This window comes from Polyodon spathula, chromosome 15 (genome assembly GCF_017654505.1).
Source record: "Polyodon spathula isolate WHYD16114869_AA chromosome 15, ASM1765450v1, whole genome shotgun sequence".
In the NCBI taxonomy this organism is placed as follows: Eukaryota; Metazoa; Chordata; class Actinopteri; order Acipenseriformes; family Polyodontidae; genus Polyodon; species Polyodon spathula.
Window position 1 is genome coordinate 17435885 of NC_054548.1, and position 144179 is coordinate 17580063.

At 36.8% G+C, this 144179-nt stretch overlaps 5 protein-coding genes and 1 long non-coding RNA gene across 11 annotated transcripts in view; 2 read left to right on the top strand and 4 right to left on the bottom strand.

Moving 5' to 3' along the window:
* Window positions 1-10225: 10225 nt before the first annotated feature.
* On the bottom strand, window positions 10226-21016 carry arsh (arylsulfatase H). Its single transcript, XM_041271515.1, has 11 exons — window positions 20926-21016; window positions 20461-20519; window positions 19548-19697; window positions 18488-18609; window positions 16581-16703; window positions 15740-16163; window positions 14675-14811; window positions 14017-14151; window positions 13427-13589; window positions 11511-11632; window positions 10226-11069 (listed from the first exon to the last, which is right to left on the bottom strand). Exons 2-11 carry the CDS (start codon window positions 20481-20483, stop codon window positions 10711-10713), a joined length of 1758 nt encoding a protein of 585 aa, XP_041127449.1. The 5' UTR covers window positions 20484-20519; window positions 20926-21016; the 3' UTR covers window positions 10226-10710.
* Window positions 21017-22461: 1445 nt separating this feature from the next.
* LOC121327635 (glycogenin-1-like) lies at window positions 22462-40627 on the bottom strand. The gene is made up of 11 exons (XM_041271766.1): window positions 40113-40627; window positions 37078-37219; window positions 32802-32976; window positions 30741-30903; window positions 30077-30203; window positions 28570-28795; window positions 27950-28060; window positions 26100-26204; window positions 25559-25642; window positions 23982-24080; window positions 22462-22949 (listed from the first exon to the last, which is right to left on the bottom strand). The coding sequence occupies exons 1-11, from the start codon at window positions 40117-40119 to the stop codon at window positions 22791-22793; spliced, it is 1398 nt and encodes a 465-aa protein (XP_041127700.1). The 5' UTR covers window positions 40120-40627; the 3' UTR covers window positions 22462-22790.
* Window positions 40628-44694: 4067 nt separating this feature from the next.
* On the bottom strand, window positions 44695-73060 carry cd99 (CD99 molecule). 3 transcript variants are annotated; one of them, XM_041272077.1, is made up of 13 exons: window positions 72989-73060; window positions 72647-72718; window positions 58410-58442; window positions 58069-58125; window positions 55789-55821; window positions 55618-55680; window positions 55127-55159; window positions 54622-54681; window positions 52977-53057; window positions 52350-52388; window positions 47778-47894; window positions 47149-47205; window positions 44695-46056 (listed from the first exon to the last, which is right to left on the bottom strand). In XM_041272077.1, the coding sequence occupies exons 2-13, from the start codon at window positions 72702-72704 to the stop codon at window positions 46025-46027; spliced, it is 663 nt and encodes a 220-aa protein (XP_041128011.1). In that variant the 5' UTR covers window positions 72705-72718; window positions 72989-73060; the 3' UTR covers window positions 44695-46024. The 3 variants fall into 3 exon arrangements, with proteins under 3 accessions (XP_041128011.1, XP_041128012.1, XP_041128010.1); XM_041272078.1 differs by lacking the exon at window positions 72989-73060 and adding an exon at window positions 72880-72961; XM_041272076.1 differs by lacking the exon at window positions 72989-73060 and having other exon boundaries at window positions 72647-72973.
* Window positions 73061-89780: 16720 nt separating this feature from the next.
* LOC121328117 lies at window positions 89781-95005 on the bottom strand. Its single transcript, XR_005951644.1, has 3 exons — window positions 94964-95005; window positions 91664-91727; window positions 89781-90983 (listed from the first exon to the last, which is right to left on the bottom strand). It is a non-coding gene; the product is annotated as an uncharacterized LOC121328117 (long non-coding RNA).
* Window positions 95006-95763: 758 nt separating this feature from the next.
* LOC121327958 (dehydrogenase/reductase SDR family member on chromosome X-like) overlaps window positions 95764-144179 on the top strand; it is a 55964-nt gene continuing 7548 nt past the window's right edge. Inside the window, exons 1-7 of one of the 4 annotated variants that reach the window (XM_041272345.1) lie at window positions 95764-96000; window positions 107564-107671; window positions 109663-109731; window positions 126507-126608; window positions 131782-131989; window positions 140887-141094; window positions 142881-142944. In XM_041272345.1, coding sequence (XP_041128279.1) covers window positions 95838-96000; window positions 107564-107671; window positions 109663-109731; window positions 126507-126608; window positions 131782-131989; window positions 140887-141094; window positions 142881-142943 — 921 coding nt within the window. In that variant the 5' untranslated portion in view covers window positions 95764-95837 and the 3' untranslated portion in view covers window position 142944. The remainder of the gene's footprint in view (window positions 96001-107563; window positions 107672-109662; window positions 109732-126506; window positions 126609-131781; window positions 131990-140886; window positions 141095-142880; window positions 142945-144179) is intronic. The other 3 variants (XM_041272342.1, XM_041272343.1, XM_041272344.1) reach the window with 3 other exon arrangements.
* LOC121327957 (E3 SUMO-protein ligase ZBED1-like) lies at window positions 95929-104163 on the top strand. The gene is made up of 2 exons (XM_041272341.1): window positions 95929-96000; window positions 100501-104163. Exon 2 carries the CDS (start codon window positions 100554-100556, stop codon window positions 102627-102629), a length of 2076 nt encoding a protein of 691 aa, XP_041128275.1. The 5' UTR covers window positions 95929-96000; window positions 100501-100553; the 3' UTR covers window positions 102630-104163.

Sequence of the window (144179 nt, forward strand, 5' to 3'; positions counted from 1 at the left end):
CAAATCTCGGCTAGAGTTTGCCAGAAGGCATGTGGGAGACTCTGAGACCAAGTGGAAGAAGATTCTATAGCCTGATGAGACCGAAATAGAGCTTTTTGGCCTCTGCTAAGCGTTATGTTTGGCACAAGCCTAACACCGCACATCATCCTGAGAACACCATCCCTACCATGAAACATGGTGGTGGTAGCATCATGCTATGGGGATGCTTCTCTGTGTCAGGGCCTGGAAAGCTTGTGAAGATAGAGGGCAAAATGGATGCAGCAAAGTACAGAGAAATCCTGAAGGAAAACTGACTGAAGTCTGCAAGAGACCTGGGATTTAGAAGAAGATTCATCTTCCAGCAGGACAATGACCCCAAACATATAACCAAAGCCACACTGGAGTGGCTTAAAAACAAAGAGGTCAATGTCCTGGAGTGGCCCAGTCAAAGCCCGGACCTCTATCCAATTGAGAATATGTGGAAAGAGTTCAAAATTGCTGTTCACCAAAGGTCCCCATCCAACTTGACAGAGCTTGAGCAATTTTGCAAAGAAGAATGGGCAAAAATTGCAGTGTCCAGATGTGCAAAGCTGGTAGAGACTTATCCAAATAGACTCATGGCTGTAATTGCTGCCAAAGGTGCCTCTACCAAACATTGACTCAAGGGGGTGAATACTTATGAATTCAATTATTTTCTGTTTTGTGTTTGTAATTAATTTAGAACAATTTGTAGATTTTTTATTTTTCACTTTGACATTATGTACTTTTTTGTGTTGATCAGTGGCAAAAACTCCTAATTAAATCCATTATGATTCCATATTGTAACACAATTGTGGAAAACTCCAAGGGGGGGTGAATACTTTTGAAAGCCACTGTATCTGGCCTTCTTGGTCAGATCACCATTGGAAATAAGACTTAGGTTTCTAACCTTGTTAAATAAAGACATTAATGTAATGCTAATTGGTTGGTTAAACATAATGAAGGCAGGATTGAAACCAATCCCCAGCAATGCAGGTTAGTTAACAAGTCCCACAAGAACAATTCTTATCTAAAAGGTCTGTGTCTGGGATTTTTACAGCTCCTACCAACTCCTCCAGGGGATAATTGTGGCACCTCTGGATATAAATTGTAATTATGTTACAAAAAAAAAAAAAGATTAGTACTTGTTCTTTCTTGAATTGGAATTAGAAAGTGATAAAATCATGATCTATAAAGTTATACAACTGAATTGGACTGGTAGATTTCTGACTTTTATTAAGTAAAGCTTGCAGTAATTTCTCAGTTGCACTTAAAGAACAGGTATATGTTGACAACAAAGTTGTCCTGAACAGTTTAAATCCCCAACATATGTATATTTCAACACATTGGGGTATGCAAACTTTTAACGACATCTAATCACGCACACACACACTGTACATACATGCCAACATTTCATATGTGGTCAGGACAGTCCCGATTTCGTAGTAAATGTCCCGATTCCGATATTTACCCATAGAAAAAAAAAATCCACTCTGCACAGTAGAGTTAGTGAAAACCACACACTCTGCTCTTCGTGTGGCTGACACATCTGCTGATCACTAACTTATACAAAGGGAAGAACGCTTCATTATGTCTATTTTTACTGTCATGATGGTCATGTCATGTTGACGTGTATGATGCGTGTGACCCTACTGTAAGAAAATTAGGTATTAGGGTTATGTATGTAATGTTAATGCCAAGTTTCATCACACTTGGATAAGAGGTTTTCCAGCTGTCTGGAATAAATGTAAAGTGTGACATGATGATAAAGCACAGTGAAGAATATAACACTATTTAATCCACCTGTGGGTTAAGATACATATATGGTCCAAGCAAATTAATGTTGGCCTGAAAATTCACCATCTACTCCATACAAACTAGAATTAGCCTTTACTCCTTCACATTTCTTTAATCCTTACATACTTCAAACAAACATCAAACATTTTTTAAACACAACAGTATTTACAGCATGAAAAATACATGAATTCAGACACATGAAGAAGCCAGTGTTTTAAATGTGTAACATAGCAGTCAGAGAGAGGTGTACAAATGTTGGTTTGTTCAGCTTCAAGATCATTTCAAGGCCTGGGAAAGTAAAGCCGTCAATGGCAAAAGCTAATTTATGTCCAATGAATTTGTCACAAACTATACAAAATAAAAAATGGGGTTCTTTCATGCTGGACCCTGCAACCACAGCTACAAACGGTCAGTGTTCCTGTTAATATGACCTGTGGCCCACATGCAGACCCTTGGAACCTAAGGTGCACCCTCCAAGAGAGGGTAAACTTGCTCTTATGAATCTGACTCAGGTCAAAAGTTAAATGTATTTGGTGGTCTGAATTTAGCACCCGCATCACAAAACCAGTATCTGCAATACCATCAATTCAGGATTGAGGTGTGTTTGCAGAGCTTTGAGGGGAAGCACTCATGTCCTCTTACTGCGGCCATTGGCATGGGCTATTCGTTTCACACATTACAAAAAAAGTCAAACGATAAGTTGGTTCAGTGGGTCTATATTGTGTTCTTATAAAGGTAATTGACTCGTGATAAAGGACATTTTCTATACAATGCCCATGTCTCTTTACAGCACACATAGATTAATAGCAGCCAATACATCCAATCTCTCTAGTACCATGACAACACAAGAATCCTTTGATGTGCTTTAACTTGTATGACTTTGCACAATCAGAATCACTGAACTTGATAAACCATGAATAATTGTAGAAGGAATAGGCCAGGCTTGCCTCACAGTTTTAAAGTGACTTGTGTACCTAGACGTACATTCTAGAAGTTGTTTATATTGATACATTGACTATAGTTATGCTTCTAGTTCTCTTTGGGTTTTTTTTTTTTTAAGGACAATACAAAGAGATTATGCCAAATTTTGTTTCTAAATGAAATGCTATAAGAGTCAAGGAAGACGAGAGCCAGTGTCCAGTAATTTTTTCTAACCATTAATTATTCCTACATCTCAACGGTGTGCATATGAAGCCAAGTTTTTAACAGTATATAACAATGCTTACTGTGGAGTCCATAAGCATTTCTAACACTCATTTGCTGTGACTTGTTTTGAGTAGGAGGAACTGATCTTATTGTCCTGCACCTGCGCCTGGGATTTAGAAGTGCCTTGTTGAAATGTGTTTTTAAAATGACAACCATATGTAAATAACATTCTTATTTTTTCTATTTCAAATTTGAACATTTCAATTTTACCTTGTATATTACAGGTGTGCTAGTATAAAAAGTAAATGCCCATCTGTGAATAAACCCCATTATTTCATAAGCCCAGACTCTGGGACTCTGATTAGTGGAAACTCATCTTTTGAATAAAAGCACAATAATCCAACTATTTTCATGAGTTCAAGAAGTTATTTTCTAATATGCAGTGCACCAGTTGTAGATGTTTCCAAATAAGCTTGATTAACATTCAACCATTAACATTCAATGTTAACATTTAACATTCAACCCAGGATTCCCACGGCATTCATTCAAGCTCCATATATACAATGGAAAACATATTCCACAGCTGGCTGTAGTGTGGTTATATTCTGTTATTCATAGATGTAATTTGTTACAAAGCAGATAAACTGTTCCTACCTACTAAAAGGGCAGGAACTCTTATTTCCAAACAGCAATATCATGCAACCACAATGAAAAAAATGAACTGGCTTATGGAATGTAGGATTGTTCCAAGTAAAGTTACAAACTGAGCTTTTCCCTCCAAAGAATATTGTACATGCATGTAAATGATCAATTTAAATACCTTTGACAGACACCCTTTTCCTACTAATTAATGAAGGGTGTTTGCCTAACACTGAAAAGAAGTGTGTACACATGATTATGCTCGTAGACGACATTAATAGCCAGCAGACAGATTTTCAACTGATCCTTAAAAAAAACCTTATCATTCATGAAAACATCACAACACAATATTCTTGCTTACCTTATTACTTGTGAGATTTCATAAGCAATTTAGCCAGCCAAATCACCTTTAAAAACCTGTACTTAGTGACGATCAAGATTTTGGGAGATTTTTTTCAGAATTCATTTTCTGTAGTATTTTGCTATAAGACTCCTGTAGTAAAACTATGAATCCTGTAGTAATCATAATAGGAAATATAGGAAACATGCACAATGTATTTACCCCAGTATGCAAAGTAAACTGACTACAATAGGACTTCAGAGTCCTAGCATTATTGCACTTTCCTTTCATAAAAAGGGTTCAAGTTTCACACTAGTAATAAGCTTTTGGTAAATATGGTCCTCTATCCATACAGAACAATTTAAAAACTGTGTTCACTTTCTCATGTAGTATCAGCTCTTTTCTGGATGCCTCACATCGCTCACAGTGTGGTGCTAGGTGTTTCTAGGTGTTTGCCTTGTCTACTTTGTTCCATAATTTTCATGTCAGCTCCTCCTATTTATTCTGTTATTTTTTCCAGGGTTTCTGCTTTCCATTACCACTATTGCTATCTAAAAAAATATGGCAACATAATCTAAATTTCCATGCCAGCTTTTAATTTAAGGTTTCCTCTTCACAGGAGGCTGTGGCAGGGGAGATCAATTATTTGTGTAGATCAGTGCTGGAAGGTAGCCCAGAAATAAGTAGGTGAAGATCATATAGAATTACAGAATTACATTATTTTTCTCTGATTAACTTACAAGACTTAAATAAAATAGTTATGCACATTAAATCCTCTACATGTCTTTTGGATCCTATACCAACCAGTCTCTTGAAGGAGGTGTTTAGTAAGCTGTCCAATGATGTCCTTGATATAGTTAATAGCACTTTATCGGGAAGGTTTCCTTCTTCTTTAAAAACAGCCTTAGTGAGACCTTTACTTAAGAAATCGTATCTGGATAGTTCAGTTCTAAGTAATTTTACACCTATTTCAAAACTTCCTTTTTTATCAAAGGTACTAGAAAATGTAGTTTTTAAACAAATTAATAGTTTCCTTGGAAATAATAACATCTTCGAGAAATTTCAACCAGGATTTCGCACTAACCATAGCACTGAGACTGCACTTGTCAAAGTGGTAAATGACCTACGTATAAGTACAGACTCTATATGTTTATCATTACTGATCCTTTTAGATCTGAGTGCTGCTTTTGATACTGTGGATCACAAGATTTTAATTAATCATCTTAGAGAATGGGTGGGCCTTTCTGGTAGTGTCCTAAACTGGTTCATATCCTATTTAATGAATAGACAGTATTTTGTTGCCTTCGGAGAATCTACACCTGTACTAGCTAATATTACATGTGGTGTTCCGCAGGGCTCCATTCTTGGTCCCATGTTATTTTCTTTATACATGCTGCCACACAGGGATGTTATTCGTAAACATGGGGTGAATTTCCACAGCTATGCAGATGACACACAGATTTATATATCTGTTAAACCAGGTGACACAACAACTATCAATGCCTTTTTCAAATGCCTAGCTGATATTAGAAGCTAGATGTCTCAGATTTTCTTGCAGTTAAATTCCGATAAGACAGAAGTCTTACTCTTAGGCTCTAATCACCAGATGGACTTGACAAATATTGATCTAGGTATGCTAAAAACAAATGTAAAATCTGAAGTGAAAAACCTGGTGGTTATTTTTGATTCTGCACTTTCCTTTGAACCACATGTAAAATACATTACTAGAGTGTCCTTCTATCATTTAAGAAACATTGCAAAAGTTAGTTCATTCTTGTCCTTGGATGATGCAAAGAAATTAGTACATGCTTTTATTTTTTCTAGGTTAGATTACTGTAACGCCTTATTTTCTGGACTTACAAGTCATGCTATATCACGCCTACAGCTAGTGCAAAATGCTGCCGCTAGAATGCTAACTAGAACAAAAACATTCATCACATTACGTCTGAGTTGGCATCATTGCATTGGCTTCCTGTGCATTACAGAATTGATTTTAAAATTCTATTACTAGTTTTTAAAGCACTGAATGGACTAGCTCTACAATATCTAAATGATATGCTAATTCCTTATCAGCCTGAATGCACTCTGAGATCTGCAAATGCTGGCCTTTTATGTATTCCGATGGTGAATGGTAAAAGGATGGGAGAGGCTGCTTTCTGTTTTAATGCCTCCACACTCTGAAACTCCTTACCCCCTTTTATCAGAGATTCACCTTCAATTGTAATCTTCAAATCTTGATTAAAAACATACCTTTTTAATATAGCTTTTCCTTAACATTTTTATGTTTTATTCTGAATTTTATTGTTACTTCAGTTTTTAATAATTGTACTCTTTTCTTACTGCTTATTATTGTATTGTTGTATTTTTTTCTGTATGTAAAGCACTTTGAATTGTGTTCTACATGAATTGCGCTATATAAATAAAGGTTTATTATTATTATTATTATTATTATTATTATTATTATTATTATTATTATTATTATTATATCATTTGAAAAAGGAAAACTGCTGTGAAGGACTTGTCTTCAGAAACATCTAGATATTATATATACACACACATATATACAGTGGTTTGTAGAAGTATTCACCCCCCTCAAAATGTTCACATTTTGTTGAATTACAAATAATTTCTATACAGTTTTTCAAACAAACCTTTTTTTATTCAAAGCTGTAGTGGTTAAACTGAACACTTTTATATGAGGAGGAGGTTAAATGTAAGCAAAACTTGCAAAGAAAATGTACAAAATGAAATTTACTGGTTGCATAAGTATTCAGCCCCTTAAGTCAGTACTTGGTAGAAGCACCTTTTGTAGTATTACTGCTATGAGTCTTTTTGGATAGGTCTTTACTAGCTTTGCACAGAAGGATGGTAACATTGTTGCCCATTCTTCACAGGAAAATTGCTCCAGTTCTGATAAGTTTGTTGGGGATCGTCGATGAACTGCAATCTACAAGTCTCACCATAAATTTTCGATTGGATTCATGTCAGGACTTTGACTGGGCCACTCAAGAGCATTAATTATTTTCTTGTTCAACCACTCCAGTGTGGTTTTGGCTTTGTGCTTCGGGTCATTGTCCTGCTGAAATGCGAATTTCCTCCCCAGTTTCAGTGTCTTGGCTGACTCAAACAGGTTTTTCTTTAGGATTTGCCTGTACTTATCCTGACAATCTTTCCAGTCCCTGTTGAAGAGAAGCATCCCCATAAGATGATGCTGCCACCACACTTGACAGTTGGGATGTTGTTGACTGGGTGATGTGCAGTGTTGGGCTTGCGCCAGACGCAACGCTTGGAATTTAGACTGGAAAGTTCAATTTTTTGTCTCGTCTGACCACAAAACCTTTTTCCACATGTTTGCAGTATCATCTGCATGCTTTTTTGCAAACTCCATATGTGCTTTAAGATGAGGCTTTTTGACTAATGGCTTCTTTCTTACCACCCGGCCAGCTTTATGTAGGGACCAGCTTATTGTTGATGTGTGAACACTGACTCCCATCTCGGACGCAGAGCTTTTCAGATTTCTCAAGGTTACTGTTGGCTTCAGAGTGACATCCCCAACCAGTTTCCTTCTTGCCTGGTTGCTCAGTTTGGGAGAGTGACCTGATCTGGGTAGTGTCTGGGTAGTATGATGCATCTTCCACTTCTTAATGATGGATTTCACTGTGCTGAGAGTGATAATCAGCGCCTTTGAAAAAATTTCTTGTACCTTTCTGCTCTTTGCCTCTACCTACCTTTTTATCCCTGACTTGTTTCAAAAGCTCTTTGGTCTTCATGGTTGCTTTGATGGATCACTATGTGAGTTGCAGCTTGAAAGTCTTTATATACCTGAGGGAAATTATCTACAAGTTAAACCACTTTAAGTACACACAGGCTGAAACCATTTCACTAATTTTGTGACCTTTCAAACAAATCATTTGCACCTGAGCTAATTTAGGGCTGCAGTAGCAAAGGGGTTGAATACTTATGCAACTGAGATGAACCTGTTTTTCTCTGTAAATCTTACTTAATTATATTGTACATGCATTTCTTAACTTTATCAATGTGGAGTAGTTTGTGTAGATCCTACATGTAAAGTCTAATTTGAAAGCGTTGTGGAGTATGTTCAATTGCCAACAAAATGTGAAAACTTTGCAGGGGGGGTGAATACTTCTGCAAAGCAATGTACATGTTTCAGAATCTACATTGCATGGATGACTAATGGACAAAGACAACCGCTTTACCCCAACAACTGCACTATAACAGGGTAGCACTGTATTTAGAAGTCTAATGAAAATAAATTAATAAAAAAGTTTAATGTACAACATAACTAACTAATAAATAACTAATCTATCCAACTCTTGAAGTAGTATATAATATCCACTATTCTAACAACTATTTTATATTTTAAAAAAGCTATAACATTGTACATTAATTCTAGAAATATAAAACGATATTCTGCACAATAAAAAAGAATAAAATGGTTTCTCGTTCAGCAACAGCAGTAACTAAATTCTAATTTGATTTGAGGGATCATGTCTATTCGTCATCCATTTTGATGTTTTTACCACAGTCCCAGAAACATTCCTTCTTTAGCTAGCCCAAAGGGAGTTTTCTCTGTCATAATTATTCTACTAAGCTTTCTAAATACAAAAACCCCAGTCTGGCATGGTCATGCTGAACAGTGGTATATAGCAAGCATGGGAAACAAATATAAAGCATCTGCCCACATAGTCTATGTGTGTGTTTTCTTGGCTCTTTGAAAAAGAAGGAACAGAAAAAGAACAAATGTGCCAGATGTCAAATGCAACTGAACCAATTCTGAAAAGCATTTCAGTATTGTACTGCCCTCTTGTGGTGACAAAGTCTTACTTCATGTTCTACAAGGGAGTTCCCCCAAGATCATTTGAGAATCCCGCAATTCATAAAAAAAGGTTCTGCTTGTCACTTATGATTGGGAAATCAAGAAAACTAAAAAGTTAGCATTTTAAATGTTAACAGTGACATTGATCCTTAACACTTTTCTTTGCATTTTGTACCATAAAGGATAACAATCGTCCAACGTTTTTTGCCAATCAAATACTTTCCTACAAGATTTTACTATATTGACAAACATGCGTCTTGTCCAGTGTTGAAGCTTTCTGTAATTTGGGCCACTGTAACACATGTTGGATCGATGTGAATACCCAGGAGACTGTCACGATGGACACAATGGCCAATGCAGCAACTTGGTTGTGGGACAAGATGGTTGAACAGGCAACTACTATCATACCCCTGTGAGGTCACTGAGATCCTGCTGCTTCCCCATTATTGTTGCTGAACAGTTGCACACAACTCTCAAACACGAAACACACATTTGTAGACTAAGGAATTTTCAAATGTTACTGAAAGTTTTAGCAGTGTACATGTATCATGATTCTAAATAAAACAGCACATACAGTATTCAAATAACTAGAATTTAAAAAAAACTGTAATTCAAAATTAATATAATGGATTTGATAGTCAACCCCTGTATGGGATACTTGAGAGGCCCTGCTATATAAACTTGGATCAAGACTTTTATTTTTATTTTTTTTTTGCATATTACCTGACAAGTCTCCCAAGAAAGAATGAAAGCAGTGTTTGCCTCTAATGCAGAAACTACATTCCCTCCAACTTCATGAAATGTTTAAGTCATTAGGCAGAGGGAGGAAGTGTGGTGTTGCCATGCATGCTGGCTGATGACTTTCAGTGATGTTTTTAACAGTGACTGTAAATTGTTTCTTTTCAGGATTCAAGGAATTAAGTGTAGGCAGACAGTGACAGAAGGGGCTTTGTCTAGATGATCTTAAGCAATGGTGTCAGACTTAACGTTCCGTTTGAAAAGTATCTATGTCAAAAGAAATGAGGGCATTTAGAAAGAAAAAGAAAAACATCTTATTGTATTTCTAGCCAATATGTTCAAAAAAATCTAAAATGAGCCTACAGTATATTCTGATTTTTAAACACATCCAGTAGAGGTTTAGACTACAGACTTTCTTTGCACTGAATTACTTCAAGCTGAAAACTGTATAATTTCTCAACATTTCAATGGAACACAGAGGGGTGATTTATCACTGAACTAAATCTATTAGACCATATGTGTACAGTACACTTGACAAACTGCTGTTTTTGTGTTCAGCCAACAGGCTTTAAACGTATAGCAGAACATTTATTGCTTATTATGAATCACTTACCAAGGTATAGGAAAACAATCAAAATCCCAGTCAACATGTGCATAGTGAGTACTTCAGCACAACTGTAAAGACCAAGACATGACACTAAAAACTAAACACACCTGAACATGTCTTAAAATGCAAGATTTATTGGACAAACCGCACCATCTGCTGATTTATATTGCCAACAAACAGGACTAAAAGAATATGAGGGCAATTCAGCAAGCTGTAGTATCAAACAAGGCTATTACAAACTACTTGCAGTCCTACGTCTCTTTTTCTAATTTACCTTTGAGGAGTTTTCGTCAATAACAAGAACGACGAGCAATCAATCCTCAGCGTTCAAATCAAAATCATAAAATAAATACCAAACATCTTGCCAGAGGTAGCCGTTTGATTGATGACACATGTATTCTCAATTCATTTAAAAGGCAACACATTTGGTCCAGTGAGACTCGGAGTTCTTAATGCTACAGTAACACAATACATTTTGTAAAAAAACAAATTTCTCAGAAAAGGACCAATAGCTATAATTGCAAATCAATGTGTTTTAATTAGAATTCATTCTATCCATGTTTACAAATATTCCAGTTGTTCTCCGTTACCTGCCACCTATGCTGATATTTATATGGTTGTGTTTTTTTCAATACACGAGCAGAAAGGGAAGGTCCCACAACAAGGCTGCAGCCACGGTTTCCACAGGATATTATTCCAGGAAAGCTGGTGCGGTACTTGTGTCAGCGTTTCCTTGTGTTCTTTCACAGCCCCCTGTATCCTCTGCATGATTTCGAAGAACAGTGGCTCTTCATCAGAGGACAGGGGTGTACTTTCCGAGGGGTCCTTTGAAAGGTCGAAAAGTAAAGGGGGGTTGTGATGAGTGACAAACCCTTCATCGCACCGGCAAATATGAATTGTATAGCAGCCGCCCGCTCCTTCCGGGCTGAAATTCGGAGTGAAAAAATGAGCCTTATAGATAGCATCACCTGTAGATACAGAAAAATAAAGTAAAGTAAGTCTGGCTCTAATGAGTTTACAAAGGGTGTGACCTCCTCTGCAAGTTGGTTTAAGACTCCCAAGACATTAGGGGCTAGTGAACCTGCTACCCTACACCCCCCAGTCAAACATTTCAATGTGGCAAATATAGCTTAGTGGGAGATAGAGATTGCAAATCGCTACTGTGCCAAGCCTGCAATGGAAAATATAGGCCATTATCTTAATAGAAATATCAAATGACAACGTATAGTACATTTTCAACTACAGACCCATTTATAAGAATTTATAAAAATAATACTAAATATGCTAACACACTCTGCTATTAATGTTCAACAAAACACAGGCAACATTTGATCATAAGAGTCTCTCCACCTCCCCAAATGCTACATTATAATGATGGAAAACACATTTTTAAATGGTACGGTACTTACTATTGTGTGGGTGCCATCGAACTGCATTTAAATAAATTCCACAATAATGAAACATAAACTCGTGCTCTGAGCGCAGGACTTGACCCACCATCAGAGGCATTAGGTCATGGCCATCAATAATCCTTTAGAAAAAAAATATACAATTTGAAACTCACACTGTACTTCAACTGCAATATTTAGTTTCCCTTAAAAACAAGAACAGCGTTTTTAAAACAGAAATGGGCAACATGTGAATCCCACATGATGACACTGCTTCAGAACAATGTAGGCATCAGTGAAAGAAAATATTAGCTTGAATTTTTTTTAATGGCTTAAATAGTAGGCATTACAGCTGAGAAAATGTAGCAGAAAAAATACAAAACATATTGATAGGTGATGGGCATTTATTTATTTATTTGTTTATTTATTTATACTGTACTTTGGCTCCTATGTTGTATCGCAAAGTCAGCGAAACTTATTAAACATATCTAGCAAGAAAAAAGCATGTATCTGTTCATTCCTGAAACTAAGTAGTTTACTGATTTTAGAATATTACATTTATTATTCCTTTCTGAAAATGTGCCTTTGCACATACTTCAAAATATGGCCCATAGTTTTAAATTAAAAAAGCAAACAAACACTGACATAAAATATATATATATATATATATATATATATATATATATATATATATATATATATATATATATATATATATATATATATATATATATATATATAAATGCAGGTATAAAGCCCTTTAGAAGTTATTACATGTGATCATATATGAAGATATCCCTTATAAAAGTTTACCACAACATTTTTGCATGGCATTTTTGCCGTTTTACCATGCTTTCCCATGGTTACACTATGTTTTTACCATAGCTTTGCCATGTTTATTAATATGATTTACCATACCTTGCTATTCTTAATTTTGCTTACTTATGCTTTCACTATGTTTTATTAAGGTTTGCTATGTACCAAGAACTTCTACCAAGAAATAAAATGCCCATGCATCCACAGCATTCCTTCTCTAAAAGGTTAGGTTTGGAAAATGTTGTGGGTGGAAAAATTCTTCATACATTATAAAACATTTTTGAGCAAGAAAAGGTAGGAGCCCATGGGTGTTTAAGAATCAGTTTGTGATACGATCCATATGTTTTAATGAGACCATTAAAGCTGAAATACACTGCTTATAATCTGAAGTAGTGTTTTCAGTAACAAAAGCTTCAAACTGGAATCTGCTGCACTACCGACCTACTGGAATTGCTGTAACCACTTTTACAACATTCTTGCACAATGAATGCGTGAAATCAGATGGAGTGTATGACACAAAACAGCACCTGTTCGCTTGCAGAAATATGCATCAGACAACCTGGGGTCCTTCGGTTTGCCCTCATGATCCCTAGCATAACCCATACTGGGAAAATCTAAAAATGCCCACAGGTGATAAATTATCTGATTACCTAACCTTCTGATCTTTTAAATAACACACATTGAGGGTAGTTCTGAGACCCAGGACTGGGTGCCAGACTAGTGTGTTTCAAACTGTGTCGTAATATTTAAAACAATAACAACAGACTAAAATATTTGTCAATAAATGGCAAATAAAGGGTTAACTAGCTTACGCTTAAAGGTATCTTAAATGTAGGACTAACACACAGCACAGCGGAGTCCCCTGCTGGCGAGCTGATGAATAGAAAGCCTTTGGAATCTAACATTTTTTTGGTTTCTCACAGCGTTCTCACCTGGTCTATAAAAACCCAGTACAGACTTAGCGCAATCTGTTAAGGCCATCAATACATTAGACAGTATAATAAATGTAAATAGATACACTTTTTTTTGTTTTGTTTTTTTTAGACCAGTGTTGCCCTTCGGCTAGAATAACTGGGGAGACAAATTATTATGCGAGAAACATCCTTTCGGTTCTCCTTTACCTGTCTTTTGGCAATTCTCCTCCAGCCAGATTCACTAGTGTTGGGAACACATCCATAAGACTGGTGGGTTCATCAATCACACTGCCGGGGGACAGTGTTCCAGGCCATCTGAAAATACCAGGAACCCGGATACCACCTTCCCAGCCTCCCATACCTTTTCCACCTAATGGAAAAATTGAAAATAAACAAAATAACCAACAAGGTTGTAGAATTGGGTTTTGGTGTCAGCTTTCTCATACCTTATACCTTATAAGCTTCATAGGTATTTCTTGAAAAAAAACTGGAAATAAAAGGTGACTTTTTTTGGTTTCTTACAGAGTTCTCACCTGGTCTATAAAAACCCAGAACAGACTAAGAGCAATCTATTAAGGCGATCAATAGATTGGAATAACTGGGGAGACAAAGCGAGAAACATCTTTTCTGCTCTCCTTTACCTGTCTCTTAAGCAGAGTAATATCAGGACATGTCATTTTGAGAACAGTGGCAAGATTTAAAAAATAAATAAATAAAAAAATTCCTAGTTTTCACAGTACTGCTTTTTTACGAATTTCATTGGCTTAGCTCTAGTCTTGAAGAGGCTGAATTCTTACCCTTATAGATCCCGTTCCAGCCCCCCTTCTGTCCACTGGAGTCCGAATCCTCAAGATGGCCTCCGTGGTCAGATGTAAAATACATCATTGTCTTGTTTGACAGGCCCAACCTTTCAACCACATTTGTTATTCTGCCTGTTCATATTATACAACATCGAGGTAAAAAAAAAAAAAAAAAGGTAAGATTATTAAGCTTTTAAATTAACTTAAAAAAAAAAAAAAACATTATCAGAAAATAACAGTAGTTTGTCATGAGGCTGTTTGAATACACCATTGGAATAGTTCAATAATCTAAAAAAAATTAACCCATGCCTTTATTTATTTATTTATACTTCCAAATAAGTACATTTGTTATTGTAAAATGTTCAGTTCCCTATACTGACAGACCCAATATAGCAGAGAATAGATCTGACACTAAGGATGTGATAACAAATACACTATTAGGAATATCCAGCCAAGTTAACAAATGTTTTGTCCAACTGGTTTCCAAGAAGATTTTAACAGAAACAAAACACCAAGTCTACATAACTACTGTTTGGAAAATACACCTAATAGATGCAGCCTAACTGTGTTAAACTAGTCTTTAATGTTACTAGTTGTAACCTGTAGCTGAAAACATTCATAAAAGCAGGTTCAATAAAAACATGTTGCCACTTACCTACCATCCAGTCCACCTCTTCCACATTGTCCCCATACAAGCCATGCTGGCTTTTACCCATAAAGTCCTTAGATTTAAACAACGGAGTGTGGACATGAGCAAATGAAATAAACAGAAAAAATGGTCTTTGCTGGTTTCTGCAATACAAACAGCCAAACTTAATTTTAGGTATATTAAACAAGCTAACTGACCCCATAGACTTTCTTTGCTAACTGCTCTACAGAAAATACTTTTTTGAGGTGAGTTTAATATGCACCTTATTCCAGCTGTCTGCCTACACAAGTTTCAGTTGTGTGTACATTTTTTTTTTTCATGACAGAAATACACCCACCCCTCGTTATATCGCCCCTCGCTATACTGCGGATTCGGATATATTGCGGTCCTGGAATTGGCTCCCCATTTTTACTGTCTAACTGCGTATGCCTTAGATGCAATATACATAGGCACTTAGAATTACTGTTTTTTATTTTGTACTGCACACCACAAACAACAAAATACAAAACAATTAAAATCAAAACATTAATATCCTACTGTCATCATATACACACATATTGCACAATAACACAAAGCAATTAAATATGTACTTGCTGAAGCGGTTTTTATTTTAGCTGTCACATGTGGCAGCAATGCACTAGCAGAAGCCACAGTGCAGTGACGCCAGCTCCCTAGCAACAAGCATGTTGGGAATGGATTATTTCATTGCAGCGGGTTTGTGCATTTAAGAAAGGACAGCAAGACTCATGAAGTTATTTGGAGACTGAAGTTGATGAAAGCAATTACCTTCCGCTGTACAAATTAAAATGGTGTGCTGCTTTTCATACAGAAAATTAGAAAAAGCAGGTTGCGCAGAGGACGTATATTGGACCCCGACACCCGCGATATATCGAGTGGGTGGTTTATTGTATAACATAAACCGACCCTATTCCTGACCCTTTTTCTGATGTACCTGCTTTACATATTCAATAACAACGCGACATAACCCTGTCATAGGACACAAGAACATCATCTCGTAATTTCATAGATCCTGGTTTTAGATGGAGCACATTAAAATATGATATAAAATACCTTTCTATGAAGTACTCTGCCTCTTTCAAAAGTCTTTGTGAGAGAGTTTCCAGGGTCAGAGGCTGCTCAATGACGTCTTGGTTTCTCATGATAATACAGTTCCAGGTCTGGACAAGTGCAAAGGGTACATACCATGAGCAGATACCCACAAGTACAGTAATAGTGAGCAGCACTATGAGCTTCCAGCTGACAAGAAAGAAGCCAGTGAGCCGTGCAATGAGCAGTGTAAGCAGGGCCAGGCCCAGCACTTGTGAGGCTTGTCTGAAGACAGCTTGCATGTCTGCCAGAATATCTGTCCCTTCGCCTGGTTTGCAATCATTGAAGAGGGTGAAAGGCAGTCCATAGAAGTAATCAAAGCCGTGGTTAACAGGATGATGGCAGTTATCATTTCGACTGTCACAGTTCACTCCCAGGTGCCATTTTCCTGTAACCCCCCCCCCAAACACACACAAAAATACACACATATTATTGTGTCCAGATGTTAACACAGTTTCATCATGAATATTTCAGACTGGGGTCACACACCTTGGGTTTAAAAACGGGATTGAATAGGACAGACAGAAATTATGTTTAGCAAAATTTTTAAAAATGAAATGCTGGGGGGGGGGGCTAATAGTGAGATTAGTGTTTTGTTGTCGTTGAATTTTAAGTGGCAACTAGACTGTTCTAATTCAAAAGTATTTTTTTATGTATATAGCTATAATACAGTACAGTCTCTGTATGTAGTAATGAGCATTCAAGATGTTTACAAAACAAACATTCATCCAGACTACTATATCTTAAAGAAACCTTGAAACTGTGTATACCTACTTTATGATGAGAATTTTCAAAAATACCATACCTACAATCCCAGTTGAGTAATTGTGTTTCTGTAGTATAGTCGCAAAGGTTGTTTCATTTGGAGGAAGTCCACCAGAAGCCCCAGTCCACAGAATAACCTGAACCCTCCCAGTGCTGCCCATGCCTAAAATACACCACATTTGAGAACTTAGAGGAAAAATGAAAACAAAGCTAAAACAATACAGTGACATTTTTCACTATGATAATTTTCCATGCCACAGCAAAAAATGTACTTCTTGCATTACAGGAAATTGGACCCTAAGTGAGCCCTGCACATATTTAAGACATTAAGTGGAAAGTAGCAACCCTATCCATGACAGGCACCCTGACAGAGAACCCAACCAATGATCCCATTGGGTTAATTTACAGGAGTGTTTGCTTTTTCTTGATACCTTTCTGCCTCGTGAAATAGACGTGAGCGTGGTACCTTTTTGGGTTTACATGTAAAGCCTCTCAATTTCCTTAGAGTGGGTTAAACAATTTGTGTTGTGCATTGTATCAAGCTGCCTCATCATATCCTCGTCCCTTATTATTATGGATATCAACACAGAGTCTCGTCATCGCTCCAACAGACGTAAGTGGAGCGTGGACACGGGTTTTGCTAAGACATAACTAGGAGAAATTGCATGGAAGTACAGTTATACACATTTAAACAGTACTCAGTAGTACTTTACAATAACGTTGTTTTGACAGTTGTTTGGAAAGCTATTTGCAAGTGCATTCTGAAGTACTGTACAGTAGCTGTAACCATCTGAATTCAAAAGCCCACGATGCAGGTTATCAAACATTTTTAGTAATACAGTACACCCTTGTTATAACGCCCTTCATTATAACGAACATGGAACCTGGACCCCCACTCCAAAAAAAAAAGATCATATAAACATACATTGTCAACATCCCAGTCTGTACGCTCAGGATGCCAGCTCCGCAGTGAAGTCAACAGTTTTGTCTTAATAAAAAGCGCATGCTGTGTAACAGTACATCCAAAACAAAAATCATTTTATGTTGCAACAAAGCTGGAAACTATATTGATCGTTTGAAAAAAGGACTAACGCAGGCATATCTCTGTCGTGAATATAGGTTATCAAAAAGCACTTTTTGGCTTGTTCATCAAAATTGATTAAAGAAAAATAAAACAACAAAAAAACTTGAGGATCTGATGAACTTCATGTCAAACTTAATGTCGGGTTGATTTGGAATAAAAGCTCAGTTTGGGATTCTTGCATGTTGGATTAAGATTTGGTGTACTTTGCAATTCGTGTCAGATTGACTTTGAATAAATGTTCAGCTTCAATTCAGGATTTGAGCTTTCTGTACTGTGTTTTAACAAATAGCATAAAGCAAAGGCAGAATACTGCATACATGCACACGCATGGCCACTTCACGTGAAAAAAAAAAAAACACACATGTAAACTGGCCTATCGACATCTGAAATGTCGTCACCCTTTCAATAGAGCTAATGTCAAAATAACCCTAAGCACCTAACATCAGCGCTCATGTAAATTAATTGATCCGCTTGCCTGGCAAACATTGCTTTGTCAGGTGTCCGAGTCATTAGGAGAGAACATTTCTGTAGAGCCCCTGAAACCTTTTTGCAAAAGAAATGAATACAGAGAACACACCAAGTACTTCTATCGGATTAGCATTGTAGTTTTATCCATTTCAGGTTTTATTGTGAAGTTTTGCTTCAATTACTCAAATACTCCAAGAAGTATAGGGACAGCAACAAGCTAAATGAAGCGAATTGTTAAACGGCTTAAACTGCTATGCAATTGGATTCTTACTTCTTTTTCAGGTGTAACTGTATGCGGTGAGAATTCAGAAACGTCACACCTTTTAAAATTTCCAAAATCAGAATCTACCACAGCTTTACCTTTGCATTATCAATGTATTCTCGTGGATACAGACCTGATCGAATGGGGTATCTGCCTGTCATGAAGGCAGCTCTGCTGGGGGTGCACAACGGACCTGCAGCGATGTGCTGGGTCAGCTTCACTCCCTCCTGGGCTAGCCTGTCAATATTGGGAGTTCTACAACAAAAAAAAAATATATTAGTATGTTTTATTCTGCTTGAAGTAAGAATTGTGGTTTGTTTGAGAATAAATGCAAACAAACTAAAATATACATATAGCACTATATGCAGTAACCAAAATCACTAGTTATTTTCAAGATGTCGACACATGGGAATGTGTTGAACTGAATTTCTGCTTCCACAAACCGCTTGAGGCAAAGGACAGTGAACATTGTACAGGGTGCAACACTGTCTCTCTCCTGTCTCTGTCCTGAACGCGTTTGTTGGAAAACATGGATTGAGAATTGATTAGGGGTTTGCTACGCATGTGGACTAGCAGAGCTATACTGGTGTTCTTTTCTGAAAAGAGACTAATATTGCAGATAGCAGACTGTTTGGTTCAAATTGCATGTACTGCTAACCATTGATAGAGACGATGCGTCTACAAACTGCCCAACAATGACTGCAAGCTAATGAGATAACAATGCTGTGGACTAGAAGGGAACAGGCTCTAGCCTTCAGAGAGATCAAAAGAGATAATCCCAGTGGCATCAAAGGGGGTCGCAAGGAGATAACAAAAGGCAGATGTATGGACCTTTTGTCTCCAGGAGTGTGAAGAATGCACTGAGTTCAGAGGTTGTCACACTAGACCACACACACAGACACACACACATTAACACTCACACAATAAATTAAATTACCTTGACCATTGGTTAATGTCAGAGAAAGGGGAGGTGGACCATCTATACAGAAGGGTATTTAATTTCACGCAAACATTGTAATTTTGAGTTCTGTATGTCCTGTACCTGGGACCAGACTCCCTGCATATTTCAATAAACCTGGCAACTGATTGAAGAAAAGGACTCTGTGCATTTTCTTGAATCTACTTACTCACCATCTATTTTTTAAGTACTTCAGCGTTTCTATGACTTGATAATGATAAATTAATTGAAATACCTCACAGTGTTGTTGCCGTAACATCCAATATCACCAATACCCAGATCATCTACCATCATCAAGATAAAATTGGGCCTTGGATCAGTATGATCACTTGCTCTCAAATATTCTATACTGCAGTGCAGCAACAATACTGCAAACATCCAGGATCTGCAGTACAAAAAGAACAAGCATGTTCCCTGAATTAAGAACTACATCAGCATTTTACAGGAGAAATAATTCTGTATTGGGAAATGCCTTTACGGTTATAAAATATTTTGCATTCCTGACCCCATACAGTATTTGCAGAAAATGGGTTCAAATGGAGAGAAAAAAGCCATTGCTAGTGTTTTATATTTTCTAATTTGAATATTGTACAGTGTTGACAATAAATTCAGATTTTCTGGCTTTTTAAAATCTAAACAGAAACAGAAATGTAAGTGTGTTGTGTTGCATGGCAAAAGACCACCTAATTTGCTTTCCACCAGTTTTGGTCTTGTATTAAACTCTTTCATATGCTTTAACAGATCTGTTAGATGCTACTTCACTGATAACTGTCTGAATGTGTTTCAGTCTTCTGGCAGTAAGAAATACACTTTTCAAGGACACCTGTACCTGATTTTATTACAACTGTAAACATGTTTATCCTGTAATACGTTTTAACTGCTAATGAAAGACTGCATAGCTGTAATATAATTGTGTATGCTCACATACAGAAAGTTGCCTACAGTACATACTAAAATAGACATAAAAAAGAAATATCAACAAATAGGCAGCAATCGGTCCTATTCACAATTACTCAACTCAAAACTGCAGACTGTGGTTAGATCAGACCAGTAAACTACTGTCGGTTATAATTTGCATGGACTATAAATGTAAATCTGGTGAACAGTAATGCATGAAGCCCCTGAAAGGTTATATCCATGACGATTACCTTTGATTTATGAAGCACCCCATGTTATCGGTCTATTGTTGAACATCTGGAACGTTAACCTACAGAAAAAAAAAGAAGAAAAAAAAAAAAAAGTTATTGTACCGTACTGTAAAACGTTGCTGATATGCATACAAAAAGATATACCGTAGTTAAATCGACAAAAATAAAAGCCTTCTAAACCACTGCAGTACCAAGAAGAATGTAACTTCACAAGCCTATGATTATACATTAAATGTTACTGTGTTTTTGTGTTGCTTATTTTAAAATAATTGTACTTATTTACTGTTGAGTTTGCCTGAGATAAAGCAGAAGTTAACATAATAAAATTTTAAAAAACTGTATCTGTGTTAATTCATGGGGGGGGCGACACGTCACCAAAAACCTACTGTACATTTAAAATAGCTATATGTTGCACTTTCGCCCCCATACTTTATTCTAAATACTATTTCTATAAGCATAGCTTACCTTTGACTTCCAAGAAGCTACCGCTTGTTATACAATGACTGTATTAGTATCAGGAAATGTTCTTTGAAACACGTTTTGTAACATCCAATCAGCTTTGCCCCCTCCCCCAAAATGTACTCTTTACAATGAATCTGAACTCCGACTGGATAAGGTCATCTGGTTGCATCACAGAACCTTTTTATTTATTTTTTTTGACATGTGGCAAAAAAGTCAATTGGAAAAAAAGCCAAACAACACAGCTGCATACATTTCTGCATTAAATAATAATAATAATAATAATAATAATAATAATAATAATAATAATAATAATAATGGAGTGAAAAAACAACACTGAACGGAAGTTAAGCAGCAGTATTGCTTTTTAATTGCCGTAATGTACCTCTTGTGCAAAATGTAACATAAAAGTGAAACTGTTGGCTGATACAGAGTTGCGTGGTACAAGTGTATATTGTTTTCATCTTCATTTCAGTGTGTTGTTCATAAGCATGTGTAGGATGAAGAAGCCCAACAACAATCTGTTTCAAATTAAACGCAAAATAGATTTTAGTACAGTCTTAACTCGTGAGCTTTAGACTTGCACATCGGTTACCGGTGTAGGCCAGCAAACGTTACATCGTCAGAATGTGTTTATGTGGACCAAAACCTGACTCGCGTATAATATCAGAAAGTGTACGTTGTCAGATTTTGCTACAGGACCTTGCAATCAATTATGGCCATAAGGTTTGTAGCAAAATGTAATGCAAATGCTAAAGTTAATTATACATATTTTTGTTGCAAACTTAAACTGGAAACAGACAACAAATTGCTCTTAAAAGAAAAAAAAAAAACAATTCATGACGAACAAGACAAAATGAGGTCACCGCAATGTGCACAAGTAAACAAATTTACAAGACCCAATGTATTGTATATGATAAATATGTGCATACTATGTTGTTAATGATGGTAAAATATGATTACATTTAAAAAAAAAATGTAAAAGGCTGGAAAATAGAATAAATTAAAAATACGTAAAAGACGGGATTTGAATGGACGCGTTTTCCCTGCTTTTTCAGTGGAAGTTCTTTGCACATTCCTGAGCAAACGCCGTTCGTTGCGTAGGTCTACCACTTTTTAACATGTACCTGAAAATATCACTACACCGGTGCTTCGTTTACCAAAAGGTGAATTTCCTATTATACTTAGTTTGGAAATTGAATGTAAATATTAAAAATGCAAACATCTTCTTGGTGGTGATGGTGTATAAATTGATTAATAACACTATATATATAAAAAATTAACCATCACATTAGGTTTATAAAAGTCACTGCCCAGCATAAATGGCTGCACAACAGGTTGCACCAGGCATCTCCAGACATTTGTTTTCATAAGAGGCACTTTTAAAAGGCACCGCCATTTCATATAAAGTATTTTGCATCACATTGTCAGTACACCAAAACACAGTGTAAAAAGAAAAAAATGACATATTGTTGCTAAAATCTGTGTTGTTTTACCTCACAATAAGAATAACAGTATTAGCACAACACCCATGTTCTTCTGTTGAATGTCATTTTTTATTGTACTTTTATTTTAGTTTGAAATATACAGGTTATTAATAAAAAGTCGCTGCTGCTTCCTGGAATCTTCACAAGCTGCAGTTCAAACCCGAGGGAAATCAGTAATGTTGTTAATAAAGACAGTGATCATGGCTTGTCAAATACTGTAATGACAATTAATTCTAATGCTTTTCTAAAAGGGAAAATCAAATCTTAATTCTATCCAAGTCTCTAGAAAAAGAAAACAATGTTAAGCCAGAAACTCATATCAGACTCTAAGGGTTAGTTCTTCTGTTGTCCAGTTTCCCATGCATTAGGTATACTGAAAACAGGCTATTCAAGAAATCTATCCAATTTCTTCTTAATGTTTTCAAAAGAGTCTTTTCCCATGTAGTCCATGTGTCCTTGCTCCCACTTTTGCCTTCCCTCTGGGTCATATGGCTCTGCTTCGGTACCAATTGAGAGCTCAGACACAGAGGCGGTAAGATCTAGCTGTAAAAACAAAATAAACAAGAACTCATTTTTTTTTTTTTTTTAAATCAATAAACCACCTGCTTCAGTATGACATAATACTGCAATCTTAAAACTTTACTACCAAACCAGACTCCTGTTGCATTGTATGTTTCCCTTCATCCAGTAGAGAGCAGCCTCAAACCAGAAAGTAAAATGCTGGGCAAGATGAGATTACACACGGTCATACTGCAGTTATACTGTACAGTGGCACAAACACTAGTATTTTTTCTTACATTAACTGCATACCCACAAACACATCTGGAATATGTTTTTTTTTTTGTTTTTTTTCTAAAATGTTATCATTAACTATTGAACACTGAATAGTGCTACATTTAGTAGGGTTACTAAAAGAAACCAAATGGAAGACATTGAAAAGACCTTGTTGAAACACCATCATTGAATTTAAGTTTCTTTTTAGTATTTCTACGTGTTTTACCATGACTCTGTACAAACCTGCAGAAGAGTGAGGATTCATTTTAGAATCTAAACTAACATAGATGCTGCAGCCCATTTGCTATTAGTGAAGCTGCTCTGGTGGTCAAGATACGGTACAATTAAAGCTCACAAGTTAATTAAAGAAAGAAAGAAAGAAAGAAATCTGGACTTTTCCAGAACAGCAGTATTTTACTTATGTATAATACGTCTATTATTCTTCCTAGAATAGGTAGACTCATTTTTTTTTTTTTTTAATATAGACATGGTTATTTGATTGTAAATAAAGTTTTTACAATAAAGTAATCATTTATACACATTTTGAATTACAATTATTTTCATCAATTCATCTTCAGAATTGAAGGGATAAGTTTCAAAGGCAGTCAAAGGAACAAATCAACAGACTTCTAATAAGTTATTTTCTCAAAAACACCATTTTGCATTGCCTTTCAAGTCATAGAACACACTCACAGCTAATTGGTACATACAATGTTAGAGTCAGATAAGATGATTAATGCCACATATTTATATTATATACCATTGTTCCCACGTGTTAGTTTAACATGAAGCAAGACGTACCTGTTCCACATCAGGACTGGGTTGTGGTGAAGGCATCTGGATCTCAGACTCTGGAACGCTGTCATCAAAACTGGGGGATTCCTCGATATTTATCAACTGCTGAGTCAAAAGCAACCATTTAACAAGAATGCTTAGGATTGTGTTTTAATGCGTTCCAAAACTTATATACTAGACACATTAAAAACACGATACCAGTGATAAAATACTCCATTCTGTAGGTTCCCCGTGGTAAAATCTTTTTTAAAAACTGCCAAAAGTTTAATTACAATTGTATATTTGATCTCTTACTTGCTTAGGAAATGGTGAACTTATTATTGCTGTTTACTTCTTTTCTTTCTTCCATAGACTTGTGGGCAGCCTCTCCCGAGCCAGAAAGAGACAGCCAGCCATCTTATGTATGTGACAGAGCATGGGGGTGCATGTGTGTGTGTGTGTGTGTGTGAGATTGGAGGCTTATATGGTAAGAGAGGATAAGACGTGAAAGCCTGGGTGGTGTAAAAGTATGAGTGAAAGCCTGTGTTGTATAAGTTTATTGGTAACATTTATAATGTGTACTTTATGGCCCTTGAGACAGCCTTTTGTTTGTTTATTAGGTTTAAAAATAAATAAATAAATAAATAAACCTTTTGTTCCTGAACCAAACCTTGTATTTGTTTTTGTGTACGGAACACCTGAAGACTGCATTAGACAGGCACAACAAGCACTTTTGTATATTGACATTGTCACAGTACATTATACCACAATCAGAACACCTAAAGCAATGGCACTGAAAACAATACAGTTAATAAGTAGCCCATAGAAACAAATATCTGTGTTTATATATATACATATATATATATATCACAGACCCAGAAACAGCGGTAATTAGCACTTTCAAGAAGATTGGATTCTACATTCATGTCCATATTTTTCCAGCATCTGTGATACAGTGTGATTTAGCAGGCTATAATGACCATTCAATTCATGAAGTTACCTGTATGTCAATGCTCATCATCACTGAAGGGATCCAAAGAGGAAAACACTTCAAATTAATTGTCTGTGGCAATAAGCATGTCAGACAATGAAGTACCCTGATAAGTCAAGTCTGCTGGGAAGTCCATGAAGGCCTTTGCATTAGCTCTATGAGGGAACGCTTGTTCGACGCAGACATTAGCTTTAACATTATTCAGAACAACATGCAGGGAAGGAATATACGTAGTTCAATTTAAATTAAATCTGAATTTACAACTGCATTTATTTAATATGTGTCTGATGATTAATTTCCTAGAATATGCAGAGTCCAGGTTTAAAAATGTAAAGTTAAAGTTAAAATATGAATTCTGACCTAGAAAAAGCTAACACATGGAAATGATAACAGTATGTACAAGTTTTATATCACAATTAATTCAGAAATATGTTTTCAATTATGGTATATTAATTTCTAGCATCTCATTTTCAGAAATCATCCAGCACAACAACAGCTATTTGATATATACCATACATGCGTTAGAAAAATTAGATGATTGATGCCAAAATGTAAAATATATGTTATTAATCACACATGTTAGTTCAAAATGAAGCAAATAATGTTAATGTACCAGTTCTACATCAGGACTAGGTTGAGGTGAAGGTTCCGGAACTCTGTCATCTGAACAGGAGGACTCCTCGATATCTATCAACTGCTGAGTCAAAAGCAACCATTTAACATGAAGGCTTAGGAATGTTTTTAAAAAGCTCCAACACATACAATTCATAGTGTGTTACAGCAGGAGATCTTATTTTGTCCATTAAAACTGACAAAAGTTGTTTTGATTGGCAAAAAAATCTAATAGAATCGAGTTTTGTGCTGTAAGAAACTAAACTATTTTTTTTAAAGGGGTAACAGACAAAACACTTCAAAAGCATTTTTCAATCAAGAAAAGGAGTGAAATACAGATCTTGAATTAATTCACATCAATTACAAATACTAAAATGTTTCCACAGATATGCAGCAACTGAATTACAGACATATTAACAAGATGTGTTATAATTATTTCAAGCGGCATGTGGATTAGAATATTGTATTCAGGCATATTGTAATTAAGGGTCATAAGTCATGACAATGTTACTTTAAAGCAATGCAAGATTATTTCTATGTACCATTTCTTCCTTAAATACTTTGGCAGGTCTGGGCGGTGATTGCAGAAAAATTTCTGGCTCAGGAGGATTGGAATCTGAACTGTGAGGTTCCTTTTTATGTTCAAACTGTTGAATTAAAGTCAATCAGTTACATTTTTGCAGTATATCCATATGCAGAAACAACCCTTAAATGTTGCTACTAAATGTACAGCATTTTCTCAATATTATATAATCAGTCATTAACTTATTGCACATGTAAGCACCAAGAAAATGTGCTTTGTGTACAGAATATATCTTCACAGAATATATAAATACATTAATAAATTCAAACAATATGATTAAAAAGGGAGTTAAAATAGAAATGCATGTATATTAATTCACTCATGAAATTATCAGGCACTGGGATATTTTAATCTAAACAAACAGCAGTATGGTCAAGGCAAATAGCAGTCATTTAACTACAGCTCCAGACTACAATGATATTAAGGAAGGCCACTGTAAATATGTTAAAATAAAACAACACTGCTTGGATTACCCTGTTGTGTTAAATACAAATAATTGTACTTGTCTGGGTTTTTTTTTTTTTTTTTTTTTTTTAAAGCAAGGTTATTTAAATGAACCAAAAGGCCTGAGCTGACTGACTATCATAAAAGAGTGATGTATTGATTCTGGAATCAAAATCATTTAGTTTTAATTAAATTTAACATGCGTTAAAACAGCAGTGCTCAGTGTTTTTCACTGTAAGAAACGGCCGACGTTCACGCAATATGAAGGTAGAGTTGGCTGACACTGAGCAGATATAATGATATTGTAAAATCAGACAAGGATTACAATTATGTTTCTAGCCAATCTAACCCTGAATACAATTAGCTATCTTGTATATGTAATCACCCCTTAAGATTGAAGGTAATCAATTTCGCTATTTTGGAGATATCATTACAAACAAGACCTGCAAGATGGCTGCCAGACAACCCTGAATAGTAGGCCAGCTGAAGGGCATCCCCAATATTGCTAATATCAGTTTAGGACTGAAAAGCTTTGAGAATCTGATCCAACACTAATGTGAAGGGTGTTTCATTAGCTACAAATACGGCATAGTAATATGATTGGAATTAGACCCTTGGCCAACTTCAATCTGATGTTCTACAAAATTAAGCTAATACAAAACTGTTCTATATATGGTAAATCTACAGAATTAAAAACTATATAATGTTACATATCAAGTTCCCTATAGAAGTGGTAGAGCAGTTGCTTGCAATGGGAGAACTTGTATATCCATCATATAAACGTGAATTGGTACAGCACTATTCATTTGCTTAAGATTGTATACCAGGTTTATATAATATATCAGCAGAACATTGTTTCCTACACTGTCTGTGCAGCACATTCCTACACATCTTTGTGAAAACAGATCAAATGCACCATTCTCTCTAAATGGATTACACAGCGGACCATCAGAACTGTCCTTGCAATCCACTTGGTTAGACACAATAACACAAAATGGTAATGTAACCCTTTGGTACCTGCTGCTGTAGACATTCAAATTTTACCATCAATAAACCTCACCACGTAACACAAACCGATGGTACTCTACACAAGGTGTCACATGTACTCTACTTTCACCAGATGGCAGTACCTTACATCAAGATGAGTCTGCCAAGGCATGCATGCATTACCTAACCTTGTTAGTTTTAACACCAGATATCATATTTAAAAACAAACATTCAACAATGAAAATGTTTTTCTTTCTCCTACCAGAAAGTTGTTCTCAGAAATGATAATGTAGCACCTCTGGAATTAAAGGGTTATGTGTATATTTTTGCATTACATTGTTTCCAAAATGAAAAGTTGTAAACATGTAAAATCCTTACAGTTTCCATTGCTGGTATCTCACGTTTAGATGACTCTAGCTGTTGTGCAGATGACTTGTCTAAATCTTTAGAAGCAGGTTTCACTGTGACTTCAACACGTCCTACTTGATGCTAAAAAATAACAAGATATATGTGATATGAATTATAGTTTAAGTTTACTGTTCATTGGACACAACAGCACAATGCTTTTTATGTTTGACAGCAATGCAATTGTGCAGTTTGAGCATCCAGAACTTCTCCTAATCTGTACTAGATGACATTTATACATGAAGAGTGACAGAAAACATTTTTCACAGTTCACAGTGCTTCATGGGGTTGACACACAAAGGTTCTGTGTGTGAAAGCAGCATTTAGAAGTAAACCAGGACCCTAAAACAAGCATGATTTAATAAACACTTCCAAATGTCAAACAGAGTTTCCTGGTAAAGCACTTGAAATTAATAAAACAAACGACAATATGTTATTTGTAGGCATTGCCCCACAAATGCGCTGATAATGAAAAGAACATTTCATTTACATGCTTTCTCTGTCTAACTGACACAATGTATAAAAGTGGTCCCTACATAAACATGGTGGTGTATAGTAGCAATCCCTAATTGATATCATTTGAAGATCATTACCTTATGCTGCTGGAGGTCTCTGGATCCCCAGGTGTCGTTATGTTTCATCACTAAGGGAAGGATTTGGGTATTGTACAGATCCCACCAGAGGTTCAAAAAATGGATGTGGTGATGTCCTGATGGAGATCCAAGCTCTTGAAAAACACTCCTGGTCTGTGGGTTATACTTATAATGCCAAGGCTTTACTGGACCAAGGAAATGAACTATTTTTGCTTCATGACCAAAACTAAAAATAATAAAGTGACGGAAAACATTATTAATACAAAAATGGTCATTCTGTGTAATTGTTTTTGCATGGTGCACCATTTAAAAAAATAATACAAAGCTACATTGTTAGAAACTCCTCAGTGACAACACCAGTTGAGGTTTGATCACTGTAGGCATGTGCATAATTGGGGCCTTCCAATTGTTGTGGAGTACGTGGTCCAGGTATTGATGTTCATTCCTCTATGCTGTGTAAACCTGAGAAACACAAGCCTTTGGTTTTCCAGCAAGTGAACATGATTACTAGCAGATGTATCTTGGCTTGAATATTTGTGCTAGAGCAAGTTTTTATACTATATACAGGACAAGATAGATGATTAGAACACACTAGCTTTCTCTACAGTCATGGATACATACACGGAAACTATGTCCTGGATTACTTTTTTGTCTTAGCAGTGTAATACCTCTAACATGTGTGTGGACTCCGCAACTTTAGTTTAGTTTGCTTTTCAGTAACCTTGGGATAGTTAGCCAAGTGTGCTACTAGCCATACAGAGAGAGCAGCTCTTTTAATCTAGAAAGCATAGGATACAGTGGAGAAATCAAAACATAGTATAACAACTAGGAAACAAATACAATATATAACAGTAGTTTACTACCCTACCCTGACTGTTTCAGTTCTCTGGGTAGAGAGCACTTAAAGAACAATCAATTCATATTTATCAAGAAATGATAGGGAAATTATAATTGCTTCCAATGCAGAGAGAGAAGCATTGTTTCTTATTTTGTTAAAATTGTCTCCCTCCATCTAAAAAGTGAATTGAATTTGGCGCTTAGTGGTAAATGAAGAACTGCACTGGCAAACGTCTTCTTTATCTTTTTCTAACAGACTTCCTTTAAGAACACTGGCAAATCATTACTGGCTATTGCAGACATGACAAAGAGTGCAGAAGGGTTAAATCAGCTAATTAACTTGATTAATTCAAGTGTGAAGCATGTGACATTTATTCAAAATAAAGCTGTGACCTTGAGAGGTCCAGAAAGCAAAGGATGCCAATAAAATACTAGAACATACGCAACATCACAGAAAGGAAAACAGAATAGGAATCGCGAATAATATACCTCATTGACTTCTACTGAGATAAAAGATCACCACTGTATACTGTTCTACTATCATTATCAATATTAAATGGACAGCTAAAAATCAAACAATACATAATATAATGATTGTATTATTTAACACAGAATTAAGAAAATCTACACTTAAAATATTGAACAAATCACAGATGTGAAGCATACTTACCGCCTAAAAGCTGGTAGGTAGGTGTATACAATACTGCTGCTCAGATTGTAGATGAAAGGTAAGTGTTTGTCAATATCGTGTACTGCCCAGTCACTGAAGAAAGAATTTAAGAGGCCCTGGTCTCCTCCTTAAATAAAAACACAATGTATATAATAATATACTGTATATAGTTTCTTCTTCAAGGACTCATATTTTCAATTTACTAAACAATTATTCCAGTGGTTACCACAGCATAAAGAACAAAGCAGATGTATTTCTCTTGCTCTAGTTTTGCTGACTCTTGATTTGAGATTGCCCGATGATTCTAAATAAAAAAAAATAGATAGCCTTGACCTTTGTATTTCTCTCAGCACAGTTCCTTTCATATTGTAGTCAGTAAGCAGCTGGTGGAGTGCATATACTTCAATTTAAATGCTGACTACTCGACTCTGAGTGCTGACAATGCTGGCTTCTGTTTGTTTGATTGTAAAAAACAAAAAAATACTTCCGTTCATATAAACCAGCAATTTCCTGGCAAAAAAAACATATAAAATCTCATTAGAATGCAGCATTGTTACACTTCATTCCAGGATTCTTGCAGACTTTGATTCTGTAAGCAAGGTAGCAACCATTTGCTGTATTTAAACCGTATGGTTTTGTGTTATAAACGTCATTCATGACTTACCATCAAAGCTGCCATGCTCCACTGCAAACTGAAATAATCTGTTGTATGTTTGCAAAGAAGGCCGGAATACAAATACCCCAGTGTTAAAGCAGTCTGGCCAACCAGGATCAGGAGCTGCTGAGATCTCTTCCCTATCAAACAATTCATCCACATTACACAGCACCTAGAGGAAAAATGTACGGCCATTGAAGAACAGTGACAAAAGCACAACATTTCCCTACATGAAATAATGATCCCAGCAAAAACATATCTGTGAATATCTGAGCAGAGCAGGGTCTCCATTCCAGCCCTTGGCTCAATGCTCTTTTACAGTATACATTCTGTAAAAGCTGCTGCCATCGGGGTTAAAGCAAATTGGCTGTGTCCCTCAACAAAGTTACTTCACAGCTTACTATACTGTACTCTTTGAAAATTTTTAAACCAAAATGGCCACCTTATGAATATAAATTTGCTCTATGCATACCTTCTTAAACTATAAGACTACTCATGTAAAAGAGTTTTAGACAAATGTAAATAGTGTGTTTTGTGTTTGTTTGAGTTATATAGCCTAAATAAATTGTTGAAATTGCGAACCCTGTCTCTTTCTCATTTTCCCACAGCGGATTTTGGAACAGTGCATAATATGACAACTGAACACTACGGTTCTTGGTGTTTAATTTATACAATAAACCCTGCACTAGACATTTCACAAAAAAATAAAAAAGGCCATTGAGTTTATTCAGCCCAGGTGACACGGCTGCATGTGGCTCCAGGCAAACTGCTGCCTAGCAACCTGAGCAGCTACTGTCTGCAAAAGTTAGCTCGGGGGAACTCTAGAGTGACATAATGAATAGGAGCATTTACTGACTTATCGGGGTGCACCATGCTGCTACCTGACCAGAAAGAATGGAAACACTAACATTGTACAGTGCTCTCAATAACTTTGAGTAACAGATGTTTTCTTAGTCTTAGAGATACATATTTTGACAACTGTTTTTTTTTTTTTTTTTTTTTTTGGGGGGGGGGGGGGTTTGCCTTTATGATTGATTGCTTAAGTTATGCATATTTCAATACATTACTAATTTACGTTTTGTTTTGTTTTGTTTTTTCCCTGGCTATATAAATCAGTTGTACTCAATTCTGGCCCTCAAGATCTGTTCCAGTCCAGGTCTTTATTCCAAGCAGGTCCTAAATTAGTTAATTAGTTAAATACATCTTAGCAGCTTCAATTAACTCTTTTAGATCCTGCTTGGAGTAAAAACCTGGACTGGATTGGATCTTGAGGCCAATAATTTAGTACCACTGGTGTAAATGATTTAGTTGGGCTTTAATAATTTAGATAATGCAGTATAATGGATGTATTATACAATGGATAGTGTGGTTTTATGACAGGCAACATTTAGTTTATTCAACTTATAACAAATTAAGAAAATAAGAAATGAGGTAAACCCTATCTAATTTGGTGAGACTTGTCGACTACTAGGCTATGAGGTCAAGTGAGCCACCAGAGGCTGCTTCCATGTGTTGTGCCCAGGGAAAGGTACTGACTGCTAATTTGTGGCTTATATAACCTATTGTTTGGATATTTTATCTAGCAATATAAATAGGATGAAAAGAAGTCTACTGATCATCATTTTCTGGACTCAGAAACACTGTTGTTCCAGGTAAATACTATTTACCTCTGTAAAAAATTCTCAGTTGAAAATTGTTCCATGACTTTTGATGTGAAATGTTTACTTTAAAATGACCATTAGCTCTTTCTGACTCAAGTCTATCTTAATATTTGCACATTCTCAAGTGGGCCTGGGTAGGCATTAAACTCTATTCATATAACCATATTTTAAGACAAATCTATAACTATATTAATACAAGGCTTACTGTGAAACCAAAAACAGCATCACAAAAAAAGATTCAAAATCATGTGAAAGCTGTTTTTATTTGTCATGCTGAGCTGTCCTGTCTTCATCATCAGTATTTTCATCATACTGATTACTGATAGCTCTAGTTTTGAATTTACAGCTGTGGTGGGGTATGTATGTTACTGATATTGTTGTTGGCATTTAACTAATTCAGTCCACTCACCAGGGTGTCGGCATCTAGAAAGACACATTTGGTGTACTTGATTAGCGCCCAGCAATGGAGTTTGGTGAAGGTTATACCAAGCTCAGGACGCTTCATCAGGGCCAGGTGTGCAGCGTCTCTGCTGTCTATCCCCTTCACCTCAATGACCTCATCAAACACGCACCTGAGGACCACCCTGACGATATATAGATGAGAGAGAAAGCAGACAAGGAAATGTCGTGCAATACAGTATTGACTACTCAAACATACCACATTCCACTGCTTTATCTTCAACTCAGATTTACTCTCAGCAAAATAACTGCATAGGTTATATATCTAAGCAGGTTGCAACCGTGAAACCTTAACACAACCTCTTCAATGATTAGATGAGACAGCACATTTATCTACCTAACGTACAAGGTCTTTCACATATCTCCCTTTCGACACTGCATCATTTCCTCTAGCAAAATTTTCTGGTCGAATAAACAGTTGATTTAAAAAAGCCAAGAACCCTGAAAATCTGAGTTTTAATCTTGCCCAAGCAGGGGTGACAAAAAGTATATTTTTCTGATGACTTTCTAGGGTTTCGGTGTAATGTGGAATTTAAATTTACCAAGTCACATGAGCATGCTTTTTTTTTTTTTTTTTTTTTTTTTTTCAAATGTGATGCTTGTGAATTTACAGTAGTGCCCGTGAAAGGGGAGAGCTTTCATTCACAGCTCTATGAGTACACCTCAACCCTGACTTGAAAATGCCATTCAGTCCTGGACCTCTCATAAACAGAACGTTTTGTGTCTGGGATTATTCTGAAGTGTGTGGCTTTTTTTTTGTAATGTGAATTCATGTTCACTGGGAGAAAAGCTGAGACCACCAAAATCATTTTACTTGTGACCCGAGGCAGGTTCAAACCCAAACCCCAGGAGGAGAAAGTGCAAGGCCCTAAATGAAATTAGTCAACGGTCTGGTGAGTGAAATGTATCCAGCACCATGGCAACTGACAAGGTGACTTTCCAAGCTAAAAGCTATGTTAGAGAAGAGGGTAATGGAGTGATTAAAGCATACTGTTAGTCTTCCACAAGAGGCAAAAGAATTAACACTTTGTTTCCTTATTATAAATTGTTGAGCATCAGCTTATCACCTTAACAATTCAATTCAATGAACGTCCTGGCCTCCACAGAACAGGAACCTGAAACTCTTACAACATGAATGGAATCATATTGGAAGATATGTTCTCCTAGGGGAATGATTGAGTAATTCACTCCAGATTGACATACTGAAGGACTTCTCCAGTATGATATATATGATATACTCATTCTGGATGGTAGGTTCTAGAAGTTTGTGTAGTAAGCTGTTTCAGAACTGATACAAGTGCTACTACAGGTGCTGACAAAAAAATGTGTGTATTATTATAAAATGTATTACAAAATGAAACACTGGGTGATTGTTTTGCAGATCAGAACAACTCTTTGTTTTATATATTGTCACCTAGTCTACACATGTTAAATGTACAAAAAGGCAAGTTAAAAAAAAAAAATAGCGATTACCATTTAAACATATGGTATACACACAGTCAGAATGATTAGAACAAAATCCATATAATTGTTTATTTTATTTTTGAATGCCGGGAACACAACCTAATACATTACTCTGCTATTAACTTGTAGAGCACACTGATGCAGTTTTGTACTTCAAGAAAAAAAAAAACGGGACGATTTTTTAAAAGCTGCATTCACACTGGACGTGGGAGAATCATTACTATGCCAAGGCAGTCAAATGGGCATATCCACACCAGCAGCGAGCGACGTCGCTTTGAGAAAATTCCGCGTCGCTCCAATAGAGCATATTTTTATTTATTTGTTTTATTTTTATCGCGCACTGGATTGAAACTGACCAATCAGAAGCAAGGTTAGCACCCTTGGCACACGTCAACATACGCCTCAAAACAAGCCAATCGTCGACGACGAAGTTATGAGGCGCAGTAGTATCCATTATTATATGATTGCAAAATGAACGACTAGGAAGACATCCAGAAGAGACAATGCCTGGGTGGCTTGCAGGTGGTGCATTGAGCATCACCGACGGATTGTCTTTTTGATTATACTAGTTGTGTTAAAATAGGTTTAATAATAAGCAAAAATAAAACGGAACAGTCTACATATCCAGAATTTAAACGAAAAATGTGCACGCATTCACACAACTTAAACATGTGATTTAATTTTAAGGGTTTTTTTTTTTTTTTTAATTTATTTATTTATTTATTTTTTTATGATAAGTAACATTTTGTTCACTAAATTATTCTGTGGCACAAATCCGTGACAAGAAGGGGGAATTTATATAGGCATACAGCGAAATTTTGTGGAGATTCACCAAACAAAAATATTATGGAGGTCCTACTATTCTAACGTTAGAAAATAAAAACAGTAATACGATTGTATTCTATGTGACACATACCAAAGTTACCAAGCTTATACATAGTTTTGAAGATTATGAGCCGTATTCATAAAGCATTTTCTGTCAAATTCATCTGACTGTTTTAAAAGGAAAAACTTAATAAAAGTAAATAACAATATTATGTACGTGGTGATCTGCCCATAATAACACAGATTTTAATAATAATAATAATAATAATAATAATAATAATAATAATAATAATGAAGATGGTGATTATGTAGTGCTTAACAACAACAATGTGATAATAATAATAATAATAATAATAATAATAATAATAATAATAATAATAATAATAATAATAATGTCCACTTTAAAATACTTAAAGTTAAGAAACAAAAAGAATCAAAGGAGGAATGTGTAAAGAAACACAATTGAGATTGCAGTAAGTTATATATAACTACGCACAAAATGTTTATTTCTGAGTCAGGTTACCTTGTATAGTTTGTTTCCTATGTGCAAAATGACCATGTCCAGCAGTTTTTCACACTGAGGTTTAGCAAGAGAACCAGATATGGTGCGTCTGTCAAACGGACTGAGACCACCTCTTTAGGTGGTACGGTTTGTTTCCCAAGCAGACTTTGTTGTTAAAACTTCACACCAAACATACAGAACCGTACTGAGTGAGGACTAAACCCCATAAACAGAACCAGTGTGAATGCATCTTAAGATCGAAAGCCTTCCAAACCCTGATATATGTCTGATTTCACAGACCTTGATTAGCGCTAATTTTGCTGTAATAGGATTTGATGTTTAAAGAAAGATGCATTAAGTGCATGACACAAACAGACATCAACGTACCAGGCTGTGGTAGTGTATATCAATGTAAATCAGTCTGTATCAATGCATTGGATTACATTGAGTTGCCTCAATTTGTATTGATGTAGCAAACAAAATAGATTTTAAAATAAAATAAATGTGTTGGTGTCATGTGAAGAGCCCCAGAGAGAAGGCAAATTACATTAAAGTGAGACTCTGCATTTACAGCCACGAACAGCAGTGAACTAGGACACGTGCCAGGAGACCAACTGGATTTGTCACTTTGCTACACTGAAGGCCAATTCTAAAAATAGACGGTTGAAAAGAACTGTTGAGCAAGACCCTTCTTTCTCCCTGTCTTTGACCAAGAAAGGTACACATTTATAACGTGGTACACATGAACCCTAACACACATCACTGATGACTTTAAACTACATACAACACTTTCAGTTGATAAAGCTATGATGATTGGGTTTTTGCACTGGGATTAGGAGCAACCCTTTTAAACATTTAGGGCTTTTATGGTGCGGGCATTTGATATTGAAATATGCACAGTGAATTATAGCTATGCCCTACAGACTAACTGTGGAATGCACACTATAAAATGTAGTATGGTCAGTTCAAATGCAGTATATAATTGAGAAACTTGTTGCCACTGTTCTGGGATCTTTATGTCACTTTTCAGCCCTCCTGTACATTACTCTCATCAACCTATTTTTAGCTCTTGGGAGAAGTAAAAATGCTGGTATAAATAAAAGTATGACTCCTACACTGTCAGAATACTGTGAAGTGTGGGACAGGGTTATTAGTTGGATGGGAAGTGACAACAGAGTTGGAACACAATCCTTGCTACGTCTTTTCAAGTTATTTAGTAGGCAGGAAGTTAGAGATCATATCCGATAGCTGCAAAGCAAAAATTATAGCCAGCAGACTAAAAGAGTAACTCAGTGCAAGAAGTATTTATAAGGGGTCATGACATACACCCTCTTCAGGTTTCAGTAAACAAGTAGATTGGCGTCTTAAAACAGATCTTATATTTTTTTGGTTTCCATCCCTTGCTGTGGTTTACAGAATTTCTGAATGATCTTACCTCATGAAGCTGGAGACCTGGGGTGTTGTTAAAATGACCAGCTGCCGGGAAGTCCTGTGATGTCGGAGTGAATGGCCAAGAACCAGGGCTCCCTGAAAGTACACATCACTGGTTGCAAGAGTCACAAACGCTTGATCTGTAACTGCAAACACAAACACCAGGATGAATAAGCTGCATCCCTAACAAAAGTTTACTACAGTCAATTTTCATAATAATGTTGCAGTTTATTATGCTTTAATCATGTTTATATTGTGTTTTTATCTTGCTTCACCATGATTTGTTTTTTAGAATGCTTTACTATCCAGTACTTCAGAGTCTTTTACTTTGCTTTATTATATTTTTTTCTGTTTTTGTTACCTTTAGATAACATCTACTAGTGAAGTAATGGCAGCTCACAACATGATTGGCTGAGGCAATCCATGAGGATTTAATTGAGATGATTGTATACCGTCCTTCTCATATATGTAGTAAAACTATATTTTTTCAATGCATGAGACATTACATTTTTAAATTGTCCCTTTAAAGGCACTAAAATTAATACATGCACGATTAATCTAGAATGATTTCTGCCATCGTGTGTTATTTTGTGGACTGACAGAAAACTAAGTAAAATGTATAAATAGTATGAATTTTTAATAATTTTTTTTATGTCAGATGAAATTGATGACATATTTTTTCTGCTCTTGTCATTGCATGCCTGACTATTGTTGGGACAGTTGGAGGGCTGGGCAACAGTTAACTGATTGCAAAGCAGCATATCATTCATGAGCACCTCAATTTAAGTGCCTTTCATATAGAACCAGGCAAAGTTAAAGCTCTACAAAACTATTGTATATTAGAAAACAATGTGATTGAGATTTACACTGTATAGCAACTTCTTGCCCGTTTTACAATTTGGGTCTCCTGGTCTGTTAAGTCTTGACTGAAGTTTATTGAAAAGCAAAGGAAAACAGGGGGACTTTTAATATAAGAAAACTAACATGAAGGAAAGAGCTGCTCTATCATGTACCAAAAGTTAATCTAAACTGCTATATGGAAACTGAAGGAGTGTGAAAGAGGTTAATTCATATTCACATTGCATCTCTGCATAACTGTCAACCCCTGAAGAAATCACAGGTCTACTTGACTAAGCTACTTACAGTTCAATCAAGCTGATTTTCCTGCAATGTATGTACAATAAAATAAATATTCATGTCTGAGTGGCCCCCAACCGACGTAAAACCTGCAGTTAAGGCCTTAGCTTGTTCCTCTTTGAAAGCACAGAAATTATTCAACTTAAAAGCCCCTGCTACATAAAATTTAAAACATGTTTTCTCCACTTGTTCACAGATGGCTTGAAAGCATAATCTTCTTATATATAACCATTGAGATTTGCAATAGAAATTCCACAGTGGCTGTCGACATGCCTTAAACTAATTACATTTATGATGATGGCCTTCTTAAGGAATGGACTCATGGAAAATGCAATTAGCATATTTATTCAGGGTTTTTTAAAATGGATCTCAGGAGTGACACATGTTTGTGTCCCAGCCAGGTTCTTATGAACTCATTCGCAATATGTTTGAATTGACAGTGCACATGTACAAGCCTGGCCCTTTTGTAGAATGCCTAAGCTTGGTTGCAGAGTAAATTCCTTGACTACATCTCTGGCCAATTAGAATTTTAGGACTGAGGCACAATTTAAAAACAAAACAAAACATATGAACATAATTTAGATATTGTATTTAATAACATGTAATCAAAGAAACTACAAAATAATTTCACAAAAGTCTACCGGGAGCCATAATAGTATTACAGTACTTCATGTTAGATTTCAAAATGTTAATTTTTTTCAGTTGTTGTCAGTTTTTTGTTAAGTATATTCAATTCAATAGTAACGTAACATTATTCAGCAGCTTTCACTCAACTTGAAGCTAGTAAATGAATTAATTCTATAGGGTGATGTAAAACATTTGGCCATAGCTGTACAGTCACCTCATGACAGTAATGCCTTCTATCATGAAGGGACTGATAATTGTGCCAAATTGTGTGGTTTTGTGATGTGGGTAATGCTGAGATCACCAAACACATTTCACCAAACTCATTTAACTCCACTAAGAAAGCAGTGGCAATTCATCTCTGGTACATTATGCTGTTTTTGGTCTTTTACATCTTTATAAAAATTTAATTTATCATACTTGCCAGTCTTTTACGTCATTTTTAATGTCATTTATCATATTTTTCCACCATTAGGAAAATAGTATGTGAATATTTATCATATGCATTAGGTCTTGTACATTTGTTTACTTGTGCAGCTTTGCTGTGGACTTCTCATTTTGTCTTGTTCCTGTTCACTTTTTTTCTTTTTAGGAGAAATTGATTGTATAACGGTAAATGTACCTCTGTTTGACAATAGGAAAACACCCATCAGGTCGCAATTGATTACACCTGTACCAAAATCTGACAGCATACGACTTTCAGTATGACAACGTTTAACTTTCTTTAATTAACACGGGTCAGCTTTTGATACACAACACTACAGGATAATTTATGTAGTAATCTGAGCATTTAAAAAACAAATGGATACAAGTGAGAAAAAGAAAAACGACACGAAAGTTAAACGTTTCCTGTGTTTAAATTCTCGACCCGCTCAAAAAATAAATAAATAAATAAATAAATAAAAAAAAAAAACCGTAAGGGAACACCTCACTGTGTGTGACCTTGATTCTAACAAACTAAAACAGCAATAATAATTACTGACGTTGAACTAAAAATAAATAAATAAATAATTTTAAAAAGACAAGTAGATCAGAGCACGTGTCCTGCAACACAAATAATAGCATCGTGTTTATTCCCTATACAGAGCACCACAAAAGCTATCCAAGGCTAGGCTTTCCATAATTCATACTTTTTTTTATTTTTTTTATCAGTTACACAGTAATGTTTCCCTGTATCTAACGTGTTGTAGAATAGAAGCAAAGTCCCCGGTTCACTGTTTGTATTTGAACCTAACCGTTTCCATGCTAGAGAATTAGAGCAAATAAAGAAACACCTACCTGGCATAATAAAATAGAGATTTAGACGTATCTAATGATAATGATAATATCCTCCTTAGTTCCACTCGGTGTATTGTATGTCCTCCTGTCAGGCCCAAAGAACAGAAAACGGCCAGACTAGATAATCTCTTGTAAAGGCAAACAGATGTCAAACAAAACGTTTTCCCTTTAGCCACAAGCCACACAAGGACATTATATTTATTTTTCCTTACATGAGTCCCGACTCCTAATACAACTAAGACGTTTGTTTAATTGAATATTTTACTATTCACTTCTTGAGTTTAAAATCTGGTTTTATTTCGGCTGTGAGGGCTAGTTAAACGGTGTACTAAACCTGTACTGTAACGTACCAGTTAATTATTCCCTGGTGTAGATATTCAAGATTCAAGAGACACGATAAAACTATGACCTACGCTACAGTGCAATCCTAGAAATCCTAAACCTTTCAATCTGTCCTTGCCTTTGTGTTTATAACCTTTGAGTTTTTAAGGTAAACATCAATAACTCTTTCTCAATTATTATAGGCTGTAAAACACGAACAGATCCCACCCATCTCTGCAGCTTTTCGTCGGACACTACTAAATGCAAACCAGTGAACTATCAGTACTGGCCGGTATCTAGCATAAGGGTATTACATTGACTATTAGGCAGTGTGAGATTCATGTGGCAAATCCCACAAAGATTTATTTTAGGCATAGTATACAGTTTAGTCCCAAGGTACATATATATATATATATATATATATATATATATATATATATATATATATATATATATATATATATATATACACACACACACACACACACACAGCTCTGGAAAAAATTAAGAGATCACTGCAAAATTATCAGTTTCTCTGGTTTTACTATTTAAAGGTATGTGTTTGGGTAAAATGAACATTTTTGTTTTATTCTATAAACTACTGACAACACTTCTCCCAAATTCCAAATAAAAATATTGTCATTTAGAGCATTTATTTGCAGAAAATGACAACTGGTCAAAATAACAAAAAAGATGCAGTGTTGTCAGACCTCGAATAATGCAAAGAAAATAAGTTCGTGTTCATTTTTAAACAAAACAATACTAATGTTTTAACTTAGGAACAGTTCAGAAATCAATATTTGGTGGAATAACCCTGATTTTCAATCACAGCTTTCATGCATCTTGGCATGTTGGGTGACTTTATGCCACTCCTGGCGCAAAAATTCAAGCAGCTCGGCTTTGTTTGATGGCTTGTGACCTTCCATCTTCCTCTTGATCACATTCCAGAGGTTTTCAATGGGGTTCAGGTCTGGAGATTGGGCTGGCCATGACAGGGTCTTGGTGGTCCTCCATCTACACCTTGATTGACCTGGCTGTGTGGCATGGAGCAATGTCCTGCTGGAAAAACCAATCCTCAGAGTTGGGGAACATTGTCAGAGCAGAAGGAAGCAAGTTTTCTTCCAGGACAACCTTGTACTTCGCTCGATTCATGCGTCCTTCACAAAGACAAATCTGCTCAATTCCAGCCTTGGTGAAGCACCGCCAGATCATCACCGATCCTCCACCACATTTCACAGTGGGTGCGAGACACTGTGGCTTGTAGGCCTCTCCAGGTCTCCGTCTAACCATTAGATGACCAGGTGTTGAGCAGAGCTGAAAATTGGACTCATCAGAGAAGATGACCTTACTCCAGTCCTCTACGGTCCAATCCTTATGGTCTTTTGCAAACCTCAGCCTGGCTCTTCTTTGCTTCTCATTGATAAAGGGCTTTTTTCTAGCTTTGCACGACTTCAGCCCTGCCCTTAGGAGCCTGTTTCGAACCGTCCTCGCCGTGCACTTCACCCCAGCTGCCGTTTGCTATTCTTTTTGTAGGTCACTTGATGTCATCCTACGGTTGCTGAGTGACATTCGAATGAGTTGGTGGTCATCCCGGTCAGTGGAGAGTCGTTTTCGCCCTCTGCCGGTCTGTAGCTTTGTTGTCCCCAATGTGTGCTGCTTGACCTTGTTCTTATGAACCGCCGTCTTTGAAATTTTAAGGATGGAAGCATCCCGACACTCACTGTATCCCTCTGCCAGTAAAGCCAGAATTGAACCCTTCTTTTGCTCACTCAAAACTTTCCTTTTCAACTCTTTGGGCATGGTCAATAGTTATTTTTTGATTCCAATTACTTTTGAGGTGCTACTAGTACTGTTTTGCCATCCAGCTGGTCCTATTGCAATAGGATAGTGATGACCACAGGAGTGGTTTTTATACTTTTCTTCGTTAAATAAGATTTGGTTCAGGTGAACCCCTAATCAGTACCTCATTCAGTAGAATGAGGTGTGCCTGTGCTGGAATTCAACAGACACTGGAATAGAATGGATGCCATACATGTAGACATGCTGATTTAAGAAAAATTTGCGGTGGTCTCTTAATTTTTTCCAGAGCTGTATATATATATATATATATATATATATATATATATATATATATATATATATATAAAGTAAAAACATGTTTCAATTAGGTAGTTTACAATTAATTATAGTGTGTTCATCAAAACTTTATTTGGAAGCCAATAAGGTAAAAATACATTTTAAAACTGGTGTTCCCAAAATGGGGTGTTGACTACATCTTAAAACCTACATTGTTTTCTATACTAAACTGAGATAATGTAGCTAATGTGCCACCCAAATGAATTCTATTATACTCAGTTAAGTTTAATGGCTTCAATACATTACTTGCAAAAGAAGAATGAAATATGCAAACTGACATACAGTAATATAGCATAAATGATAAAGCCCAATTTCACAGTAAGACTCATTTCAAGAATTGAACGATGTCTTCAGGCAAGGCAACCCCAACCTGTAACGTTGCTTCAGGCTTAATGTAACCTCATGTTAAAACATAACTGCTAGAATAAGTAGACAGTGATTCTAGCATTTAGAATAAAGTACTGTATGCATCTTCAGAACCTGTTGGAAATACCTTGCCTTTCATTTCAATCTAAATATGGATGAATACATACAGTGCCTATGGAAGGTTACACCCCCTTGAACTTTTTTTCACATTTTGTTGTGTCAGTGCCTCAGTTTCATGCATTTAAATTAGGATTTTTTTGAGAAAAAAAAAATGTAACTTTAAAAATACAAAACTGAAAGATCATAATTGGATAAGGCTCCACCCCGAGTTAATACTTGGTGAAGCACCTTTGACAGCAATTATAGTTGTGAGTCTGTTGGGATAGGTCTCTACCAACTTTGCACACCTAGATTTGGCAATATTTGACCATTGTTCTTTACAAATGTCAAGTTTTTTGGGGAGCGTTGATGGACAGCAATCTTCAAGTCATGCTACAAATTTTCGATTGGATTTAGCTCTGACTGGGCCACTAAAGAACATGTACCTTTTCGTTCCTTAACCACTCCAGTGTAGCTTTGGCTGTGTGCTTTGGGTTGTTGCTGAAAGGTGAACTTCCGTCCCAGTTTCAGCTTTCTCAGAGGGCAGCAGGTTTTCCTCAAGGACTTCTCTGTACTTGGCTCCATTAATATTCCCTTCTATCCTGACAAGTGCCCCAGTCCCTGCCAATGAGAAACGTCCCCATAACATGATGCTGTCACCACCATGCTTCACAGTGGGGATGGTGTTCTTTGGGTGATGCGCTGTGTTGGGATTGCACCAAACAACGCTTTGCATTTAGGCCAAAAAGTTCCATTTTAGTTTCGTCAGTCAACAAAACCCTTTGCCACACGGCTACAGAATCTGCCAAGTGTTTTTTTGCATACTTCAAACGGGATTCAAGGTGGGCTTTCTTGAGCAACAGCTTCCTTCTTGCCACCCTACCTTATAGGCTAGATTTGTGGAGTGCTTTGGATATTGTTGTCACTGCACACTTTGACCAGTCTTGGCCATAAAAGCATGTAGCTCTTGCAAAGTTGCCATTGGCCTCTTGGTAGCTGATTAGTCTTCCTCTTGCTCGGTCATCCAGTTTGGAGGGACGGCCTGATCTAGGCAGGGTCTTGGTGGTGCCATACACCTTCCACTTCTTAATTGTCTTGCCCATGATGTCTAAGGGATATTCAAGGCCTTTTGTATATTTCTTTTTTTTATACCCATCCCCTGATCTGTGCCTTTCAACAACTTTGTCTTGGAGTTCTTTTGAAAGCACCTTGGTGCTCAAGGTTGAGTCTGTTTTGAAATGCACTACCCAGAGGGAACCTACAGGAACTGCTAAATTTATCATGAAGTCATGTGAATCACTACAATTTAAACACAGGTGGAGGCCACTGTGATTTTAGGGGGGTGGACACTTAACCAACTAAGCTTGGATAACCAAGATTTAAGTTTTTATTAATTTTATACAAATTTCTAGAATACTTTTTTCACTTGGAAGTTGTGGGGTAGGATGTGTAGACACATTAAAAAAAAAATAAAATAAAAACACTGTTGAATGCATTTTAATTACAGGCAATAAGGCAACAAAAAGGTGACAATTTTGAAAGAGGGTGTAGACTTTCTATAGGCACTGTATATTTATAACTCTAGTATGCACACTTACATTAAAGTAAGTTTTTAAAAACCCAGGGGAAGTTAATTGTAAAACAAGTCAAAAGACAGGACTACAAAAAAGGCACAACTTTATTTAAGTCAACAAAATAGTGTAAGATTCCAGATAAAACAAACAGTTTTTGGAGATTTTTTGTAATTTTTTTTTTTTTTACCACATTTAAGGATTACAACATTACAACTGTGCTCAAATTCAGGCATATTTATCAGATTAGGAATAACCCGTTCTTGTCAATTTTATGTATGGCCTTGGGGTGTTAACAGCAAAACACAAAATTAGGCATATATAATACTGCATTCAACACAAAGGAAAACGTGTATACAAGGCACTTGTGCATTTTAAAACCATATAAAATGCAAGTCTAGTAGCACAGAAAAAAAATCCACACATTTAGCCAATCTGGTTTTAAAAATGGATATACACAACACTTGTCCCTGTTCTGTCTGCTGTGTGCAGATTTTAAATTACTCCTCACGTAGAGTGTAATCTGTGCAAGCACTTTACATATATATATATATATATATAAAAAAAAAAAAGCATTTAAGTCTTTCCAGTATAATAAAATGAAAGCAACTAATGTATACAAATAATTCAATATTAAAAGAATGGAAGGCCATTTTGTATTGCACAGTTAACTAGACATACAGATTCTATGGACTGAGCATTACAGTCGCATCAATCTTACACTTAATGCATTACTAAACAACAAGTTTGTCAGAATCTATAGAAAACTTGCATGCTTAAGAGTCCTCATGACAAAATGCACCAGACACATATTTGGACTAGTGTTTCCTGTTATTAAGGATTTGACTAATGAACAAATATACAAATGAATATAACCAAATTTCAGCCTAAAACTGTAATTTATGCAACCTTGTACACTAGATGGTTCAATTAAAGCAGGGCAGATGCACTAAATTTAACTTAAATAATTAGCCAAGTAACAATTAGCAGAATCAGTTCAATCCTTGAGTTTAACTTTAAACCTACTTCATGTCAGAGGAAGTCCATAGCATTTTGCACTGCAAATTTCTGTCTGCAATCTTTGTGTACAGCACATAAAAAAATCAAATAGTGCATTACTGCAAAGCATAGTTTATAAAGCCATTTAAAGCACAGCTTAGTTATTGAATGACTTTAAAACAAACAAAATACTTCTTGTGCAAAAGACCTTAAATCCCTCCCTACCCCCTCGACAAGCCAGGATGGAATTTAGTTTTTGCCCTCAAAATAACAACCTTACAAAATCTTAAATTAACAAAGCAAATTCACACAATGTGTTTAGCGAACTGAACAAATACAGATGATTCAGAAAGGTATTTGATGTACAGCAGGCACCACTACAATGGCTTCATTCTTCATGTAGATGTTTGCATAAAAGGGTTATGGTGATTGTTTCAGCAGATTGCTAAAAACTGAAAAAAAAAAGACAAGAAAAGTTAAAAACAAATCCAAACTAGAACATTCTTGTAAGGCACATCAACCTCTCCATCACTTAACTGTCCAGCTTCCTAGCAAAACATACTGCTAGCAAGACTACCTCCTATGATCTTATCAAGTCTGCCCGATTTGCAAGCTTGTGCCGTATCCTTAACCTTGCGAAGACAAAGTACTGTACAAAGGCAGGTGTTTCTGTGGGTAAAAACTTATGGAAATACAAACAAATCATGGCTTAGGAAGTGAGGTTTAGTCAGGTCAGGCTGTGGGATAGGCCTAAATTAGATTTATTTTGTTTTGTTTTTAGTAATTAATAAACAATGTGATTATCAAGATGGATCATTTCCTTAAATTGATGCCCCGGTGTATAGCATATTACCATCATGAGCACAGTCAGGATAGTCTGCATACACATTTGTGATGTAGCTGTTTGCATCACACACTAGTTGAATGTTGCACAGAATAGGTCCCCTTGCGATTTATGTAGGAGGTGCCTATTCTGTTTTGGTGCCATATTTATAGGTCAACCATTTAATTTGCGCATAGTTTAGACTTGGTTTTCACATGTCAATTGAAACAAATGCCAACACTGTTACACGCTACATTTGTATGTAAATGAGGACACTCCTCTAAAGTTCAGACCATGTCCAGCGCCAACGCTGACTTGCAGGTGGGCCCAAACACGGTTGCTAAATCACATAGGTGAGCAAATTGTTTGCCCACGGGTGTTCCCGATTCTGGTGCACTAACGGTCCACAACTGTTTGCGATTGCTGTGGGGGTTTGTCCAATATGTTTAAAATATCTTTAAATGCCTATTTTAGACCGTGAAATAAGCAATTGTTTTGCAGTGAAACACAGTCCTACACCATTTAAAGCTTACACAACCTCATCACAATGTTCTTTACCCCCCAAAAAACACAAACTGAGGAACTGGATTCACCTTGAATTACTTTAGGTAAAACAGTTTTAATGCCTTTTGAAACAGAATCTGTGAACTACTTGTACTGCATGTGAACGTTTTGGAAACAAAAAATGTGTTTGGCAGTCAAATTAGCAACAGATTCTTACGCTGAGGGTCAGACTGATTTCCATCTTGGTTGGTCTGATTTACATTCTCTGCACCACCTGAAAAAGGAATGACATTTGTTAATTTTTTTGCATGTGTAAAAGGATATGCTGTTTCTGTTGAAAGACAAGTCAAGATAATTAACAAAATCATAATGCATTTACTATCGTTCTAAGTTTGCACCATTTTTTTTTTCTAACAAACTGCTTATGTTAGAGAACTAGCCTGTAGCAACGATTTACTATGTAGTAAATACAGCTCTAGAAGTTATTTGAACTGGTTAGATTAACTGCACAAATGCATCTCGCACCCCTTTTGTACATTGGTTAAGGCACTCTTAGGAATAGACGACCAATTTTTTTGTATATTTTATTGAGCTCAATACTCAAATGTAGATTCTAAATGGGTTGCATGCAAACCCTGTCTGACCACAGGACTGTTTCCTGACAAGATCACCGTTACGTGCATGAGTGAAGCTCCAAGTTATATCTAGAAGATAATTCACATGCAACTTGTTATTTTGTTCCAAAAACAAAAAGCAGCCCCTCAAGCTTACAAAAATCCAGGTATCTAAAACCACTTCATCAGTATGTAGAGAAGCTTTTTTGCAGAGCTCTCATCTCATACTTACCTCCTTGTATTTTGAAGCACAGCTTTTTCTTCTGGTAAGCGAAGAAGCCTGATGCAGCCCCAAGTATAGCCACTCCCACAGCACTAATAATGCCAGCAAGTTGGCCCGATCCAGCCTCTAGGTAAAGAAAAGAGTGCCGTCAAATACTGCACTTCAAAAAGTAGAACAAAAAAAATAAGTTAACAACTTGGGCAATGTTGTAATAGTTATTTCATTGGAGTCCTATTTGACTCACTGTATCACTACCTCAAAAGGGTTTGGATTTTTATTTAGGCAAATGAGGGTGTTCTGTACTTCAAAAAAGACTGCTGGAAATTTCAATAGTCAAGGCATGCCATTTGATGACACAAGTATTTGGAGTTGCAACACCTAGAAATCAGATGCTCTTCCCCAGTCAAGTACAACTATGGTAAAGGAGTTAAAGTTGGAGTCAGTTTTGTCTTTAACAATATATATGTTAACACAACTTATCCTATATCAAGCTTAGCAAACACACACACACGTGTGTATATATATATAACAACCATATACTCCTTTAATGGAACCAGGAGTTAAATATATATATAAACAAATAAAATAAATGGACAAAGTCTTTCAGGGGGAAAAACATTTTACTAAGATACATTTATTGTACTGTACAACTCACTCAAAATACATTAACCTCTTACTCCCCCCTGTTCCGCAGAACATGGTATTGCAATTTCACATTATATTTAAAAGATCTAATATTATTGCAAAAGCAAAACAGCAAAATAAAACCTGACAATATCAGAAACGTTGTTTTCCTACCAATCAAACAGCGAAGGAATTTTTCGAATTCGCCATTTCACCGCTGAGATATTCCCTTCGAAATGTGTCTAGTATCTCACGGTTCAAAAAACAACTTTTTCTGCTTTTTGCTGCTCTGGTCTACATGCCTCTGTTGATGGTGAAATCTCACTGATCACATTGTAGGGGAGGTCACAAGCTGCCCAATCATACCTTGACTTTGTCTGTAGCCTAATCCATTGAAGAGTAATCGATATGCGTATGTAAACAAGACACATATTTGCAAGCGAGAGCGCAATATTACGGACTTAGGATCAAGGTTTTACAGTTTTCTGATCATTTTTCAATTTGTAAAAATTATAAAATCGTACGAAATGACGAGCAGTGTTCCAAAGTACCCCAAAAGAAGTCGATTCAGTCTTTTTGAAGTTTTGGAGGAGATGGATAATAGTGAAAGTGACGGTGAAAATGACACCGTGTAACAATTATTATTTATTTATTTTTTTTGGTTCCTGGGTAGTAAGTGTTATTTTCTAATTGCTTATGCCTCAAAAGTACAGAAAATGGCTATTATTCCCCACAAACTTTGCTTTTGTGACCAGGAGTGATATTTTGAAATTTACCTATTTCCAATGAGAAAACGGGCAAATTTGTGTCTTTTCGTTCACATAGTCAGAAAAAAGCAACATATGAATCCAAATTAACATGTATTTATACTAAAGTAATACAAAAATGACTACAAAAGATTTAGAAGTGAGTAGTTTTGAGATTTACGATTATACTGTAAATCACTTTCACGAATCAACCCCCAAATGTAGTCTCCCATCATGTTGTCGTTATACTGTCCTTGGTAGCGGCGTTCAAAGTCCAGTATATCCTGGTGGAAGCGCTCACCTTGCTCCTCCGCGTAAGCTCCCATGTTCTCCTTGAATTTATCAAGATGAGCATCAAGGATATGGACTTTGAGGGACATCCTACAGCCTATTGTGCCGTAGTTCTTCACCAGAGTTTCAACCAGCTCTACATAGTTTTCGGCCTTGTGATTGCCCAGGAAGCCCCGAACCACTGCGACAAAGCTGTTCCAAGCCACTTTCTCCTTATAGTGAGCTTCTTGGGGAATTCATTGCACTCAAGGATCTTCTTTATCTGTGGTCCGACGAAGACACCGGCTTTGACCTTTGCCTCAGACAGCTTAGGGAAGAAGTCTTGAAGGTACTTGAAGGCTGCTGACTCCTTATCTAGAGCTCTGACAAATTGTTTCATAAGGCCCAATTTGATGCGCAGTGGTGGCATCAGCATCTTCCGGGGGTCCACCAGTGGCTCCCACTTGACGTTGTTCCTCCCCACACAGAACTCGGTCCGCTGTGGCCAGTCCTGCCTGTGGTAGTGCGCCTTGGTGTCCCTGCTGTCCCAAAGGCAAAGATAGCAGGGAAACTTGGTAAAACCGCCTTGGAGACCCATCAGGAATGCCACCATTTTGAAGTCTATGACCTCCCAGCCGTACTCATCATACTTCAAGGAGTCCAGCAAGGTCCTGATACTGTTGTAATCCTCTTTGAGGTGCACCGAGTCAGCCAGGGGAAGAGACAGGTACTTGTTACCATTATGGAACAGCACGGCTTTGAGGCTCCTGGATGAGCTGTCAATGAAGAGGCGCCACTCATTCTGGTTACAGGCGATTCAGATTGCCTCGAACAGACTGGTCACATTGTGGCAGAAGCAGAGCCCATCTTGACGGGTGAAGAAGCTGGAAAAAGGTTGGTGACGCTTCCTCTGATCTGCGACTTGCACACTTTCATCCAACAAGTTCCACTGCTTGAGCCTAGACGTCAAAAGCTCGGCATTGGACTTGGTGAGACCAAGATCTCTAATCAAGTCGTTGAGGTCTTTTTGGTTGGGGTAGTATGGGTTTCTCTCCTCAGCTCCACCTCTGAAATTGTCATCTGGATCTACAACGTCTTCCTCGCTCTCTGACTTGCTGCTCTCTTCTAAAGATGGCTGCTCTCTCTCCGGAGGAGTGGGTACGGGGAGCTCATGGCAGTGTGGCACCGGGGCGATGGATGAAGGAAGGTCCGGATACGTGATAGCAGGTGCATTCTTGCCAGTCCGACGTTTGGAAGGGTCCACCATGCAGAAGTAGCAGTTGCTTGAGTGGTCAGTGGGTTCCCGCCAAATTCTTGGGATAGTGAACTTCATGGCTCTCTTTTCCCCTCTGTACCATCCTACAAAAATACATTTATTTCACCCATGACTAATGTGTAAGAGATTCTCGCAACATTTTTCATATAGGATATATTTTTTCCAATAACACTGAAAATTGTAAAACATTTTAAAATTAAAAACTTTTACAATTTTAAAAATTAACAAATTTTATAACATAAAATTCCGAGCAACAATTGTCCATCTTACCTTCCAGAGTTTTTTGCAGTGCTCGCAGGTGAAATGAGGTGCCCAGGGTTTGTCTTGATCCCCGACAGGCATGCAGAAATATGCCTTGTAGGCCTCACACATCTTAGCAGATGCTTCCACGGAGTACTTTTTCGCTCTTGTCTTGATAAATTGGCCGCAGACATAGCAAAATGCGTCTGTCGGATGCTTGAAGCCTCTTGATGCCATCTCAGAAAAATGCAGATATGTATCCACTTAGGCCGCTGGAACTAAACTGAACTGGTGGGCTTAAGGCCCCTGTATTTATACTACTATTTATATTACTGGAAAGTTCTAGAAGTTACTCCAAGTTTACTCAGCACTGAATCTATCTGGAATGTTCTGGAAAATAGGTACATTTCAAAATATCACTGTCCTGGTCACAAAAGCAAAGTTTGTGGGGAATAACAGCCATTTCCTATACTTTTGAGGCATAAGCAATTAGGAAATAACACTTACTACCCAGGAACCAAAAAAAAAAAAAAAAGGTGTTACACGGTGTAATCACAGGAAAAGGACTCGCAATTTGTGAGTACAGCAGCAATATGATGAATATAAAATGGTATGGTTGTACTAATATCTGTAATTTTGGCTAGAAGGCAATGTGAAAACAGCATACGATTTGACTTGTGTATTCTCAGAGATAAAGAAAAATAGGGAGAGAGTGAGAGCGGACACACATCTCCAGTCATATACCCAGTGCAGGTGAACTCATTGGTTGCCGACATCGAGACTTGAAACTGGGTATATAACACACTAGACGATGCAAATAGTAAACGTGTTTAAAACTTTGCGAACAGACTGAAAATCGATTGGACGATCCTGTAAAAATCGCATAGCAAAGCACAATACACTGCCCAATTCAACTAAAGAAAATCACATTGCTATTACTCGTATCCGGCAGCGTGTTCAGGGCTTTTGCTGTCCTTCTGATGGATGAAAACAATGCAGTATTTACAGCTTTTACTTTGTCTAGCAGTTTTATTCAATGGTAAGAATTACACGTACACCTTTAAATCCAAATCCTTATGCCTAAGTAATGTTTCGTCCTCTACTTAAATCAAAGCTCAATTTAAAACAAATAGAAAAATTAAACACGTTTTTAAAACAGAACACAATTCTATAGGATGGACTATAATAAATTTTAAAAAATCCTCATATTAGTTCAGAATGCAAGAACAATTTAGTTTTGTTCTCTCAAATTTACATCACGTTTTATATCACTTAAAAGCACATGTTTAAATTCAAATTTGAAGTCCCAGCATTTTTCCAGATAAAGGTATGACAAAAAAATGCAACAGTAGTTTTTAAAAAGGCCAAGGAAAAAAAACGGGTCTAGGAGAGGTTATTTAAAAAAACATATAAGAATTCAGTTACCTTGAACTTCTCCACCTGTGTTGGTATCTGAAGAGCCACCTTAAATTAAAATAAACAAAATACATTATTAAAACAAAACAAACAAACAAACAAAAGCACACCCAACAGCACAGAGGGGATACCAATATTCTAGGACTGTTAATTCCATGCTGCTTTGTTTGCATGCAAGATGTCAAATTACCTTTACTCTGATGAATTAAAAAATAAATGAACAACTTGATACTCTGTGTTGCCATGTTTCTCATATATATCAGAGTAAAGGTAATTTGACATATAGTCTCATTTCCATTAAAGCTGTTAAGCTCTATATAAATATATATATATATATATATATATATATATATATATATATATATATATATATATATAGTCTTCATCTGTGTCACAAGAGTGAAATAGTTAATTACATACATACTGTAAACTAAGAGGTTTGTCAGCAATACGAAGAACACTCTATAAAACTTTCTGCAACATGCATATTAGTATTGTGTAGACCAAACTACAGCATTAGCAGCTGTTCCACAGAACCCTAGTCGGACCAAGCTTGGTTTCAGACTGCTGCTAGACCAGTCGATACATTTTGACCACGTGCAACCTGAGGCATCAGAAGTAAAGCCCACATCATACCTGCACTTCCTCCTTGGTTGTCATCTGGCTTGTAACCACCATCAACAGAATCTTTCAGGTCATCCAGACCAAAGTTCCCACCTGTAACAAATATTGCATTAAATCTGAATAGGAGACAGCTAGACCAAGTGTTTCATAAATTAAGCCAACTGCAATACATAGCTAAATACAACAAAACTGCAGTGAAGTAAACTTACATTTCAAATGCCATTTGTTATTTACTTGCACACACAAACACCTGTATATGCTAGAATGCATAACTGTTGAGTAACATTCTCTCCCCCCATGGCTGCATATAGTACTTCTATACAAAGTTTAAAGTGGTTCTCCTGATCAGGGTTGTACAATATGTTAGCCACTTGCAGTGAATTGGGAATCCAGGTGTGCGAATTGCATTTCTGATTAGTAAAAAAAAAAAAAAAAGTGTATCAAACACTTGTCAGGCATGTGATAAATACTCATTCATATAGTGTATCTGTACCAAGTCGCGTCTATAAAAAAATCCTTAACAGGTGAAAATGCCAGATTTCAACACTTTGGAGCAGCTAGTTATTGTGTGGCCTTGTTTCGTTTGCTAGCCTGGAGCAGTGATTCAGATTGGGCGAGCTGACTGATTGACAGCTCCCCTTTCCATACAACATTGTTCTCGTGGACCTGCTGACGCTGCAAAGTGGACACATGCCAGAGTACCTTTGTGCTGAAAATGTGGTCAAATGTCCCGACTGAAGATGAATATCAGGTTTTGAGAATTGCCACAGCAAAGCTGTGTTCCATGTTTGGTTCAACTTAGTTGGGCAAGTCAACAATATCAGCAATCACTCTAATGAAGTCAAAGTACTGCTCACAACTGCTGGACGCAAATTCAGAAGCGTCATGCCAGAATTCCAAACTTTGGTGAAAAGAGAAATGCAAAGTTTCACACTGAATGGTGGTAGATGTTTGTTAAGTAAATATACATGTAAACATTGTTTTATTGATTTCACCACTAACTTGTGTTGGCCCTGTTAATAAGGTTTGTTGTAACTTGTGTAAGTATACGCACTTGTGTAAGTGTTTTCCACTAAAATTAGTGCATGTGGCTAAAACAAATGTCACCGTAGCCACACCTGTGGCTAAGAAGTGATTGGACAACACCTCTCTAGATACACAGATGTGCATATACCTCCTATTATCCACCAGCAGGAACATCAGTAACAATAAAAAAGTTAAAAAATCACAATCAATTAAATCCACTGTATGCAACTAACTTGTGATAAATTTCCATCTCATCCAGAAAAGCAGTTCCCTAGATAAAGTAGGGCATTATGATCTGCATCAGTTTAATAACTGGTCTGGGTCTTCAAGGACACTAGTACAACAGTAAAAGTAGCAGAATAAGAGAAGTCCAGGAGGAATGCTGTATTGGCTGTTGCTGTACATCTGAGACCATGTGTTGTATTAACTTCAAAATATAGGCTGTAACAAAATCAACAAAGGGGAATTCATTGACCAACCTCGAGTCTTCACTATATCCTTATTGATAGGGATGAGCTTTGTTGTGAAGAGACAAAAACGCACATCAAATGTCTCAATGTCCAACACTGTCTTTTACAGGTTTATTTAAAATACATAAATAAATCTACTGGTTTTACTGTAAACCATTTACCTGAATATGTATTGGTGCCACCTGGCACAGGCTTTCGGTCTGGATCTTTTGGCTGGGAATCTGACAAAAAGAAACAAAGTAATTTGGTAACACTTATGTCATCCATTCTAGACCATGTATTAAATAAAAAATTTAAAAAAACCTAAAATCAAGTCATTACCATCAGCACTATGCAAGCATGTGGAATCTACCGACAACTAGATGCAACTATAATACAAGTTAGTAAGGTTTTTTTTGTTTAAGGCTTTAAGTGCATGCAAAGCTCTAAATGTGTGACATTAATGCACACAGGCACCTTCAGCTGACCACCCCTTCACAGTTCTGGGTCTACATTCTTTTGATGATTTACAGATCAACAGTATGTAATTGTACCAGGAATGCAATTCCAATGCAATGGACATTCATAACTTGAACAGCTGCTAATGTTATGTATTAAATGGTGCATATCAACCTTGCTCAAATATCATATTGTATGTGTTAATTGCTCAGTGCACATCATGTTTACCTCCTCCACCAACAGCATCAGACAAGTCGAAGTCTATAAAATTAAAGAAATTAATTTAATTCAACATACATTTAATTGTAAAGGTCAAACTACTAAACAGTACATCATTGACTCCAGAGGCTTCCCTATAAATAGAGATTTTCTATCGTGATACTTGAACAAAAAAGCACCACGGTTACCTGTAGTCAACAAAATGGTTTTTAAATGAACAAATGTGACACTTGGTATGAAAATATTTCATTGTAGTTTCACTTTTAGAAAACAATCTTCTTACACAAGACACAGTAGCCCCTCAGGACAAGAACAATGATATGAACCATTTTCTTAACCTCAAAACACACCTCTGAATGAGCTCCTGCTGCAATACTAACAGCTTTTTATATACAGGACCTTTGGGAAAATCTCTACAGGGAGTGGTCGCTAGAGACCTTTCCTTCTATACTGATGGTGTTTAATAAGAAGGACTTGACTAAAGCAGAGCAGTACATTACCCGAGTTGCCTTTGTCACGTGGGAGAGGCTTGGCAGTTGGCTTTGTAGGCTGCGGATGTGTTTCTATGTATACAAAAATAAACAGAAAAATAAAAATCAAAATACACAAAATTACCCTACAGTTTTTACATTCACCATACAGAGGGCTAGTTTAGAAATCTAGTACGTTACCTCCACCACCAAGGGCATCCCCAAGGTCCAGTTCTAGAAAAGAAAGAAAATGGTTTAAAATACAACACTCGATAGCAGGGTTGGGTCAATTCCTGTTTTTCAATTCCTTTTTAAAAATCAAATTCCCCAATTGCAAAGGAGACACACCATGAAACTCGTTGTACAGGTCGCACTGACGAAGTCACTCCCCCCGTTTTGAGACTTCAACATTTTAGGAACTTCTTTATTAATCTGTTTTTTCACAATAACTGGTTAAAGTAAAATTTAAGTGCAATGTCAAAATACACCAACATACAGATAACACGCACTGAAAATTCCAGTAGTAGCAGTATAAACCACTGACAAATTGCACTTGAAAGGATTTAAAGTAAACAGTGTACCTGTAAGTAAAATCAAGTTAAACATCCTGCATCACATCTGTATTAACCTGTTCTCTTTTGCCATATTTAATTTGTCTTTGTTTCGTCTCCAGTCACGTACTCTCTTCAGCTTTGTGATTGCCACACTTTTCGGCAAATTCAACAACTCTCAATTTCAAACCTGTTGTGTGGCACTTTGTTTTCTGACTCCTACTTTATCCAGTCTCAAAGACACCTGCATTATAATTAGGGCTTCTGATTTTTGGTTTAACCAATAAAACCCGATAAACCGCTCCCCCCACTCGATACAAAAAAAAAAAAAAAAAAAAAAAAGAAATTTGTGGACAGCTAATAAAACACCAGAAAAACTGCGGAAATGGTTAAATCAATTCATGTTGACTTTACCCTTTTCCCATTAAAAAATAAAACCAACTACAAAACAATAAATGCATTTCCCAGTGCTACTGGGCAATGTCCCACCTTCCTGACTTGCATCTGTCATTGATTCGTTCTGAATACCTTAAACCCGCCCCAACTACTGAGTGACAGCACACTCCTACATTTCTATTGGAGACTCCACACGAGATTTAAAACAAGATTACAAATCAGGACGGAGACTTGTTAGCGGGATTGAAAGCTATATTGCAGTTAAGATACAGAGGATTTAAAACAGTTGTGGCAAAATGTACAAAAATGCCTACATACAAAAAAAACCCCAGAAGAATGTGCCCGTGACCATAAGGATTTCGTTGTGGAAGACACCAAAGGAAAGGTAGTACAACTTAAATGTGCAAGTACTGTCAAGTTACTACTATACATATTTTGACAGAAACAAAAAAAAATAAAAATACGCAAGAATTTTGGAAAGTAACCAAAAATACAGTATACAGTAACCAACTTCTACAGTATGTGGGCGGGGCGCTGGAAACGCCCGCCCCCCCCCCCAAAAAAAAAAAAAACTAATTACATAAACTCAAACAGCTAAGAATAAACACCGAAAAATACAATTAATAAAACATGAAAAACAGAAGCCCTAATCAATGTTGCTTGCAGTTACAATGAACAGAAGTCTTCACAAGTTTACTTGGCTTTCTAACCATAACTGTTATTGATCCCAGGGGCGGGTTCAGTCTGAATGTTGACAAATCAATGGTTCGGGAGGGTGGGAATAAGGAAATTCATAAACAGCTACTGTATTAAGACCCCCCACCCCCCCTCACTTAAAACGCATCTGGGTCAAGAGGCGGTTCGTCAAGAGTCTAAAAGTTTGCATTTAACATAAAATGACCAAGGGTTCTGCGATAATGATTTAAAACTTTTAAAGTTAGAACATGGTTTTGTGTTTCTACCTAGCAACATGACAATCCTGGTTGTTGACAGTTAAGTTTGCGTTAGCCATAACCATGGCTGTGGTAATCCCATTGTGGGACTAGTACAGTAGTTTAACATTAGACACACCAGTGTATTAGTCGCTCCCCCTCCTTTTTAGGGCCCCCACCAAAAATGGCTAGAAAAAGCAACACATACGTTTTTTACGGTAATTGTTGCGATTTAATTGACTGACAGCGACTTCAATTCAAGTAATTTGTTGCCACTGCGAAGACTAACAGAATACTGTTAACTGCAATTTTGATCAATGATGTGTTGCAATTGATTAAAAAGTTAAGGGAATTGATTTTTTAGTGCTTTAGAAGTCACAATGTAGTGGCTTTTTTGTTGTTTCTCATCCCACATCCAGTAACACTCGACAAGCTTATTTTATTTACAGTATTGGAAGGCTTGAACTATAATGCTTGTTTATACTGCACATAAATACAATAAAATTCCCCAAAAGAGGTGTAGGGTTTTTTGACCATGGAATACAATGTGAATGATGAAAACAGCAGCCATTGAAAAGTAACTTAAAATATTTTAAATTTACCATTTGAAGGCTCTTTTGGCTTTGCAGCTGTAGGTTTGACTGGAGGTTTTGTGGCGACTGAAAGAGAAAGCAAGTACATCGCATTTGAAACCAATACTTGACCATGATGCATCATCTATGTCCATTACCTTAACTGTTGGGACATGAACCACAAACACAATTGTAGTATCATACCTGTGCTTAGGTATGATGTTATAACAAAGCACCTCTTACGATAAACTGTGCTGACCAATTATCAAATACATAAATGTATTCTGCCTAAAAACAAAATAATCTTCAACCAACATTTTTTAGTAAAGGGTTTGTCCTACTGTATTTAGGACTCATATGTTAATACATACCTGCATCATCAAGAGCATCAAAAAGATCTAGATCTGAAAAAAAAAAAAAAAAAGCAGCTTGTAAGAATGAAGAACTAGAAATAGGAATTTTCATACACAGGAGTACTGTATGTCCAGAGGCTAAAATAGTGTGGTTGTTTTTACTGGACACCAGTAATGGGGAAAAAAAAACAAACAAAGAAATGTGGAAATAAGACAATAATACATATCACGGCATCGTCAACTCATTTAGCATACGGGGTAATGTATCTAACTGCAAATATAAATTCACTACCATGGTGGCGGTGGCAGCTTCTCAAAAAACTTGCCTTAAAGTACCGGTCACATTTTAGAAGATTTCAAAACCACATTAGTTGCTTGTAATGCAGAGCTACAGTAGAATATATTTACTGTTCTGCGTTTTCGTTTTTTCTCTTTTAAAAAAATTCCAGGAATTTTTCGGAGTTTATTTTACATATTAAAAATAGGGATAAAAATCAGTACAAAATTTGTTTATATTGAAACATTGGTAAAAATCGAGGCAAAAAATCTCAGAAAAAGATACTTTACATGTGGACTATGATGAGGAGCAGTTCTGGTTTCTGATTCTGACAAACTCATTAACACAGTTATTCTGCGCTCTCTTTATTAAAGGGTGTGTAAAAGCCGCATAAACGGTTTGTTTGTCTCTGTTCACTTTCTTGTTTTAGTTTAATGTGCCGCTTATTTTTTAGTATGTACTCTTATTGTCAGCGTGATCATGCACCTCAATGCAGCGCTATGCATCCTCTGCCTCATCTAACCCATTCCTGCTATTTTTGCTTTTTGCATATTTCAAAACTTTTTGAATATTCATAAACTGCTTTACGTTTTCTCTCCATTCCTCAACCACTAAAAATATATTTGTCAGTATTTCAATTTAGTTTTTGATCAAGCTAGTAGTTACTACGTCCAGCAATTACCACAATAATCTGACTTTGATTGGCCAACAATCAGGTGATACTGAAATGTGTTTGTGAAGTGACAGAGAACCACGTTTTAACATTATTTGATCCTCTGACATCTAAAAGTCTGCTGTTTATTACAACGTCGGAATCAAAATAAAACTGCATTTTAAAATCAAAATATTGTGCATTTCCTAGAAAATGGTAGCAGGAAAATATTAGAGAAAATCAGATATAAATCAGTAAAAACCGACGTCCAGTTAAAAGAAAAAAAAAATAATAATAATCCTGTAATTTTCCGGTAAAATCCGGAACGGAACACTATATATACACTGTAGTCTGCTAATCCAGCAAAAAAAATATTTAGAAAAGATTGCACTAGCAACCAATTGTACCGGCTTTAATTTCTGTTGCAGAATTCAAGGTTAAACATTAACTGTCATTGCAGGCAAAAAGTGTCCACAGATACAGCTTTGAGCCACTACTTTAGGATTATGCCGTAATAAAGAAATTCCTGACCATCATTAGAAATCTAATTCTATCCCCTCCACACACACTTAAACAGAAACATGTTTTCTGGTATCTGCATCCATTATCCAACATCACACCCGCACTAATCTCCCTTGAACAAAATGGCAGGGCAAGACAGACTTCAATTTACTGTAATGGATTTCCTAGAAAAATAGTGCAAGTCTATTTTATCCAAATACTACATTTTTTTCATAATTGGAAAGCTTTCCATTTATGGCAGAAAAGTTGAATCTGTCATAGCCTATATCAGTTCACCACGTCAAAAGGTTAATTACAGTAACAGCGTTAGAAAGCTTGTTGTTCATTAAGACTGGAGGTGATGCATCAATTTAATCGATTCTATTGTTTGACAACTATCGATAGTCAAGCCTATGCATCTTTTTTGTGTAAAGGGTTTAAGCAGTGGAAAGTATTTTATTACTCTGGAGTCGGCAATTATTTTTTGCACTAAAGCGCAGTGCTTCTCTGCTCCCCTCAGGTCTGATTCACTCAATCTGCATGTGACTGAGCTCACCTTCTCCCCCCTACCCCACCCCCTATAAGGGTTTACTGAGGGGAATTTGTGCAGGAATCTTCAAAGTAACAGAACAAGTTAAGAGTGTTGTGCTAGAATTACAAATACTGTATCGACCGAGCTACAATGCCTTTCTGATGTTTGTCAATTATTTTCTAAATGACAGAAAGTAATGTTTGGGATACTCCAGTAACAACACTAATTTACATGACCATTTAATGAGATGGCACCCTACAAAACCTGCATAACACCAAAATTGTTCAAAAAGTTTTATCTGTGGTCAGAAGTATTAAGCATCCTGGCAATGTCAGTCCCTAGTGAGCAGGTAGTCAGTAATGCTGGGCAGATTGTAAGCAAGTGCCAGTCATTAAATTAAAACAAAATGTAGACACTCGCGTTCCTAACACAATTCAAAAGCCATGGACAACACTCTTGTTACTAAACTGCTGTGGACAGTGAGAACTTTTTTTTCTCTAGACTGCTTGTTTCTCTGTATAGATTTTATTTATTTATTTTTAACTACTATATGCATAAACTGATGTAATCAATTTAATATGCACTAGTTTTACAAGCAATGCTACACAGTAATGCACAGCTCCACATGTATTTTTTCTACCCTTTCATAATGTCGATGAATTGCTGCATCAGCTTTTTTGGAGAACAATATATTGATAGTGAAAAATTAGGCATTGTCCATTGAATGGAGTATTCAGCCACCACATCATTTCACCTCCACCCCGGTTCTTTGTGTCAGTTTCTTTTTATTGGGCATGTTCTGTCTTTACATATTTGGTGGGTAACTCAAAACCAATAGTTTCCTGTATGAGTCAACTTAGCATTGTTTCAAACCCTGCCAGTCACACAAAAAACAGGATACAGCAACTGCAGATGATAATGAAGACTGTGTAAGACTTATTACCTGCTGGAACTAAACTGTCCTGACCAACTGATTCTTAGGACACTTGTATTCAAGTACCATATCAAATCAATATACAGTAAGGATATGCAATGTCAAAATTTTACTACGTATACTGTAGCCCAATGCTTCCTTCCCACATTCCTGGTCTGAACATCCTCTGCCTTCTCAGTTCTGAGACTCAAGCAGAGGCTAACAAGGTACATTTGATGGACTAATATCCACTGGGGATGAGAGTTGAAATGCATTAAGTTATGAAAAAAACCCAGTGTGGACAAGACTAAAATAAACCATTTGGGTGGAAAACCAACTATGAACTTTTGTCACTCAAGAGCAATTCCCTCACTACATGTATTTTTTTTGCATTACCAATATAGTCGTAACTGTTTGAAGGGTTTTGTTGGAAATGGAAAGCGAAGGCTTTTTGTAATTCATTGGGGTTTAAGAGGAGATGTACATCTATATTGTGGCAAGAGCAACCAAAAAGCAAAAGAAGAAACCAAGTTCAACAGTATAAACTTAGTTGCAGGAAGGCCCAGTCAAGAGTTGTTTCTTGTTTTATATACCCTTAAAATGGTCTTATTTCTCGAAGAAATATACGTCTCTGCCTTTGTGCTTGCTTCTAAATATGGTCCCCTTAGTCAGCAGCAAAGTTTGCCAATAATAAAATAACTTGGAACAACAATGTAACTGCTGCTAGTCATCTCTTGCTAGTTTTTTATTATATATATATATATATATATATATATATATATATATATATATATATATATATATATATATATATATTATATATATATATAATATATATATATATATTACACACACTAAATAGTGAGGCAAGTTTTACACTTGCTATGGATCAGGTACATTATTTTATATCTTTAACAAGGGGCAGACTTGTTAGATGACACTGGCTGAGAAAAGAGGACTGCAACTATTGTTTGATACACAAATAAGCTTACTTGACATCTTAAAATTCCTAATTGGTCTGATTGAATGAATCGTCACCTGCACAACAAGTTTCAATATGAAAGCTGAAAATGTATTTCAACAAACAAGTTTTTAGTTAAAAAAAAAAAAAAGCATTCTAGCCCTATTTCACTAAAGTAAAACATGCTTTTATTATTTTGAAATACCACTGCTTCAGAATAATAGTGCTGAACAGGAACGTTTTATTTAGGTGTTGAACTTAAACCCTGTAGCAACATGAACCTACCAATTTCCATATTTAAAAATAAATATAATTTAATAGAGAATAAAAACAAACTAAACCAAACTACCCAGCCTATATTTAATTAATGTTTTGTAGTCTCCAAACTGCCCCAATGTTGTAAACAGTGCAGTGCAGACTATGGGTCAAACCAGCGTTCATGTAGGGTGCGTTTCATTTTTCTCTTCTATCAATGTTGGACTTCTGGTGTCTTCTGAATAACTCTAAAATAATTTTTTTTTGTTTTTTTTTTTAAATGACATTTTAAAAAAGGCAAAATCATAGCAAAACATATAATAGTGTGTATATTAAAAAAAGAAATAAAAAAAAAAAAGTGGAAGGGCACCTAAGGTCTCAATCAAGTTACAGTCCAAAGAAAAAAAAAAAAAAAAAAAGGTCACAAAAGTCAAGCATGTCGTCTGTCGTCTACAGATTGAAAACCATCACCCATGATTCACCATTTTAATCTATCTATCAATTTCTTGATTTCATCATTTCCCAGGAAACACAACCTAATTGTGAAATGCAAAAACAAGTCTGATCTAAAGCAGAAACTGGTGAGTCAGACAAATATTCTGGCTTACAACAATGCCATTCCCCACTGATGCAAAACATGAGTCTTGGGGGGGGGGGGGGGGGGGGGAGGGGGGGGGGGGGGGGGGGGGGGGGTGCACCAGGCCAGTGGTACTACAATGTTCCTTTCAAAGACAGGGTTACAATACAAATGTCAGTATTAAAAACAGGTGGTGCAGTACAACAATCTTTAGTCTTCAACAATACATTTCAGAAAATGTCTGTTAAATATTTACATGCCACACAACTTGTCATTTGGCATTGCACTTTGCAATATCTTCTTAATTCTCCTATACCGTTTGTGAATCTTTACACTTGTTTAGATCCTTTATAACTGCTTTGTTTAAAATCCAGACTTCAACAGCAATGGGTTTAGCAGACACCAGCACACAAAGCAAGCTGAAAGCAGATTTTACTAATATTAAATATTGCAGACCACATTCAGACTTCCTCAAAAACACACGGCCATGCAGGGCTACCTTATGTAAAATTGGAGCTCTGGCAGTCAATTATTAAAAGCTTCTTGTAAAAAGGAGCCTGGCGCTTTGATGCTGTGGTTAAGGCACTCGCTTGCAGCATTTGTGGTAGCCAGTTAGTGCCCAGCTTCCTCCATGCTAGACATGCACACCATATCATGCTTTCTCAGTTCAAGCAGAAGCTGTTTTCACAATGTGTGGTAGAGGTACTGTACATGGGTCCTGTGTGGGCTCATAAGCAGAGGTTGACAATTGTTTTGTATTGCATGGCAAGGTGGACTAACATCCAGAAACAGTAAGCACCTGTTAAATTTACAATCACATTGCATTTCTAACAAACATTCACACACTTACTACAGTACATCCTCTAAAAGTCCTGTACACTCCTCCGGGCAGAAAAACAAGAAAACATATGCTTAGTAAGGTTAGAGATGAATTAAGAAAGGGTATAGTGAAACAATTTCACAGGAACGGGTTGCTTATGTAAGGAAGGAAAACTACCTGCATAGCAAAAGACATCCTAGATGTGTTGTCAAGCAAAGACAGCAGGAGGTTTGTAGGGTTTTCAATTCCTTGAAGGTATGTGGCACTTACAAGGTAGTAGGGGGCAACGATCTCATCGTGACGCTCAGAGACAATGGTGGAGATTGTGGGAGGGGGTGTGTCCCACCATTTTCGAAAAAGGGATTAAAATGGTGCATCCTGGCATAATTTTGAATGGTTTAAGCATGTGCTAGACTAGTAGTGGTCTGCTTGTAGTGCCTAACTAAGTACTCCATTGGTGTAATGAAGGAGTTTCAGCACTGCTCACAGCAAGGCAAGATCAACAAGAAATGTATTTTTGGAGCATCAAACTAATACAAGACTGCCTGAAAATGTATGTGGTATGGTGACTGCACCTTTAATTGTGTAGTTGTGATATGGGGAATGCATTAGAGAGGTCGTGATCTAACAGCATGTACTGCATCAGACAGCTCTTACGATTACATTACACAGTTTATTTCTCTGTAAAAACAAGGTTTAAAGTTGCAGCGTGTTCATTCTGCTATTTTTGATATTAAAACGCAACACAGCAAGTACATTGCCATATATTTCATTAACCCAATGAGATCTAAATTTAGTGAACGGCAGTACATTTTTGCTGCAGTCAAGTAAGCTGCAGTGCATTTCATTTTTAATTCTCAATATTTAGCTTTATCAGCAGTATTTCTATGCATTCTGTTTTCACCTTTTTGGTCAGTTTGAGAAATCAAATTTGTTTTCCCTGCAACAGCTGACCCTAGTTTAGTACAAAACTCACATTACATTACTTTGTTATTGTGGTTTAAGTTACCATGCTTGCTTCTTTTGCAAGCGTTATCAGCTCATCATTTTACTGGGGACTGCGATTAAATCATTCTTTAACTTCCAATGGTAAACAATGTTGCGGCAGCTATAGAAGATGAACAGACAAAAATAATTAATTTGTGGGACTCAAAACTTTTTTTTTAGGCACTCTACGATTTGACTGGCTAAAGATAACGTAGGTTTACTGGAGTTGACAAAAAACTGTATGGTAACCTTTTAACTTCATGTTTTATTTAGATATTGAGCTTTCTGCTGCATTACAGCCCTTAATGATTCTCTGTGTTAAGTTTTCAGGTCATTTTGTTAATGCGCAAGTATTTTTAGTTTTCTCTATTCTTGTTCTAAATTTCTAAAATTTATATAAATGCAACTGTTCAGTTGAAGCTTTTTTTTTTTTTTTTTTTTTTTTTTTTTTTTTTTTTTTAAAAACACACATGTACTTGCACACGTTTGGTCACCATCACAACTGCTGCATGTATTCTGCTGGTGTTACTATACAGCATCTCTGTGCACTTAAGCATCTGTATATCTTTCTTCTTACAGGCACAGAGACTCTATACATGAACCCCCACTATCTCAGACAAGCACCTGGGTACTTATTTGTACGATATCACAACAAAGGGAATACACTTTTTTTTTGGTGCATATGTAGAGCTGTTATGTACTATACAGCGCTTTCAAGTACAATACCACAACAAAATGGACCGAATACCTAAAAGTTATTTCACAAAAGTAGCCGGTGCAAACATAATTGTGGTGGGTCACGACGTCGTTGGCTTTCTTCGAAAAACCCTGCGTTTGTAGAAGAGAAAAGTTGCAGTTTGACACTTCTGAGAAGATTATGCTCTAGGTTGGTGGTACCCCGGTTAGGCCTACATCCTGATTGTTGTGGTTTGAGCCATTCCAGTCTTTAGTGTGAGCTTCAGTCATACTTGGGCCTTTTTTGTTTGTCCAATGTGTTTGCCAAGGTGTACTGTACCTAAAATGGCTTGTAGTAAAACCTGTAAACGAACCCACTGTTTTCATCACTGAAAAGTATGTTGATTTAGCGTTACCACTTCACAGGGCCCACCAACTAGAAACATAACTATCTCCAAATTGACAAGGACAGCTGACCTACATCTGTTAACTGTTCAAATCTCTTTACCTATAGTCTATAAATGGGAATATTGGAGGTTCAACTACAGTAAATGGTGCTTAACCGTAAATTCAGCGAATGAGGAAAAACTATTTTAAAAACCTATTAGTTTAAAACGTCATTCTAAGCTTCGGCACTATGGGTACAGGATGTCTTTCTTCAACAACACACTTCTAGAACATCTTAAGAGAACACAAATATTAAAAAGGTGTTCAAATAACGTTCTTAAAAAGAAAAAGGTTTACATTTCATCACGCAACACATTGTTTGGAGTCGTTTTACAGGGGACTGAAAAGGCGACATACAGATGCAAGTGACAAACATTTGTTTCCACTTTGACACCGAACTGCCCCCAGCATTGAGCAGCCCTAAGTTGTGAAAAGATTCTATCCCCTGAAACCAACACATATTTATTAATTTGCCATAATTTGTCAAACCTCTTTACTGCCGCACACCCAGTACAAGGAGGTGGTTATATTACTTTGAAATGCAGCCAAGGATGCCATCTACCTACAGATGCATTCTTGAGAAAAAGTAGCACTCTTGATTTTGAATGTTAAAAATCAGCAATATAACCCTTCTTGGCACACAGACCTTTACGTATTTCCTATATACGTTTACATGCAGTAGGCATCAGATATGCCCCTTTAATGACCTATGATTATAGTCCTAGAACCTTGTTCCCCAGAATCGGTTGAATAAATATAATGTGTGTAAATAAAGATGATACTTATTGCTTTTATTAATTTTAAAACCATGTTTGTTTTTTATTGTGCTCCATCCTACCTTAATACATACTTGTGTTCAGATATTTACAAGGCTGTCTAGTGAATTACTGTTTTTATTACTAATACAATACAAACTATTATTACCCACTGACACAATCTTTAATGACACTGGGGCGATTATTTAAAAGTTTTATAGTACACAAAACAGAATTCTTCCACATGATAGCAGTAAAAATTTTAAATTCACCTGCATGGATAATCAATTTCCATACTTGCCACTACACAGCTGATCAGACTCAGGCCCATTCAGGCTACCAGGGTCTGGATTAAAAAGAATAATGTACATTTTGCAGTTTAGTCATTTCCTAACCAGTGAAACTCAGGACAGCATATCATGCTTAAATACAGTAGGTTATTCATTACTTGAGCAGTTAATTTTAGATTATTACAGAACATAGTGCATGCTAAAATGTGGGATACTGTTCCAGCAATACAAAAAAGTGAACAATTTCCTATTTGATTTATTGTGCAATCGTCAGTTCATGTTTCCTGTGATTCTCTGCATCCTACAATAGAACAAGCTGTAACGTGAACATTTGTCCACTGTTAAATCGTGGATCCTAAAATTGTTTTGTCAGATGGGTAACTAAGCTATTAAGTATTACTTTCTCTTATCTTTGTACTAGAGGTACACACCACAATTTAGCTGGTGTATCACTGTAAAGTTAGTGAATCATTGTAAAGGGTGGAGTCATGAGATCCCCACTCTTTGGCTCATGCGTCTTTAAATGGTTTCAGCCCTGCATGCATCATACTTTCCAGTCAGCAGCAAACTACCAGACTGCCAGGCAACAAAATAACAAAACTTTAAAACAGTGAGGAGCTGAAGCTGTGGGAACGATTAAGAGGACTGAAAATTACTATAAACTAAACACATTTCAAATACACAGTATGGTGGCATTTCTGGCACATTAACCGTTTTACACAAAACAAACTATTTTGATCTGCATTGTGCATAATATTTATAGGCTGTACAGCACTGAGAAGTGGGTTAAAATTAAAGAAATGTCAACATGGTGGATCTCCGCTTGATTTCTATATGTTTTTAACATTAGCCTATAATAATTCCCTCAGTCACATCTGATGAAAGTCTTGAACACTGACAACAACTCTTATAGCATAAATAAATGGTGCCAGTATCAAATTCACACTTCTTATTGTCCAGTTAAACAAAATAATGGTATCTGGCTCAAACCTGTAAACTTTTCATATACATTCTTATTATAGTTTCAGTCTTTACCCTTCACACCAGCAGAATGGTAAATGCCTAATGTTTGTACACAAGCACAACCAAGCCTGTGTACATGGTATAATAATCACAACAGTCTTGGTTTATCTACTGGCTTCTTTCTCAGCTAAATATACCCAAATTTGAATTCCAAACCCCCACCACTACCATTGCAACTACAGTAGCACGCTTGGTCAGCACTGCTGATGGGAGACACCAACTGACTGCTAGCTTCCACATGCCAATGAAATGACACAACAGTCATTTAAGCTTGGCTGCTTTGTAAGCGGTTTGGGCAACTTATATTCAGGAAATACAGTCTATAAATGTACCATTAATGATCATGCAGCAATCCAAGAAATATTTAAATACATAAAAAAAAAAAAAAATCAGGAATTATATATTCTGTGGAGAGAGATCCCAGGGCAAGTACTTGAATAGCAAGTTCTTCACTGGAATGTAATGGTCAGAAGTCTACTCATCTGAACTTCCTAATCTAATTGTATTCCAGCCGCATTTCAAATAAGAAATACAAAATGTATGCAAGGCCAGTTCCTGTATTACATGATGGACCAACAGGTCAAATTCACAAGACTGTGTGCATTTTTACATTGTCCACTTTATATAAAACCAGTTTAATTTTGTTGTGGTCGTGACTTAATGAGATTGAATATGATCAACCTTACCTTTAAATAAATATAAAATTTACTAAATTTGCTACTTTTGGTACTTACAACAATGGCCGTAACTAGCTAGGAGAACACAGAGGTCATGTCCTGGGTTGTTATTTTGCATCATCAATGCCGATGCTCGTGTAAAAATTCTGGTAAAGTACAAAAGACTCTGTTGGTTTGCCTTGTAACAGATTTTGAGGTTGATTATTTTATACACACACTTATCACAAATACTGCCAGCTATCACTTGAAAGCTAAGTTTAACCTCGTAGAATATCAGCTCTGGTTACGACACTGCGTACAACTAGGGATGAAGCGATAGTAAATTTCCACAATAGTTGTGAGCTCACTATCACGATACACCAATTACCACGATAGTAGCGGTTACTTTTCAATTACTTTAACTGACTAAACAAAAAAATAACAAGTTGTCTTTCTCTATGATATGGTCTGCAACATAAGGAAGCTTGTCTAGGCGGGGGTGGGGGAAAAAAAAGCAAGAAACATCTAGCATACAATTGCAAGAAAAATAATGTCAATGAAATAATAATTTCAAAAAAGTTATACCTTAATTTAAGTGTGTCAAAACTGGACTGCAAGCTTTTTAGTCCTTTATTTATACATTTTATTTAAATATACTTTAGAAACACTACGTAACTAAAATATTAAGCATCTGTATTTCAATATATTTAAAGTAACTGCTTTCTGTAGCAGACATACTGCTAACTATTCAACTATTTTTCAAATAATTAGCAAAGTAAATTTAGTATTTTACAACCTGTGAATATGGAATAGAGCAGTATGGGCACGATGATTTTCTTTATGCATGTTCCTTTATCGTTATTTAACTTATAAAATTTAAGAAAACACATTTCAATACCATTATCAACTTTACCTGAGGTAGCCTGTTCTTCTGGTTGCATATAATAGCCTATAACATGGGCATATAGCTATAGGCAAAACTGTTTTAATGAGAATACACAATACATACATTTGATATTTCCAAATATGATGTTTCTGTAACTTTTTTTTTATTTAGGCTACGTTGTTTATGAACAAGTATGCACAGGGCCCAAGGAAGTACACAGTACCCTTCCTTAAATTAAAAAAAATTAGAAAAAAGTAACTTAAAACTAAACTGTTCCCACACTTCAAATAATTGCTCAAAAAATGTCCTATTAAAACAAAAAAATGTTTGGAAACCCATTCCGCCACCACAAAAAAATAAATAAATTGAAATTTCCATTATAAGGTTGACGTACTATCTCATTATTTTGACTATAATCAAAATAATGAGATAGGAAGTCAAAATAACAAGATGTGAAGTCAAAATGAGATAGTACGTTAACCTTATAATGGAAATTTGAAATGCCAGTTCCTGTATTACATGATGGACCAACAGGTCAAATTCACAAGACTGTGTGCATTTTTACATTGTCCACTTTATATAAAACCAGTTTAACCTTATAATGGAAATTTGAACCATATTTGTTTCTTTTGGTGACGGAAACAGGAGAGCCGCCGCTGCTGCCCAAGAGAGCTGCCACTGGCAGAGAGAGCCCGGCCCCACAACTGCTGCCAGTGAGTGTCCCACGCCGCCAGGGACAGGCTGCTCTGCACTATCAGTCTCCAAGAGAGAGAGAGCGCGCCGTGTCCATAGAGCCCCCGAGAGACAGCGCCCCGCGTCCACAGAGCCCCCGAGAGAGAGCACGCCGCATCCACAGAGCCCCCCGAGAGAGAGAGCGCAGAGTCCACAGAGCCCCCGAGAGAGAGCGCCCCACGTCCACAGAGCCCCCCGAGAGAGAGACAGCAGAGTCCACAGAGCCCCCGAGAGAGAGCGCGCCGCATCCACAGAGCCCCCGAGAGAGAGCGCGCCGCGTCCACAGAGCCCCCCCGAGAGAGAGCGCAGAGTCCACAGAGCCCCCGAGAGACAGCGCCCCGCGTCCATAGAGCCCCCCCGAGAGAGGGCGCACCGCGTCCAGAGTCCCCGAGAGAGAGCGCGCCGCGTCCACAGAGCCCCCCGAGAGAGCGCACGCTGCATCCACAGAGCCCCTGAGAGAGAGCGCCCCGCGTCTACAGAGTCCCCCGAGAGAGAGCGCAGAGTCCACAGAGCCCCCGAGAGACAGCGCCCCGCGTCCACAGAGCCCCCGAGAGACAGCGCACCGCGTCCATAGAGCCCCCCGAGAGAGAGCGCAGAGTCCACAGAGCCCCCCCGAGAGAGAGCGCGCGCCGCGTCCTCAGAGCCCCCCCGAGAGAGAGCGCGCGCCGAGTCCACAGAGCCCCCGAGAGAGAGCGCGTGCCGCGTCCACAGAGCCCCCGAGAGAGAGCGCGCCGCGTCCACAGAGCCCCCGAGAGAGAGCGCGCCGCGTCCACAGAGCCCCCCCCCCCCCCCCCCCCCCCCCCAGCCCACCCAGAGCCCCCCCCCCCCCCCCCCCCCCCCCCCCCCCGAGAGAGAGCGCGCAGAGTCCACAGAGCCCCCGAGAGAGGGCGCGCCGCGTCCACAGAGCCCCCGAGAGAGGGCGCGCCGCGTCCACAGAGCCCCCGAGAGAGGGCGCGCCGCGTCCACAGAGCCCCCGAGAGAGGGCGCGCCGCGTCCACAGAGCCCCCGAGAGAGGGCGCGCCGCGTCCACAGAGCCCCCCGAGAGAGGGCGCGCACAGTCCACAGAGCCCCCGAGAGAGAGCACGCACAGTCCACAGAGCCCCCGAGAGAGAGCGCCCAACGTCCACAGAGCCCCCGAGAGAGAGCGCGCCGCGTCTACAGGCAGTGTAGCATCGGGTCTCGCAGGACTTAAGAATGGGATTTTTTTGGTACTGAATTTAACTGCTGGGGGTGGGATTTGTATTGTAAATAACTGTATTGCTGTGCTCTGTCTATGTAGCTGATGCAGCCTAGTTCCAACCAGGTCCGCTCTTTCGCGGCCACAGCCAAGATAACAGCACTTATGCCAATCTAATTCCGCAATAAACAGCCTTTTCAAGTGCCAAAGAAATCTTTTGCAGTGTTTCCTTTCTTCCCACTGAACCCATAACAAGTTTCAGAAGAAACAAAGTTATTTTTTATAAGGATACTAATTGCTTTTACTCATTTAAAACATTTCAGTTTGTATTATGTTGCTGTAAGAGTAGCCTACACGCCTGTGTTCTGATATCTACAGGGCTGTTTTAGTGGACTTAACTTATTTGTATTAATGGTAGATCTAATTCCATTTTTAGATACAAATTCGTGCTTCTGGTTGTTCATTTTACAACGTTTTGAAATGTACCATATCGAGACCTTAATGTATCTTTACAGACAATGTGCCAGTTTCAAAGATTGTTAAACATGAAACTGACTTTTTCAGCCGTCTAAAAAGGTTTCATAAACCCAAAATTAACAGTTCGCTTTGTGAACTGGCCAATGACACTACAGTAGAAAAACAGCAAGCCATTGTTTCAGGGGTATTTAGGTTAAAAAATAATATTATTAGCCGAAGCCGCCGTCTACACAGAAATATTGTATTGGTGTGACGCAGCAAATGAGATGATACAACAAAACGTAAAAAAAAAAAAAAAAAAAAAAACAGGGCTGCACAATATGGTTGTAAATTATATTTTCCAACACAGTTTCAACATGTAAAATGATTTGCTTTGCTAACAAGATCTTGTTTATCTTTTAACAAACATTCAAACCCTGCCTTTTTATGGAATTCCTCAATGCAAAGAACAAATTGAGATATGGTATCACGCTTTAATGTTTGGGAAAGGCAAATAAATTTTTAAGGGGGGGGGGGGGGGGGGGGGGGGGGGGGGGGGGGGTGTGTGCATGTGTGTGAAGAACAACTCCTTACCACCTCTTCTTTTGTTTAGAGGACATTGTTCAAAGACGATTAAAAACTAAAATACATAAATGCATGCAATCACAAATCCAAATTCTTACCTTGTGCCGCTAGTGCAAAAGCCAGGCCTGCGAAAATGACAACCTTCAGGGACAACATCGCTCTCTTCCAAACTAAAATATTTAAAACAACGGTACAGTTAACTTAAAATATCCCTATGTCGGTTCCGTTTAAAAAAAAAATATATATTTATTTATTTATTTATATATAGATATATAAATTCTTCGCTAACATATAAAGCAACGAGAAAAAAAAACTGTATGCCTATACGAACAATCACAACTGGCACGCTTTCCACCGACAAATCGCTGAAACGAAGAACTTTGCACAAACAGAACACATTTTGTGTTAACTTAAGAGAAAAAAAAGTTTCGACTGCCAACCTAATTATAGGTTTGTGCTCCAATAAGCGCTCAAGAGGTTCACACAAACAGCCAGTGAAAGAAGTATGTGGGAGGGATGTAATGTTCAGATGGGTGTACCCTGGCCTCGCCCTTCAGAAGATGCCTCAGGCAGTGAGTTAATACGCGTTTTTTTTTTTGTTTTTTTTTTTGGGGGGGGGGGGGGGGGGTAGAGAGACTGCTCATCTATTACAATTCATTAGGTTTACCCTACTTAGACAAATAACTCTGTGTGTGTGTGTAAACACAAGACAAAAATAAATAAATAAATAAATAACTGGGTGTGGTTCTTGTCATAATCTAAAGCACATTTTGCAGAAACTGCAACCTACAGTCTTTTGTTCTTAAATAATTATGTTCACAATTGATGTGATGAATTGTTTATTGCAGTTTACTTTAAACAAACACAAATCAAGATTCAACACCACCCTACAGATTATAAATCAACAGGCATTAGCAATACACTAGTTTATAATTCTTAAACCTATATTATTAACCTAGTGATAATATACTGGCACACCATGGCTAAATTGTAAAAACAAATCTGTAAATGTTGTTTGTTCTTCATTTTCCAGAATATACCACCTGTGCCCCTCACTCAAATTCTATGCAGCACAGATTCTGTGGGCGGAGGGGCCCTAATACCAGCTGCCCATGAACTGAATAATTATATATAAATCAGTGGTTGTAGCTGCCAACAGTCATGTCACAGGGCATCCACTATCTTTGTAAAGGAAGGACTTGCACACTATGAATAAATCTTATAGAAAACAATGTTTTCAGAAAGATTGCCCTGAGCAGAAACGTGAAACCTCTAGATCTGGAGGGGAATCCTCTGATCAGGCAGAACTGCCCTGTTCCCACATAACTCCTAGACTTACACAGGGTCCTAACAAATGTTTTAAAGGAAGCCAGTTTGTTTTATGTATTGTGATTGCTGGTATACAAATGAGAAGAAAGACAACAGGTTATGAAGCTATGGTTAATTTCCATTTAAGTACAGGCTTAATGTGCCACATTTAAATTGACCTAAAAAACTCAAGTATAATTTCCTAGGCTCAAATCATACAGCTCAGGGTCGCACCACAAAAACCAAAAGGTAAAATGAACCATTTCCATGCAACTAAATGGGAAGCGGATTAATTCACAGGACTCAATGACTCAGTGACTGTTATTATCTCCTTTGACCTAATTACAACCTTGTGTTATACTTGTATTAGTATTCCAGTCTGGTCTCACATCTCAAGCTAACATTTAACCCATTAAATAAAATAATATTAGCAGTATGCACTGCATCACATGTATTTTGCATTTTAAAACATGTGCCAGTCTGGGTGCAAGATGTAGCCGGTTTTAGATACAGCATATTCCTTCATGAATGAGTCATACTCACATGTCTGAAAGGAATTTGATTCATACTAGAGGGAAGGATGTCACATAAAAGCACAACACATACAGGGCATACATTTAAATGTAAATGTACTGAGTTATTTATTTTGCAAATAATCCTGTCCAGTTCAAACTGTTGGGATCTTTTCACTGTTTAAACCAGCCAGACATTAAGTTACACACAAACACAATGAACAGATTTCATAGACACACTCAATGAATAAATCAGTAATTTACATGCAACACTGGAGACAGCAATATAGAAAAGTTTTATTGAGCTCATCAGAACCTAACATGCTGCACTTGGTTTTGATTATTAACTATTAATAAGTAGTTACTAAAATGTTAATATATGTGTTTCATGATTTGTTCATGTAAAGTGTGAAAGTAAAGAGTGCATGACCTATACTCAATATAATAGTTCTTAGTCGATCATATTAGTGAAATGTACTTTATCATAGTTTTTAAATACTGGTTTGTTCACAGACCCCTATTGGTATTGAAGTTGAGCTCACTTACATAAGGTAGTCAAAGATTAGCGAATGAAACTTGACAAATGTTAACAAACCCGTGACAGAGCATAGGCTCTGCACATTGGTGCATGTATGTGCTTTGTGGCTGTCTTTGCACAGCTACAGGTTAAGTGAAATGCTTAATTGTTTGATTGATTCAAAACAACTCTGACTCACATCCCAGCAGCTTCTGACCTGCTGGAGGCGGGGCAGGTAACTAAGTCATCAGGCTGTGGCTGGGAGGTTATTTCCACTGAAGCTCGCAGCATAGCGGCATGACAAGCGGCACGACAAGCACCTCCAAGCGGCGCTCGTCCGTACCTTGTCCTGCCTTGTCCTCCACCACCCACCTTTGTTTCTAACTGTTTCTCTACCACCTGGACTGATAACTATCTGCCCTGGAACCACTGTCCAACAACCAATTTATTATCTTTCTTTCTGTCTTCCCCCCGCACCCTACCTAAATTAGTCCCACTCTTTCAGTATATAGCTAATTCCCAGGCTCAGTGTGAGTGAGTCTGTCTTAACCACTCTCTTCCCACCCTCCCCACCTTGGATACCCCACCCCCAGTTTCCTGTGTAGGTAAGAGCATGCAGGATTTCAGCAACTCTTCTGGCTCTGTGAGAGCGATTCCATCACTCTAATGTCTCTACCCTCCCCTTCCTCTCCCCACACTGTACCCCACCACCACCACCACCACGCCCCTTCCCTTTATCATTTTACACCGCGTCCAACTTCTCCTTACCCCAGGCACCTTGAGCCACTCTGATTACCATTTCTCCCTTGAGAGAAATGGACTGAGACCAGCAGGTTTACCTGGATAACTAGCTTGAGTGCTGTTTTGTTTATTTGTGTTAGAGTTTGTTTGGTGTAAGTTTTTGTTTAAACCTTTTTATTTATTGTATCTAATAAAAGTGTGCGAAAATCGCTTTTAACTTGCAGTTCTGAGTCTGGGTTTGCTATTCCTGCCATTGACCAGCCTTGACCTATCGCCACTACACCACATAACCATTAACAAAAAAACATTTTGTTAACATGTACAGTAAGCTAGTAGTTTTTAACAATTAATAAACAAAAACATGCTAGTTAAAGTAATTGATATCCACCCTTCTGTACATCAGCAAGATTCTAAATAAAGAAATAATAATGATGTAAGAAAGGCCATTATTTATCTTATAGCAGCAAGTACACCAAGCTGGTACAGATGTTTGGTATATAATGTATTTATGTGGTTGAATGTTGAGCAGGTGAGAAAGTGGTTGTTTTAAACCCTGCATTGTAACAGGGAGTATCACAAACTGCTATCAACCAGGGAACGCTCAGGACACAAGTTAAAGGTATTGTTTTACTAAAAGATTCATCCAAAATTTTTAAATCTCTGGGATGTAATTTATTTATTTATTTGTACGATACATTTGCTAATGTTTCTTTTTTTGTGGTTAATCTTAAATGTATTCTTTTCAGGCAATATTGCAAAACGCAAAAGTCAAGAACTGACATTTCAATTTGAATATGAATCTGTTTGTATAAATAATGAGAGTTATGCACTCTGCAGAACCTATATGTAATATGTACAGGGCCATCTAGTGTTTAAAGTTCTGTATACCCTGAAAACTCTTTCACTAGTGGCAATGCAATTGAGTGCTGTTAGTTGACTATATTCATCTGTGGACTAGCATTCCATTGTTTAGACCGTGTTATCAACAGCAACTTGTTGACAACCCCTTTTTGTTTCCTTTTAGTTTACAGATAAAAGAAGCAAACACATTTACAGTAGCTTAATACACTATCAAAAGAAACACAATTTAGGTATTTTGATTGCTTCCAGGAAGCACAGTGGAGCTTGAAGGTAACATTCATTACTTATCACAGCTGCAGGTAGTAGAAACAGCATGCCTGTTTAGTTCAAAGATTGTGCCTGCAGCTAAAACTAACTCTAGGTATTATAAACAAACTGAACAGCTAACAAGATCTGGTACGGAGAGTGAGCAGAAAAGTGAACGATAAAATAATCCTTGTGAGATACACATAAATACAGAGACCTATTGTTTCAACCACTCACTCCTAAAATCTGAATAGACTGACTAAATAAATCTGCATCAACATGATATGTTTGTTTTTGATAATAAAGAGAAACAAGAGAAGGTGGACACTCATGTTCATTTCTGCAATGTGTTGTTAATGCGGAACATACTGGTATGAACTGGTATCTCTCTGAATATCTATATTGGCACGCACTGTGTGTGTGTGTGTGTGTGTGTGTGTGTATATATATATATATATATATATATGTGTGTGTGTGTGTGTGTGTGTGTGTGTGTGTATATATATATATATATATATATATATATATATATATATATATATATATATATATATATATATAAATGGTATGTTTAATTTGTGTCACCCAATTAAATGCAGTTTCAAAGTACACAAATCTCTGAAACCTTTGTATTTAGTACTATAGACAAGGTTAGGCACCATAGCAGTCCAGGTCTCTGTTCTAACCATGTTTTTAATTATTAAATTAAAACAAAATGATAATTTAATTGTATCTAAACTGTTAAAGAACTAATCATGGATCTTTTGGAACAGATTATAAACAAAGTCTAATTATTTTAAACGATGCTTTAAATCCACAAAAGACCCAAAAAACCATTGCAATTTAAAGTAAGTAAATACTAAAATGTATTTATAATCTCTTGCATAAAACGTAGACTTACACAACTTTTAAATGAGCCTTTCACTTCAGTCAAGGGTTCAAATTTAGCTTTGGTCACAAGTAAAATGAGGTTGAGGAATTTAATTTAGCCGTTCGGAGGACACTCCTTCACATCACAAACCAACATTGCAACATCCCATTTTGTTAGCCTCTGATATACTAGTGTTCCAGGACTCTATTAGGCCATTTGTTAAGATTAGGATTGAGATTGAGATTAAATTCAGGGGTGCAAATCATTTTGAAAATCGGTGCTAAACTGTTTTGAAAGTTTAGCACCAGAGAGCTAACTGGTGCAAAATTATCAAACCCCCCCCCCCCCCCCAATGAGTGCTTTGTGTTACAGTACTTCTTTTTTTAACAAATGTACCCCATATATACCCACACCCATATTTGTTATCATGTTTACCTGCATTACATTTTGTAAAAAGAAAATTCTGCAACATCTCATTCTGTCTCATCCATGGCAAGACTCATAGCAGCCTGTAACATTATTTTAATTTTTTTTCTTAGATTCATAAACAAGCATGTATTTAAAAAGAGGGTATTTTATATCAGGGTAGATGTAGTTTTATTATTTATTATTATTATTATTATTATTATTATTATTATTATTATATTCAGAAATTGCTAGTGTAGAAACCTAAGGGCATACCTGATTAGCCGAAACGTTCGACATATTAACGAAACAACTGCTCATTAATTCAGCTACACTGAATTTTATTAATGGATTTACCTTAGCTGCAACAACTGATTTGGTTTTAACATAAATTCATGATTATATCACTTAACCAAAGCGTGAGTATGTTTGAGAATCAACAATTATATAAACTAGCTAAGATTAACTTTCGCAGTGAAATGAAGAGAGAACACATTATTTTATAATGTATTGTTACCTGCTAAGTGTATTATTGCCACATACCTTTTTGACTGAACAAAGGTTTAACTGACAGCCACGTGTAAGTGCGCAGCGCCAAACTTACCACTTTCCCACAAGACACGACCCTTCTCTCTTGTGTATGTGGAGGAGTGTGGTGGGTCACGTGAGTAGTCCAGAACCAATGAGAATCTATCATCATCTATGGTTGCCAACGAATAATAACTAAAAACAAATTAAACGTGTGTATTAGCGCCAGGATGTAATGTTGCTGGTGCTATATGAGGTACCCTGGCGCTAGGTTCACCTCCGTTTTGTGGGGAGTATCTGGAAGCTGCAAAAATGTCTTACCACTTTTCAAAATTAAACCGATGATCTCGCCAACATGGAGATTCTAGGCGCAATGTTCCGCCTAGTGGACTATATAATGTACTGCAGAGTGGTTAAATTTAAGTCACAGGTGCTGCCTCATGTTAACATCAAAGTACCATTACTGTCGCAAAATCTGCATGACAGGGATCCTCTCAGGTAATACCCCTACGCTTGTGGTTTATTTTAATCCAGATTTAATTATTTATTCACACCGGCAGAAAGCAAGATACTCTTGAATGTTGTGATTGGGCTCTAGATTTTACAGTAATTCTACGTCTTTTGGGTTTTAGATCTTGTATTTGTATGGCATGATTCCTCGGCTTTGTTCCATTCCCCGTGTTATAATCAGAACAAGAGTGCGTTTAAAGTGCATTCTTAATTGACTGGCTGGTGGTGATGGCAATTGGTGTTGAAATAGCAACACTGAATAGCATGCGTTTATTGTTTGTTCTTAATTTGCTGTGATGTTTTGTTTTTTGGAACAACGCCAGTTTATTTTGAAAACGTGTTACCCTGTGAAAACCTTTATAATGCTAATATTTAATGAGTTTTCACAAGGGACGTGAATCTGTCTAACAATGAAGCAGATGTTAGCTTCATTGAGTGCGACAGTGGAGCATGGGGTATTTGCTTCTATTAATCAAGTGAGCCTTCTCAAACTATAAACTCGTAAGACTCGCAAGACGTGTATTTATTATTATTATTATTATTATTATTACAAAATAGTTTATGTGATCTTAAAATTCAACAAGCGTATTTTTTGAATAAGTTTAAAATGAACACTTATGATTAATAAAATATTACTTTTTACAATAAACTTTACAGATCCTTTTATGACATACTTTTTAAATTAGTCAAGTAACTAAGGAACAGTTGTTGTAATTAACAAGGAATAATGCAAGTCTAGGGGCAATCTTTCTAAGGAGGCAGGACATGTAGGAAAATCAGCATATCTTTTTGTTCCACGCGCAACGAAATGCTTCAGACACGTCACGCTGAGTGAAAAATAATAACATCACAGTTGCAAACACACTAGTCACAGTCATTTTCAGCTCCAGCAACTGAAGGAACCTCCACCACTCGCAGTGGGCAAAGCGCTTGGAAGCACTCCTTTGTAGATTACTATCAACCTGTTTTACATTGCACCGGCGCTTTTTGAGACAACACGGTATACTATAGGAAAACACAACAAGTGACCCACAACTTTGCGCTTTCTTTCTCCATAAAACACCACTTTGTTTTTTACTACGACCGTTTGCCTATAAAAGAACGCATGCACACCAGTAAAATAACTGGATGAATGTCAGCCAAGAATAGAATTGTCATTCTGCTAGAGAATGTATTGTTAATGGACAAACGAGAATCCATGACATTTCACGATAATGATGCTTTTGAGGAAAACCGTCTGCTCTTAAGTCTTGAACTTGGCACGAACCAATGCAGATGCTAAACGTTGTAGGAGACAGTCTGTGTCCGTCATTGCGCTGATCAGTATTATTGGCAGTACTGGTGCTCTGCTACAGCTTTGGGTGACATGCAGTCTCTGATATCTCCAGTGACCAAGGCTATTTTGGTAGCTTTGTTCATTTTCGCCATCCTCTTGATTCTTTACGTGATTTTGTGGTATATATGCCGGGACGTGGACTGCGATCACGGAATCTGATTTGGGAAACTGGGAACGGATTAAAAAAAAAAAAAAAAAAAAAAAAAAAAAAAAAAAAAATTAACCTGACATTGGCTATCTACTATCTACTATCACTGAAAACAGGGTGACCTGGTGAGTCCAAATTCATGTTTCTTGTTTTGGATTTAAAGAGCGTAAACTGTACGTGCTAAAAGGTAGCTACAGTGAACAGAGTAAGCTAATATTTTCTAGTTGCGATATGTTTGTGCTAATTTGTTTGTTCTTTAGAGTGATTGTACTTACCGGTATGATATACAGATGGGCTGTACTACAGGCAAGGCTATTGTGTATTTTGCAGGCTGCCTTTTATTCATTCAAAAAAATATAAATAACAGTAAAACGTGTACGCATCTTTACGCGAGGCAGAAGGGCGACTATATGCTTGGTTTTAAAAGGTTTTTTAGTTGGTTACAGGGCGCGCATTTGTATGCAGGAGCTGAGTTTGTGCGCCTAACAGACCATAAAGGTCAGCTTGGTATCAAGCTCCAGAAATATATACATAGCCTATATTTCTAGAGGTAAAACCAACAATCAATGAACACACTCAGAAGCATAACCATCCAACATAACTATGTATTTAAATACTGAATGAAATGAGTCAATGAACCTTCGGAAAGTATAGACGAGTGAGTATACTGCTGTGGCTGGGTGTTTTTAAGCATAAAGAAGCGATGCAGGTCTTTTTAAAATAGAAAAGCGTTTTGTTTGTTTTTTCAATGAATAGACGTGATTAAAAAAAAACCATCAAAACGGCGTGCATGGACTAACATTACGATTTCCGAAGGTGGTGGAATATAATTGCCCTTCAGATGTCTTTTTGATTACATTTTATTTATTCTTCTGAAAGGTGCCCTAGGGTTAGTTTCCGAGCAACATCCTTCAGCTCAAGAGACCATTTTTTAAATAACATGTAATGTAATCCAACAATGTATCTACCATTAATTTAAAACAATGTCAAGCTGCATTTGTATTTGTGTGTATTTATTTAATTTACCTCACTGTTTTTTTGTTTCCTGATATATTCCTCTCAATCTTTAGGCTACTGTGTGGTAGCTCAAGATAAATAGAAAGTTGATTTTTCACGCTTGTTTGTAAGGACGGAATTAGCCTTTTGCATTTCGTGTTGGATTCACCATGCATTGTTCCTAATACACCTACCAATAGAATGAACTATGGAGTGCAGCATGTTTACCTATAGGCGCTACATATTTGTATGTACAACATTTTGAAACACTCTATAGTAGCGCATCAATTTCCTTTGTCACTAGTCTATGCTGTAATCTGCGTGGAGACCATTCTAAAACCGTCCATGCAGTTCAGTTTTCCTCATCAAATGCCATTAAAGAACTGCCACATTTTCTTTTTTCCAAATGGTTAAATGGAGATTGGTTTTAAAGTATGACTGAAATTTCAAATGGATCTACAGGGTATTGCTTTGCTAGCAACCCAATTATTTTCCTCCTAGATACAAAGCACAACAACCAGGTTCTTGAAGGACAAGTAAAGGGCATATTAGCATCTCTGTGACCCCAATTACACTGGGTGGATTGCCAGTGTTCCATAGTCTTTAACACATATAGGAAGGGGGGTTGGTGGGTATATATTTTTTCTGATATATATATATATATATATATATAATATATATATATATAATATATTTATATATATTATATATATATAGATATATGTTAAGACTGACAGTGCTTTATTTAAAAAAAATCCATAACTACTAATATATAATATTTGTTCTTGGTCTTAATGTTTTAATCGTTTGTGTTCTTCATACACAACTCTGGATGTTGTATTAAGACCAGCTGTGGTGGTGGCTCAGTACTAACCAGTGACTCAAATGTATTTCTTATTTTGCTTTAGAATTTGTCTCTAACCCATGTTGTGTTTCTTCAGCTGTCTGTTCAGATCTGTTCATATTTACCTTAAAACACACAGGATTGGAGCCTGGAGAAAAAGAGAAAAAAAAAAACTAACATTTATCAACTGATTATTTCAAAAAATAGATTGTGTCCAATCCAATATTCCATTAAAGAAAAATATTTCACACCCAAGAGAAAAATATAAATGTAAATATTTAACTGTCATTCTGTTTGACCAAATGTAATTCGTTATTACATTTTCTTCAAATACATTTTTGTAAGAAAACCAAAGTGTACAGAGTTTAACATTAAGAACACTAAGTAATTCTTTTGGAAAAAGAAAACATCCATAAGCATTGTTGGGAAAAGCAGAAGTGTAAAGCTGGCCCATAATCACATGTACTTTTACACTGAAATATTGTGAATTGGTGTCTTTTTACTCCATTCTTCCGTGGTTTAGCATTCGGTGTAGTCTACACCACTGGTATCAGTCCTGGCCTTCAAGTGCACCCAAATGGTCCAGGTATTTGTTGTAAACATTTATTATTTCACAATGCACAGAAGACAACACTTACAGATGACTTCTGACATGTTAAACAATGTGCAGCTACAGTGATTACTCAAGAGAGAGGATCATGATCAGACGGCAACACAAATTTAAAAAAAAAAACATAACTGGACCATTAGGATTCACACCAAAAGAAAAAAAAAAAAAAAAAAAAAAAAAAAAACAATGTTCTAGACTAGTGGTTCCCAAACCTGTCCTGAGGACCCACTGTGTCTGCTGGTTTTCATTCCTACTATTTAAGAGCTGAAAACAATTAAAAAGGTCTAATTAAGCAAACTATCAGTTCAGTTAAGGGTCTAGTTAAGTAACTGAGAGCCCAGTTGGAATGAAAACCAGCAGACACAGTGGGTAACCACTGGTCTAGACCAACAGGTTGATTTTAATAGGGGCAAGTCCTGTTCCGGGTGCGTAGCAGTATTTGCGTTCCACAAAGTCCTCCATGTCAATTTTAATGAGTGCCCAATCTATCAATGTACTGATATAAAGGTGTACTCGTCTCACCTGCACCAATCTCCATGAGGCTAGCGCATCCTGTTGAAATGAGAAGCGTAGGTATCCTTACTTGGTAGTATCAATTTTAACCACGCCGTATCCTCCTAATCTGGTTGCGCTGCGCCAAACGAATAGGTGGTGCAGGCCTAAGCTGCCAACCATTTACTTTAAGGAAATAACAAGTGTATAGCTTAACCTGGTTGAGTATAGGATTTCTTGTCCTTGCAAAATGGCTTTCCAGTTGCTTTGGCAGTGTTTATAAAATTGAAGACTACGTAGACCATAGAATTTACAGAGTATGTGAAAACTTCACAGATCCTACTGAGAAACAAATAATAAGAAGAAAATACAGATTGAAAAAGCAGACCATTTTGGATATTTGTGATTTGTTATGCAATGATCTAGAAGCACCCACCAGAAGGAATCATGCAATTTCTGTGTTGAGTAAGATGACCACAGCAGCCCATTTTTATGCCTATGGACTGTCACAGACAACAGTGACCGTCAAGGTCTTTCGCAGTCCTCAGTATGCGTAAGTAACTGATACTTTGATTAACTGAATGATACAATACATTTACTTTCCTATTACAGGAGAGAGAGAGAGAGAGAGAGAGAGAGAGAGAGAGAGAGAGAGAGAGAGAGAGAGAGCAAGTAAAGACGCAGCTTGAGTTTTACAACACGTTTGGATTTCCAAGTTATAGGATGTATCGACTGTACTCGTTCCAGTAAAACCACCAAGCATGAATGAGGCTGCATTTAGAAATACCACTCATTAAATGACAAATACACTGTCAGTGACTCTGAAAACGAGATTCATTACTGTAACAGCTTTGCCAATGCACAACTTTAACACTGGTTATTCTCTCCTTAGAGCACTAACATCTGAATCACTGACAGTATATTTATTATTGCAAGGATTTCTGTGCTCGCACACAGATTTATGGTGCAAATACAATGGCATAGACTCACTTTCATAATTTCTCTGACTATTTTTCCCCCTTCATGTTAGGTTCACCCTGGTCTTGTTTATCACGTCAAGACATTTGAATTCCTTGGTACCATTTCAGTCTATTGCATGCAATGTTGCTCCCACATTTATGATCTCAAAAGTTACATCCACAGGTCCATCATGCACCTGAATTTCATGAATTACGTCTTTACATCTGCTGTTCAGGATTCACCTATCAGATCAAACGACGCATATGAAAAGACAACATTTATAAATTACAATGCAATGGTCGATGGCTTATTGCGTATGTATTCACTGCTTCAAATTAATATAATCTCAGTAGGATACTTAATTGTATGCTGCAGCACTCCTAAAAGGCAATATGTAGAACCTGACAAATATGCCAGTAAATTGTACAGTATTGGGCAATGGAGCTCCATATTAGCCTGCATTACATATCAAACATTATTGAAAAGATCAGCTCAGCATTTCAGATTATATACATATGAGCAACTATCACAAGCAAGTATTACAAACGGGTTGAATGGTTCCATTTGAGGGTCATTGAAATTAATATTAATAAACTACTTACGTTTTGCAGCATCAACCTGAACAGAAAGAGAGTCCTTTACACCCACTCCATCCAATGCATATTTGTCTATGAGGTGGAGTACTTTTAGCTCTGTCTCCGTTCATTTTTCTTCAGGCACTGGTTCTCTACCTGTTCCAGTCTCGTGTGCTTGAATCCAGGCACATTTTTCCTTTGTTGTTTTTAGAGCTGCACTTTTTTTTTGATATTCTCTCTTATTTTGTTCTGTCTTTTGCTTTTGCTCCCAACCTCAAGCTTCCTTCTCCAAACAGTTCTTCTTTGTATTGTATGAGTGCACCAATCGAAATGTACATTTGTCAGTTTGTAAATGTTTCAGTCTGCCCTCTTTATTATTTTGTTTTATTTTCTACTTCTTTTGTCGTTTGTTCATCCATTGCTAAAAAAAAAAAAACCCATCTACTACGCACCTGAGAGCAATCCTTATTTAAATAGCTATAGCTTATTAATGTATATTATAGTATATATATATATATATATATATATATTATATATATATATATATATATATATATATATATATATATGCCACGGGTGTCCAATGTCGTGCAGTGCTCTCTCATTAAATGGTCCTGATCTCCTTAGCTAGTAATGCGATAAAAGTAAACTCCAAAAAGGTGCACGCAAGGGAAGCTTAGAGAGGGTGCATAATTTGAGTGCAAGAAAGGCTAGATTGCACCCTATTTAAAATCAACCTCTATGGGTATAATGACTACTAATTGGACAGATTAAAAAATCATGAAATAATGTATTTCATAATGTCTGGACTGGAGCTCTATTTGTGAAAGTGCCTGCAATTTTTAAAAACTATTTGTTAATGTTCTAAAATGCAATTTAGATGTTAATGGATTGCAACTGCACTTCTGTCTATCTGAAACCTCATGCTTCACAATCATGTGCCATGGGATTAGCTGACTATCAGTTTCCAAGGTCCTGTCACTTTTCTATTGGACTAGTTGACATATACTATTCAGTGCTATCCCTAGTCTATACACTGTTATAGAGATCAGACTAGTTTAGTTTATTTAAATTCCTCAAAGTTTAAACTGTAGTAAAAAAAAAAAAAGATTCTTGTAACATTTTACAAGAAAGACATACCGTACAGATCGGATGCTCTCAACAGCCTTAAATACACCAAGCAAATGCATGGGCTTCTGCACGTTCATTTACTTGTATTACTTCTTGACATGCACAGTGGTAATTTAAAAAGCAAATCTAGTAATTCAGAGAGCTGTGTTTTTTCTATACAAAACTACTCATATTTAGACCCTGCCAAATCGAGATTTGATTCCCATTACTCAAGACTGCTTAAATGTATGTATCCTAAAACCTGCACACAGATACTGACAAACTCATTATATTTCTTCCATTGCTCCTCTCTCTAAGCTGATGAGTTCCAGATGAATGACTCCCATCATGTCATGGTATTGTATGATTTGTTTCCCCTGAAAGCCTGATAACAATTATTGTACAGTAGGAGGTTACTAGTGTATTGACAATATATTCAAATACAGCTTCTTGACAGCAACCTTTCTCATAAAGGATGAACAATATTATATTATTAGTTTGAAAGGAGGCATAACTGCAGTGTGTACAAGAATGACATTTTAAAGGGGAATTTAACTTTTTTTTTTTTTTAAGGGTGCATTCATGGAGATCATTCTGTGCAGAATCGGACCAATTTAGCCAAGGATCTTCTTGATCTCAGTGAACACACCCGTAGTCATCAGTCATTACAACATCAGGGAACTAACTGACTTACTTTGCAACTTTAGAATTCGTTTTTAATTTCTAAGCCTTTTAGCTGAGGATTTTCCAGTTGTAAAAGCCATTTTTGCCATTCTGAAAGGCTGTTGCTGTATCAGTGAGGAAACTTCGCTTACAGTGGCGTCTTGTCTTACGTTACCATAGCAATAACCAGCAAAGTCATTTTTTAATTTTTTTTTTTTTTTTTTTTTTAGCTAAGACTCCCTGCCCTATACTCTAGTACGCGTGACAATTAAAGTTTCACATTTTCCCTTCAAATATGTTATGTTAGTTTTTCAGTATAGCAGAGTAGCAAATGGAGTCTTAGTCAGCAGATCAGCTGCTTTATCCTGCATTTCACATTTGCCCCCTTCACAAGACAACCACCAAAATAAAACAATACCAACATATAGTGTGTTTCTTACCACTGATGCGATGCAAAATGAAACAGCAATTTAAGTCCTCACTCCTAAATTAATTGCACATGGCGCAACTGCTCACAGCCGCGCTTTAGAAGGGGGCGGGAGGATGTGAGTCGCTCCTCCAATGAAAACCCGTGCTCAGATCACCCGATCTTGTAGTGGGCGTGCAGTGTTTCAGACAGACAGTTCGTCATCGGAGGCAATGTTTCATTCCAGTTGAGTGACGAAAAAAACAGAAACGGGTTCTATTTTAGCGAGAGGGGTATATCTGCAGCCGTGCAGCTCTCGCCATGCAGCTGCAGTGGAGCAGTCATTGGTGCGTAGGTTGTGATAGATGTAATTAGTTGTTTTATTTCCTTGTTTGTTCATCTGCTAAATGTCTGTAATAGTAATATTTTTAAACGATCTATTAAATAATAATGGCTTAATCAAATCAAGGCATAATATTAGGGTTTTTTTTTTTTTGTTTTTTTTTGTTTTTTTTTTCAAATAAATATATTTCAAGATCTGCTCCCGTGGAGCACCTACGCATTGATTTAAATAATCCTTCTCATTACTTTATGAACCCAGTCACATAGAAATGTGCATCATATGTTGTTTTTTTCAGCTACTGAGATGCATTATTATTGGGGAAATGTCAAATAGTGTGATACGGATAACTATAATAATATGTAATAATGCACACAGTGATATACATATTACCATATAATCTGACATTCCCATTCCCATCTGTATTTAAATAATAATCTTAATCTACACTGTTTCAAAATGTCCCTTGTATGAACAAGACAGGGTCTCCCCTAATAATGCATAAATCAATGAAAGATAAAAAATAATTATATATATATATATATATATATATATATATATATATATATATATATATATATATATATATATATATATATATTAGTCAGTCAGTTACGTGAAGCATACGTCATGCGTGCACAGGCATTTCACGTCAAAAACCGTAAAACCAGTTATTAAAACCATTATTTAAAATGATATTGCTCTGATTTAAACTAAATTGCAACTAAATATGTTACAGCCTACAAAATGTGTGTTGGTATCAGGGGAATTTCTTTTTTTCGCTTTTCTTTTGAAGTTTGAATTTATAAGACAAAAATACATGTTATGTAAAATTGATGTTTTCGCTTTGTTACGTTTATTGCTATTGTTAATAGTAATCGTTTGATGGGGGTTTTATGAAGTTTCCATCGGCTGTATTACGATAAGGTACGATGTGATTGGGGTGTTCAGATGAATAAGCTTGCCTTTGGCAGTATAATGATGACGTCTATTACAACCTGCGTACGCATGACTGCACGACGAGAGCTGCACAGGTGGAGGATCCAGGCTGCAGAGATACACTGTTCATTTTAGCTACAGGGAATTTTCTCAAAGTGACGTCGCTCGCTGCTGGTGTGAATACTCCCATTTGACTGCAATGATCTTTTTTTTACTTTGAAAAGTTGAGGAGGCTCTGCCTCCCTTGCCTCCTCTAAGTAGCCTCCACTGGTTGAAATGATTGTTGCTTAATAAAATGGTATTCGCTTTTCTGTTGAATTGTTCTGGCTGTGGTTTTGCTGACAAATCAACAGTTTTCTGTGGATTTGTAGCAAAACTGTGGATTAGTTAGTTCATCAACAACATATCTGCCCCGCACTCCCCTTCTCTTCAAAGCCATGCAGCCCCTTTTAGTTAGAAGATTCGTAGAATGAATCCATCAAAAGATTAAAGGGTGACATCACAGAAATGTTACAATGTGTGATAATATATTCTGACTCGTCCATTAAATTGGCTGTTTTACTCATAAATATAGCCTACATTACATACGTTAAAGACTTAAGAGCAGCTGATGATCTCACCTTAACACAGACTTATCAAGAAATACCAAGACAATCATGATACTGTATATGGTTGATGTAGTGCTTTATTGTGGTACGGTATAGATTGAGCAAAGTGACCACTTTGGTTCTCATAAGTTTTAACCAAGCAATTTCTAAAAACTTCCAAACATGAGGGCTTGAAATGCTGTCACATTTCACATTGGTCATTTATAAAAATTACTCATATTTAGCGATACTTGTATAAAGTTTACTTCTGACATATAGTTGAAGGGTTGTGTTTGACTGCTTATAAACATTTGAAGAAATCTAAGGTGTCAACCAATTTTTATTTTTTAAACTATATTTGCAATGACTCTCCCAAACAACATTTTAACCTTTGTTTTTATTTCACAGACATGCCACTTATTTTATTCACTCAAGAATAGCTCTGTTGTAAAGAACTGTCAGTAATAACCTCCATGGACTTGAATAACATAGATATTAAAGAGATGGTATGTATATCTGCAATGGTATGTCAATGAGCATGCCTACAACTATGGCCAGAAGTTCTGCACCACCTAATTTTAGGATTGATACCTAATTAAAAAGATATATATGAACATAATGTAGATCTTTTATTTAATATCCTGTAATAAAAAAAAAAAGTTAAGTATATGGAAAACGACAAAGCGATATGTAATTCAATATGTTAACATAACATCATTCAGCAGGTTTCATTTCACTTTATGAAGCAAAATTAGTTCATTCTATAGGGTGATGCAAAACTTTTAACCACAGCTGTACAGTGTCTCAAAATACAAATTACATTAATAACATCAAACTCTAACTCATGAACTGAGGGGAAGAAAGGAAGAAACAACTTTTCTAGCCTTCAGCCTGAAGGAACTATACTCTATTTAGTTTGATGTTTTTGTATGCTAGAATGGAGACAATATGTCATAATTTTGATGAATGCTTTCATATTATGAATTAAGATTAGAATAAATGATCACATTTCATTATTTGCACATTACAATGAGATTTACAGAACTGCAATAGACATAGTAATGTGCCCCCGCAGACATGCTCAAATAGAAGACACCAGTGAATTGTGAATTTACATGATCAGAAATCCACTTCCCAGGTAAAGGAATTACAAAAGGCAAAACTACACAGTGCACACTCTAGGCTTGTTTGCATCCTCAGTGATGCTCGGGCTATCCTGCTTATCTTCAGGCGGTCAATGTGACCTACCTGTTGGTGTGAATGCAGACATGGTGAGCAGTTCATTTTATTGGCTGTGCAACTACAGCACACACATTTTAGACATGACTTTGAGATTTGTGTTAATTATACAGATTCATACTATACAGTGGTCAGTTGTTATTTTGCTATCTGACTTGCAAACCATGAAATATTGAGGACAGTGAATTAGTCAAGGGTGCTTGTAATCAAAGTATTGTACGATTGTTTTCCTTCTTTCACTAGACAGCAGAATGCAGTATCTTCGCATTCAGTTTTGTTTATCACTGATGAAAATAGGTGCCTCATCCGCAAGAAAAGATCTTGTTAATCTTAATAAACACAATTGGTTTTTACTATATTTTAGAAAATATGGGTTTCAAGGTATTTGCAAGCTAGTTCAAATAAAATGAAGATGGGGGTCCCCAGTGTCACGCATAGTGTAGTCACAGATGTTTGGAGTGCTGGGAGAGCCTTAGAGAGTGGTCTGAATTCCACTCATGCCAAGTTGCACATCTTGGCTGGGTACCCACAAGGAGCATTGCTTTGGCCTTAGCACTCCTGTTGGGATAGGGAGGAAAGCCAACTGTGGCAAGTTCACCTCATCATGCTTCACTGATTGAGTAACTCTACTCAGAACCATTACTAGAAATGGTGTTGCTTACTTAAGAGGTTTTTTTTTGAAAAACGGCACCTGAAAGGGCAAAAAAAAAAAGAACATTTACAAAACAAAAATATTATATACATATAATATACATTGACATGGAAATGACTGATATCTCACTGAGGATGTAGAAATGAAAGTTTGTGAGCTTTTCTTGACCATCTGAAATGCAGGAACTAAACAGCCTTCTTCATTCCTGTCTCAAGTGAGAATATGACTGCAGCTCTGCCTGCTGTTCTATGACAAGCTCAACATAACTCAAAGCCAGCTAAATGAAGATTTAGGGTAACCCAGAACCACTCAGAACGATGGCAAACACCATACATTAGTAAATATAATGCAAAAAAAATGTAATCAAAATTACATTTAAACTTTAATAAAGAAACCAAACTGAAATGTCAATACATCGACTTACATCTGCTTGAAAAAGAACTGTGTTTTCTGGGTTGGCAAGTATGGCAGATTTAAAAGCTAGCTTTTAATAATTCCAGCTGCATTTGAGGTGTATTCTTGCATTGAAACTGAGATTATAAATAACTGTTTTGCTGGCAATGTCCTATATTAGTTGGATTTGATTGTACTGAATTTGCATTGCAAAGCAGAGTTGACACAAAGGGATTGATTATTTTAGTAAACACATTTCTGGAAAAGAACTGTAATGAAAGATAAATATTTGTTCTGCTTATGACTACTGTTATCATTCTACTCACCGGCTAAGGACTGCTTGAGATTCATAGTCGATAGTGCCTGAGCAATATCAGAATATGTTGTTCCCTATATTGATACAAAATAAACATACTTTACATATACATTATCTATTTTCATAATACATTTCTTACCTGTTTAATATCCTATTATGTGTGTTTTCTGGTCTTCTCTTTTGTTGTTTCTGCTAAGATCGTCATACTGTACTAGTAGTGAACTAACAATTGTCGATACTTTTTACTGTATTCAGCTGTTTGAATTCAAATGGAAAGTAATTGTGAAGTGTGTGGTTTCAGATGGATGGAATAAGAAAGTAACATGAAAATTACTGTAAATGTTGAACATAGTAAATAGTCATTTTAACAGTAATAAAAAAGATTGCATGTAGTTTTTAAATATAGTGCAGAAACAGCAAGGTGTTGTACAACAATATGGTCACAAATAGAATGCACAACATTATAAAATACACGTTTTATCAATATTTTTTTAATAGTGGCGACTTTTCGACTCATTCCACACCTAGTGTGCAGCTGTAATTTCTGTGATTTTGTAATTTAATTTTCCATTTACGAAATGCCGGAATTACAGTTGCACAATCCCTAGTCATCTAGAAAATTCCCTCACTTGAGAAATATAGATTTAAAGTAAGATGCATTCTTTCCAGTGTTTTTATTCCATAAACTGCACATACTTTTTTTCTAAGCTTTACAAAGAACATTCCTGTAGAACATAGTGTCCATCTTCACCATTTGGTCTCGTGGGGGGGAGGTGGGTGTGGCTGTTCTCAGCAGTGTGATAAAGTACATATGTTGGCCATTTACACTTGTTAGTGGCTTAAATTTACAGACATACTTTTTCTGAATGGAAAAACTAATGTAGCAACATTTTAAAAAACAGTAAATTATTAAATATGCTACTGATATTTGTTGTTTAACTATTATTTTGTTTTAAAATGAAACTGTTTTGTGGATATTTGTATGTTTTGAAGCTAAAACCACAGCAGGTGTATTTAACTTATGGTTTCCACAGACTAGATATTAAAATCCTTCAGGACAGAGCACTGGGTGACAAGGAATGCCTTTTGGTTTAAGGAATCCTGCTGGACCTCAAAGCACCTATCAATCGGTAAAAACCGAAATGTTGTGACCTGTAAAGTATCCAATATATAGCCTTTTAAACATATGATGTACCTGTTGAACTTGAGAAGACATCTTTACGACTACAGCAGGGCTTTAAACTTATGACTTTTAAAAAGCAGCAGGAGGTGATGACTCACACAGAAAATGATACACAAAGTGAATCTCAACAAGACTAACATAACAGTTAAGATAACTGTGATGTCATACTGTACTGAGTTTTTCTTTAAATTGCTTGCTACGATTCTAATATTATTTAAATTGTGTACTCATCAACTACATACTTTATCTACCACATACAATTTTTATTTATTTTGTAATAATAGCTTTGATTGTATTAAATCCTGACCATGCGGGGAAATCTAAAGGGATTTTCCTGATGTTTTTACCACATGGTAGACTGACAAGTTTACACTTGCAAGAGCAACTGTGCCTCATTTGCATGAGTTAATTTATTCATAGTGCCAATTTCTAATGCATAAAATTGAAAATGGAAAGATGATTAAAACTCAAAAAGCAGGCACCCAGGGATTTTTTTTTTTTTTTTTTTTAGATGCCTGTAATATTGTTCACATCAATGATTTCCAACGGGACACAAACACTCAAATATCACTCTGTCAAACTAAACCAATAAGCACAAATCTTTTCATTTCACATATAAGATACATAATAAATTGATATATACATACTATTGGCAAATCACTTTTTAAGACAATGTATTTATCGTTCATATTTTTAGTGTACCTTTAAATGTAGCTGTTTCTTTGAAACACGGTTTAAATGTGAGGATCTGTTGTTTACTGAAAAACAGCACACTGATGTAACTCAGACGTTACATGAATAATGTGTGGCTATTATCCAGTCACGTTGTGTAGATGTGATTTTGTGCTGTTAAGGTTCAGCTATGGGGAGAAGAACTTGTGGAGAAGTTTGTGGTGGTAAAAGTTTTCCCATTCCAATATAGCAACCACCCTTGAGGTATTCCCACCAGGAAAGCCTGCTCTGGGTCTGTCATCTTCATGACATTAAACAAGCTGCCCAGGCCAGCATTTACACCTGGATTTAACCCCATCGATAGCACACCTAGAAGAGTAGATACACAGAGATTTCAGCTTTGCCAAAGACGTATTTAAGATCGAATTACATACAGGGTCACACCAAGGGATATTGCTTTGTTGTTGTTTAAAAGTCTTTGAAACAAGCTTTCAAATGTCAGCTTGAATCTTAACTGTTGTAGTAATTGCTTCAAAGTTGCTCTATATTCAGTAGGATAATGACCTCTATACTGAGAACATAATTGGCTGAGATGATCCATAAGGTTTTTAGAAGTAATAGCTGGGAGGAAAAGTCACAATGCTGGGTTGTCTCAAATGGATTCTGGCAGACAACCTTAATTAACTAGAAGACAACTGGTGACTGACATCCCTGTGGTTTATCTGACAGTTGCCATATGTCCACATACCTCTTTTGTTAAATCTATGGCTTATATGATAGCTGGAATTCGATTTAATTTACTACTGCCAGGAACAAGACTCCTAGTCGAAACGTTTGTCAGTGAATTACATTTTCTTTTAGTATTTTGAAATTCACATTACAAATAAACAATTGTTGTCTGTGTCTGAGAGAGGCAAAGGACTGTGAATGGAACTAATGAGGTGCAGAGCTGTGAGAGGATAGCTCTCAAGTCACCTGTTTGCACCATTCCTGACTGCAGTCAGTGCCTTTGACCGTCACGTTTCCTGAATGCTGATTCCCTTAACACCACAATATAATATTACAAAAAAAAAAAAAAATGTTAAATTCAATCCTTTCCAGAAGAGTAGGCTGGTGGTCAAACAAACAACATGATACATGCAATGAAGCACAATAGGGGTATGTGAGGAATATCAATGTTATATTATATATATATATATATATATATATATATATATATATATATATATATACACACACACACACACACACACACACACACACACTGATGCACAAAAGAAACGCAACACTGAGGTCTAGTGGATCTAGTAATAAAATATTTTAAAACTCGATATCAAACAAAATCACAGAAAATATGAACAAAAATACAGATCAAAGCATCGTGACAAGTTTTTGGTATGAAACGTGACACACTTTAAAAATGTTAAATATTACAAAGTTAGTAGCAGTTATTACCTCCCTGCGCATTAACACAATCCTGGCAGCGTTGACACATAGACCTGATCAGCCTCTGGATAGACTGCTGTGGGATGTTCCGCCACTCTAGTGCAGCTGCAGTCAGCTGGCGAAGGTTGGCTGGTCGCAGTTGTCTCCTGTGGATGGCACTGACGATTTGGTCCTACAGATGTTCTATTTGACTCAGGTCAGGAGATAGCTGGCCACGGCAAGACCTCGACATTGTTTTCTTGAAGTCGTGCAATTGTAATCCTAGCACTGTGTGGTCTTGCACTGTCCTGCTGGAAAATCGACACTTCCAGATTAGCTTGCAGGAACAGAAAAAAACAAACAAAAAAAAAAAAAAAAAAAAAAAAAAATCTTTACCTCAAGGAGTTTGTGGGCACAAGGTTGCCCTCAGTCTGCACCAAACATCTTCCACCGCCCCACCGGTTGGCTTGATCAACGCAACAGTAAGCATAAATGTAATTAATGTTACAGTACAGCTAACTAAAGCACATTTAATAAGGACATACTCTGCTACGTGTTGCAATAACCACTGTACTGCCACGAATCGAAATAACCATTGTGCCATAAATTATTAACTATATGTTACGAAATTAAGTGGCGATGTCTTGAGTTGGACATGCAGCTGCTTTATCAGTATATTATCATCGCAACATATCTCAAAACAGATACAATCCAAGAGTATATACCCTTTGCAAAGAGTTTTTCAGTGTAATGTAGTGTCGTTGATTAAAACATCAATCACACGGGACATACATGACGGAGTAAAGTACAGATTACGTTGCATTATCGTGTTATGTGTGTGATACAGGTTTTGCGGCGGAACTGTGCTGAGGGAAGCAAGCGTTTCCGCTGAGTGTAGGGGTGAATGCTGCTGGCTGTGACACCACGGGCTGAAAAGGAGGCGGCACAATCACAAAGCCACATAGACATGTGGGTGTTTTATGTCGTCATACCAGTGTTGAAGATCTATTACATCGGCTTAAAGGTGCTTCTGTATCAGCTCTTCAACAAAGCATTCCTACTACCAGGTCAGAAACCATTATTTCATAAATATTCTTGACCTGTCTGCCTTTTGCGTCGTTGTTTGGATAGCTTGTTTTTGAGCGAACAGGCCATAGAAATCCACAAATAACACCGATGTGGCTGTAACAGCAATGCATAAATAAAAAGTAGAATTTTTAAAAATATATTTATTTAAATAATACAAAAATAATAATAATAAACAAACTTTTGAAACACGCTACAAAGACAAATGACAAGCACGGTCTGAGGAACACAGTCGGTCGGCAGAAACTAGTCACTGCAGAAATCAAGTAAGAGATTGTGTTTATAATATTCTGTCACAGTGTACACAGGTGTAGGTTAAAATATCGCAACAGTTTTCAGAGGTCACTGGTGAATTGCTGACGTTTTTTAACAACACATAACAGAACCAAGTTACCGTACCGTAATCAGGCTACTTTACAGTAAGGCAATGACATTTCTAACGCCACATGATATTTCTTCAGCCCACATGATATCTATATTATATAATCATATATATATATATATATATATATATATATATATATATATATATATATATATATATATATATAGATAGATAGATAGATAGATTTTACAAACATAATTTTTTTAAAGTAAAATAAAAACAGCCAAGGCATCATCCTGACTAAGTAAGTAGCTTAAAATGTAATTTTCTTATTTAAAAAAAGAAAAAAATCTGCTGTGAAGTTTCCTTTTGTATTGCCGGCAACATGGTCCTGTGCTTTTGGCGGTGCTGGTACTTACTAATATAAAGATACACTTGCTGATCTATGCTTATTACCTATGGCAAACAACTAGAACTGAAGAGCAGCTCCCGAACTCAGTCAAAGTACATTAATACAAAGACAATATTTGAGAACTGTGTCACCAAAAATCCGACTGAGTAATATCCTGATGTCTAGCACAGAGGTTATATTTTAATCAATGGTAACACACTAGCTCAAAGGGGTAGTAACCAAGGCTTGAAAAAGGCTTTCCTACCTATCTCTCGGTAACAACATTCTTACAGGTCTTCTTGTTTTCCACACATTTTTATTTTACTGTTTTCACTTTGACTCAGATTAATGCAGTTTGATCTGCCAGTAAAGTACACTATGCACATACCGATTTTAGTTTTAAACAACTACAAAGACAAAGGCACATTTTCTGAGAGTAATAAAACAACTGTAACAGTATAATATTAGCAAGACACTTCTGGTGTAGCTGAAGGAACTGTCCTAAATAAAAAAATTAAAAAATACCACACATAGAAAATGACATCAGGGAGACGCAACAATTTCAGATTCTCTGAAATAATTATTTGCTTACAATTTTAGATTTCAGTGAAAAGCACAGTAAGCACATTGAAAGTGTGCATTGCTACACTGTAGAATGGATTTGTCATTCTTTTGAAAAGTTCCATCTTGTATTTCCCTCCTTTTTCTAATACATTGGAACTGAGACTTCTGGGATTCAACATATTTTATTTTTTTTTCTTCTTTTTAATGGTCCACTGCATTTATCAGAATCGGAAGGGGCAATTACTGTAAACTTATCTGAAGTTGTTTCCTTTGTGATTTATTAAAACACACACTACGATGTAGAATTACAGCAGAGGTAGAAGCAGGAATCCCTCCACTTTTTAATATGACAGTTCTAAATTATATATTGGGGTTTGCTGGTCAGTGACATTGAGAATATATACCTTCAAAATACTGGTTATATATATATATATATATATATATATATATATATATATATATATATATATATATATATATATATATATACAGTGCCTTGCAAAAGTATTCAGACCCCTGACCAATTCTCTTATATTACTGAATTACAAATGGCACGTTGAAATTTCATTCTGTTTGATATTTTATTTTTAAACACTGAAACTCAGAATCAACTGTTGTAAGATGACATTGGTTTTATGTTGGGAAATGTTTTTAAGAAAAATAAAAAACTGAAATATGTTGCTTGCATAAATATTCAACCGCCACACATTAATATTTGGTAGAGCCACCTTTTGCTGCAATAACAGCTTTAAGTCTTTTGGGGTAAGTATGTACCATTTGTAATTCAGTAATATGAGAGAATTGGTCAGGGGTCTGAATACTTTTGCAAGGCACTGTGTGTATTATATATATATATATATATATATATATATATATATATATATATATATATATATATATACACACACACACACACACGTGTATATATATATATATATATATTGTTTTTTTGATTTATATTTGTATGTAATACATTCTCCCCACCTATATAACTTTTGCGTTTTATTCCTGTATTTCCCACTAATTCGTTGGCCACCTTAGTTTTCAGTTCAAAGATGCAAGTAGTTTTCAGAACATGCATTTAGTTCAGTTTCAACTCAGTGTTATGAACACAGATGGACCACATAAAAAAGGGTAATCATCATAATAATAATGTGTATCTTGATTTTGTTCACCTTATGACCTTAAAATCTTTCTTGGTTGGTTAATAAGATCATTAAATGTAATTATGAATAATACAGTTTAAGTCAGGTTTACAGAGAGAGAATAGCAAGACTAAGCACAGAACACCGTCGCTAGAGCCAGCCCCGTGTTTTTCGTAAATACGAAATTAAACGAAATGCAGCATATAAAACGAAAAATCATTATAATGCAAACATAGATGACATTTTTAAATTGGGGGGTATATACAAAAAGAACATTTAAAATAAATACTTTCAATTGTAGTTGTCCAGGCATAGCCGTTACTACGGACACTACATACCATGACTAGCACTTCAGATGTATACTTTGGAGCGAGTTGTTTAGGAATTCAAATTGTCGCTCAGTTGGTTACTGTGAAAAGTCAAGCAGCTGCTGGTACAAGCAAAAGAACCACGTAAGCTACAATCAGTGAAACACAAAAGAGCCACCCAAGCTACAATCGATGAAACACTGCAACTAGCCAAGAAAGTTGGGCTCAGGTGCCAGAATGCCAGTTTCTCCAATACTGTGATTTGTTGTTTCATGTAGGCCTACCCTGTGGTTTCTGTTGACACTGAATGTGTTTTTTTTTTTTTTTTTTTTTTTTTAATGTATTCCCTCTTTTTTTAAGTATTCACTAATTGTAAGTGACAGACAGACCGTCAAAAAAAGAAAGTGTAGAGCTTGTTGTATGCTTGCGTTTAATTCTTAATTTAGATATTTGTGCTAGATTGAAGCTCCTTATGAATAAATGCGTAAAATATCCACATTTTTATTTCAGTAACCTGTTTTTTGAGTTTATGCTGAATTGTACAACATTCTGATTTTTTTTTTTGTGTGTGTTTGTTGATTTAATATCGTTCATGCTCATTTAATTTCCATTGTGCAGTAATAAAAGTATTTTTATTTTATTCTAATTGTATATATGGTATGGGCTGTATTTTCTGTAAATTGGCAGTTAATTAAAAATTGTGGGTACTTTACACATGCTAATGATAAATTATGTTAACTACATTTTTCTGTGCTAGGTCTGTTTGTCAAAAAAATTTAAAAATGGATAATGTTTAATAAAACATGTATATAGTTAAAACATGATGTATACTTTGTTTTTATTTATATGCATCTATTTCAGTTATTTTACTAATATGTATCTGTAATAAAATTAAATAAAACAACATTTTTAGTGGATAAAACTGATACAAAATTTGTCAAAAAAATGCCCCTGAGCTTTAACCATCGCTATAAGCATGCCTGTGTTTAAGATTATTATTCCTTTTGGTATTCTGAAGCGCCCACATGTGATTGCAAGCATCAGTGGTTTGGAAAACTGGAATCCTGGATTTTGGAGCACAGTCATCAGTAACAACACATATTATGAAAGTTTTTTTTTTTTTTTTTTTTTTGCATTCATATAATGATGTTCTCTCTTAAAATAGTTATGGGTCATTCTCCACACTAGGGGCACAACCGAAGTCTGCCAAATCTAACGTTTTTGTAATGCTTTAGGAAATATTTAAGTCAATTTTTAAGTGTTTTTATAGATTAGGCTGTACCATCTTATTATTTATTTATTGATTTATTTGTTAGGCAGATGCCTTTATCCAAGGCGACCTCTTCGCTATATGACTTATTGTTGACCACACCAAATAAGATCATTTTTATGCTGATTGAGCTACTGTAACACTCATTTTATATGGTCTATAGCAAATGTTTCAGGGGCTCAGAACAATTTTCTGCTATTCAGAATAGAAAAGTGTACAATTGCATTGTAATTAACAAGCAGAAAGTGATCCTTTTATGCAGCCTGTTCTATAGGGTTATAGGTTACACAATGTTCTACCGGAGCATTATAGTGTGTTTGCTTATTATTGTAATTATTTGGAATAGAGTCATGTCATGCATTTCTGACGTATATCAATTTTCCTAAGAAAGGGACCCGCTTTTTGTTAAAATCCAGGTTATTATAACCTTTATTTGGTCTTTTAATCTCTCATACCTTTATCTTACTGCCTTTGGCAGGTACTCATTAATGAGTGAAGGTTCATAAGGGGAACCGTGTGGCCTCCGAAGCAATGGAGAATAAAGGCTCAGAAGGTTCTTCGGCTGACCTCAAATTGGTTGCTCACCCAAGAGCAAAAAGTAAAGTATGGAGGTACTTTGGGTTTGACACTGATGCTGAAGGGTGTATATTGCAGTGGAAGAAAATATACTGCCGAATATGCCTGGCCCAAATTGCGTATTCTGGAAACACGTCCAACCTTTCATACCACCTGGAAAAGAACCACCCAGATGAGTTCTGCGAATTTGTGAAAAGCAACACGGAGCAGATGAGGGAGGCTTTTGCAACAGCGTTTTCTAAATTGAAGCCAGAATCATCGCAGCATTTTGTACAGGACACATTAAACATGAAGCCAAACTATGCTTATGAGAACAGAAAACACCAGGATCTGTCTGCTGCCATAGTTAGCTTCATCTGCGAGGGGATGTATCCGGTGTCGGTTGTAGATGAACCGACTTTTAGGGCCCTTCTAAGAACTGCTGACCCAAGGTACGAGCTTCCGAGCAGGAATTATTTGTCGACCAAAGCAATTCCTGAAAAATACTATTTAGTTAAAGAAGCTGTATTTAAGGAACTTGCTGACATGGTATGGTGTGGTATTTCTGCAGACCTGTGGAAAAGTCAGAATCAAAATAGGACTTACGTGTCTCTTGCTGCTCACTTTATAAATAACTGCATTGTGAATAACGCCACGTTAACCACCAGGTGCTTGAAAACCTTTGAAGTACCAGAAGACAATACTGCAGAAAACATCACACGTGCACTTTATGAGGCCTTTGTTGAGTGGGGCATCAATGACAAAGTCTTTGGTGCCACTACAAACTGCTGTGCAGACATTGTGAAAGCTTGCTCCCTTTTAGACGTTCCTGTTCACATGCCTTGCTTTGGGCATACCGTCAACTATGGAATAAATCAAGCATTTCAGCTTCCTAAGCTCAGTATCTTTTTAGGCCGTTGTAGGAAACTGGTTGAATACTTTCAACAGTCCACAGTAGCCATGTATATGCTCAAAGAAAAGCAGAAGCAGCAAGGAATACCTCAGTGTATGCTGATAAGTGACAGAGTAACTTGGTGGGTGAGCACCCTTGCTATGCTCCAACGTCTAAAGGAGCAGCAGTTTGTTATTTCATCTGTCCTTGTCGAAGACAGCAACAATCATCACCTGATGCTTGAAGCAATGGAGTGGAGCACTGTTGAGGGTCTCGTAGACTTGTTGCAGCCCTTCAAACAAGCAGCGGACATGATTACTGCCTGCAAATACCCAGCAATCAGCATGGTGAAACCGCTCCTGCATATGCTTTTAAACACAACACTGAAAGCCAAAGATAGTGATCTCAAAGAAATCAGCACTGCAAAGGAGGTAATAGCCAAAGAGCTATTCTCCACATACCAGCAAACACCTGAGGTTGACATGTTCCTGAACGTGGCAACGTTTATAGACCCCCGTTACAAAAAACTCCCCTTCCTTTCCCCCTTTGAGCGAGCCCAGGTTGAGACCAGAGTCATTGACGAAGCTAAGGCTTTGTTAGAAAAATGGAAAGAGAGTTCAAGGCCAGAGGACCTACCGTTCTCTGATGAACCCCCTTTTAAAAGACAAGCAACTTCCACCCCACCTCCTACAAGCAATGCCAGCAACATGCTGTCTGTAATTTTCAGCCAAACAGGTGCAGATGAGAACCAAGAGGAACTGCACGCTCAGGTGATGGAGGAGTTGAGTAACTTTAAATCCCAAAAAGTCCTTGGACTCAATGAGGATCCCCTCAGGTGGTGGTCTGACCGGTTGGCCTTATTCCCAATCCTGCCCAAGTTACTGCAGAAGTACTGGTGTGTTCCAGCAACAAGTATGTATCCTGAACGGCTGTTTAGTTCTTCAGGAAACGTGCTGAGGGGAAAAAGAAATCGCCTTGCCCCAGCTCATGTGGACCAGCAGGTCTTTCTATATGAAAACACACGTACTGGCTGCGAAGCAGAGCCCGTGGATGAGGATGAGGGAGAGTGGGGATTAGAACATGATCAAGCATTAAGTGTAGGTGATACACTTGCCATGCGGACTAACGTGATTAACACGAAAGACACTGGCTTCTATTGAATTGTCGACTTTAAATGCTGTTTATTCATTGGAAGTCAGTTGGACCTTTTCAATTCATATATATCCTGTTTTTTAACCATAGATAAAACACTGCTTTTGTAATATACCAAATACTAAAATGTTAATGTTATGTCAACTAAAAAAGAAAATGTCACTGTATCGGATTTTGTAAATAACAATTGGACTTTGCATTGTTTGAGTGGAAATTTGAGTACAGTAGCTTGCTCTATATGAAAGCATATACTGCACAATAGTCATAGCCTTGAATAAGTCAGATGTAGCTGTAACAGGACAGGGTTCTGGATTTTCAACTCCAACTTGATCGGACAACCGTAAGCTCTCTCCTGGACTCTCCACATGCCAGATATGAGTCTCAAAAGCATTTTCCCTGACAGTTCCACAGTGGAAGTCTGAGAAATCATTACGCCAAATGCAGAAGTACCTACAATTGTGGACATAAAAACACAACTGGCGGGTGTAAGCAAACTAATATAATGTCTAAATTAGTGCACACAATAACAATTGATGTGTTAGTGAGTTTCGTTTATTATTTCCAATAATCAAGTCACACTTGCAACATAATCATTGTCATTAGGCACAATACTAAGGCCACTAGTTATTAGCAGAAGTCAGATATTGATCAGTTACCAATTTCTGGGAGGGGATCAGACAAGATGCTGGTGTGTATTCAAAGAGATTCTCAAATCCACTCTCAAATGCCTGCCTTCTGTGTCTTGTCTAATTGTGTGTGTGAAGATAAACCTTGTTTTTGCTAGCTAGTTTCTTTGTCAGCAGTGTTCCAACCAAGAACAGTCAAGTTCCCACACCCCATTCAGTTCCTTGTTCATCTTGCAGCTGTGATAAGCGCAGTGTACTCCTAATATTTGTTCGACCCTTCATTGTCCATATAGCGGGGTCTCCCTTGTGCCTGGGATGGTGTTTTATTTTTTATAGTGCACTAAAAAAGCATTATGGATACTTTTTTTTTTTTTAACCAATGTTTATATAGGTTGATCCTTTTGTGTTTGTAGAAATAAAGTATGATTTTAAAATTGACATACTATTACATCAAACTTCTAGCACTACTATAGCCACATTATTGAAATTAAAGACTACCATTATATGGTAGTAAACCTTGCTATAGCTACAAAAGTGATGCTAGCAAGCTTTATACTCCGGCTACCATTTCATCTATCAACGTAGTATTTATCAAAACCTAACTTGTATATGGATTGCCCAGAGAAAAGGTAGAGAACAGCTCAAAGCATATGATATGTTGAATAGCTTTCAGCTGTGGGTAATGACTATCCCCCCACAGCCCAGCACAGGCTAGTGCTTAAAAAACAAAGAGCTAGATAGATTCTCACAGCAGCTTACTGAAATAGTTTTCTCAAAGTAAAACATTTAACCGGTAAAGGTACCAAATTATTTTATGAAACATTCATAAAAGTTGTCTCTTACTAGATATAAAATTGTAATTGTTGTTTTTTTCCTTTACGAAAAAAGGCCATGCTATTAAAAACTTTTAAGCTTTGAGTGTCAATCCCATTCAGTTCACTTTTTTCTGGGAAAGAAGTTGTGAGTAAATGTTGTCGATGGTTAACAAATGCTATTTGTAATTCTAAAGCTTTCATTACTGACTAATTTAAAGTGGTACAATTTATTTTCAGTTGATCATAAAGGTGCTCATAGTGCAGCAGAGGCCTTCCATGAAAAGCATCCGACAGACAAAAGCAGAGTGACACAACAGTGCAGATTACAATGGTTTGAGCCTAGTGCAAGTGCAAAGTTGTTTGAGTTTGAGAAAATACTTTGATGGCAATACAACACAAAGTAATTTGGCTAGTGAGAGGGTGAGATGCAATACTGAAGTAATGTTCTGTTTGATATTGGGAGTATGGAAGCATTTGGCAGTAGGGGTTTACAATCTTCTAACTTTAAATCTTGATTAGACAGAGAGGAGATGTCCAAATAAACAGACTGGAATGGTCAAATTTGGTCAAAAAAAACCTTTGCAATGGCAAATTTCTAATAAGACAAGGAATGTTTTAACTGCTGCCAATTACAGCTGTTACGAAGTCACTTAAATCGTGTTTAAAACTTCAAAATGTGACTTTTTCTATAGTTTATAGTTTTTTTTTTTTTTTTTTTTTCTGCCACACTGTTTATTTCTGTCTAATTGTGCTTGTTAGTTTTTTCAAAGATTACCCAATGTTCTGTCTCACAAGAGTGGGGGGCTGAAATGAAAGTAGTTTTCCAGTGCCTAGTTTAATTAAATGCCCCTAGTCATCACTTTCTGGATAAATTGGTTTCCTGCAGTAAGAGAGGAACAAAACATATCAGCTGCAGGGATGAGTCATTTACTTTGTTTAGAATAGCAAATCTGCACATGTGAGTCAAGTGCATATTTGTTTTGAGTATTTTTATTGCACTGGAATAGTACAGTATATCCTCACTTATTGGTGTAATTGTGGCTGGATTTTAATCAATGTCTTTGTAATGAAGTAAAAATATATATATATATATATAAAAAAAAGGTTAAAAATAGTGGGAACTGATATGAAGGTAAGTGAGTAATATCCTTGAGTGGATTTTCTTCCTTACATTTTTTTATTATTCAACCAGGATTGATACAGGGGATAAAGGGCTGCCAAGAAGTCAACAAAAAGTTAGAGAGAAAAAAAGAGATGGTTAAGAATTTTATACGACAGCTGAATTTCAAGTGTTAAAAAGCCTGCAGGAAAAAGCAAAATATATGTCATGCACACAAACATTTTTTTTATTTTCTGTTCAGCACAAAACCTTATGCAAGTACTCGGTACTAATTGACCTTTAAGCTCAAGGCATTTGCTGTAAGTGATCTTATCTGGAAGGTAATGCTACTGTGTCTGAAGCATTTGCCTAAACCCTGAATAAAAAAAAAAAAAAAAATTACATGCACTGTATTAGATGCAGCATGTTTTAGAACCATTCATCCCGTGTTTGATAAAATATAAACCAAATACAGGGACTTAAACAGAAAGAGAATACACTATATTTAATATAACTTTACTAGATAGCTGCATTTAAATTTCAGGCTCATATATGAAGAAATCAGTATCATTGATTTGCTAATTTACAAAAAAAATGTGAATAACACCTTAAATTTAAAATATAAGTCTGTGCATTGCCAGAGGCTCTCTTGGCAGCCATTTCTATTGGTTAAAAAGAAAACCAGAAGATAAGCTTCCACAGCTAGCCAATCAGAAGTGAAAGGGGTGGAACCTAAACACTTTTTTTTAATGTATGTGCTTCTGCAATTCAGTTTTCAGAAACGTGCGTGGCTCTATAAATGTACCCAGAGTGTCTTTCTAGCAAGCAACAGAACGAACATAGGACAAATAAATAATGAAAACTACTTGTCCGACGGGCAAAGTGTAACGGCAAAACTTGTTGTCCCTCACACAAATCTTGTCCCAGGCACCGGGCGATACAAATTGCACACCCCTGAGCAATGTTATAAAAATAAAAGTGGTCTTTAGACTACGTTCTGTAGGACTACCTAAAATTTAATTTTAAATTCATGCCCCATTCTTTGAAAATCATCACAATAGAGTATTTATAGCTATATTAAAAGTTAAATCACTGGTATATACAACACAGTCCAATAACTACTGCATTATTGCTGCTGTTCACTGATTCTAAGAGCACTTAGGTGCTCTCTGAAAAAATGCACTTGAAGTTCTTGACATTCTGTTGTTGTAATACTTTAAGAATGAACATGTCCTTGCTCTGAGAAGATACGATGCAGTAGGTGTCTGGCAAAGGACTGCCAAGGACAACACATGTTGTACTAGTCTTGAGTCACCACTCTGGAAAATAGTGTTTTGGCTAAAACAGAGAACTAATTCTCCTCCTAGTCATTCAGTATTGGTATTAAATGAATCACATTTAGTGCTTTGTGATGGTGATCCACTATGAAAGGTGCTATATAAAATAAAGATTGATTGATTGATTTAGGGTATCACTGAATGTGTGAGATTGGTTAATCATTAAAATCATTGGCATGTTTTTAAAGAGGCAATTATGTGTTTAGGGATATAAAGATATTTAGTGAGCAACAAACTCCACAACCCCAGTTGTACTGCTTTCCTAGAAAAAGGAGAACACTTTGAGGTACTATTCTACGTGAGATGCTTTGCTCATTCAAATATTTAACATATTGTTACAGAGGATACCATTATCTAGTTAGGGATATCAAAATATTTAATAAGTAAAGGATATGGGTGAAGAAAAATAAGCAATAAAACCCCCACCGCCAGTCATTGTCATTTTGTTGTTTCAATATACCGAACCATCTTGCTGATTTACTTATTGTATGCAATTACTCTCTTGTTTTACTTAATATTCCACTCTTGGGTCCCCTCTAAAAAAAATAAATAAATACATAAATAATACAGCCGAGACTCTCATACCCTGCTGGAGATGATGTCTTTCATAAGCTTAATCTAAATTCCAGTATTTTTTGTCTGCCACTGTTTTATATTTACATGATTTAAATTGAAAAGATTGCCCTTTAATAGAATAAGATATAATTGTATTTATTGTTGTATACACCTCAGAAATGTTATACTGCGAGAAATAGATAAGTAGAGGCCCAGTGAAGGTGTTCTGATCACTGAAGGTCTATGAAGTATTATGGGTTTCTGAGTTCATTATAAAACCCTATAATCATGATATGAATGATGTCCTATATAACTCCTTTCTTTTATTCAAAAACCAGCTCACTTGTGGGCGAGTGTATGCATATGAGACTAGTCTGCTAACATGGACAACACCTGTCCTAGTTTCCCCTGGACCACCCTCGGTTTTTGTTATTGTTTATTGCTCTTTTGAAATGTTTGGTATTGCCAGTTAGAAGCAACATCAATAGTTCTCTTTTTTTCTTTATACAGTCTTTCCCAAACAAAATGAAAGAGTTGCCATAGTGACGGGAGGTGCCAGAGGGATTGGTTGTGAAACTGCAAGGCATCTGGCAAGGCTTGGAATGCACATTATAATAGGTACAGTAAAAAAAAAAAAGCATTCTAATAACATGGATTTGTTTTATTTTGGGGAGTAAACATTGAGGCATATATAGAGGATACGACATGAACATTCCTGCAGTACTGTAGTTATTCCACTGAGTCTGACCGATTAACTCACGGAGCCCCAAAGGGGCTAGGGGTTGTCTACCACCATTCTCCATGAGTGCAGTAACCGCAGCACTCCATAAACCTTCCTATAGTATTCTGTGAATTACTTTTCTTAGATCAGCTCTGAATCTTCTTCAATGTAATTTGGAATATTTATTTAACGATAGATTAAGTTTTGAACATAGCATCCTATTTTTTCTACTGGTTGTCACATGTTGTTCGTTGCTTGTAAATGTGTGATAAGTTTGCTTTCAATCTGTCACTGAATTTCTAAAAGCTGCTCTATTACTTTCTGCCTATTAGACCTCCCTTCAAACAGCCATTTGGATATGACATGTAACACTATCCAGGCTGGCATGTTTTGTCTTTCTCTATTGCATATATATGAACTGTTTTTTAACATGTAACTGAACTTCAGTAAATTTATTTTGCAATAAATGCAAAATAAAGCATAACCAAAATTACCCTATTTATTTATGCATGTATAAATTGTCTGGACACTTTTTTAGGCCCTGTATCAAATATTGAATAAGGCCACAATTTGTCCTGATCACGGCCTTGACATGACATGGCATAGTCTCCACAAGTTTCAGGAAGGTGTCTTGAAGAATGTTAATCCATTCAGTTATTAATATTTCAGGCAGTTGGTACAGAGAGGTAGCCATTTAAGTCTCAAACATGCTGAATTGGATTGAGATCTAGGGTATGGTGGACAGATGTATTGTCTTAAAAGTAGCCATCTGGGTACATGTGCAGCAGTGTTGGATCAACTTGATCTGCAATGCTGAAGTAAATTACGGCATTCATTCTGCTTCCTAGTGTAATCAAGGGATCCATATACACCAGAAAACATGCCTGGCACCAAGGCAATGCCAAAGCCAATCGAGGAGCAAACCCTGATAAAGTACCTAGGCTGTGTGTGTGTGTGTGTGTGTGTGTGTGTGTATTTAATGAAAAAAAAAATCCATGTCTTCATGTGCAAGTTACTGTACAGGAGTGAAAAATACAAAATACAAAAAATACTTAGCTAAGTGATTTGGTGATATGTTGTAGGTCTCACATGCAGTTTTGAAATTTATTTTCATTAAAAAAGAAAAAAAACAAAACATATCTGATTCGCTAGTAATTTAAAGCTCAATTTTCATGCCTTACTTTCAGGTTGTCTTTCTTGGTCATTAAAGATCACACAATTTATTTACAATTAATAGTAAAAATAAATAACATCTCGCTGCCACATTGTGTCCTCTGGTCATATCAGTGATGCGCTCTGCACACTTTAGGTCACTGCCTTTACAATTGGTACACAACTGTTTTATATGATTCTGTCAACTTATCAAGTAAATATTAACCATTTCACTAACCATAGGCCACATCAATTTATCTGCACAGTAGTAGATCTAAATACCAGTGTCATTTTAAATCCTTAAGCTATGAACTGTCCTAATATCCCCCCCCCCCCTTTTCTATTTTTGCAGACCCAATTTTGTTTACAGTTGGTGCACAGCTGTTTTTTAATTACTTTTTTTTAATTTAAATTCCATTGCTGGTGTTGTCCAATCTGTAAGTTTTAGTGCCACACACTTTCATCTGATTTACTGGCTGTTTGCAAAGTATTCCATAAGATATGATTTGTTTGTGTCCACAAAAAAACTAGTTTAAAATGTATAAGGTATAGTTAGTTGTGTAGAAATTTGCAAACAACATATTTTAATATATTTTTAAAATATAGGAAATTAGTTAGATGTCAAAGTGGTACTAATTGAAATGTAAATGATCACCTGTCAGCTTCTAGGGAGAGAATCATTACTCAAGGCAGATTGAGTTCCTTTGGCCGTTTAACCGGTTTTCTTCCTTTTTAGCTGGAAATTCAGAAAACAAGGGTCAAGAGGCAGTGAAACGCATCAAAGAAGAGAACCTAAATCAAAAAGGTACAGTAATGATTTATTGTGTTTCTGATTTGGAGAATAAAAGTAACATAAAGAGGATAAGCTATTGTTATGGCCAAAAGTTTTGCATCACCTAAAAAAAAACTGTATTAACATATTTAGAAAATCTAAATCTAACAAACAAATAAATTGCATTGTATATATATTTATATATATATATATATATAGATATATATATATATATATATATATATATATATATATATATAGTTATTTTAACGGTATAAAGCCATATGACTATAAATAAACGTTTGCAAAGGTTCATGTCACTGTTTAAATTACAATGCGTATTTTGTATGTATTTTTTACACTGAAACTTTGAAATGTGTTGTAGTATATGTAGGGTCCCGAAGAAGTTATTACTATGTTGTTTAACAAATTTTAATGTTACCTTTCAGAGACTAGATCCTGAGGACACAAGGTTAGAACACACATAATATGTTAACGTAACATTGTTCTGAAGGTTTCACTCGACTTTATGAAGCAAAATGTGTTAATTCTATAGGGTGATAAAAAAAACCTTTGGCCATAGCTGTACAAAAAGAACACAAACACACTTTTATTGGTGTACTAGAGCATGGCATGTATTTCGTTCAACATATTTTCAGATCTTGATACCCATAACCAAGCATATTGAACACATTGTGCACAAGTATTCGCTGTGATGCTTTTTCCACCTGTTCCACTAAAAACCATTCCTTTTAGCTGTATTACTGTAGAACTAACCCAGCGTATTCATATGTTGTGCTCCACAGAAGAAAATTCTTGCAAAGTTCTGAAACAAGCATTCATGGGTTATAGATGAGCGTTTTGAAGGATTTGTGGTGAAATAATTGACTTGGTAATCGGTCTCCATCTGTTTTTTCCAGTGGTACAGAAAAAGGTATTTCATGCAGTCTTCAAATATCTAAATTACAGGTACAACTGCATGCGACACAATGTTAATATGTTATTGATTATTAATTATATGGGCAGAACTGATATCGATTTTTTTGATATGTTTTTGAATGAGTCTTGTGATGGATTGTGACTTGCTGTCATCTGATTAAAGTCTTTATGTAGTCATTGTGCCCCACCTGCACAGAGAATTATTAAACTGTGAAGGAGACTGATTACCAAGTCATTTATTTCACCACCAGTCCTTCAAACAATCTATAACCCATGATTAACCCAGAATCCATTTTTAAAGATGCAACATGCAACATACCTCTCTAGCCCTATGACAAACCACTTGCATATAAAGATTATACACAGGTTTTAGTTTTATGGATTTATTTATTTATACACATTTCATACAGTCCAGTACAGCTCAGCAGTCCAGAATACAGTTAAGCCACATACAAAATATTGTAACATTCGAGAGACTCCATGCTGGGAGTCACTTACATAACATCGATGGGCAGAACAATGGTCAGGCATGGCCATTATACTACAATTATTTCCTGTTTTTTATATGATTGGGCAGTTGAACTTTTAATTTCAAATTAATTAGTTTTTCTTACTTTGAAGAGTCTCTGGTAGAACAGCACAGTAGGTCAGTCCTCTGCTCCATCATTAGATTCCCCAGGCTTTGTTTTCTGCTCAGAGACTAAATCCATTTCAAGTTAGAAATCCAGTTAACATAGATCCTTGTCACTGGAACTGAATGACGCTGTTAAGTTAAATCTGGAGCACTCAAAAACAAGTGAACCTACTTACAAAAAAATAAATGTTTTTGAGTTCTAGATATTTTAATATAGGTCTCCCTAGTTACTGACAGTGTGACCAAAAGCTTCCCCTTGCCCTGAACCTACCCCAACTTGTGTCTGTGTGTTCTCTCTCTCACGTCTGAAACTTTGGATCTCATTAACTAGCCTATCCAGTTTGGGTGAACCTGTGGATTTGTTATGAAATTTTATAGATGTATGTCAAGGCGACCAACTTTTTCATGCTGTGCTAATTATATTTCACTGTCAGAAGATAGTTAGATTAATTTTACTTTTTTTTTCATTTAAGTTGTGCTGTTGTAGACAATATCCTTAATACTGTACCCTGTCTTTAAAAAAGAAAAAATAGCCTACGACAGTCTGTTCATTCTTTTCGCTCCTGGGGTTTGTGTAACTCTTGAAAAGTAAATAGAAGAGGGAGAGGAGGTATTCCAAGAAAAGCTTCAGGATCCCAGTGGAATTCAAAAATATGTCACAGAGTCACAGAACCTGTGGCCCAATAAAGCTACATTATTGATTGGTCAGGTTTTCTGATGAGCTATACTGGACCATCATGAGTCTTTGTGAGTGTAACCAACTGGGAGATAAGGAAAAGTATTTATATTACAATTTTACTAATTAATGTGGAAAATGTTGCTTAAGCCAATCAACACTCATAGTGGAAAATTCAATATAATGTTATCAACCAGGGTTCATGTACTACTATGGGGCCAAAAACATTCAATTATATTTCCAGAATAGTTCATTTAAACTGCAGACTTCTCACATTGCATCAGAGGCATTCTGGCTGCCTGGAGGACCTCCTACTGTGTATTAAGTTCTCATTTCCTTTGTTCAGTCCCTCTACAGTATGTGCACATATTTATTTTTGTATACAAAATCACCCTACTGTACTACGTGTAAGTGCCACAAAACAAGCTCATTCAGTTTATGATAGTTCAGGCAGACTGGAGAATATTGTACAGCCCAGCTTAAAGTTGAATTGTGTTTTAAGCTGTCAGAGCTACATGCAGTGATAAAAGCCTCTTTACAAATAATGATCAGAAAAGTCTTGGGGCCAGTTATACACTTGTAGTGCACAAAATAATCCTCTTCATGCTGGGAGCTCTCCGTAAGTATAAAAAGCACTCAAAGCAGTAATTCTCACCATTCAAAATACCAGGGTTGTTTTTTGCAGGTTCTTTTGTGTTGATGGGTTGTTCAGAGCATGTAATTTGCAATGTCATAGGCAGGATTTTAATTTTTTGTCTGCAATTAAGGCTTGGTAGTACAATGGCATGCCAGTATAACTGGCTACATGAATCAACAACATGAACCAAGATATTGGGTTTAAGTTTGCTTTCATATACCCTCAGATTATGATTTTCTGAATTACTTGAATAAGCACTTCTCTAGATGCATGTAAAATCTTAGTGTTACATATGGACGGACATATTCATAATAACTGGAGAAAAAGAATATTAAGTTTAATTATTACTGGGATAAACTGTTCTCTAGATATGCATAAAATGTAAACATGCAGACAGGAAATTCAACAGACATACATACAGCCTCCATACATCTCCAGAAAACAACAGTAAAACCTTAGTACCGTAAAATGTAGGTTTCCAGAAGTTTACATCAAAGGTAGGTTCTCGTTATATATATATATATATATATATATATATTATATATATATATACACACACACACACACACACACACACACACACACACACACACACACACAACGCTTCACAATCTTTCTGTCACACTGGACCAAGCCATCAAGATGCTTCTTAGTATGAATGTCTGTTTCATGCTGTTCATTGCATCTACTGCCATCTTGTGTGGCCTGAGGGGAAAGGGCATTTCTGTGTATAGTTTCTCATTCAAGTCTAACTTTACTATTTTCTCCTAGTCTTTTTAAATGCTTCTGTCATATCAATTGGAAATACATGTGGTGTTAAACAAAGCACCTCGGTTTGCAATACTGTTAAGACCCGGGTCCTTATGGTTATTGCTACTCCAGATATTGTTTTAAATATTTATTTGGCACTTATTTCAGCATCACACTTGCCACATACAGTGTTGTAATTAAGCTAATTAAGGGTAGTAAAATGAACGTTAGCATTAATGCATTGTGCACACCACTGTACGCATTCTATAGTGCAGACAGGTATTACCATATACAAAGGAAATTATTTTTAACAGATAATGAAATATATAGTACAGGGTAATGATGAATTTATTTTACATGAGTCTGATTACTGACTGAAGCCTGGGGAACTGAGGAGCAAGGTTGTCTACAAATACTAACACTTGTGTGAAAGAGATGTTGTGTCTGTTCCTATGGTGACTAATAATGGAGCCACTTGATCAAGTGAGACTGAAGGCTTGAATGCAAGAAGTCTAAAAACAATAAAATTGTATGCAAAGGACTTTGTTTTTGTAAAGAATAGAAATGACAAGCTAGTGATACTTGTTTATTTAATAAACAATCTGTCGTTATGTGCACTATATTTAAAGCCTAACTGAAGTGGTAGAATCAAGGATTTTGTTGCTGGACGGCATATCACTTCAGATGATATTATAAAATATTCCCAGGTTCGTAAACATTATTTTATACAGTTAAACATATAAGATAGACCACTACACATGTGTAGACTGACTACAAGTCAATAGTTCCACCACCTGTCGCAAGACCATATGTTTCTATTGACCATGTATGATTTGTCTGGTGAATAAAAGTAGGTTTGACAAACTTGAAACTGCTCATATCCCCGTCTCGCACTCTGAGACATTAGTTCCAAATTATAATGCTTAGATCATTATTTGTATCAGCAGTAAAACAGTGCACCCTGCCTAATTGGTATATTTTGTTTATCTCTGAATCTGTTTGAGATAGATGAACACACTGAACCATATCTTAGAATCTGTTACTGACCTTAACTTGTATTTAAAAATATGGTCTCTGGTTCCTTTTTTCTCCCAAGTGAATTAGTATTGACTTTAGTGGAAAAAATGATTCTATCAACTCAGATCTGACTTAGCTGAGCAGTTTATTTTCCTAATTTACTTCCTGTGTTACTGGTGATAGCACCCCATCTGATCCTGTATATATTCTTGATGCAACATGAAGCATTGGGCTCAGGAGGGTTTCTAATAGATAAGCACATAGTGGACAAGGAAGAAAAACAAAAATCAAAAGGTATTTGTGGGAATGTTGTTAGTATGAATATTAAATTTATGATTACATTTTTTTTTTTTAATTATTAATGCCCTAGTTTCACCTTTTAAAATGAGATTTAAGCGTGGTGCTTTTATATTGCCCTGTTAAATGATTGTGTTACAGTTTCTTGTTTAGCGATCAAAGTCGGCGAACAGGATATAAACCTAATGAATTGGCAAAGGTTTAACTTGGTGTGAAACCTCCTGTGACGGGAGTGAAAGGAGTCCCTCTTGTAATTTGCCCTCCCGACTACTGCCAGCACTGTGCAGGAAGGAACGAGACACATGAGAATGGCTGAGTCATGGTTGGGGCAGAAGCCACAGTGGTGGTGGCCATCTTAACTTGGGGCAGAACCTCATGGTTGAGCCCCATTATTGCAATCAGCTGTGCTGCGTTCGACGATTGGCTGAGGTGGGGCAGTGCACTGATTGTAGGGGCAGGGCTCGGCACTATTTAGGCTGTGGGGTTCTGCCGTTTGGTCTCACTATCCTGGACTAAGACAGTTGTGCTGTGTGAGCTCTGTGAGTTTTGTTCTTTTGTTTGGTTTGTTTGCTTTGTTTACGCTCAGACTGAGGATTCCCAGACCGGCTTCCCGTGAGTCCGGACTTTCCCCCTGAGATCCTTGGGAGCTGCAGGAATTACTTGTCCTGGGTTTTTAAGAGGGAGCCCGAGCCACCTACTGTGGGGTGTGGATTACTGAAAACCCTGTAGCAGTGTTTGTGTTCTGTTTGGACTATTTTGTTTTTCATTTTAAGCCTCTGCTTACCATAGCTGGTAACAGAGGCAGTTTCTTTTGTGGGAATTATAAATAAAAATCCAACCACAACTACGTGCTTCCCATGTCACATCACTTCCTCCCATAACCCGCCACACCTCCCCACAGTCCTGATATAGTGTCAGTAAAAATCTAGAGCAAGCATCTAATCATTAGTGTCAGAACATTTACAGCAAGGTAGATTACAGTGCATATTCCCATTTGTTGGGAATTGATTTTCATTGAAACAATTTACTCTTTGGATAAAAAACAATGTCACTTCACGTTCTCGAGGTCACAGATAAATCTTATCAGCTTACCATACTGTACGTCTGCCTGTGAATTTATGTTGCAGTATTTATTGATAGGGTAGCTATTTCAAGGAAGCACAGAATTGTTTATACTGTAAGTTAACTGCAAATCACAGGTGGCGCTTGATAATGTCTTGGTAAACTCCTTAAACAATATACTCTCGTGTTAATGTTTTAAACCTGTCCGAGTAGCAGTTCTTTTGTACTTACTCAAAACAAGAACTCTGTTCCAGCCGAGTCAAAAACCTAAAATGCTTTTCAAATTATGAATGCTTCAGCTGTATAAAAGTAGACTCGTGTGAGCAAGACTATTAGTAGTTTAAGTTGTGAGGACACAATCTTCTTTCACCCCTATAACTTGACGTTGACTCAGTATGGCATTTTGTTGCAATGGGACGTTATACAATAAATTACACATTCAAGATATAGATATTCACGATATTCATGTTATCGCTCAAGAAGTAAAATAGAAATTAAAAATATGATCACCTTACCGTTTTTGTTTTACTGGTAATGTGTTATACTGGCATCACCATACTGCTGTAGTTGCTAATAAAACAATAACAAAAATTAATGGTCACTGCTTCTTAAATGACTGCACAGTGTGCATTGTAAGTAATAAAAGCATTTGACAGCATTGACAGATTACAAAATGTGATAAAGGTTTTGTGTATTTGTTATAAGTAAAAAAAAAAAAAAAAAAAAACAAATTGACAATTGTATTAGGAGTTCCTTTACTGCCTTTATTTAAATCATTAAAACAGCAACATCCCAGGTGTTTTACATACAGTTAGAGAGACATAAACTACTCACATACTTATGCTGATGTTTTATTTGCATACTGCATTAATATCAGTGTTTAAACAGAGATGTTTAGATCTGCTGCTTTTTAGATCATGGATTTTACTCATAATAGCTGCAAATGTACAAATTGTGCAAAAGATGGAAAATTAAGGTACAAGGTATGAATCACTTATATTACAGTCATTGAAGGTACAATGACATTTGTTCAATATGAAAATCCACATAACATCAAGACTGGATTTTTTATTTTAAAACCATTAGCCTAAAATTTTTTTTTTTTTTTTTTTAAATCTTTTTGTTTTTTTACTTGCAAGCATAATTTGAGCAGAATCCAATTTCATCTTTCTAGCCTTGTACATTCATATCGTGGCCAGATTTTCATTTGATGTTTCTGCAGTACTGACCACACCAATTTGTATAAGACCATGTACTTGATTTTGGATTTTCTGCTACAAATTTTCTTTACTGTAGTTTTCTGGGCATGTAGTACTGTACCTGAGAAATACTGAACTATGCCTCAGTGGTTTCACAGAGAAGATACTGTGCTGGCTGCATGTAGCTGATACACTATATTTCTCTGTCAAATCAAGCAGTGATGTATTGGATGCATAAATTACACTGTCTGCATTTTCTTGTTATTTATTCTCTTCCAAAATTAAAATCCTGTTACTTGTGTCTTCTATCATTCTCCATTGTTATTTCTGCTAAGATCATTATTTACTAGTCTTACTAATTATATATTTCAGCAGAAAAATCCCCTTTTAACCACCATGTCTGTGGCTGAATTTATGAAGCGTCTGTACTTTCTTTCCCCTCTGTAATGTTATTGTTTGGAGATCAAATTTAATTCGAGCTAGGAATTTTTTTAATTTTTTTTTTTTTTAATAAAATAAAAATTGGTTCATTTTTTAAAACTGAGTCATGAGACGCACCTGTGTGGGGTCACACCTGTCTTTTCCAGGCTGCCTAGAAAGTAAACTCTTAATACACCAGTACTCTTACACTACATTTCCATTTTCAAAGTTGCACAAACCTGAAAGGACATTTTTATTACTTTAGTGAAATTGTATATTTGAGGAAATTGCTTTACTCGTTGGGATCTTTCCCACGGTTGTTCTAAGCCTTGTGGTTTTATTTTGTTGTCATCCAAAGAAGTTTGGAAGAGCTTGGCTTATTTCTCTTTCAAAGACAAAATTAACAAATCATGGGGTGCTGGTTGAACAGCCAACTTTTATTGGTAAAGACAGCCATACAAACTTGCTTGCAGAAACCAGAAGAAGCCTACTCCCTTACTCTATGACATTTAGAAAAAATATATTGTAGCAGGCCATGGCAGGAGCCGGTGTTTCCAGTAGACACATGGTGATGCACAGGGGGAGACTTGGATGCAGACTCGGCACCTGATTTTCAGCTGTGTTGTATCCCTGTTTTTGCCAGTATAGTTAGTGATGAGATGATATCTTCCCCTTTTATAAGCAGTTGTCAGTCAACATTTAGTACTACTGTTTCTACAGGGGACCTCAGATGTAATGAAATGATATAAGAATTAAGTTGTTTGAGTGAGATAAGACCTCCAAATAGAACACTGGTCAACTATATATATATATATATATATATATATATATATATATATATATATATATATATATATATACCTTTTTTTTTTTTTTAAAACATACAATTTTTTAAATTATTATACAAATGGATAACATTCAATCAAAATGTTGTTGTTTTTGGCCCCACACTGATTCTGGTGATGTCTTCCACCACACCTTTAATTAACTTCCTGTGCAGCAGTTATTATGGGCCAAAAGTTAGGAATGTATGGTGTGGTAAATCCTCTGTGTTTATTGTATTCAATATTGTATCCTGCTTACATTCTTTAAAGCACAAAAGCAGAAAGGAGTATGAGCTGTGGTCTGTCACGTAAGCTGTCCCTCTTTATTGGACAACGCTGTAGATGGATTAGGCTAGTAAGAGTGGTTTTAAGTAATAATCCCCTTTGTTCTTCATGTATAAATGTTGTCTAATATCATTTCCACTTGCGGTGTTATTTGAATTGGTGAGTGTTTAATGATTTAGGCATGCTCAAATGAAGGGATGCAGAGCATGCTAGGGCAAACGATGGTTAGCGCACAAAGGTTAATTGGAATTTGCAGTCAAGTAAGTCATTTTTTTTTTTTTAATAAACCGTTACAAGCAGATTCAGAACATGTGATTTATATAGTCATTTTTCAGGAAAAGGTAATCCTTGATAGCAAAGTTCGAATGTTGAATTAAATATGGGCAAAATGTATTAATATTTTAAAGCTTATCTAAGATCAAAGTATATGGAGCATACTTTATCACAGGACTATCTTTTATTTATTTAACCAATCATCTTAAAATAGAAATAACATTAACTATATACATGTAAAAATAACTACATTTTTAACTGTCAATACAGTTTTTATATATAGCAAAATATACAGTACTGACACAAGTTATGGAAACACAAATGATATATAGAACAACTGGGTGGAGATTTTGTTGGACATTTTACCTCACTCAGTCATTAGGCATCGGTAATAAATGGGACATATTGCTCATTGACATATTATAATTTTAATGAGGGGAACATAATCTTTCTATCTAGGGTGGTTATCATGGGTCAGTTGCTCCAATATTGAGTTACTGTATTGAGTTCTTTTAAATATGTCGTTACCTGGCTTTGAGCTGATTTGAGCTTGTCAATAAAAACCAGGCAATGTGACCTTTCAACTTAGCCAGCCCCGCCAACTTTAAATTTATATAGACTGGCAGAGTTTAAAGGTCACATGATTTGAATGAAATGAGCAAGACTGTTTTGTCACAGGATTCTCCAAGCAAGCTTAAAGCAAGTTCCAATTGATTTCTGATCTGGTGTGAGTGCACCACTGAAGCCTAGATCTAAATGGCAAACGTTTTCAACACAGTTACATAAAGTCTACTGGCTTGTGAACCACCAGCTAACATCTATTCCATTAAATAAAGCTGTTTTAGTGATTTATTAACCTCACTATAACTGGTTTAGGGATATAGCAGAGGCACCACTAACTGTAAATATTCTGTGTTGCACAGCATACATGTTTAACTGCACCTTGGACCAATAGACATTTCTTAGCAGTTCTAAGAATTGTTAAAAACAGTGTACAATGTTTGGGATGTCCATTGTACTGTTTTTACTATGCACAAATAACCAAAATGATCAGCATTACAAAAACCACTCTGTTTTAATATTAACATGTTGACAAATTGAAGCGTTTTATAATACTACTTTTAAACTATAAAGCACCACATGAGGGGATATAATTCCTCTAATGAAGTGAAGTATGTTTTCTAGACTATACATGACTCCTTTGGTTTAAATGAAAATTATGAAATCTTTGCAACACTGATTATGAATTTGTAAAGCAAGATGAGATTCTAATCAGATTGAGCACTGTAATTTTAGAGACGAACAAGGTACTCTGCACTTTACTTTAAATTCACTATCTGCAATTAACTAAGATTTGAAATGCAGTGTTGTATGACAGTATTTAATAGATACAGATACAACAAAAAAGATCATTTCCTTAATGTAAAATTGCATGGCCAAATAGAGATTTGCAATTTAATTATTGAACCGTCAAAGCAAAAATATACAGTGGTTTCAGGGGCAGATATCCATTTGATTAACAAATAGATTTATGAATATAGGTTTAATGTCAGAAAACACTGAAACATGGGTTCCCTTTCAATTGAATGACAACCATTACCGAATGGGAAGAGCCCTCTCTGACCGCCAATCACTGAGCATAAATATAAAAAGGCTGCCCTATCAGGGCCCTGCTGTGAGGGGAAAGTCCCCACCACCTCCTGCTGAAGAGGGATGTCCTCGCAGTAGCACATCGCCATTTTGTCTCTCACTTCACTGAGACAGGTCACAGATTGCCTTGTGCTTTCTTTGTCCGAATTTGGCTGGTTTTTCGTTTTTTTTTACTGTCAATTTTTTACTTTTACACAGTAGAATCATGCTTCCGAGCATTCTTGAGAGTGCTGCTACCTTATTCTCATGTCAGTTTACTGACTAGAGCTGGTTTCGACCATTACTTTTTCACTGCACGAGTCTTCATGTAATTGCCAGATACAGTGTTGAGACCTGTTCTGGTGCTGTAAGGAGACCCCGCAGGCTTGCGGCGTCATCCTCTATGCCGATTTAATCGACCACAGTGACCGAAAAAGAAAAAAAAAAAACAGCTTGGGCTATTCTAGCGCGGCTGCGCTTGCCCTCGGCAACCACACTGACTGAATTGCTCTCCTCGACGCCGATCCCGGCACTGATTGATTCGGCACCGGTGACTAGCTTTGCAGCCGTCTACAGCCCGGCAGCGACTTCGGCGCTGATTGACTCGGCACCAACCACTCTGCATCGATAGCGCTCTCCTCGGCACTGTTCCCGGCACCATTTGATTCAGCACCGGTGAACCTCTTATGAGCAGTCTACAGCCCGGCACCAACCGTGCTACCCATCAGCACCGACCTCGGCACCGATTGCCTCAGCACCGACCTCTCGGCACCGACATCGCTTTCCTCGACGCCGATCCCGGCACCAGCTGATTTGGCACCGGTGAATAGCTTCTGAGCCGTCTACAGCCCCGCACCGAACGCACTACCCATCGACACCGACCATCACCGATAGCACTCTCCTCGACGCCGATCCCAGCACCGGTGAATAACTTCGGAACCATCTACAGCCTGGCACCAACCGCGCTACTATCGGCTCCAACCTCGCCTCAGATTGACTCGACACCGACCACTAGATCTCGGCACCGAGAGCAGCAGCCCCGCCTACGACGCCATGTCAGTACAGTCGACTGGGTCCTCCGCTGGGTTTCACCAATGCGACCAGTGTGCAGCAAAGCTGCCCGGGCAGGACGAGCACCGGTCCTGCGTCAGATGCTTAGGGCCAGACCATGCGGCCAAAGCACTGGCAGATGAGCTGGACTGCTCTCCGTGCAGTTCTCTAAACGAACTAAGCACAGGAGAGCAGCTCTATCCCTAGCAGAGTCTTTCTCCCCAAGCCAAGGGAGAATGAGGTCAGTGGTCCAAGGCCCTCCGCAGAGGTCCTCTAGGACCCCCGCTGCTTCAATGACCAGAGAGCTCTCTCACACACCTGGATCACCCTCCCCTTCCCCACCACCGGTACAGAGGCGCAGACACCTCTCAGGGGAGGCGAGATTGTCACTGCCGAGACGGTACCGCTCGAGGAGCCGCTCACCAGGGGACAGGGGACCCACTGGCACCTCTCCCCTTCCACACACAGGCGCAGACGACCACTGTCGGAGTCGTCTCGAAGGCGCCCAAGCTCGGCCGAGCGGCGCTTTGCGGAGCTAGCGGAGACTGTAAGGGCTCGGAAGACCATGCTAGAGACCCTACTAAAGTTTCAGGACAGACTGCCCGCTACCACCAGGCAGCCCCAACTTCCACAGTCTCGTTCCCCATCCCCACTACCTAAACCTCCTAGCCCAAGCGAGCTGTCCTTCACGGCGTCGAGATCAGACGTCTCGGACCCAGCCTCTTCCATCGGGCAGGCCACAGCGGGAGGGCTCCTTACCGCCCCTGCCACATGTGTCGCGGAGGGAAGAGTTCCAGGCGCTAATGCAGCTTGCAGCTGCAGCCACACACGTTCCCTGGCCAGCAGAACAGGAGAGAAAGGGGAACCGCTTCCTCCAGAAAAAAGGGCAACCGCAGCAAGCCCTCCCTTTGTGCCAAAAACATTCTTCTTCAACATAATTACCTAGATTGTCTAATTAGTTATATTTCATTTTTACAGGCTGGCACAAAGGTGCTAGTCCTTTTTTTTTTTTTGTTGTTTTTGTTAAAGTGCCAGAAATTGTGTGCTTTTGTCATAATTTGTGGGTAATGTTCACTAATGTTCTTGAATTACCTTATATTAAGTGTAGGGTGCTAATACATTTGTGTAAAAAATAAATAAAAATATATATACTTTTTATATATATATATATATATATATATATATATATATATATATATATATATATATATATATATATATATAGTTCAATATATATTTTAAAAAAAGGGGGAGAGGTATAAAAAAAGGCATAATTATATTAATTTATATATTAATATATAATTATATATATATAATATATATATATATATAAGAAGTATATCAATACCCATTTGACTAGAGAAATTGCTATAGACCATGAACTGTTCTCCATCTATAGTAATGACAAGCACAGGAAAATGGAAACTTTAAAAATATGTGATTTTGTTTTTGCAGTAAGTACACATTGGGGGATGTGGACCATCTTAGGTGACTGACAAATTAGAATTCTGAAAAGACGTATAGATTTTTGTGTGATGCAATCAATTAATGGCGTTACTTGCTGTGATGGGTCTTTTTCGTTACATTTCACACCAGGCTAAATTAGTGTGTGTTTGCCTAACACTGCAAATCATGCCAATGTGCGCTCACAGATGATTATAGCCAGTGCATGGATGCTTTAGATGTTTTTTCTGGGGGGGGGTTGGTATTTTGTAATAACAATCAGCAATATTAGGAAGCAGTACATAAGTCATTATATCAATGCAGCAACTCATTCACAAATCCTAGAAATACACCTCCACCCATACTAGCAAGCTGGCGCACATAATTATCCTGTTGGACTAATGTATCCCCATTGTGCTGCTTACAATTTACAATCACCAGATTTAGGAGTAATCCTGCATCTCTATAGTTTAGTCACAAGGCATAAGAGCAGATAACAAACATGTCCAACCATAACACAGGACTGCAAAGAACAGCCTCCTAAAATACAGATCAATAACGGTTATTATTTGCTATTCCCAAAGCTGTTTGCTATGCTTGATAATCATAACTGGACTGTTTTATTTTGTGTTTTACCATGCATTAGACTCATATTTCTGCTGTGCCATCAACATATTCCTTTTATCACTGGAGACTACTTCCGAAAAAGAAAAAAACCTCACAAAAAGCATTAATACATAAATCAGTAGAAATTAAAGTAATAGGCACTTGGCAATGGTGTATCCTCTATAAACCTACAGGGTTAGTTTTAGGGTTCAAAAAGTTGTACTAGTCCCTGTATGTTGGGCAGGAGTTCCAGCTGTTTGTGCAGCTTAATCTCGCTTGGCTGGGGTTGGTAATTGGATTGCAATCAGGAGGGGGCCTTACTAAATTTCTGTCATTTGTGTATTGGGGTTCATCTTGCGCCTATCTGCAGTGCCCGGGGTATCAGTCAATACATGCTGAAAGCTTGTCTGAGAATCGGGGAATAAAAAGAGATTGATTTCTCAGGTGGGATTCATCAAAGCTACTCTCCAGGGAATGCCCAGAAGCCTCTTAGAGCATTTGCTAAGATGCATCTATCACATTAAAGCAACAGGCTGATTCCCTGGTGCATGTAAATGTGGCTCAGCATTACCATTCCTCCCATATCTACAAGTGGTAGAAGTCCAATAGGCTCTGGGGAGGGGAATACCAGCAGCTGATAGAAAAGATAACTAAGCTCCATAAAGCTTTATAAAACCCATAAGTAATAAATTCATCTGAACACGGCAGAGGATGCAATGGTCCCCTCTGTTTTGCGGATTTCAGTGATACAATATGCCCATTGCATGCGTATAGTTTGTTCTGTTTTTATGTGTTTACCATCGTCCTACAATCTATACCAACCTATACATTCCTTTTTCTATACTATATATTCTATTTAAGTTGAGGGCTGAGATCTAGTTGTTAAGGAAGTACAAGCAAGTGTAATAGACAGTGTTGTGTGATGCATTCAGCCCTGTTAATAATTTCTATCTATAAGTTACCTTGTGAAATGGGATGTTCCAAAACTTTATAAAAACACTGTACACACACTGCCTAGCCACTTTATTAGGACCTATATGAATAAATGTTTGGGCCACTGTTACCCTGCTTCCCGCCTTGAAGCCACAAGGTGCTGGAAGGTGTCTCGAGAGGCGTCGCACAGTTGTGACGGTGGATGGATGCATTATGGACTTTAATCCAGGGACCCAGGATATACCTGGAGAACATGCCCCATTCCAGTCGGGTTAACAGACCATAATAAAGTGGGCAGATGGTGTAGGTAGTAAGAGTGTTATCTCTTGCTAGCACACATGCTTATATTTAATGGAGACATCCATTTATATTGTCATATTAGAAACAACCTTTTTGTACAGTTTCTCTCTTTTTTTATGAAAACTCCTCATCGAAATAGTTTGCCAGTTTGTTTGTAAAGGTATGACAGCCATGCTAATTTGCTTTTGAGTTAAATCTCCCCTGGGCTTAATTACAAAACATGATTTGCTTTGATGTAATTAGGCTGTTATAAATAGCTACTTCATTAATCCTGACTTGTTGATTTTGAGACATTGACTACATGGGAGCTTGGTGACTGTTACCGGAATACAGGGCTTACAATCTAGCATTATAATGACCTTAAAATGACAGGGCCCGTTGATATATGTATGTTGACAAAGTGTAGTATTTTTAAAGTTAAAGGAATATTGTAAATGATCTATGTTTGTCTAATAGTGGTATTTAATATTATTTATTATTCATTCAGTGTGATTTGATTATTGTTGATTCTTCTTAAAACATTATTTATGGTGCTTGCTAACTATTTCATCAAATATTGCTCAGTTCAGCTGTGCTCTAAAGCACACTGAACTATTCTGCACTGAAGCCTGGACAACACTGATATGCTTCCCCACCTCACTTTCCCACAAATACGCCATGGGCAGTTTTCTCAGAAGCATTTAGTGCTGGATTAGTTTTTAAAAGGCAGTTTCAACTTACTGGAGACAAGCTTTATCCCCATTGGAAACAATTTAGGGTTTGCCCTGTTCCTGTGCAGCCCAAGGAAGCCTCGATATGTTACATTTTGTGTGGTTATAAAATACATGGTTACAAAATATTAAATATAGCCATAGGGCATTGCACCTTCTTAATTGAAAGTCATGAGCAATCAAATTGATGATGCACATCTTTGCCAATTTAAAATACTCCATGACGTATTTCTCCTGGAACAAATCATTGCATGATTTAAATTTGTTTGATTAATTGTACATTATTTCTTCATGAATTTAAGAATTTATGCTGGATTAAAAAAATAAATAAAAAATGGGAAGAAAAATGCATAGAGTAATTTAGTCAAATAGAATTTAGCTACAAAACATAATTTTTTACATTTTCTTTTATATATTTGTATTGCTGACACGAGGTATGATTATGCAACGTGCTTGAGGACTGCTATTCAAAAGAAAATTCTCACCGGAACTGTATGGGTTCTTATTTGTTATTGAAAAAAATTAAGTGGTTCAGAAATTTAGTAAGGGTTTTTTTTTTTTTTTTTTGCTTTATACAAAGTACATTTTATATGATGGTAGATTAAAGAAATGTATTATTCGTATGCATTGTTGTAAAAATACAGATTTTCTGAGAAGTTAATTGTCTAGCTCATTGAATTCAATACATGAGTCATAAAGATGAATGGTATGAAGTCAGTTTTGTTTTTTTTTAATAGCACAGTAAGGTTTTTTTCTTTTTGATCTATTTTTACCAAGATAAATGTAAATGCTGCTCAATTTGTAAGAAGCAACTTGGATCTTGTTAAAAGCAACTGATTTGATTCATCTGAATTCCAAATTAAAGAGTAATTAGCGGAGTTCTGAAAAAGTATAGAGATACGCGTCCCTACATGTTTAAATGATGTACTCCTATTTTTTCTTTTCATTGTTTACATCCTGACAACTTTTTAGCTGTAGCAACACATGGGAATGTGTAACACTATATTTTTCGGAATCCGCTGTTTACTGTTTTTAATGTTTTATTTGTGGATTGTGCTTGCATCTTTCATGTTCATACTGTAGTTGATTAAAAGCTAAACTGAAGTATTCAATCGTTTTTTCAGTGGAGTTCATTCATCTTGACCTGACTTCACTAAAGTCTATTCATTGGTTTGTCAAGAAGTTCAATGACAGAGGCCTTCCACTTCACATTCTAGTCAATAATGGTAAGTACCTCCTCATAATGTGTGTTTTGTACAGTAGATCTAGAATATCTTACCAGTGTGAAGGCAACACCGTTAATTGGGTGTAAGGCCACCATGATTCAGCATGATATGTGTCTGCATGATATGTGTCTGCATGATATGTGTCTGCTATGTGTTTAACTTGTTCTGGAAGTAGATGTGACGATTCGAGGATGATACTGCCTCTTCAGGGAAATGGGGGGTGGAAATCTGCAGCAAGGTCTGTTCTCCAGAATAACCCATAGAGTGATCATCACTGTTGAATCATGGGATAGCGAGCTTAGCACAGCACAAGTAGAGTAGAACACAGCAAGTGGAATTTTGTTGATTTAAAAAAAAAAAAAAAAACACTCAGGCCTGCAAGCAAGATGTTATCCCTCCAGTCTCTCTCTCTCATATTCATATATTAAGTCGAATGAAACCTGCTGAATAATGAAAAACTGACAGAAATTGAAAGATGTGACATTTTGAAATCTAACACAAAACACTGTACTACTATTGTGGCTTCTGGTAGACTTTTGCAATATCATTTTGTAGTTTATTTGATTACATGATGTTCACACAGTCTGGAGATTTGCATGTAATCGCTTTGCTCACACAGTAACCAAAACCTCTCCACTGCATTTCAGTCGATCACCTTTCCTCTCTCTCTCTCTCTCTCTCTCTCTCTCTCTCTCTCTCTCTCTCTCTTCTGTTGCATCTTTAAAATATGATTTGACTCGTCTGTCCAGAGAACATTGTTCCAGAAGTCCTTTGGATCATCTATTGGCTCTTTGGCGAACTTCAGACAGGCAGCAATGTTCTTTTTAGAGAGCAGTGGTTTCCTCCTGGCTGTCCTTCCATGAACACCGTTCTTGTTCAGTCTTTTTCTGATAGTTGAGTCATGAACACTCACATTAGCCAAGGCGAGAGTGGCCTGCAGATCCTTGGATGTTACTCCGGGGTTCTTTGTGACTTCCTTGATGATTTTCCAGTTTGTTCTTGGAGAGATTTTGGTAGGACTAATGCTCCTGGGTAGAGTGACTGTGGTCTTTCTCCATTTGTAGACATCTGTCTGACAGTGGATTGGTGGAATCCTTAGAAATGGTTTTGTAACCCTTCATAGACTGATGAACATCAATAACTGTTTTTCTGAGATCCTCAGAGATGTTTTTGATTGTGGCATGACGTGTTTCCACACACCTGTATGGTGAAGAGCAAACTCACAAAGTTTCTGATCTATATATAGGGTGGGGCCTCCCAAACTCACCCCTGAAGATCTACCTAATTATTTAAACACCTGATTCTAATTGTCCCCTTAATTCAGCTCATAAAACCAGGGGTTCACTTACTTTTTCACATACCCTGAATCTTAATTACTCATTGTTTGTCTAATTCATACGTAATTTTGTTTCAAAAGACATGGAATTGGTTAATATAAACCCTATTGGATATTGAAGAATTCAAGAAGGCTATCATAGTAAAAAAACGGAATTTCCATAATTATCATTGGGGTTCACAAACTTTTTCTCTGCACTATATATATATATATATATATATATATATATATATATATATATATATATATATATATATATATATATAATTACATGTTATTACACTAGTAAGATGTTTCTCATGAAACTTCCTGAAATCAAAGGACACTACTGTAATCCTTTGCAGACCATTATAGGGTAAAGCCATCTGTCTGAAGTGTCAAATCTTTGCAAAGTACAACATCCTTAGGCTTTTCTTTGCCTGTAAAGAATTATGAGACTCTCCATTATAATTTGCAGATGGACTGATACAATTCTATTACCATTCCATTTTAACTAATATCAACACCACAGCAAGAAAGGTTAACAACCTTCCAGATTTTCTAAGCTGTGATTGCATTTTAGTCAAGCTAAATGCATTCTTCTAACTCTTATTGCCTGAAGTACTGTAAGTAGAATGCCTTGGAAAGTCTGATTGTCTTATGTGCTAACGCTTCACCCAAGGGACAGGCATTTTACTGTTGGTTATGTTCTGGCTGTGTTCTTTGTGATTAGAAAATCTGATTAATATCTGAGAATTAGAAGCCAGGCAATACACAGCTCTGACCAAAAATTTTGCATCACCCTATAGCATTAACTAATTTTGCTTCAAATTAAACCTGCTGAATAATGTTACATTAACATATTGAATTGCAAACCACTTAGTAGTTTTCCCGATATACTTAATGAAAAACTGACAAAAATTTGCATGTAATCGCTTTTCTCTTAACCAAAACCTTTCCAGTACATTTCAGTCAATGACATTTCCACACTTCACTGCTCGTTTCTTTAGAAAATAGTCATCTCTGCAGTGACTTGTGGGATTGTAGTCCTGAACCTTGTTGTGAAATGAACACACTATTTAATGGACTTGTTAGGTCCATTAATATAACCTAATGCCTACCAATGAAAAAACATCTTAGAGGATATCACTCTGAGAATGTGAGTACCTGCATAGCTCTATTAAGCAGGTATATTTGTATATTGTACAGGTATACAATATACCTATATTTGTATAGGTATATTAGCTATATTTGTGTGTTACTTTGTGTTACATATTGATTTGTTGTCTCTATTAGCTTCAGGGTTTATTTGTGGAAAAAAGTTTTATTTATACACTACCAGTCGAAAGTTTTAGAACACCCCCATTTTTCCAATTTTTATTGAAATTTAAGCAGTTCAAGTCCAGTGAATAACCTGAAATGGTACAAAGGTAAGCGGTAAACTGCCAGAGGTTAAAAAAAAAAGTTTAGGTTACCAAAAACTGAAAAATAATGTACATTTCAGTTATGCAAAAAGGCCTTTTTCAGGGAATGGGTTAACAACTTACAGCTGTTCTGCAGCAATGGAAGTAAATTAAGCCTTGAAAGTTGATGCTAACAATTCCTATAGGTGTCCCAACTTTTGTTGATTACTTACAAACCCTCTGTCTGTATAAAAGCAGTGTTGGAACAGACTGTGCTACTACACCCTCTTAAGCATTATTTGGACAGTATTGTACTGCAGGAAGTAGTATATTGCTATCATAATTGTGAGAAAAAGGCAATTAACAAAAGAAGACAGACAGACAGACCATTATAACCCTTAAAAGTGTAGGTCTTTCCTTTAGAGAAATTGCAAAGAAAGCCAAGGTATCAGTGAATACAGTTTCCTACACCATCAAAAGGCACTTGGAAACTGGAGGAAACTCTGACAGGAAGAGGTATGGCAGACCCAAAGCCACAACAGAATCAGAAGACAAGTTTCTGAGAGTCAACAGCTTGCGTGATAGTCGGCTCACAGGACAACAGCTTAACACTGGTCGAAGTAAGCAAGTCTCAGTTTCAACTGTGAAGAGAAGACTTCAAGTTGCAGGTTTGACAGGTCAAGTGGCAGTAAGAAAGCCATTGCTAAGGTGGCAAAATAAGAAAAAGAGGCTTGCCTGGGCCATGAAGCACCGCCAGTGGACTACTGAAGACTGGAAGAAGGTCTTATGTACAGATTAATCAAAATTTGAAATCTTCGGTTCATCACGCAGGGTTTTTGTACGCAGTCGAGTAGGCGAAAGGATGGTTCCTCGGTGTGTGACACCAACTGTCAAATATGGAGGAGGAAGCATGATGGTCTGGGGCTCTTTTGCTGGATCCAAAGTCGGCGACTTGCACAGAGAGAGTGGCACCCTGAACCAAAACGTCTACCACAGCATTTTGCAGCGCCATGCATTACCCTCTGGTATACGTCTAGTTGGTCAGGGGTTCATCCTACAGCAAGATAATGACCCAAAACATACCTCCAGGCTATGTCAGAACTACCTTAGAAGAAAAGAACAAGACGGTAGGCTTCAAATCATGGAATGGCCAGCACAGTCTCCAGACTTAAACCCCATCGAGCTGGTTTGAGATGAACTGGACAGAAGGGTGAAAGCAAAGCAACCTACAAGGGCAACACATTTGTGAGAACTTCTGCAACAGTGTTGGGAAGAACTTTCCAAACAATATTTGATTTCCATTGTAGAAAGAATGCCACGAGTGTGTTCAGCTGTTATATCTGCAAAAGGTGGCCACTTTGATGAGTAAAAATTTAGATTACATTTTGTTAAAAAAAACAATTCCATGATTTCTTTTTTATCGCCAATTGTTTATTTGTTTTATGCTTTCATTTCAGAGTCCATTGAGACATTAAACTGCATAAATTTCAATAAAAACTGGAAAAATGGAGGTGTTCTGAAACTTTTGACCGGTAGTGTGTATACTTTTTTTTTCTGAAGGAGGTTCATTGAGCTCCAATCAAAAAATAACAGGGAGTCGGATTTAAGTAGAGAAAATCAAACTCGAGGTGTAAGAATTCACTTTGTGAAAACCCCTCTGATGTATTCAGTACTGTTTGACCTTGGCTGAATTTTAGAAGAAAAGAAAATAAGGAAAAAATCACATAGTCCATTCATTTTCAGATAAAATAGAATGCATAAACTAATGTACATATATAGAAAGTATGTTGTCCTTAAATACATTTGGGGTGGGGGTTAATTTCTTCAAGTGAGGACATACCTAACTCTAATTTAGCAGGTATAATTTTTATTAAATTTTTTATGTTCATAGAATTGTAGTGCTGGAATTGATGTGTTAAATTAAGTTTGTGTGACGAGGTGGCAGCCAATGGTCCACCAGGGATTAAGCCAACCCTTTTAGAATATCTCTAGCCAATAAGATTGCTCCCTCAAACCACACAGTTGCATAATGAGCATTTGAGCTATCACAACTCATTAATCAACCTTCACATGTTCATTAATTTATGTTTGAGAACAAAGGGTTTTGTTTCAAAACCAAGAATGAGACAAGCACAGTGAAGAGCACAGCATTCAGATATTGAATTCATTTTTTAAAGGCCATGCCCCTACCTTTTAGTACCATTTGCTACATTGTGTAAGTTTAGTACTGTTGTGTGTGTGTGTGTTTTGAGACAGAAATGTAATCTTCTGATTTTAGGTCATATCTCCCTCAGGTATTCAGCACGTTCAGGGTGTGTGTTGCATGTAATACCAGTACATTCAGACAGTTAAATGATTGATTGAATAATTTAAACCAATGGATGTTGTCACGTAGTCTACTTAGCTGATATATCGGATAAAATACATGTTTGAACTCCTTTTTTTTCTTTCTCAGCAGGGGTCATGTTGGTTCCACAGAGAACAACGCAGGATGGCTTTGAAGAGCACATCGGTTTGAACTACCTGGGGCACTTCCTGCTCACCAAGCTGCTCCTGGACAAGCTGAAACAGTCTGGGTGCCAGGAGTCCAGCGCCCGCGTTGTCACAGTATCCTCAGCCTCTCATTACTGTGGAGAACTGGACCTGGAGGACCTGCAGAGCTGGTATGGAAATCCCGAACTGCTCCAATAATGTATGTCCATTATGGAAATAAAATATATTTAGAAATATATTAGAACACAACATGTTATATAAAGAATAATGCATGGGGTAGTGTGTTAATGAGAATTTAATGCACACTGAAGGGGTGGGATGCTACATAAACCCAGAAGGTGGGCGTTAAATTCAAATTTTTCACACACTAGCCCATGCAGTATTCTTTATAATCTCTGCTGAGGATTTTTTGTCCTGCCAGAGTTTTAATGTTCTGTGTTGCTTGTTGTGGGGGGCTTACTCTACTTAATTTATACAGTGAGATATTAGACAGAGAGTGAACTGCATACAGAATTGTATTTAAAATAGTAACAACTTTGATAACTTGACCAACATTTAAAATAAGTATTTGAGACAGTACAGAGAAAACCGCAATTGCAAAGGTCAGTACTAGGAGTTATAATGTTACTGTAACCAAAGTGATCAGTTTAAACTTGTAACTAAAACAGCAAGTTGGTTTTCAGGGAATCAGGTCTTCCGGGAATCAGGTCTTCCGGAGCTGAGTTCCAGTTCTATTGTTTTTTTTTTTTTGCCTCTGGTTTCCGTAGCAACTTTTTTTTTTCGTGGAGGCTGAAAAAAAGGTTAGAGAACGTGCTAAAATGACGCATTTAACTTTTTCTGTATACATCTATTTTTTTCCATTTTTGGGTTCACTAGTTTGTTCCGAGGGTGTTTGTGTTTGCTAACATTTCTGTGCGCCTTTCTGTGAGAAGTGGCATATTTATAAGTGTTTAGGTGTTTATAGATTTATAAGTGTTTACGGTGACTCCCTTATGGAAAATGCAGTTTGGCCCGAAGATTGAATGCAAAGAGCCTGTTGCAGAGGTTGTATCAATGTTGGAAATGCGGGTTTTTCTTGTATTTACCTGATTTTCAGTGAACATGGAGGTTTCTAGAGGGGTTTTCTTTATCAAGTACACACTAGGAATAGTGGAGATCTGTTGCTGTTTGACAGCTCGCACTGGGGTAGCACTGTTGCTGGTTTGAGCGCGTGTTTCCCGTATCCTCACCAGTTATTATATAATAATATGCAGTACTTTGGAGTATTTATTATTATTATTATTATTATTATTATTATTATTATTAGTATTAGTAGTAGTAGTAGTAGTAGTAGTAGTAGTAGTAGTAGTATTTTATATTTCCCCCTGTTCTGTTTGTCTTGGCCCTAATTCTATTTTGCTATATCTATCCAAGAGCTTCTTGGTACCACCCTGCCCTGCTGCTTTAATTCCACCTGTCATATGCAGACTCAGTAAAGAGATGTTTAAGCCATGCCTCTTACTGCAAGTTTCTGCAGCTCAGAGCAGCTTAAATGGCTCAGCTCTATACTACCAATAATAGGAGAATTGAGATCTAGTCCAGTGCGCAGTGCCGGGGACGTGCCTTTGCTCATGCAAATGCAATTTACTGTCCACGTGAGGAACAGCCAGCTTTCTCGTCAAACTAATTACTGTCACTTGAACATTATTTTGGGTAGTGCCCATAAGTACCATATAATGTACTGCATACAAAAAGTAAACATCACTGCATTCTGAATATAAATGCTTGTAAATGATGAGGAAACATCATTTGTATCTTGGCCTTTTCTTGAACTTCATTTATATGGCTGATGAAATGTAATAGATACTAACTTTAGAATTCAATTAAATGATTGTGCTGCCTGCTATCCTTATTGAGCCAAACTAACATAAACTATAGCAACGTTTGTGTGCACATGTGTTCTGCTCACACTGTATAGACAAAAATCATCATCACAATCATTGTTATGATAGTTGTTGTTGTACCCGTGGTAGGTGTTGCCCCGGTAACACAGAAAATTAAAAAAGGAGATGAGTAAGTCTGTGTATTGGATTCATCCTCAAACCAGGCTAAAAACTGGTGCTGGAAACAGGGCAGCTTGTGAGACTAATAACCCTTTAATTTAGTCACATAGTCCCCCAGGACTATGTATGAAACTGTAATGAAGTCTGGTTTTTCATTCAAAACTGTTCACAGTGTCTCCCCCAGCTCCTTTCCTGTAAATATTAAAGTGTCTGCTTTCACAGTGTGATTCATATGTATGCCTGCAAACTCCAATGCACAACAGTAGATTTACTGGGAAAATACGAACCAATCTAGCCTTAGGCACTGGTCTTTCTGAATAACATAATGATTTTCATTTTTTTTTTTTTTTTTTTTTTTTTTTTTTGACAAAACATGCTGACAAATAATAATAATTCAAAAAGGCTTTAAGTGGTTCTACTTTTTTTTCTAATACTATAATGTTTCAAACATAATCGTAAGTTTGGTAAGAAGAGTCTGCGGATTGAAACGTATGGCAATAGTTTCAGTGGAAAGAACTGGGTCGTGCTTTGTAAGGGGTGGGGAGGTATGAGTTTTAAGGCAAGATTTTACAAAATAACGTAATTACTTGAGCCTTTTTGCTAATTCCAGTAGCCTTTTTTTAAGAGTTGTGCTTCAAATTGCCTGCCAACATTATTGACAGGATTCCCCTACTTGTCTACTTCTTAAATACATCAAAACCAAAGCGTCTGTAATCTACTGCAGTGTTGTGTGATCTAATGATCACAGTTGCATTCATTGAAATATGCCCCTCCAAGATTATTTGGTTTAAATTGGTGAATATAATCTTAACTATTTAATTCCAGGCCTGGCCAGTGCACACAGCTGTTTTCTTTGTATGGTAACAGCAGAAATTAAATGAATAGTTTATAACCAGTGAATTTGCATAATGTTAAACATTTTATACTGTATGTTTATGTGGTAGGGTAGCGTTTCAGTCCAGCAACAGGAACAGCAGAGGCAGAAGACTGCAGTTCAACACTTCTCGCGCATTTATATTATATGAAGAAAAACAGTTGTTTAATTAACAGTTGAACACAATAAAGATGGCCATATTCCACACTTATTTTTAGAAGGATGGGATTTTAATCCAAATTTAAATTCAAAATAAGCCAAACTTAATTTACTCCAAATGACACACACAATATGTACAAGTGCTGGCTCTCAGCCGTGCGAGAGTATTATCCCATTATATGTGTTTTAGTCATTTTTGCACTCATGAATACTTGGCATGATTTAATAAAGTCATCAGCATATTTTACCTTTTGAGGCAAGGTGTAATGAGGCCAGTATAAAATGACCATTAGTAAGAGTTTACCAGTAATTTCACCCCACCAGTCTTAGGGGCGAAGGCATTTCTAGGCACCCCTCTTTTCACAAATTCCACCTTGGTCAGGCTTGCCCAAAGGTAAGACATGCTGATGATTTTATTAAACAAGGATGTGTGAAGAAACAATAATGACACACTTAATAAATATTAGAAAATGATTGAGTGTGAACAGCCAATCTGCTTCCGGATCTTCTGTTTTCTATTTTGCATAGATGCCTGTTGGAATGTTGAAGTGCTTAACTGTGAATTACATTTTAAAAAATCAATCCGCGCATAAATACCGGCTTTTTCCCTTAACATTCTAATCTACAAGTAATCTGATAACACAAAAAGCTACTTAAACATTGATTGATACTTTCTGATGCTGGTCTAGAGACGAGAACAATCATAACAGGACATGAAGGCCCAATTCGCAGCTACTGGACAGCAAATCAACAGGAAAGACACTATTGGTCCACAATTCTGTCATCAGCTGGATCCAAACAACACTCTGCCTCAAAACCAGACAGTCAAACTGCCAACCCTGTTTCAATTCCTTCTGCACCAGCCAATCCACTCCCTGCCAGCTTGAATGACGCCCCGCCTCCAACATTCTATCCTACATGGACTATTCAACAGTTGTACAGGTAATTTATCTGCCAATGTCCAGATGAATTACAATAACGAAGAGTAAGACCCCAAAAAATAAATATGCTAGCTAAATAATAGTAATTAAAAATGTTTTCTCTGTGTGTGTGTGTGTGTGTGTCGTTTTTCTATTCTAATTATGTTAGGGACTATTTTCCTCAGCGGAAGGTTACCCAGCAAAATATCAGAAGTTCAAGATAAATATAGGTTTTAATTTTTTTATTTATTTATTTTTTTAAGAGAAAATAAATAAATAAATAATTTTCTAATAGCGATTGAGCCCTCTCGATGCGTGCTCTACCATGTGGTAGATGACCATGACCATATGGCTCGGGGTGCATAACTCCAGTCACGGTCAGCTACCACACGGTAGAGCCCGCATCGACGGGCTCTATCGCTTAAGTAAATAATAAGCAGACAAAATAGCATGTGAATCCAGAGAGTATAAAGCATTCCTTTAAAACAGTGAGCTGGCCAGTTTCAGAAGAAAACAATTCACAGAGCAGTGACAGACAGCTTATGAGTTTAAACCAAACAGTAAAGTTGAATTGCTGTCAAGTTTATTGATGTTGGCAGTTTTAACTCCACTTCTTTCTACATTATCATTATATTGTATTATCATACATCTTGGGGATATGTTATTTGTATGAGTGTATTTTTTTGTATTGCAATTAGCTGTGACAGCACTATACTTTTAATTTGATTTATTCACAATAAGATTTTCATTTTTATATTTGACTATTTTGTACTGTTAGCAGGTTGTATTTACAAAAAAAATAAAAAGACAGCTTCCTCTTCTCTACCCTGGGTCAGGTTTTCAAAGTGATCCGGATTTTGTAATTCTATGTTTTGTGATCGAGATTACTTTTATCTGGATCATTCTGCTCGTTGAGTCCAGCATCTCTCAGACGAGCTTTAAGGAGATGTATTTGAAGGCGCATGCGTATATTTTTTTAAATTAAAGCTATAGCACTAAATACTTGGTTTCTTTTTTGCTTGCATGGATACAAAAATTTAATAAATATGTAAATATTATATTCGAACACTCTATTTGGACATATATCGTGTGTTTGCTATGAAAATTTAAAAACAAGATATCGATGTTCTATGATCATTTAAAAGCTAAATCCACCTCTGCAGTAGGATCACAATAATCCTGGTGTTTTAGATCGAAGTAATCCCGCTCCCCTCTTTTTAAATTGAAAAACCAAATTGCAACATTCAATCGTGTTTAAAAGTGCGATCGGATTAACAAAACGGAATCCAGATCACAGTTTCGCATTTCGATGTTTTGAAAAGCCCAATTGCAAAATATAATCCAGATCAAACACGGGAATCCAATTACCAAAGTTTTGAAAAAAACGGCCACTGGAAATTAGCGCAATTCATCCAATTCATCCGTTTATGCTATGTGTCTTCATGTTTATTTAAGCTAAATGTTAAAAATTGGTCTCTCTTCAGTATCATAAAAATATATATGTACGTAATATATATTTTTTATGATACTGAATTTTTTATGTAAGTCATTATTTATATATGAGAATTCTTATCAGCTGATTTTTTTACATCTGAATACTGGATAATTAACTCATTTGTATTCAGCACGGTAAACCTTATTGAATTAACAGAGCTTAATAGATATTAATGAGTCTATAAAAAGAGATTTATTTTTTATTTTGAGCTTTAATGGGTCCTCTTGGGCAAGTATGTGCTGTATACATGTATTTGGTTTATTGAGTGCTTGGGCCCATTGCATAAAAGAAACAAGAAACAAGTCTGGAAACCAGCATCTCTCTTTAGTGTATATTTGTCACTGAGAGTAAGTAAACTCCCTGTTCTGGTCCTGTTTTCAAGTGGCAGTGTTTAGATCCAGCTTGATAAATATAAATGACAATTGATTCAGCTAGTGTTTGATGAGACTAACTTAAAGGCACTCCATAAGCATGTTGTCAGACCCCTGGTCAGTCTGATGCTTTACAGGTACAGTTCAGATATACATACTGTGTTGAGTTTTGACATTCTTATTATTTGAAGCCAAACTAATTATTGAAATGGGTGTAAGAAATAGTATGAATAAAATTGCTAAATGTTGTAGAATACAGATATCAAGGTCCCATAGTGCAGGGTACCAAAGGTTTTTTTGGTTTGTTTGTTTTTTATATAATTTAGAAATAAAATACATTTTAAAAAATGTGGTTTACAAGTGAATGAAGGTTCAGTCTCAGTCACCTTTTTATCAGAAAAATTGAAGTCAAAGGTCACAGCACCAGAAGCAGTGACAGTGATATTGTAAAACACGGGTTGACGAGATTAGTATTGTCAGTTGTGTCAAACAGCTGTCGTTTTCAGTTACAGCAGCAGGACGCAACACCAGAAGGATTTTTCACCAAATTTCAAATGTTGACATTCTAATTATAACTACCAAATTAATATTTGCTTTCTCAATTATTGTGATCATTGGATGCAAATTTAAAGGGGGGGGGGGGGGGGGTTAGCATAGTAAATCCTCTGCAGAGAAGATTTAGGACCAGTGAGCCAATTTCTATCTTGGCTGTGCTGTTGTGAAGGCCAAGACGGAGGTTGAAGTTAGGGTGATGGCACTGTGATTTCAAGGTCAAAGAGCCGGGGACTCCACAGACTGTGGGTTCATTGTGCTTGTGGACAGTTACTAGGGTGTAAACAGTTCTCAGAACTGGGTAGCGCTATTCGCACAACATTCTGGATGCTGAATTCTAATTCATATACTTATCACACGGACTTCTTTTGAAATTCATTTGTGAAAAATGGGTGCAACTGTTCATGTTGTCTGCGCGCTGAACTAAACCAATCTCTACTGTAGTTCCATTTTCATCCAGTGGCCAACACCAGTAATTCTTGAGATGGATTCTGCATTCTATTTTGTGTTGCACTGCTGTTCTAGATTCTGCCACCTCTCGGAGAGATTAATTTAAAAGCTCTGTAGCCATTAATGCTCCTGAGCCTGGTGCTTGCTTACAGTGTGCAGGGTTGCCGGTTAGTGCTTAGCTTCCTTTGTTACATTGGTGCTGTGACCCGGCTCTCATTGGCTGCAGCCGATTGCCAAGGTTAAAGGGGGGAGAGTGTTGTATGCTGCCCTGCCTTTCCTGTTGAATATAGATGGAATAAAAGTGGGTTATCACACACATCTTTTTTCCTTGCCTCTGACATCGTTTCTTTAAGATTATTCTGTGAAATGCAATTTGAGCACCACTCTGTATGCTGTCGTCTGTGCTCAGAATGGCCAGATAGAGATAGAAGATTTGAAACCAGATTATACAGATTTCTTTCTCGTCTTCTTTTTATCAGTTCTTTGATTTTACAACGTCAGTTGTCTTGGAAGTCAGCCTGACAAAAATTAAATTCTTGTTATATTTATCTCTCAGTATATGGTATAAAAGGAAATTAAGCTACTGGATTAAACAGAATGAGTGTCATGTTTCTTTTGTGCGAGGGGCTGTAGAGGCTGAGAAAGGAAACACAATTTCAGAAAGTTAACATGTTTTCAAACTTCAAATTATATATTTTGATTTAGTAATGTGTACTGCCTGTGTTCAATAGATTGTAGTAGGTTAAAGTTTCATATAGCCAACAGTCTTTTAAATTGTTTAACATGGTGATTTATCTAGATACACTAAGTTAAATTAGGTCTCTCTGCTCTCTCAGATTCATTTTTGTGGTAATTAGCATTAATTACATGCTGCAGAATTATGTTGTTAATGACCTTTATTATTTGATGGTGAATTGCACCTGTTACACCATCTGAAGCAGAGAAAATGAATACTGCAAGGAGGCTGCATAGGGACCCAGCAACATTAATCAGCATTCTCTGAGTTTTCAAAGCTCCTTGGTGTGCTCAACCATGAAGAAAATTCAAATTGTGTTACCCTATAATAAGACAATGATTAGAACAAATGGCGTTTACCAGCACTGGCAATGCAGTGAGCAGTAACCTTATTTCAGCAATTAGATAGTGAGTTCTGTCCTTATTTCCTCCCAAATGAGGTTCTGTTTGTAGTTATAGCTGCTAACGCTGTGTTGGACAATAATGATTTAAGTAAGAATATACACAACCATGTACTCTGCAGTCGAACTGAGGTTGTGACCTCATCATTTTAACTGTTTAAAGCATAACAAAAGATTAAAAAAACAAATCTAATTACCAAATTAACAATCAAGTGAGTCTCATTATCGAACTGTATTAATTAGGAAGAAATAGTTTAAGTGGCATGAACAATTCAAAGTGTCTAACGGCACTCAAACAGGGAGTTATTTTTACTGATTCAGCCTTATCCCTTACATAATAATGGTGTCAGATTAGTTCGTAACATTGGTTTTTAACTTGACTACCTTTATGGAATTAAAAACAAAGTTACCGGCATCCCCAAATGTCTCACCTGGTAAAAGCACGGCTGCGTGGTACTCAGGGTGAGTCATACAGTCTTCACTGGGAATTTCGGAAGGAGTGTCACACTGGCTCTGGCGCTCCTGCGGGTTAGGGAAGCAAAACCGTCGGAGACCGTTTCCCCTCATCACGCATCAGTGGACCCTGCTGGCTAGCTGCCCTTCAGGCTCAGGTGAACACCTGCAGGGCTGGTCTTTGTCCTCCAGATGTCGGTAGCTCGCTGACATCCACTCTCAAGTAACTGGGTATAAAAAGAGGAAACTGGCTTGGTCGTGGGATCAGAGGATGCCCACTGAGCCTTCCGTTCTCCTGAGCTGTGTGGAGAATTGCTGCAGTAAGGGAACATTATTCTAAATTACGAGGAAAATCGTTACCATTGTTTTTTAATTTTCAAATATATATATATATATATGTTTAAACATGTCACTACATGGCCAATGTCCTCAGAAGGTAGTTTTTTTTCAGGTTCTTCTACTTTGTAGGCACTTTTTGTTGACCCTGTAAGCAATATAAAGTAGCCCCTCACACACACACACACACACATACACACACATACACACACATATAAATGTGGCTTAAATGCTGTATTACTAACCTTGCCTTATTGTATGTTTTTCTTCCACTTACAGTAGCTGTTACTCATCACACCGTGCATATGCCCAAAGCAAGCTTGCCCTTGTGCTGTTTACCTACTACCTGCAGCATCGCCTGACAGCAGAAGGGAGCCATGTAACGACCAATGCAGTGGACCCAGGAGTGGTGAACACAGACCTCTACCAGAATATCTGCTGGCCGGCTCAACGCCTCAAGGGCTTGGTGGCTGGGCTGCTGTTCCGGGTATTGTTGGATTCATTGCTATCAATCCTAGCTTATACTTTCCCTAATGTAAACCATTGAATTAAGCCTCTTTCAGTGGCTTCATGCTGTCATGAACAGCATCTGTTTAACGTATTATTTTCAAATGAAGTAACATAACAGGTGTCTTTAATGTTGGAAAAAAACAATAGTTTATTGCCAAAGTAACTATAAAGCCTGACTGTTAGGTGTGTAGTCCTACCTTTTGATACACTAAACATAATAAATAATAAAACAACTTTGGGAAAATGAAGTAGCCTATTTTAGTTTTAGTTGGCTAAAAGATCAAAGAAACAAGCATCAGCAAAGGCAAGAATTGCAACTACTCTATTAGCATATAAAATAAATTACTTTCCACACTAGAAAAGATGTCAGTTTTCAAAGTGGTGTTTGAGCACTTTCGTATATAGTTTCTTGGGAAGCAATCGACTGTAGGGACGAATTCTGGATGTTCATCTAACCCCAAACAATTCAGTCCGTAAGTGCTTTGAGTTGAATCAAGGTTTTTATTGAAGGTCAACACACAGCCACAGAGCGCTCTGGAGACCCAATCAACCCGTACTTTATCAGTACCAGGAAGAGCGATCTGCCAGAGTTCCCTTGTACATTAGTATATATAGCATTCTCTATTCTTAACATTGCACCAATGATATTCTAGCATGCAGCAGTTAATTTCATAAGATACCTCCCTGTTTTAACCGGGAAAAAAACAACCCATATATGTCCCTCTTGCTAGATGAAGTTTTATGATCTGTTTATCGCCCTTACCTTGTCACACCATACAGTTCTCCCTTCCACCCACATACCTCCACCGATTCACCCTGCACACCCCCATCGTAGCCTCATACTTCTATTTTAACCCCTTCATGACAAACACTTCAAACAGTGAGCCAGCTTTGATCACAATCATCAAGAGCAAAGTCCCACTGCATTTTAGAATTAGTCTTTTTATTCTTGAAAGCTATATATATATTGGGAAACACTGATCTGGTTTTGATGACACTGTTCTTGAGCATTTCTTATGAGAGGCTACACATGTTGTGAATGTGTGGCTGCAAGGTGACCTATTTTTGTTTTGGTGTTGACATCTGTAATGAGTCATTAATCTCTCTCTTTTTTTTTTTTTTTTTTTGAATGAATATGTATTTATCTAGCATTCATTCAAACCCAGCAAAATAATCACTGGGCACATTTGCACTATTCCAAATGATGCTGCATTGCATCTGTTTGATTTGGGTATAATCTATCTTGCATTCATTCAAGTCCAATGGAAGAATGACCTGGCAAATCACATTTAATATATCATTTGATTAGCCGTGTTCCCTTCTGTTAACACCAATTACCTTTTGAAATGATAGTTCCGGGGATATCATTCTTTCTGGTGCCTGCCCATACATGCAACTGCAAATACACACTTGTACATATCACAGATGCAAGGCATGGTGATCTTTTTCACAATGGCTTTAATTTTAGAACATAAGAACATAAGAAAGTTTACAAACGAGAGGAGGCCATTCGGCCCATCTTTCTCGTTTGGTTGTTAGTAGCTTATTTGTGTTTACATCAGTAGTGGCAGATATACGTTACTTCGTTGTTTTATACAATTTATTACTTTGCCTTTTTTAATAGAGGTTGATGACAGTACAATACATCCCAATTCGTTGTTTTGGATGGATCATTCCATCTGATAGCATCACTCAGACAGCAGCTGCTAGGAAAGAGAGATTTCTTCTTGAATTGCAGCCTGATGATATTGTGCTGTCTTCAGGGATCCACTGCTGAGGTGATATTTAAGAGGGTTATTGAAAAGGCCAGCTTGGGATACATCTAAGGTACCTATTTTTCCTGTGCATGCTCTAGCTCCAGAGCACCCACTGACAATGCTCTATCTCCAGAGCACCCACTGACAACACTGTAGCTCCAAAGCACCCACTGACTCTGCTCTAGCTCCAGAGCACCCACTGACTCTGCTCTAGCTCCAGAGCACCCACTGACTCTGCTCTAGCTCCAGAGCACCCACTGACAACGCTCTAGCTCCAGAGCACCCACTGACTCTGCCTCTATGGTTTATTTAGATGATATCGCCATAAATATTTTTTATTTTGGCTGTAGCATGTTACATTTATCCATTTCTTCAGCAAAATAAATGCTTAACATCTTGATATACTGTAGGCTTCAGCATATTTGAGCTGTTACCGCAATTTTACTGTTCTGTATAAAAATGAATTTAACTCGTGCTTTGCGCTTTTGATCGCTTTTCATCGCATGACACCAGCTGGTGTAACACTGAATGTCAGTAGTAATCTGTAACAAACCAATTTCTAGTCAGATAACGCCCCCTAGCGTGCAGAATATGCTAGGCAGGGTAACTAAACTGCATATCACATTAACTTCAGTTTTATGGTAGAGAGTACCATGCCATATTTCACCATTGTTGTAGCTGGTTTTGGCTACCACTGTATACAGTATACTGTAGTGGTCATTCTCTGTAGTACAGATACAAAAGAATCTGCCCAATGTATAGTAACATACACACATGGTCTAAAAATGTTCTCTGGCAAATGCACTTACCTTTTAATCAAGTTAAGAGAAGTAGTATAAATTATACCAATATGTTTTGCAGTTTTAAATTATGAAAAAGACTGTTTTAATATAATTCAAGTTCTTAAATGTCATTCTTAACATTTAATCAGTCTTTAGGATTCATGGTATATTTTAAGTGCATGTTAATTTAGAGAAACTAATACAATTTAGTTTTTACTTTTGAGAAACAATTCATTTCTAAATTCAGTTCTGACATCTGTCTACAATTCGTCACTGTCAAGATGAATTACAAATGTGAACCTCTGCAATTATCTTTCCGTTAATACACTTGCGAATCAGTAGGAACAGCTCTGATTGTGCAGTGACTGACAGGTAATCAGCTCACATTCTCCAGTCCAAGTGAGAAATGTCCTTGAGGGAATCTCTCCTTAATAGCATCTCAGCGATGGCACCGTCTGGGGTCCTTCTAATGACACCCCTTCTATGTACACCTGTAACTCTCTTTTTATACTAAAGCAGCAAT

Coding starts and splice junctions, on each gene's coding strand:
- arsh (XM_041271515.1), bottom strand. CDS start 20,483: ATGGGGTGCTTCATAAATCAAAG. Junction 16,704..18,487: donor CAGATACCCCATTCGATCAG/GTCTGTATCCAC, acceptor GGTGTATTTTAG/GCATGGGCAGCACTGGGAGG. Junction 11,633..13,426: donor GGAGAATTGCCAAAAGACAG/GTAAAGGAGAAC, acceptor TTTTTTCTAAAG/GATTATTGATGGCCATGACC.
- LOC121327635 (XM_041271766.1), bottom strand. Junction 30,204..30,740: donor GGAGCATGGCAGCTTTGATG/GTAAGTCATGAA, acceptor TTTTTATTTAAG/GAGGAGACCAGGGCCTCTTA. Junction 28,796..30,076: donor TACCTACCAGCTTTTAGGCG/GTAAGTATGCTT, acceptor TATTATTTTTAG/TTTTGGTCATGAAGCAAAAA.
- cd99 (XM_041272077.1), bottom strand. CDS start 72,704: ATGTTGTCCCTGAAGGTTGTCATTTTCGCAGGCCTGGCTTTTGCACTA. Junction 58,126..58,409: donor TGATGCTCTTGATGATGCAG/GTATGTATTAAC, acceptor TTTCTCTTTCAG/TCGCCACAAAACCTCCAGTC. Junction 54,682..55,126: donor TGATGCTGTTGGTGGAGGAG/GTAAACATGATG, acceptor TCTTTTTGTCAG/ATTCCCAGCCAAAAGATCCA.
- LOC121327957 (XM_041272341.1), top strand. CDS start 100,554: ATGGAGAATAAAGGCTCAGAAGGTTCTTCGGCTGACCTCAAATTGGTT.